General features: G+C 35.4%; 1 protein-coding gene across 1 annotated transcript; it reads left to right on the top strand.

Annotated features, from left to right (window-relative positions):
* Positions 1-22206: 22206 nt before the first annotated feature.
* Positions 22207-90051, top strand: LOC149780728 (uncharacterized). The gene is made up of 6 exons (XM_089937778.1): positions 22207-22804; positions 77969-78032; positions 78902-79012; positions 79940-80047; positions 84299-84390; positions 86766-90051. Exons 1-6 carry the CDS (start codon positions 22594-22596, stop codon positions 87137-87139), a joined length of 960 nt encoding a protein of 319 aa, XP_089793904.1. The 5' UTR covers positions 22207-22593; the 3' UTR covers positions 87140-90051.
* Positions 90052-144179: the final 54128 nt, after the last annotated feature.

Below are 144179 nucleotides of genomic sequence, written 5' to 3' on the forward strand. Positions count from 1 at the left end.
GCAAGATAAGCTCTGACATTTGACACTGACCTAAGTTCAAAGAACGCTGGTTATCAAACTAATTTTATATACTGCTGAGATGATACGAAGGTATCAATTGTTATAAAAACAAATTCATGCAAGTTCAATATTTTCTGTTCACACTGTATTGTACTTTATTAGCATAAGTCACGATCAGTATACTAGAACCCATGGTCACACTAACCTTGAACCCAAGGTCACACTATGCAGATCATCAAACTAATCCCAGATGTGGTCGAGAGGTACTCCCAAATCATGTTTCGTCGCGATGTACTCTCAAATTCAAGTTTGGTCTACATGTACTCCCAAATCAAGTTTGTTCCTGATCTCTCCCAAATCTAGCTTGTTCCTGATCTCGCCCTAATCAAGTTTGTTCGTGATCTTTTTGTATTTGTTTGAATAGCTGTCCACAGTAGTTAACAATAAATAAATAAATAAATAAATAAATAAATAAATAAATAAATAAGAACAACTTTCTCGTAAAATTTAACCTTGAATTTAAAGTCCAGAAGGCTGCTCGTTAGGATGAAATTAAAAAAACAACGAAAGAAAATCATTTGTTCGAGTCCTCATTTTCACCAGTATGTGCTGAAGGAAGAAGTCAAACACAGGAACACAGACACCCGGCAACAGACCATTGAATCAAGTCCACTGTCATTAGCCGGTAGAACTAACAATTAAATTTTGAAAAGTAAACAATTATTATCTAATCAAGTGGCGAGAAACAATATAGTATAGGTAGGCTACAGTAATTAATGGATACGTAAAACTCGGGGATTTCTTGCTAATTAAAGGAACTGATAAACATAATGAACTTTACCTTTTTTTCTGGAATTATCATTGTAGCTGTTACCAAGAAATAATTCCTGAAAGTCTTCTCATCATAGTGGACTCTCTCTCTCTCTCTCTCTCTCTCTCTCTCTCTCTCACACACACACACACACACACAAATAGTGACTGAATATGGACTAGCTGTCCTAGGTAGCTTTGAATGAAGTTCGTATCAAAATCGGTCAGCATGTTGTTTGATGATTTTAGCTAATTTTTAAATCCTTGACTATTTAGATCTGTCTTTTGGATAGAGTTGCAATTATTGAACATGATGTTGATACATTTAAGATTGTTTTATATGTGTCTTTTCATTTGATCCTAATAGTATACACTTGTATGGACTTTCAAAATATTGCCCCGATTCTAGGAGTGTACTCCAAAGATGTGCTCAGGCCCATCCCTTTCGGACCCCCTGGCGACAATCAGGTTAGAAATTATAAATTGATGAATGAAATGACTAAGTTTCGCGCTTTTTATACCCTTTGTTTTCAAAATCGATAGGTGGGTACAAACAATCGGGAGGGTGTGCGAATTCTACAACTACCGTTGCTATTGGTAATTTTGTTGTTTTTAAGGATTCGCAATACTTCAATATTATTCATCGGTAGCGTAAGGTATGATACGTATGTTAAGCAACGTGAGGCCTGAAGAAGTAGTAATCCCACTGGTTGCATCCAGATTGGTTCGGAATGTTTCTACAAGAAAAACCGTCCATCACAGAAATAAAAACATGACGGGATGACATGTTCATGATGGAATTACATACGATTTATATGAAATGGCTCTGAGAAAATAAAGAACCATGTGATCTCTCATATTTCGTATTTTTCTGCGTCACAAAGATAGACAGCATGAAACAATGATAAATAATGAACTGTCTCCGTTAACAAGACATGGAGCATAGACTCTGTGATTATAGGATCTAAACAAGTGAAATAATGCTGATCTAGCTCGGATATACTAATATTTTTCTATGGAAGACATCGTACCAATTATTTTTCTTTCTTTAATGCTATGTGTGGTTTATTGAATTTCTGAATTAGTTGTACTAACATCAAATCCCTCCTTCCAAAAATATTCGTGCATAAATGTTTGTTATTTTCATGTTTAATGTCAATAGAGAACAGGCAATTCCTTACACTTCTCTAATAGGTTTACGTGAGATATACATTTGAATAATTTTGAATGCATATTGGTCATTATTTATTCCTAAGTGGAACAACCCTAAAACTGTCAATTACAATATATACGTATAGGTTAATCGATCATTGTCATGTGTTAAGTTTGTGTATTCTCTTTTAATGTTGTTCTTTCAACAATGTCATTTGTCAAATATTTATCAGTCGATTTTAATAACCATGACACGAAAATATGCATCATCGATATTTCTTGAGATCTTAACACATATCTGGTATTTAATGATATGTTATACCTTCACCATATTGTTATTTTTTACGAAGACAAACAATGGCAACACGTACTTTATCAAATTTAATACAGTTAGGTAAATCATTGCAGGTTAAAGATGATCACTCTTTACTACTTGTGTATCATTTCACATTATAACAATATCACCTGTCATCAAACGTCTAATCATTGATTTATGTCAAGACAAGGAATAATATCACGTATTTAGAATGTTTATATCACAGGGATACTATCTAGTGGCGATAGTGTTTATATCACAAGGAATACCCTCTAGTGGCTATAGTCTTCATATTACAAGGAACACTATCTCACCTCTGTCTGCGTGAGTTCGAGTCTCAGCCTCGGCTAACGTTGGTACGTGAGAAAGCCTGCCAGTAGCTTCTCGTGGGTCGGTGGTTCTTCCCTGGGTTTTCCAGGGTTCTTCCTCCACCAATTATACTGGCCGCCATGTATAGCCTATCTTGTGCTGAAAAATGGCGTTAAACCCTACAACAACAACAACAACAACAAGGAACACTATCTTGTAGATAGCGTGTTTATATCACAGGAAAAACTATCAAATAGAACATTTTATATCACAGGGAATACTTTGTAGTGGCTAGAGGGTTTATATCACAATTAATAATATCTAGTGACTAGAGCGTTTATATCAATTGTATCCAGTAGTAACAACTTAGATCACAAATAAGGGGGCCCCGAGTGGCCGAGTGGTCTAAAGCGCTCACAGTTACGGATCACTGCCTTCCCACCTATGTCTGCGTGGGTTCGAGTCCAAGGCTCGGCTAGCGTGGGTACGTGGGAAAGCCTGCCAGTAGCTTTTCGTGGGTCGGTGGTTATTCTCTGGGTTTTCCAGGGTTCTTCCTCCACCATGTATAGCCTGTCTTGTGCTGAAAAATGGCGTTAAACCCTAGAACAACAACAACAACAGATCACAAATAATATTGCTCAGTGACTAGAGGTTTGTATCACGAGGAATACTATCTGATGATTTATAATACTATCTGGTTGATAGATAGTTTATGTCACAAAGAATACTATTCAGTTGCTAGGAGGTTTATATCACAAGAAATACTATCCAACAGCAAGAACATTTAATATCACATTGAATACTATCCAGTGACTACAGTGTCTGTATCACAAGCAATACTATCGAATATTTAAAACTTTATATCACAAAGAATGCTATTTAGTGGCTAGAGTGTTTATGTCACAAGGAATACTATATAGTGGCTAGAGGGTTTATATCACAAAGAATACTATCCAGTGACTAAAGTGTTTGTATCACAAGCAATATTATTGAATATTTAAAACTTTATAGCACAAAGAATGTTATTTAGTGGCTGGAGTGTTTATGTCACAAGGAATACTTTATAGTGGCTAGAGTGTTTATGTCACAAGGAATACTTTATAGTGGATATATGGTTTATATCACAAAAAATACTACTCAGTGGTTAGAGGGTTGATATCACAAGGAATACTATCCAATAGGTACAACACTTTATATGTTAGGAGTCTATACTCTTAAAATAAGTAACAGAAAAGAGTGAAAGACAACAAGCTTTTTAAAATATAACAACAATAATTTATTTCCCTAGAATACAAAGTGAAAAAAAAGAGAAAAGAATTTACGGTATTGCGAACTAAATCTCAATATAATCGAAGAATTACAGACAAAAGTCCTAGTAATTTAAAGTCCTTAATAAAACTCAGTACAAGTCCCGAAAAAAATCCAAAGCTGAAGGCGATAACGTCTCTGTTATAGCTTATAGAGTGTTGATGTGTCAACAGTCTTTTGTTGAATCACGGTAGTGTCATTCCTGGTTGAATTCAGTATAAATTCCAGTGAATATTTCTATCCAAGCATTTTTTCAGAGCACTTTTGTATTTCCAGAGAAAATAATCACTTCAATCATTTAAAGACAATAAAATTAGGTCCAACTGGTCACAACATAATACAATTTGAAAGATATAGATGTTATAGGACGAATGACCAAGTCCTTACAATTTCAAGATTATATTGTTCTCAGCTTGACCTGAGGTCACAATTTGAATTTTCTATATAAATTTTTTTATCTAATGGTAAACAACCTTCTAGAATGATCCTGATGTTTACAAAACAATAACCTGGATCATGCATAAAATTCACTTAGGAAACTCCAAAACTTTGAATCAAATAAACCTATTTACCTCTTCTATTAATAATGATCCCGATATGAAGCCCATACACAGAATAAATTCTTTGAATATTTATTAGTTGTTTACAAGGAATACAATCGCCCATCTTTTACAATAATTTATTTTTAAACTTTTCCCGGTAATTTCTTCAATATAATCTTTTTTCTTAATCCCTTGCAAATAACCGCTTTGATTTTTTAGGAGCACTTCAGGCACAATAAGATTATTTCTATTTTGATCGTGCGTCATAATCACCCATGGATACAAGAACGCTTTCTATTCTTAACTTTTTAAGTTGTTGAAACGTTTAGGGTTTCGATTTACTTTTCAGCTGGTGGATGACCAGAAACAATGTGACAATTAAAGTGATTTCCTCTGACAATCATTATAAAACAATTTTTATAATTTTGTATTTTTAATGTTTTTAAATAAAATGTTATATCGACTAATAAATAAAATCCTTTTTTTATATTTATATGCCAGAGAGGACCACTGCTTTGCATCGACATTCTCAGTCCTAAGTAAAGAATATTTTAAAAATCTCAGAGTTTGAGAGCTAAAATTCCATAGCTATTAAATTATTGATTGACAGTGGTCATCTCTTGGGGTTTTCTATACCAACTACGTTGACCAAAGTGGAATTGCTTTATTTACAAAAATGTTACGTAAATTAAAACTTGAAGTCATTGACTTAGGACGGTGTTTCGCATTGGAAAATATAACATAGAAAGAAGAAACTTAATCGTATTCTTCTTTCGTCGAATTAATGGATAATGTAGCCACTCTGCTTAGCTTAAATTGACTGGCTCGAAAAATGATAAAAGGCTAGTCTAATTATTGACTATTATGATTCATTGTTGGAATACCTGGCGTCTCTGAAATCAGGTATCTTAATACGTGCCCTTCAAGAAAACTCTCTCTCTCTCTCTCTCTCTCTCTCTCTCTCTCAGTCAATCAATCAATCAGTCTTAACGCAACAACAAATTTACCTACAACACTTAGCGCTCAGTGCCAAACATACAAAATTCTTCCGGTGTACATAACGTTTTCTGATGGAATCGGAATTCATTCGCGTTGCAGACTTCACACTTCGGATAAAATGAACCTGGATCGTATCACGTTCACCGGAAGGAGCAGTGTCTTACTATGGACCAACCAGATATATCCGAATATGTATTTTGCGAAATCTCACAGTCGTCTGCGCCAACAAACAGCTTTAGTCGCATGGCTACATAATTATATCCAGATGATATTCAGTATCACAAAATATGAAATTTTGGAAAGTTCTAGAGACATAAAAAAAACGTACAGAAGTAGAAATCCTATTTCTTTGGCTAAACATTGAGGACAAGACCTGTACACATATGGCGTAGGTTGTAAAGCATAGATTACCTACGTGTTTAGTAGAATCTATCGGCACATTAATATAACAGGCAATTTGTGAATGACGCTCTCCAGGCATTGCCAGAGCGGAACCAGCTAATGCAGTCGCAATTACATGCAGTATAAATAAGAATAGTTCCCTTGAGATTACAGCAGCTGGTCATTACTTGGAAGACGAGGAGCGTCAAGAATTTTAATTTAAACAAATAGAAGTACACTGAAGCGAAGATTTTTTTTTTTACATCTTTATAAATCAGAACCATGAATGTTTCCTATCCAAAAGAAATGCAATAAATGAATAAAAAAAGTGTCTCCTCTTCTCAACATCCTAAAACTGTAAATCTTTATCTTAGCTGAATGCTGCATTACTTGTATATGATTCCGTTCCAGTGAATGCTACAGCTACATTACTTGTATATATTTACGTTCAAATGAATGCTGGAGCTACGTTACTTGTATATCTCTCCGTTCAAATGTATCTCGTGTTTGTACGAAAGAAGGCTGGGTTTAGTAAATAGAGTATTGTCGTAAACACGAATGTTTTTGTTCTGGTGAGGTACTCTTGACTATTGCGTATTTCAATTCCATGCAGGGATATATGGAGAGAAAAAAAAATTAAAAATCAAATTTAAAGATACCTATCCCAGCAAGACTGTTTTATGTGCAAAAATCTTTACAACTAAAATAATTGCTATCAGATAAATAGCTGTATGCCACGCAACAAAGTCCAGATTGGAAAAAATATTGGGTAGTGTTGTTCGAAAAATCTCATTATCGAATAAAGCATTTAGCCATATTGAATAATTCCTCTTTGTTACATGTCTTTTGTATCTCTGCTGGTGGTTAGCATCTTCATGTTCTGGTATATTATCATATATCTTGCATTTCACAAATTCAAGAGTTTTCTTGTTCACTCTGGGTCGGACAAAATAAATCATGATCATGAACTAATATGATCAACATGTACGTCATCTACATTGACACATTTTGTAAATTTTTGCCATCGCACTAACAAGCCAAAAGAAGGTACATGGAGTATCTTTAATGATGTGTCTGAATTTACGCTTTATTAAATGTTTGTAAAATTCTCCTTTTTGTCAAGTGAGCCAATCAGAAGTTTTCATTATTGTGACATTATGTCCACTGCATTCATTATTCTACTCTTTCTTTTTTCCATGCTTTTGTTTTTTCTCTTTGACATTCGCCGTTGTCTTCACTCTGTTTCGGAAAATATGATTTATGTTCATCTCTCCAAGTTTTCATTGATACCTTATAAAAAGGTTTTCCAACTCAGTTATGTACTTTTTCTTTTTCTAGTTAAGATAAACTTCAACCATTTCGTTAATTGAAGCAATTTTATATTTCATATTTTTCTCTACTTAAGGTACATTTTTGTCATGTTGATCTAATTTTCTAATGTTTAGTACAAATGCAAATTAATGTCAGCAAAAGGAAGGCAAAAATAAGACAAAAATAAGATTAACAATTAAGCAGCTTACAAAAGCTAAAAGATCCACATAGCGTTCAACTTGGTGGGCAATTTGAAACAACCAGAGGAATATTGTTTTGGAAAAGCCAAAGCTGAAGGTTTGAAGAAAGAATAAGAAGTGTCCAAAAAAAGCTCACTGGTGTCACTGTTTTAAGTACTTGCTACATTTTGTTTGTATTTTTAAAGCTCACGAAACATCAAAGTCTGTACGAAAGATAATCATAGAGAATACGAAAATCAAATACTTAAAGAACAGTATGACAAACGAATGGAAGATGCCTTGTAGTTCTGTAACAGCGGCAAAGACTGGACTTCCTCCAACCCTATCCCTGAAATACATGAAAATGTTCTGTAGAGTGTGCAAAAGCACAGTTGTATCGTTAAATAAATTGCATAGCTTTTCCTACGGACAATTTGCCGAGCGAAACAAACCAGAACAGTGAACTCTTTACCATGCAACACTTAAAGCTACTCTCACATTAGCGTAAATTATACTTTTGAAGATGCTGCTTTTGTCAATAGGTTCACTATCAAACATGTCTCTGGGGAAAGGCGCAAAACTAATTACTAATAATATATACTTCTGTAGAGTCAAAAAGAAGTTCGTGGTTAGGTAATGTGAGATAAAGACAAAAGCAAACTTACAATGCCTACTACCTTAATGTGTTTTCGCTAATAAATGTCAAAGCTTTCATCTACAAGAAATGTTGCCTGAAGCAAACAATATTAAACTATATTCTTTCTGTTGCATACACCGTGATTTCGGACAAAGTATTTTGGTTTACAATCGGTACACCATGCTTTGGGGCAAAGTATTTTGGGTTACAACCGGTGCACCATTAAACGGTTATATATATGGAAGACGTTGTATTTGCAGTTTACTTTAGTCAGTTCAAATTTAGATATATGTTAGCAGTACAGTAAGTGTTCCCACGGAGATCCAGAACCATACTGCAGTCAAGGCTTCCAAACAGCAAGAGTCAGACAAGATGATATCTAACAGCCATCAATATTGATAGTCAATGGAGCAAAGAACAAGCAGTGAGATAGATGTTTTAAAGACTGAGATGAAGAAAGTATAAAAGTCTTTAGACAATTATGCCTCTTTACGATCATAATTGCAATATTTACGGACAGATCTGAATAATAAAACCAAACAATTAAAAAAACTAAACTCTGGATATTATATTTGGGTTGTAGAAAAGAGTTTAAATTGTTCCACGTAACACATACATCGCTTACACACATATTTAACTTTCATTTCGATATTATATTTCGTTATTGTATGCTCCGAGTAAATTCATTTCCAGGTAATTTACACAATCCTTAACATCTCGAATTTTAAAATCCTTTTCATCTAATACAGTATCTTTGACTTTCCAAACTTTATTTTCATCTTGATCAGTCATGAATGAATACTTTCTTCTCCTTAACCCAAAAACTCTGATTGAAACGACATCCAGTGCCTCGTTGAAAAGTCTTATTCATTTGTGGTAAACGAAATATGTTATTCTTTGGATAGTTAATGTTGTCATGGAAACCTTCATGTCACTGGAAAGGTTTTCTGTCTTAACAGGAATGCATATCGAATCTTTGTTAGTCATTACCAGCCTGTTTGTTTTTCGAGCTGAATGATACCAGAACATCATCAATAATTGCTCTCCTGGCAAATTATACTTCCTGCCATTGAATAATGTACATTCATTTGCTCATATTTTTGTGTTGTTCTCTTCTTGACGGCTTCCATATGTTTACCTCTTACCAAAGGCAGTTAATAACAACTTTGAAGTATTTTTTGAATACTTTTGACGTTCTTTGTTTCAGATGTGTATTTTTTAAAATTGTTTTAACCAAAATAGCTGATCCGATAATACAACACTATGTATTCTTGAAATGTACAGTGCAGTACGATGGCCCAAAGCCCGACTCCTTCAACATCCGCAGCGGAGTGAAACGGGGATACGCCCTTGCCCACACGGTCGTCGGCATCTTGTTCGCTGTCCTGCTCAAGCACGCCTTTGGGACATCCACAGAATGGATCTACCTGCACAGGCAATCACACGGCAGACTGTTCAACCTGGCACGACTGAAGGCAAAGAACAAAGTGCGTGAATCAACAATCATGGACATGCTCTTCGCAGACGATGCTGCTCTAGCCACTCACACAGAAGCTGAGTTACAACACCTGATGGATTGCTTTGCAAAAGCATGCGATGAGTTTGGATTGGCCATCAGCCTAAAGAAAACAAATGTAATGGCTCAGGACACAGATCCTCCCCCCAGCATCATCATCAGCAAATACGAACTTGAGTTAGTCAGTCAGTTCACGTACCTCGGCTCTATCATCAGCAACAACATTACGCTCAATGCTGAGATCAACAAGTGGATTGGAAAGGCATCAAATCAACAACTCTCTCCAGGTTGTCGCAGAGAGTGTGGAACAACAGCATGCTGACCCTGAGCACTAAGATCTCCGTGTACCATGCCTGCGTGCTAAGAACTATTCTGTACCAAAGTGAAAACTGGACTTTATACGCCTCACAAGAGAAAAGACTGAACGCCTTTCACATGCGATGCCTCCAACGCATACTTGACATCAACTGGAGCGATCGAGTAACAAATGACGAGGTGCACGAACGTGCCAAGATTCCTAGCATAGTCACACTCATCCGCCAACGTCGCATCAGATGGCTGGGCCATGTACGTCGGATGGATGACGAACGGATCCCACTTGACCTTCTTTATTCGAAACTTGCTTCTGGCAAAAGGTCGATCGGACGGCCCACATCCTCGCTTCAAGGATGTTTGCAAGCGCGACATGAAAGCCCTTGAAAATCAATGTCAACACCTGGGAAGAGAAGAGCTTGCTCTAGACAAGTCCAGCTAGCGACACGCTCTGATCACTGGACTGAAAACCGGCCAGGACAAGCTGCGCTTGCTAGCTGATGAAAAGAGATCTCAAAGGAAGAAGAATCAGCTCCAACCCACACCAGAATCAACCTTCATGTTCAGCAAGGGCTGCCACTCCCATGTTTGGCTCCGTAGCCACAGCAGACACTGCACATCCACCAACCGAGACATCTCTGGAGACTAACGAATGCCAACAGTGTATTATTGTGCATATCTATTTTTGGGTGACTCTTGGTACATAATTATTTCTTTGTTATGTGTAATCTTGCTTCATGACTTTACATTGTAATGTTCATTTGTAGTTAAGATATTAGACAGCGATTTTTTTTTGTCCACGGGTACAAAATTCTATTTCAAGATATTAAGAGTGTAGATTGAGTAGTATATATGAATAGTTCTTGACTTGGGTGTTTACAATCCTAACAAATAATATTAATAATAAAACTCATTTACATATTCTGGTAATTTCTCATTGCCTGGTGGGGTCAGGCGGGTTCTTTAAAGAATTAGGCTATTTTCCATTGGATGGCCTAGGCCAGGTGGGTACTTTTACGTTGTGGTATATTTGCAAATGGTCACTTAGTAGGAGCAAAATGCGTTTTCACCCCTTATGTTTGTATATAATCACATGGAGCTGTACAATATAATTTCAGTCTTATTTCTTATGTTCTTGTTGTAACATTAATCTTCAGACATATTTAATGTTGTATTTAGATATAATTTTATTTCGGAAATTTATTTGTCCCTAACCATTCGAGAAAGTAACAAGCTTTCACAAAGTCATGTAGTCTGGAGTGATTTGTTTCCAATCCGACCAAGGAATGGTTGGAGTGTTTAAGGAAAGATGAGTTGCTGGAGCTTGCCAGTCCTATTCTATTACGGACGTAAAATAGTCTTTGTTAAAACAGGAAATTAATATATTTTGGTCAAGTATTTCATAGAAGAGCAATTTTTTTATCCACTTGCTTTCAGATTAATTAGTAGTCTCTATCAAGCCCGGAAATGAAATAAAAAGAACAAAATTTAAAAAAATTCAGAAGGAAATATAATAACGAAAACTTCAGCTTCAGAAGGAAGAAATGGTGGAAAGCCAAATCAGAAAGAGGATCGAGAGTGACAAAATCAGAAAAAGGAAAGAGAAAATCAAAATAAGAAGAAAAAAGGGAAGAGCGATAAATTTAAAGTTATATGCAAATACAAAAGAATAAAAGAGATGAAAATGAAATTGCAAATACAAGAAAGAAATATAAATGGAGATACAGAGAGAAAGAAAAAAGGAAAAAGAAAAATGCAATTTAGTTTAACAGAATTAGAACTGTCAAGCTGAGAAAACTCCACTCATGAAAGCTGAGCTTTTAATCTTACCATAACTATTAGGTTACTACGCCTTTTAAAGAGAAACATGCAGATAAACGTTTCCTCGTTCTGAAGCAAATCGCTAAAAGATTTAAATGCCCAAGAGAGCACTGGACTTTGTTAAAAACAGAGTGTACTTACTGGCAAAGCTCTTAAGGTTTATACTTCACTGTCAGAAGAACAAAGTGCTGAGTATAAGTTGGTCAAGGAATGTATATTATACATTTGAGTTGTTACCTGAGACATATCGACAGAGGTTTCATAATTTCGACAACGAAACTGTCCAACCACATGTCGAGTTTGTCGTTCAAAGAACAACTATTTGACAGGTCCTGTGCATCTAAAAGGATTATACAAATCATGACAAACTTAGACAACTGGTGTTAATCGAAGAGTTCCAGTACTGCGTCCGTAGTGACGTCAAGACTTACTTTGATGAACACCATGTAGAGACTTTGGAAAACACTGCTCATACAGATGACGATGATTCCTTGACTCAGAAGGTGTTTATTATGAAACAGTCTGAGTCTAATGCGAGTTCTTTCAATTCTCATTCTGAAACAACTTATAAGAATCAAACTTCTGATAAGATTGATCAGAAAAATAGGGCTCGTTATTCCGTATCGCTATAAATTAAAAAGTAATCAGCAGAATCAAGGCAGGTCTATTCCGAATGTTGTTTTTCAGAGGTCAAGGTCATAGTCATGTATTGGAAACAAAATACCAGTTCGGCTTTATTATGGAGGATTATGAACCATTCATGTCGAAAGGTTCAATATCACGTACTGGTGATTTGGCCAATACTATCCCTATTAAACCAATAAGGAACACATGAGCTTCTCAGGGTCCTTTATTATTGGATATATCGACTTTATCTGAGAAGTCATCTTCTTCTGAAAGTGGTCTTATTCAGGTAGCAGAGTGCAGCTCTATTTAAATTCCAGTCCAAAATTTTAATTTTTCATCAGACTTAGTTTGAGAACCAGTGACGTATCGTTGCTGTGAATGCTTTGTCCATTGTCGGTGTTCATGTATAGTTAGGCAATGATAAGCTAGAGATAAGGTTGTTGCTAATACACTTGTAACTGACATGCTTTGTTAAGATCAAAAGGTTGAGCCTACTGAGAATAAAATCCATGATTTATACCCAGCGTATGCAATTACTAGATATATGGCAAAAGGTGCTCGCGAGAAAATCTTTGATCAGGAAATTATTCCTTTTGCTGACGCATATATTGGTCAATCGCTTGATTATATCAATTTTTCTCCTGGGATTGACCATTGTGATCCTCGTTTTACTTCCCATTCTCTAATTTCTAATCAGGGTGACGAACGATAATCACTTGTTGTTGAGCAGGAAAAAGATCCTGGGATCTCCTGTTTGTTTCAGAGAGCTATTAGCGAAACTGAAGCAGGAGAGATACCAACTTGTTATTTTGTCATATATGGATCCTTATGAGACAATGGACTCCAACCGCTAGTGCCTAGTGCTCAATGGGCTATCAGACTGTTGATCGTAAGTCGTATAAACATGGCTGGTCATTTAGGATTCATTAAGATATTTCTAAAAATCTTACATCATTTTTATTGGCCGAAATTTAAATGTGATGTTTCAAAAACTGTTCCTCTTGTTATACTTTTCAAATGGCCGTTTTCACTCTTTTTTAACTAGTTTTTGGACCCCTTATCCCTTGGACCATTGAGGTTTTTGCACGAGAAACGTCTTTTAATAGAGGAATCAGAGGTTAACTGTAAAAGAGAAAGCTTTTTAGCTGGGTGAAAGAGCAATGACTCTCTTGTACATACTTCGAAATCCTCATCATGGTTTTTATTATGGTCCCTATTAAGTTAAAAATTAAATGACTTGAAACATATTATCAACACTCTGGTCTGAGACAGACAGAGATCTGCCATATAAATATATTAAAGGATTATGTTTATAAAGATAACCCTATTAATTAGCCTGACAATTTTGTTATACAGTCCCACACAGTGAAGATTTAACAATGGCAATCTGATTGTCGTTACTTAAATATAACCAATCTTCAGAATTCGGAAATAACTGAGAAGCTGGACAAGAAACCTTCACATCTACAGCCACAAGAAAGGAATGAATTAAAACGACTAGTATGTGAATATAGGCACTTGTTTCCAAACAAACAAAGTCTACCATGCCGTTGAAATATAGATTCTATACCTGTAAAACAGCATCCTTACCGGATGAATCCTCTTAAGCAGGAATGTTTGAAAAAGGAATTGAATATTTATTGAATGATTTTATTGAACCAGGCAGAAGTAATTGGAGTTCATCGTGCGTTCTTTTGCCGAAACCAGATAGTATTTTCCGTACGAGCACTTACTGCAGAAAAGTGAACAGTGTCACCAAAAACGGGTTTATTTTCAATACCAAGAATTCATGGCTCTTGTGACCAAAAAAAATTAAAAATATGTCACCAAGCTACACTTACTCATATCGCAAAAGAAATGTCTACTTTAGAAACCCATAAGGCACTCTATCAACATAAAGTAATGTCATTTGGTATGAAACGTTCTCCCTGAAGATTTCTAACGTTTAATTAGCACGGTAATTTTTGTATTCCATCCAAACATTTAAGATGACTGTTGCAAGTGATATAAAGGTTTGTGACGTATAAATTCAAGAAGATAAACTTGGTGTGACTCGTCCGTAAAAATTGAATAAGGAACAGAGACATTGTTCCACTATCAAAAAGGAGTGCTTGTCTTTTATTTTGGCTTTAAAATACTTTGAGTTGTATGTTCTGTTCCTTCTCTGATTATAGTATTCAGTGATCACAAACCTCTTTCTTTCATCAACAAGATGAAAAACAAAATCAAGGATTGGTTAGATTGAGTTTGATGTTGCAAGAATACATCATCGACATTAGGCCTATCAAGGGGGGGGGGGGGAACAACCTGATCGCGTAGTAGTTATGTATTGATTTAGTTTGCATATAGCTTAGTGTTATTCATAAAACATCTACCTGTGTAATTTTACTGTTATTATCATATGTGTTTAAATGACATGAAAAAGAAGGCTTTATTGCATAGATCTTTCTATTATGAGGGTAGGTGTTATGTATATCTATATTTTTGTAACTCTTGGTACATGACTATATCAGTATTATGTGTATTATTTTTTGTTCATGACTTTAAATTGTAACGAACATCTATAGTTAATATATTAGATAGGTATTTATTGCTGACAATGTAATAAATTCTATTTTTTAATAATAATAATAATGATAATAATAATAATAATAATAATAATAATAATAATAAACAACCTGCTGACATCTTTTGGGTAATTTCTCATTGGCTGGTGGTTCAGATGGTTCTAAAAAAAAATAAGTTATTTTTCACTGGATGGGCTAGGTCAGCAGGTCAGGTGTGTTCTTTTACGACGTGGGATATTTGTAACAACTCTCTTAGTAGGGGCAAAATGGGTTTTCACGCTTATGTTTGTACATGAAGCTTGATACTATTATTTCAGTCGTATTTCTTATGCTCTTATTGTAACAATATTCTTCAGACTATTTGATATTGTGTTCAGATATTATTTGAGAGAAACATTTGTTTGGATTATTCATTGAAACTAAAAAATGTTTATTGGACTAAAATATTTTTCTGCGATTACAATGAATTATTCCAAGGAGTTCTCAGTCATATTGTCAGACAAGTGCATTCGAATATCTGAAATTCATTCGGAACATTTTATTCTTTTAGACTTGAATAGAATGTTTTCGCATATTATTTGGGGGGGGGGGGTAATTCATAATACTGCAAGCTCCTCTTAGATATTTAAAAGTACTTGGTGGTTTTGCTTCTTTCTGCTACTTAGTTTATGAGCATAGAGTCGCAACTGTATCTTTTCCAATTTTTGAAGTTAGATAATGATTCCCGTCAAAATATATCTTAACACAACAGTAAATATTTATACAGACTGAAATTAAAGGATGATAGAATAATCTTGTTTGATCTCAACCTTCTATACATCGCCACTTGACCTTTGTCGCAATAGCACCAATCACTTTATCGAAAACTTACCACAAGCCTTGTACAATGTCGTTTATAGAATATTCTAAGGTCATAATCAAGGATGAGTCTTCAACTCAAACCCATGTAAACGTATATGCATAACTTGCAAAAAGACCATTATACCATAAAAAATAATGGGTTTCATGTCATATAAAATGTACCAATCCATTCAGTATATAGAAAGAAATTATATAGATATAGTTCAATGTCATTGGCAATGTCATGCGAGATAGTTGCAGCAGTAATTTCGATGCTATTTTTAATGACTGTTGAAGAACCTGTACGCCTTTTTGTGATAAATTTCTCCTTTAAACGTACTTATTCATACGACTCACTTCTTTTTCTAGTAGTAGACATGTAAACGAGTTTGCAATTTATTCACACATTGGATCAACGAATATAACAAATTTTATTTTAATTTACTCAGGTAGAGCAATTTCAATATAAGCTGACCGTGAATGGAGTAAATTCACGAATTTTAATATTATGATTTAAGATGTAGATGAAATATCTAAAAGCCATATTTATTAACATATTTCGAGTGCGATAGTTGTTTACAGTCACAGGTAACGTAAGTATATAACCAATGAAGACAGAGATTATCACCGAAAATTGTAAAGGTTCCTTATATAATACATTCAGCAGATCAAAACTGAGAAAAGTAGCATAGATGTCAAAGAACAAATAAATCTTCCGGTGGTCTTTACATACTTCGCAAAAAAATTAAACATGTGTAGACTATTTTATTTAAAGCTCTGCAATATCATTTGTCATTTAAATATTTTCAAAATTGAACATATTTGACTCACCTATGCGATTTGACTCAGAACGCATTACAATACACTATGAGAAACACCGAGTAGATGATTGAAAAGACGGAGTGGTTTATCTTGGGCTCGTGCCAGCTGATCAGTTTTGTATGGTTATTTTCACATAAGTTTCCATTCTCAGTTTTGCGCGCGTATTTTCGTGTAGAATTCCATTCTCAGTTTTGTACGCGTATTTAGAAGTAAAATTTCATACACAATTTTTTCTGCGTATTTTCATGTAGAATTCCTTATTCTATTTTGTGTGCTTATTTTCACATAAAATTCCCTACTCAATTTCGTATGCGTATTTTCATATAAAATTCCATACACAATTTTGTGTTCATATTTTCATGTAGAATTCCATGCTCAATCTTTGCGTTTATTTGTGCAATTCCATAGTTTCATGTAGGAATCCATGCTCAGTAGGATTATTCCAAGGTCTCCAAACAATTTAGACCCAAAATATAACTCAAGTACCTTCAATTCAGAAAAATCTCACAGTTTCTAGTCAGTCATTGCTAATAAAATAGCAATTTAAGATCTATGATTCTAACGACTTGGTAAGAGGCGTTATGTTAACTAGGATAGACCTGTCACCACATTTTTTCTGGAATTCATCATTTCTGTAGATAATATACAGTCTGCCTCTTGGTTGAATAGCCATCCATGTATTCCTCTTAATGATATGAACATAAGCAGCATATGCAACGGTTCCCAAAATATATACATTTCAGAAAAAATGGCGTCATAAAGAAAATAATCAAGTGAAATATCTCAGAATTTGTGGCTCCATATGTCAAATATTTCCAAATACCTGGACTGACCATTACTGGAGTTTCATTTTACCTTTATGCTAATATGTGTTACCTGGATAGACATCGAAAGCCGTAGAAGCAGATCTACTTGCTCTACTTGCCTTGCTTGCATTTATCGGGGTTCTCTGTTAATGTATATTTATTCTTGCTGTAATACGTTACTCAGCTTTAGCAGCAAATCAGCAAATTCCAAGCACTTTTAATTTTATTTTACCGCTTGCTCGGTCCAACCACCTTTATTCCTTAACCGGTAAGAAAGAGGAGAGATTTAATGTTTCTCAAAGCACCTAGCAACGGGGAGGGTCACGCGGTCATTCATATCTTACAACATGCGCGGTGTAAAAGCAAGTAACAGAACGTATTCTGGGTATGTAATTCATGGTTGTTGGGTATACCTCTTTCTCAAAATGACTTAGTTCTAAATGTGTTTCTCAACATTCTAAGTTCACAGTCAAAATTTGTTTCTTCATCTCCTGAATGTAATCACACGGCTGATTTCACATCTTTTTGTTTCGTAATGTCCGTATTCTTTGCATTATTTCTCAGATCCCTAAACCAGTCTGAATCGAGCAAATTCGGTTAGATTTGCAAGTTTATCCGTTGGCTTCTCTAAATATGCAGACTGTATAAAAAAGTGTAATCTCCAAGAATAACAACTATTTAGGGCCATTAAAGAAGCAACGACAATCTTTACAATCAGCTTCCGGCAGATTTTTGGACGAATGCTAAATCAAATATCACCAGATATGAGTCTAGTACCATACGTCGTCTAAAAAACATGCTCGGTCATTTTAATAGCACGTACAGCACAAACTAATTTAAAACATTAATGAAGTCTTATTATCATAAATTGGAGCCTGGTTTTAAAGATTGCACTTGATCAACAGAAAACACAGCTTAATATGTTTATGTATTAAGTGAATTTCAAAATCTAGTGAATTAAAGTGTGTAGTGTATATACTGTCAAAATGTTTATGATTTATTTTTTCCATAAATCAGGTTGTGGTAAACAATTTGGCGGGTTAGCGGAGAGCTGGAGCGCCGTTATCAGAGTATTCCTGTGAAAAATTCTTTTATATCAGCGGTATATTAAAATAAAAAGTTTGAATGTCAAAATATTCAATCAGTTTATCAATGTCAAATTTGTCAATCGTTCTATTACTGTCAGAATATTCAATCCTTATATCAATGTCAGGATATTCAATCCTTATATCAATGTCAGGATATTCAATCCTTATATCAATGTCAGGATATTCAATCCTTATATCAATGTCAGGATATTCAATCCTTATATCAATGTCAGGATATTCAATCCATTTATCAACCTAACTATACAAATTCTGTTATCTGGGAGAAAATTATCCGACTTTATGGTACAGTCCTGTGTCCGTCTTTTATTCTATGTTTCTAAAATCGGCAGTCTTTCATTAGTAAACGGGCTTTATGCATGGTTTAACTGTTGAACAGGGAGAAATAGGAAGGCCTGCCATCACAGTAAGGACCTTTTGCATACTTAATGTTTCACCCTGCACGAGTCTTCGCATACGTTTGATAAGCTGGAGATTTGAAAATGCAGATTAATCGGAAACTTGATAATACCGAGTTACAGATAGCTTCAGATATTGATAACTGTGACTAAAAATATATCAAACTGAATGATGTTGTCGAGAGCTGATAATACTTGGATACGTGTATGTTTTGGCATCCTCGATGCCAGATGTACACAAGTGTTTTCAATAGGAACAAAAATATACACATTCAATGATTATCATGTTCTAGTTTACTGAGTCTAGGACTCACTGTACTAATTGTACTTCCATAGTAAGAAATGCAAAACCATCATATTAAAAATTAAATACTTCAAATTTCTAAATATTCATGATCAAACTTATGACTCTCAGTATAGATGCATCAGTGATGCGGGCATCTGCGTGGAAGAAAACCATATGAGCCGTGTCATTTTTGTTTTTCTATCTACATGTGTTTGAAACATGTGCTTCCAATTCCGCACATAAAGGCTGGATCCGTTCTTTCAAAACTGAGTGGAAAGTCAAGCTCTTTGAAAGGCTCAAATTGTGTCAATAGAACGTTGTCTCGATCTTTTCCTAGTTATAAACAGGAATGGCCAGCACAACATTCCTTTCAGTAAAATTTCACTTTCATCATCAACCATTAGTTCGCGGAGTTCTATGCATAGTTGACTGGACGAGCGATTTCCGTAACTTTTTAATGTAAAAAGGAGCAGAGGAGCGATTTACATCTTTTTACAATTCCACATATTGCATTTGGCAAAACGAATCGAAACTTTGCCCAGACAATTTTAAGGCATAATGATTTAATTCTGAGCCATCATTAAAGATACAGCTGTAAGAGAAGTTTTGGAAAAATTCCAAGATGTCGATGAAAGTCTGAGATGTTTTATGTACCGGTCTCTGATTTAATATTTAGTTATGATACATACAGTTCCGATTATTGCTTATTTTTAGAAGCATATCAAAATGAATTGCATTAGCGTACATCATAACTGTTTGAACACTAATCCTCTGAAATGTATTAGACTGTAATTAGAGCTGTGATAGCACTTACGTTCTTCATGAATGCATTTAACATTATCATCTCAACTGCACTAAACTATCGCCAGAGCTGTGATACATCCGTCTACTCGTTAGCTTCATATGCTATATGAGAATGAATAGTTATTTTGAAAATAAAGTAACCCTTTTACGAAGCACATTGAAAGGTGGATGTCTAAACTGTAGAAAAATCGAATGGAAACATATTGAAATAGGTGTCAGATGATAAGACGCCTAGTCTGAGGGATCCCATAAGGTGTCTGCACGGTTAAGTAATAACTCACACCTAGTCGTCCATATAAACAGTTGTGGCGAGTCAGGCTTTAAATTATCCGTTGATGGTGTGGATTAAGGTCATGGGACTATTAATGGGTCAAGGGACTATTAATGGGTCAAGGGACTATTAATGGGTCATGGGACAGGGGACTATTAATGGGTCATGGGACTATTAAAGCCTCTTTATTAACGCTTATTAGTTACAGTAAAAATAACCGACTTCGCTACTTTAGCAGAGGAAGGATCTGTACATGCAAGGTTTTTTTTTGGCCGGGGAGGGGGGAGCGGGTGATACCCTTAAACAGTCGAAAATAAACCACGACTGGGTTATTCATGGTGATTTTGTTTTTAGTAAAACTATCAGTAGACCATGGAAAATGGTTTATGCACTTATCAAATTACTAATTTATCTTAGAAGTAAAATAGACGAATATTTAAATCCAGCATTTAAATTCTTCATCCAAAGAGAAAGTATTAGTTCTATATTACTTGAGTTTACAGTTTGATGATGACATATAAGTTGGAATATCTGTAATTCCTACATGTAAAGTAAGTTGCCCTGTGTGTCTGTAATCGTGCATGCATTTAAGATATGCATTACAGAGTAACGCTTGGACAATGATAACTTATCACTGCAAATCAGTATACCAGCTGGTAATCGAAAAGATATGCTGGTACGTAATATGGGTTTAAAGATGGAGAATTCGAGCGACACACTGACAAATTTGATAGCCTGTCATTACGAATGCTTATTCAAGAACTAAACGTGACTTCTGGTTCCCTCTCCCGAGTAGCACTTCAAGACGATATTCGTTAACTACAGACGATGGAAATTATTTATATTAATTGGCATAGCTTTAATAATTTGAGTCATATCGCTACGATGTCTGCAGCGTGGCAGTTCATAGCGATGTCTGTCACTGTGGTATTATGCCGTATACATGTAGCATGATGTCCCACCCAGTTACATTATCCCAACACCAGGCCGACCAGTCCTAACACTAACCTCTTAATGGTCAGAGCGAGGCAGGTGTTAGTATAATTTTTATTAGTCTTTGGTATGACTCGGCAGGTGTTCGAAGCCGCGACCTACCGTATCCTAGGCGGGCACTCTAGCCACTTAAACCATCGGAGCGGTCCTAATTATATATATATATATATATATATATATATATATATATATATATATATATATATATATATATATATATATATATATATATATATATATATATATATATGTAAGACTCCAAAAATATAATTTCTGAGTTCATCAGTGTAATAAATTAAAGCATCAAAGGAATTAAAACTCAGGAATTCTTGAGACTGTGAAACACAAGAAGTGTGGAATTGTTTAGATAATCTAGCTCTTGATTTATAGCGGTCAAATACTATATTGAAAAATCGGACTTTTCTCAAATTGCCTCAATCACTGACTACCTACAAAAAGTCGGGTTTTACTTAAACTGCCTGAATCACTGCCTGCCTTTCGTCAAAGATATTGGAGAATCTTTAGTACTAGTTATTGATATCAATCATGAATGGCGAAATTATCAGGCGGCGTCTTGTGAATTTTCAGTGTGTTAATTAATTTTGAAAAAACATTCTAATCTCAAATGCTTTTCGTTGGAAGTTTCTTGAAATGGAAGAAATGTACACACCTGCATGTAATACGTCCAAAAGGGATCGATTACAATCTCTGTCCATGGCATTATTTAACTGGGAATTTCGTAAATGCACATGAATGCATTGTAGCACAGAACTTACCAACCGTTTTTCGCATTTTATTTTATTTTATTCTATGGGGGGTGGGGTCAGCGTGGTCGTTGTTGGGGTATCACTGTAACAGTATCACTTTTTGTAATTCAATCTACACACGATAAACTGCTGAGAAACGTAAATCGATTCTTGCTAAATGAAGAGTAGTGATATGAAGTGCTGTCGTAAATATATGCGATGACAGCATGCTGAGCGTCATATAGGAGAACCTCAACATAATTGTGAATACCATTCACAGAGAAACTAGCTTAGCGTTTTCCCTCACGCATAAGTAAGCGACTAAATCACTATCTCCGAAATATTTCAGCTTGCAATGCAGGAAAAGAAAGCTATGCGCAGATTCTTAGCTCTCCTTGATTCATATGCCATCAGAAAGTGCAAAAAAGAAAAAAGGTAGAAGGCGTGTGGATCTCTCAAGAAAGAGCACATCGTCAGTGTTCTGCTCATCTACGCCTTATCCGTCGACCAAACAGATGCTCTCAGTTGTAATCATACTCTGACATCGCAATAAGTATCTCAATTACAAAATAACGGCACTTCAAAATTTGGAGAGCGTTTTCTATTGGCTACGTCTACCAATGCTTTGCTTGTGGCCTCTTCTTGGTATTTCAATCAGCTTTGAAGTTTCATTCATTCATTCGTTGGAGTTGTAAGAGACGTTAGTGAAATTGCTTACTGGAATTTCGGAAACTATGATGGCCGCCTATGATGAAGAAGAGAGAGATCAACTCTCGGACTTATATGAGACTTCGGACACCGGTGACACGCCGGGGACATCCGATGGTAGATCGGCGACATCCGAAGAACGTTCGGTGACACCGGAAACTGCCGAAACGACATCAGAAGGAGACACTGACGAGATTAAAGAGGAGCCGAGACCAAAGTGCATCGTTTTTGATCTAGGTCAGTATTTATTTTTTACCCTCTTGATGAAAATAAAGCTTATTTATATTTAAGTCATATATTTTTCACCATAAGGATGGTTGTTTTCAGATTACTTTTACAACCTTACAAAGGAAATAATAAGAATAACCCTAATGCGAAATTGAACATTGAAATATTGACTCAGCAAGGTATGACTTTGGTGCACATAAATATAGTTGCAGTATATATATATTCGTTTCTTAGTGACATCTCTGCGTACATGTCACCGCCGCTCCGGTGGCCTAGTGGTAGAGCGTCCGCCTCGGATGCGGGAAGCCGGGATTCCAACCCCGGCTAAGTCATACCAAAGACTTTTGAAAATGGTACTAACAGCTGCCTCGCTTGGCGCTCAGCATTATGAGGTTAGTGTTAGGACTGGTTCGGCCTGGTGTCAGGATAATGTCACAGGTTTGGCCATCATGCTACATGTCTGTGGCATGATGCCCCCAGAGCTAAACATCACTATTCACAATGCAGACATCGTAGCGATATAACTGAAAAATTGTTAAAGCTACGTTAAAAATCTGAATCACAAATCACATGCGTACATGACAGTAACGTTTACAAAGGTTAAAATAATCAAAGATTAAAAAGTACCGATTCCGAATCAGACACAGAAGAAAATAAAACCTGTTGCAATATGGAATCTTGAATCTGCGATATTATTTCAGCACCTTTAATGTTTGCAATAAGTTAAGCCTCCCCCCCCCCATTAATATTGAGACCTCTAAATACGTGCTTGCATATGATCACAGAAGACATGCATAGCAATTGTATATGTACTGACAGCAAGAATGAGACATTGTATGGGTGCCACATGGGTGCCACATAGGTGGGGCCACATAGCTCAATATTAATATCAATACACTGTCATAGCCGTAGCTGCACAGCGGACCTAAGATGCTGTATGCATCGTATGAGAGGAGGTAGTGAAGTTGGAAGTTAATGTATATCAAGCATGGCAGGAATTAAGACCTGGTAATAACTACTCCTCTCGAAAAGAAAACACAAAACAAAGAAAGGTAATTATTGAAAATGTCGTCTAGCAGCTTTAATCTTAAATGCAGAAACTTCCTAACTGCATTGTTATTTTTTGGCTAGTATAACTAGGGAAATGTTCTTTGCCTCCGAAACAGACACTAGATGTATAACAAGATTCTTTCTAGTTGTAAGATGACCAAAGCAATTATCATCATCTAGCAATGTATGTGGCCAAATGTTTCTTATAGGACACAACAATATAATAATGGATCATAAAAGAGAGACTAATTTCATTTTTCAATTCTTCTTATTTGAAACCTGTACGCATATTTCACCTGGCTCTCTAATTGTCCTGGATGCTGCTGTACGCATATTTCACCTGGCACTCTAATTGTCCTAGACACTGCTGTGCGCATATTTCACCTGACTCTCTAATTGTCCTGAATGCTGCTGTACGCATATTTCACCTGGCACTCTAATTGTCCTGAATGCTGCTGTACGCATATTTCACCTGGCACTCTAATTGTCCTAGACACTACTGTGCGCATATTTCACCTGACTCTCTAATTGTCCTGAATGCTGCTGTACGCATATTTCATCTGGCACTCTAATTGTCCTGAATGCTGCTGTACGCATATTTCACCTGGCACTCTAATTGTCCTAGACACTGGTGTGCGCATATTTCACCTGACTCTCTAATTGTCCTGAATGCTGCTGTACGCATATTTCACCTGGCACTCTAATTGTCCTAGATACTGCTGTGCGCCTATTTCACCTGGCGCTTTAATTATTATTGTTTCAAATTTTCGACTTTCTTTGTCATGAATCTTGCGTTTTGCGTGACTATAAGAAACCATCATTTAAAATATATTATTTCCCTTCTCTTCGGCGTAGCATGTAGACAAGCTGTTTTATATTAAGGCCCAATAATACTTGTTTGTTTTAACTTAGCATGAAGAGCGTAACATTAAAGATTCTTTCCGTTCTTAAATCTGATATTCATCATAACAAAAAATGATTATTTCCATATATAAGCACGTTTATACTGCAAACAACACAGGCCTCTGACGCATTGTATAATGGTAGATCAGGGTCTATGTTGTTGTACTAGTTAATTCTGGCAAACTGCATAGCTTCGTGACTGCCTGTGCATTATGAAATGGAGAATGTGGGGCAATGGAGTTTGCAGTCGGATCCACCTCAAACAAGGGTATTGACGGTTATCATGCCAAATTCCAAAATGAAAAGAAAAAATGTTCTGGACTGTTTATTTTTTTAATATGAGGAGACAATTTATACAGCGAATAAAATATGTAGAGAACCAACATGTGGTAGAATTAATCATTCAGAGAGAGAGAGAGAGACAGAGACAGAGACAGAGAGAGAGAGAGAGAGAGAGAGAGACCTTTTTCTTGAAGTTAGAGCTCGTTGCATAAGATTTATCTCTAGTAAGAATTTTGCTTCCTCAGTGATGATGTTACAAGATGCGTTATATCACGCCATTGCTTCTCTTCTCTGCAGCATTGCAATTTGCTATGGAAAACCTAGCTAATGCCCTGCACGCTTTATTTGATAGCTGTCATTCTACTAGTAGGGAGAAAATGTAAAGATAAACTTACATGTATTTTCCTATAGAAATACCGCGTTAGTGTGAATTATTTTGCCTTGCATGTTCTTTTTATTACAGAAATACCGCCAATGTCCTAATAAATTCTTACGGTATATGTTGCAACGATTTATCTATAAAATAATCTGGAACCAGCAACTCTTTTTTCACGCCTTATCAAAGATCATTTATCCAAGAGCCATTGGAGTGGTGTCCCTTTTCTAAAATATGCTTCAAAGTATGTTTATATGAATTTGTTTCATGGGATCTAATTATTTATGTGCGTTAGTTGTGACTTGTGAGCCGAGATACGGGAGGAGATAAATCATGCTCGCGTGACAAATATACACACATATATACATGCATACATACATACATACATACAGGAGGCAAATGTATATTCGTTTTCGAACTTAAGACTGATGCTTGAAACTCCCTTGATTGTTACCAACAAAGGAATACATTTGCTACAGTATGCAACTGTTCTAACTGGAATGGCGTGTCTTCTCGTATAAAATATTGACCTTTTACACCGCCATTAAAATAGAACGAAGATAAAAACACTACCTTTACATTTCTAAATAACAAGAATTCCCTTTCGACGCCACAGACAAGTCTGCTAGTCAATCGACGACAAATCGATCACTGTTCGTTACTTCACGTCCTCAAAATATAATTCTTCTTCGCTGTCACTACCTCGAAGTGATATATAGATTATTTTTTCTGTGTTAAATTGCGAATTATTTTCTATTAATTCTTAGGTACTTGCATGAGAATGAACGTTTGGGTTATACAAATGGGAATTTTCCTAAACATTAGCAATAAATATTACACCATGTGCATGTTATTGCATTTAAATTTCTGGTACCAGGAGAGGTTGTAAATTTTGACCCCAAATGACCTTTCTGTTTCTATCTTGGATTTTTCATCATTTGGTTATTGTAAAGAAAGCTCGGCATCATTCTATCATTATCCTTAATCTTAAAAATTATTGAAACAAACTCTCGAGTTGTCAAGGTTTAAAAAGGTTGAATTTCATTAACAATGTAGCCGAAGTAAAAACCACAAAACACGTGGATGTTTATGAATTACATAGATATTAGACAAACCCATCAATGTTCGTTTGATAGTTTAACTACCAACACTTATTTGACCTGAAATAATTTGCCGTGTATCAAAGTCCCGCACGGCAATGCTACATAAAATTGCATGTGTTGCGTCAGCAAGTACGTAGAAAATTCCAAACTTGCATACATAAGAGGTATTACAACGTCCCGTTACTTTGATATACTTTTAGAAAATTCAGAACTTGCACACAAAGGAGACATTACAAAGTCCCGTTAATTTGATATACCGATAGCTCTAATATAAAAAGATTTTTACGAACGACCTCTTATTCCAACTGCACAAAACCGATGCTTGACCGATACATATAGCCTTACCTAAAATGTGTGGATCGCAGCACGAAACCAGTTGCAGCAGATACGGCATTCCACGTGCTTGGGTGCTGGAGAAATGCGTTCAGACAAGAATTTAAGAATATGCGTGTTGTATCTGTCTGAGATGATCGCCCATATAACAAAAGATGCATTTTTGCGTTTGTGACCAGAAATATGGTTTGGTCTAAATCACTGTTCAGATGTCGGACTACATTGAACATAAATCTGTTTATTTTCCTGATAGCGACGGAAGAAAAAAAACCGTGATTATAAATTTAATATAAATCATTTTGTGATCACAAAACAAAAACACTACGGTCAATAGCACCCTGCTGATATTCTTGGCATCCATTGAGAAAAGCTGAGGTAAAGTTTGATACAATTCACATTCGACCACCTCTGCTGGCAATATAATGAATGGTGAAAAGGGCAGAAAAAGGAAAAAATCCAACAAATCGTTTACCCTCTAAATACTAATTCTACAAATTCTTGCACCATATAATCTCCTGGTAAGGATAATACATATGAAAAAAAACTGTCATGGTTGACAGCACCTTAACTTTACACGTGACGAATTATTTTATTGAAACAATTATAAAATCATATTCAATTTCCCCAATCAGCCATTCAATTCCCTTGGTCCATTCAGTCGCCAAATTCCTTTAATTCAATCAGCCATGAAATTCCTTTGCTTCATACAGCTTTCAAACTTCTTTGCTTCAACCAGCCATCAAATTTCTATTCAACCATCAAATTCCTTTCCTCCAATCGTTTGACACCTTAATATGCAAATGGGCAAAAAAGTTAGAATTCTGGTTAATTTGCTACCAAATAAAACTAAGTTTTCACTGCCTTGGAAATTGCTTTTAATTATTTTCTTGTTACATTTCCACGACAATGCGATCAGAGCAGTACGATATTTTCCAGTAGTATTTTGGTTGGAATTTTCCAAGGGTATATTGATAGGAATCTTCTAGAACTTATCTACTATTTAGGAAGCAAATAGAGAAAGAAAATACAAGCATATATTGCACACACTCTATGCAGAACTATATGTCCCATGAACAGCACAGAAGAAAAATAAATTCAATAGAGCGTAAACCCCAATAGCATAGTGGTTTGAGGAATCGTCAATGAATTCCGGCAGTCGTGGGCTCGAGTCTACATGCCAAAAGACACATTTTTCCATGCATTTTCCCCCAAAATGGAGTTTCTAAATCAAAAGCCTAAGGAATAAAAAGAATACGAAGAACTACCCTTGTTTTTTTTATAGATCTGCATGGTCGCAATTCAAGCTTAATATCAATTTGTTAGAGAGAGGCGTTACATTCTCCACTATAATCAATTGCAGAGTGTATGCAAAAATCATCACGTGGTGTTTGTAACATCATGAATTTGATAAAACAATATGCATGTTCCTCATATTCAAAATTATTATATGCTCATTTTGTTATCCGTTAACTTTACTTTGTCAGAATCGTTCAATATTTTACGATATTGCACACCTTCATATTGCATTCACGTGCATAAAGGAACTACTTTCTATTGTAAACAAACAATAGACGCAGACGTCAGCACTTTTGATTTGCAAACAAATCATGTACACTCGCGTAGTAGGCGCTTTACGTTTTGGTTGATTAAATTTGTGTCTGAATGAAGTAAAGCAGATGTTTCGTAGACTTCCAATTTCCAGCTGCTTTGGCACATTCCGCGATAACTTTTTTGATACAATGTTTCGGATTTAGGTTAGCTATACACTTGACGCCAGAAATGGTCCTTACAAATGACATACAAGTGACAAGGCATAAACTGTCTTCTTTAGCTGGTAATAAGAATGGCAAAACTATATACTTAGAGTTTTACATCCTGAATTTCCTCAAAATGTACTTTCTTAGTTCTGTACATCCGAATTACATGAGCCATGTCATAGGTTCTCAGTCTTAATTACACATTTCGAAATTGTACTGTAATTTCGAATATAAGTGCAATTACATCCTTCTTGCTGCACTCAAAATGAAATAAGCATTAAATTCCATAGCGTCTTTTTGATAATTGCAGTTGAGAAACTTCATATTTTTCCCACATTATGATTTCAAACATTTTCAATGACAGAAACAGAAACACATTTGCAGATGTATTCACCCTTCTCCCTCGCTTCTTCAATCCGATGTATTTCATGTGGAATTGTCACATATAAATCCAATCCATAATCATGAAATTTCGAAAATTCGAAGAAGAACAAAAATACAAAAATACAAAAATCTATTCATTCCAGATCAAATGGAAAAGTTGTTGCAATGCGCATTCATTCATAATATGACTCCAAATTTCAATTTTAACTAGACACGCCATTTTCTTTCCAAAGTTATGTCGTGCGCGCGACTAAGTTCAAATTTATCTGGGCGGAGTTATGTGCGCAGTAATAATGTTGTTGTTGTGTAATGACGAATCTGCGCTTGTGTATTTAGTTTGGAATACGGCATACATTCAGTTACTTTGTTTCTTGTAGTGTATTATGTTAATATAATTTAGCATTAGGTAGAATTTAAGAAAATGAGCATATAATGAAAAGGTTACTGCATTTGTATGGGAAAATATGAACTCATTTTGTTGGAAGGATATACTGTACTGCCAAGGTCGTGCAGTATTTACATCCGAAAAACTCGTTCATATTTTCCCATACAAATGCAGTAACCTATAATTATATAACTGCTAGTCGAATGTTAGTCAAGCCTACATTTTGTTGCTAGATTTTACTATAAATAAACACCAGACAGACAGATATTCACTGTTGATTATGTCTCATTTGCTCCTCTTTCTATGAGCTATCCTTTCTGGCTTTTCAAGCACGCTGCTTTTCATCAATGGAGCGATATTAATTGAAAGAGAATGCAAAGACACCAGACATTCATATTCGTGACATCAAAGGACCCTTTCTAATATGATTCAAGTAGGAGAAAGGAACGCAAGAATATGCAGCATCATATCAGGATCTTTGTTGTTTGCAGCTGGTCTCAACTTAGAAGCGAGTAAATACGGATATAACTAGTACTATTCGACTTAGAAGCGAGTATATACGGATATAACTAGTACTATTCAACTTAGAAGCGAGTATATACGGATATAACTAGTACTATTCTTGGTATCCATAAATTAGGTGGATAACGCTGGCAGGTCGCTTATTTTGATTTAAAGCATGCAATACTTGACATTGTGGTATCTCCTTGCACATGAATTCTTTTGTTGTTAATCTTATTTTGGTGTTGTTTTTAAGATGACTATTTTTAAGTTATCTGATTAGATTAATATTTTTCGTGACTTTATTCAAAAGCAAAAATGTCGTTCCGTGAGTTTTACAAAACATTTCAGTGCTAAATTAGTAAACAAGCAATGAATCTAATGTTATAGAGAATATGTACAGAATTTATCAATGCCTAACTACATTCAAAAGAATTTATCAAAAAAACGTGAATTTATTGAAACGTGTAATTCAATCCGCGCCCAATTATCACTTTTGTTTACGTGTGGGAAGGGAGAGAAATGCATAGGTCTTGCATGAAAACCAAAACTTTACATCAGTTTTCCATTATCTGTGGTCATGTTTGCTACGATAGTGGAATTCACCTCCACGAACTTACCGCTCTAAGACGGGTCAATATACTTAACCAGAAGGAAATACATACTTTGGTATACGTCATGTTCTCATATTCATCAAAAAAGATTTAAATTCAGCAAGCAGACTTGCAAATATGCCAGTTCTAAATGGGATCACGTTAATTGGTTGTATATGTGTAGGCCTACTGGAAGTTCATCGTCGAATAATTGCAGCATTTTGATAGCAGTGCTCGAAAAAATTCAAAAGTATTCATGTCATAGATTTCATACAACATGAACACGAACCTAAGATTATATTACGAGATACATCAAAGATTGTGTGCGTGCGTGTGTGTGTGTGTGTGTGTGTGTGTGTGTGTGTTTGGGATTTTTAGCGTAGCTTTAAAAACAAATCAGTGTAGCACTAGGGCATCATGCCACAGCCATGTAGCATCATTTCCCACTCAGTCACATTATCCTGAATCCAGACCAACGAGTCATAGCACTAACATCTTAATGCTGAGCGTCAAGCGAGGCAGCTGATAGTACCATTTTTTAAAGTCTTTGGTACGAATCGGCGGACGCTCTAATCACTAGGCCAAAAGAGCATTTATTATTGAACAAAATATAAACGTTCCTGTTTTGGAAAGATTTAGGAATGTTTAAGACAAATTCACGATATCTTTTTGAAAGAGGAAACGAGAGTTTTCAACTGAAATTGAAATGCAGAAAATACTTTCTCTTCCGCAAATGACGAAACACACTTCTACGTATGTGAATAAGATTATTCTTGCTGAAAAAATACATGGCTATTTATTACACATGTATATTCTAGGTAGTGTTTTTGGAATCCCCTATTGCTGAAAAAATACATGGCTATTTATTACACATGTATATTCTAGGTAGTGTTTTTGGAATCCCCTATTTCTGAAAAAATACATGGCTATTTATTACACATGTATATTCTAGGTAGTGTTTTTGGAATCCCCTATTTCTGAAAAAATACATGGCTATTTATTACACATGTATATTCTAGGTAGTGTTTTTGGAATCCCCTATTTCTGAAAAAATACATGGCTATTTATTACACATGTATATTCTAGGTAGTGTTTTTGGAATCCCCTATTTCTGAAAAAATACATGGCTATTTATTACACATGTATATTCTAGGTAGTGTTTTTGGAATCCCCTATTTCTGAAAAAATACATGGCTATTTTATTACACATGTATATTCTAGGTAGTGTTTTTGGAATCCCCTATTTCTGAAAAAATACATGGCTATTTTATTACACATGTATATTCTAGGTAGTGTTTTTGGAATCCCCTATTTCTGAAAAAATACATGGCTATTTATTACACATGTATATTCTAGATAGTGTTTTTGGAATCCCCTATTTCTCGTCATACCAGAATAAAGGTAGCACAAGTCGAACATGATCTCAAGCACATTTGAAATTTGGATCTAAATGTCAAGAAATAAAAAGGTATATAAATTTCGCATAAATTTCAGAAAAAGGTGAATGCTCAGATCCGATCTATCGATAACGGTCATGCATTTTCCCTTCACATAAAAATAAAATTTAATAACAAAGATAGTTTACGATCTTATTGAATGACACATTAGGAAAGGCTTAGCCTGAGAAGTGTGTAGCATTCTGGTTTGGACTCCTTTCTTTTCTTTTTTTTGGGGGGGAGGGGGGTAAGTATATGCGTTCTTCGTACCACTGGTCTCACAAGCGCTTACTGACTGAGGAATATAGTGCATATCATCTGCCAAGGCTATCACGTGGGTGAGAGGAGTATATACAGGTGGCAGCGGACAGTTTTTATATACAAATTTAATACTGCAATCAGCGACCTTGTATAAATAAATCATGAAAAATCAAATATACAAGTGAGGTCAAAAAAGTCCGTATTTTTTATTCTAATATTAAAACAAAGCATAAGAATGTTATCCATTTGACCAAGTCAATGGCAGTTCATAGCAGAAGCGGTTTATGCACCCCAACTCCAAATTTCTACGTGCAATGTTCATGTCCGAAGGTCGTTTTTAACACCATGTGATGCTCACAGTGCAAACACACGCCCTTTTCCTAGATGACAATTCTGCCAAACAGTGTGTACTAAACAGGCCGATGCAACTGAAAATAGTTATCATTCAAGCCGTTTTTGGGAGATTCCACTTGCCCTAAACCCATGTGTTTACCGCTATGGGAGGCTAGCTTTTCTTCCTAGCCGACTATTGGTATTTCACAATCAACATACTGCAGAGAAACTATGAAATGTGTACATGCCTGACATCACTTTCAAGAACAAGACAAGTCCGAAACACCTGGCTCACAAATATATCCATATCTTTAAATAATAAACAATGATAATTGAAAAAGTCACACCATAGTCTTAAGTTAAGAAATTAGCCAGGGGCCAATTTACGAAACTGGACCCTGCCACCTACAGGACTATGCAGCTCATGAGTGTAGCGTCATTCAGTTGCTACGTATATTAAACATTGCCTTCAATTACGGATGAACTTAACAATTGTTTTAACAGGTAATTTGGGAAAACACAACGTGATTTGAAACTAAAATGACGTATTTTCTATGCACAGAGCTTATCGACTTTACAAGCAGCCAAAAATATATATTAAATTGATGTGCTTTCTATGCACGGAGCTTATCAAATTTAAGCAGCCAAATTTTGACCAAGGGTAATTAAAGGGTACATCTGGAATGGAAATGTAAGCAAACTTTTAGCTAGTGACGTCATCTCTCTGACCTTGAAAGTGTGCGAACGCTAAGGGGAAATCATAATTCAGAAAAGCTTGAAAAGTTTATTGTTGTTTTAAACAAATGCATCTGTAAATACCGGATCATTGACGGATAATGGAGTGTGGAAATTTTGGACTCTGTGGATCGTTGAAGGGCACACGCTGATCTGAGATGCGATCATCATTCTTGAACCCCATAAACACGTACACTATCTTGTCTGCCTGTCACGAGGTAGACAATAATAGCAAATCCACAGCACGTGCGCGGCTATATCGGAGTAATAAAAAGGTTTGCTGCAAAAGGATGTGTATATTATTCGCATTCCTTAAAAAGAAAAAGAAAAATGCCATTTATTCCACATCAATGTAGTAGAGGCGATTACAAAAATGTGTTATATAATTAAAAAATGAAAATAATGACACTGTTAAAAATACATTGAAAAGCCCAGAGTAAAAGCGAATGGTTGATTAATCAGGATCAAAAGATCTCAAGTAAGTTGATGACCCATCAAATTTGTTCTGAATTAGAATTAGGTTGTTTATTTTGGTTATTGTTTGTTTGGTGTGTGTGTGTGTGTGTTGTTCATTTAATCTGATTTTTATAGTTTTTCGTAACATGTGTAACATCGGGTACAGCAACATCATGAAAGCAAAGATTTTTAAAGTCACTGATGCTAACGATGTTGTCATTAACATTTCGTAAGCTTTGCTTCCGTTTTTTTTTTCTTCTTGATGGCGTCATACCAATATTGTTCTATTTCCAGTGATCTCACTCATATCGAATGGCAAATCAGCATAATTTGTACAAGTTTGAAAGCAAATGTGTTTGCAAACTGTTTTCTATCTGAGCTTAAGAAAGGTTTATTTAATTGTCTTAAACCTTGGTATAATGTGGAAGCAGATATATATCGGAAGAGCCGGTAAATATGGCATTAAAAATAAGGAGAGTAAATAATACGGGGGAAGTTGGAACATATATTTGATCTCAGTAATATTTATTGATGCATAAAATGGATTTTCAACAAGATACTTAAATTGATGTTAATTAAACATTTTGCCTATAAATGAATTGCAAATGACTTGAAATTGGTTTCTGTAAGAACCATCAGGTATTAAACTTACATTATATGCCATTGGACATTACGAAAATACAAAATTGAAATGAGTATATGCAGAAAATTTGCTTGAGATTGTTACGACAGTTGACTCCGTCTATTCTAAAGAATGAGCCGATCCAGTTGCTGCATGCAAAAGCAGGAATGTGTGATCTTGCATTGCATTTTTACTTTAGATATTAGCACACAATTCTCTACCTTACCTACATGCTGAATTAGAGATACTGTATCGATCTTCACAAGCTGAATGTTGAATAGAACCAATACATGTTTTCGTTAACAGTCACGAACTCTATTTCCCTGTTAGATCTACTGATCACAGATCAGAAGAGCTTATGGCCGGCCGTTAGCACAACATTACTATCGATACTCCCCCTACCTACGTGCAGAATTGTAATGAAAATGTGCACACATATATTTATCCCAAAGTCTAATTGGTCCTAAAGGAAAATGGTGCTGCTCGAACATTTAATACGGCCGTTACAGTGTCCATCTTGAACATCTTGTTATTGTTATTAGTCCTGAACAGAAAGACGTATATTGACATGGGGTTTTCACCAAAAGACTTCGTATTATGCCTAGTCGCCCCTAAATGAAAATGGTGCCAATTTGATATCCAATATGGCCGTCACAGCTCCCGTCTTGAAACTCTTGTTATTGCTACCTTTCCTGAATGGATAGCATATCAGTATAGGATTGTCACCAAAATACTTCTTCTTATGATATTTAGATGGTCTTAAATGAAAATGGTCTCACTATCCAATATGGCCGCTACATCGACCATCTTGAAAATCTTGCTATCGCTTCTCCTTCTGAACAGAAAGTCATACTGACATAGACTTTTCACCAAAATACTTATTATAATGTCTAGCTGATTCTTCATAAAAACGGTTCCGGTCTCTAATTCAATATAGCCGCCACTGCTACCATATTGAAATATTGTTATATTTACTTCTCCTGATGAATGTCATATCAACATCGGGTTAGGCCAAAATGAAATGTTGTCGATATGATGACAAATATGATCACTATTGAGTCCATACTGAAAATGTTGTTATCACTGCTCCTCTTAAATTTGATGGTCGTATCAACAAAGGATTTTCTTGTACTGTTTAGATGGTCCTAATGAAGTCATTCAAACAGTCGATATGCCTGACACAGTGGCTATCTGTAGAATTGCTTAGTCACTATTTCTCTTGGATAAATGGTTATATCAGTACAGGGTTTTCACCAAGGTGCTTCTTATTATATCTGGTGGGTAATTAATAATAATGGTTCCGATCCGACTTCAAATATGACTGTCACAATGGTCGTCATGAAAATCGTGTTATAACTACTTCTCCCACATGGACGGTCATATCGACAATACACTTTCGCCAAAAAAAAACGTCTTATTATGTCTAGCTGGTTCTAAATCTGAGTGATATCAAAACGGCTTTCATGACATCCGTCTTGAAAATATTGTTATCTTTGCTACTTCGACACGCACATTCATATAAACACGCGGTTTTCACATGAAGTCTCATTTTGGTGTCTTGCTGGTCCCAAATGAAAGTGGTGCCCAATTTAATCCTATGTCCACCACAGCAGCCATGGTGCTATCACTGAAGAATATCAAAGATGGTTCAAACACACCGTAGTTACAAAGAAAGAAACCATTTTTTCTTGAAATTCATGTAAGTTCTTTTCAGCCAGTAGAGACTCTGTTCCATCTAGGGACTCTTGTTTTTGTTTTCTTTTCATTATGATTATTATTTAAAAGTTGATATTATTTTATGTTGTTTACCTATGAGGCTGTTGTAGACCAACATAAAAAAAAGAGGTATGCAGAAAATGTACCTTTAAATTTTATTCCATCAACAGATACACACGTTTTCAAAGTCAGTTCAGCATTACTTTCTAATCGGGACTTAAAGTAACATGTGCCACGCATTTTTACAGCAAATATTTGAAATTTGGGTATTATAGTGGTACAAAAATAGCATTGTTCCTGATCGTGGCATACACTGGTTTATCGACTATTTTCAAATGTTAAAGACAAAACGTACCTAAACATTTATCTCATCCTTTATTTTAAAACTTTATTTAGTTCATGCAATCTCATGCCTAATATTCGTAAATACACGTTAATTTTAGTGCCATTAATACAGTGATTTTTCGACGTTCCCTTCCCTTTTGTTTCGTTTTAGGATGAAATAATAATTGCTGCCTATACTCGCTTATAAGCTGAGTGAAATTGCAAACAGCAAAATTATCATGATCTGCCGTAGCATAATCCGCCTACAGATAGGGTCTACTTTGTTGGGATTTTTTTCTACTGATTGCTTCTAACAAACTAGACAGAACCAGTTCTGACGGCGCATTATGCTACAGCAGCTCTGGTCTTTGCAGTTTGCAGTTGAATTCATCTTATGAGTGAGTATATGTTGTTGTTGTTGTTGTTGTAGGGTTTAACGCCATTTTTCAGCACACGATAGGTTATACACGGCGGCCAGTATTAATGGTGGAAGAAGAACCCGGGAAAAACCCAGAAAGAACCACCGACCCACGAGAAGCTACTGACAAGCTTTCTCACATACCCACATTGGCTGAATCCGAGATTCGAACCCACGCAGACAGCGGTGAGATGGCAGTTATCCGTAACGGAGAACGCTTTAGACCACTCGGTCACTCGGGGCCCCATATGCGAGTATATACAATTACTTTTAAATGTACGATTGGTTATTGGTGGGACATTGATTTTACAGTTGGTTCAAACTATGGACTTAAGACCAAACTCTCAATTATGCATGTATTATAGGACAACAGCACCCTCTACCATCAAGCAAGAATTTAAGTACCGACGAAAATATCATTTATTGCAAAACACATAAATATATGACCACGGGAATAAATCAAGTCAGACTATTCAATAATACTTTGTAGTAATTGTAAGCTCTCAGTGCAATTTCAGCTTTGATGTCATTCAAAGACCAAACGCTCACATCCTCTCTACCCCCTTATCCAGATTCCTCCAGTTTTTTCTGATTGCTGTCATTAATCTATTGCCTATTCAGTAATGCATTGTGGTATGTAAAACATTCCATTAGCTAGCTTTCGTCTCGTTCAATAACCGTATGGCATGCATATTAAGTGGCACAGTTTAATTTAATCCTTGACAAAGTTTCCTATCCTGGAACGGACTTTCTTGTATAACCTCTTCCGACAAGCAAAAGCGAGTGGTTCCGATTAAATCCGACAACCAAAAGCGAGTCGTTCCGATTAATATTGTGAATGATTTGGAATTATGTTCAAGGCAATAACATCATTCTTTATCTCCTAGATTTTTGTTCGTCAATAGCTGTAAACACCTATCACATAACGATTCAGAATATGATCAAATTATGCGATTGGCAATTGCTTAAAAATAAAAATTCATTCATTTTGTAATTCTATAACGCATACTTATAGCAAAGAACTTATTTTAAGGGATTGGGGGTGTTCAAGGTAAGGCTGAATCCAGTTGACATGATGCATCGTCCTATTTTCAAGATGGGTCACATCTCCTTTGGAAATGCCATGAAATTCGCATAAATGTATTCTCTACAAGTATTTTCTGATAGTAATTCTCCACTTGGAAAAACAACTCTGGGCCAAAAACACTATCAAACTTTATTGCAGATCCATATATACTTTCTTGCATTACCATGATTCATTTTTTCAAATAAATATAGATTACTAAATAAAAATAATCAAAATTCAATATTATCTGACAAATGTATAAAGACACGAAATAGCTTGTGTACATGTAAATAGTAGTGAATGTCTTGGACACACAGTTCATTCATTCTTTGCACAGCTTGGATAAGCGATTCAAGGCCAAAACAACCCTCTTGGCGTGCCTGAAATTTCTCTGCCAACCTAACGGACCAGGTTAAGTGTGCGATCCCAGCAAAGAATGGCACACTTTGTTACCAGATGTCAAATACCACTAAAACTGCAATCAAACTGAGGAAACAAGCCATTCAAAACAACTAAGACGTCGTGTAAGGCAACAAACTCATAAAATCATGAACAAATAGCGAAGGACGTACTTTTGCAAAACAAGATATTTATCACGCGAGCTTACAGGATGCCAATGTCTTGTAAAGGAAATATTTATGGTCATAATATATAGGTACTGCGATGTTCACTGTATGTACGATGGTAGCTTGTTACTCAAAAAATAGTTCCTTATGGTTGAATAAATTCAATTATCGTCGGAAAATTAAAACAAATACCATTAATGTACAATGAAAGAATGTTTAGCAGCTAACTATATATTTCATGCTTCAGTTATGTGTGGCTCTGTGATCACATTTTTAAAGTAAAAAATCTTTTAAGCTGCCGCGAACATGATTTCTTAAACAGGAATCTAACTTTTAAAGATACACATTGAAGAAAGAAGTTACCATACGATCAGTGCGGAAAGCATTCGAAAAGTTCGAACCATGTGATTTCTGTCAAATTTACTAATAGTACAAATTTAATCAATGAAAAAAATTATCAACCGGTATTCGTTAGTACCAATTTTGGCTAGCAGGATAGAGGTCATAACAAAAGTTATCTCCGGAGCTATGTCTCACTTTTATGAACTGACAGTGAGCTCTGATTATGGTCAGTTTCTCTTTTACTGTCATGAACTAGAACTGAGCTCTAATTATAGTCAATTTCATTTTACCTGTTATGAACTGGCACTGAGCTCAAATTTCGGTCTGTTTCTCTTTAATTGTCATGAACAAACACTATGCTCTAATTGCGGTCAGTTTCTCTTTCACTGTTGTGAACTGGCACTGAGTTCTAATTTTGGTCAGTTTTACTCTTGCTGAGGCTGCAGTTTGTTTGTTGATAATTTGCATCATTATTCTAAAACTATGTCTGGAATAATATTACTCTTGTTCGTACTATATTGCTAATATTATTATTAATATCGTGTGCAGTGCGTGCTCAGCCTTTTTTTGCGTCATCATCAGCAAGGTAGAGAGCCTGTAGTTCACCGGGGGAACTTTGTCAGTGGACAGTTGTTCACAATGTGTGACATGGTCTGCAGAGCTCCACAGCTACAGGAAAAGTCAGTGGCCTGGCCTCATCGGACAAGGCTGAATACACAACGACCCTGTCCTGTCCGAAAGCGGTTCAGTTTGGTCCATAGATGACGTGGAAAGTTGAAGCCAGGAGGGCAGACAGATGGCTCAGATACGAGTGAGTGTTCTACAACATCTTTTGAAGACCACTCGACACTCCATGCCACAATATATGTCATATCTTCCGGCAACGAACCTAAACAGATTGGGCGTCTCGAAGTCAAGCGGACTGCTGGATGTTGCTATTGAATGAACTTGAAATAAACACTTGAACGGTATCGTTGCTAATGATTAGATTTGAATAGACACGTGTACTGCCCACGACGATCATGTATGGCATGAACTGTTATTTGTCCCTTATCTCTTGTATTAAAATAAACTTCGACCAGTTGTCCGTACTTAAATGATGCAAACATGCACATGCTTAGATAAAACTACCAGCTTATAATTATTCTGTCACAAGTGTTATATGATTTCCTTAATTATATACGTTCTCGTCTTCTTTTTCATTGAAAAATTCATCTTTTCTTTGCACTATAATCATCTTTCGCTGGCATGATGCAAGAGTACTTTCTTTGTCTTGACAAGGGTAATTGTTTAACAGCTGGGATCATTAGGAATAGGTTCTGGAGCGGAAATTAGCAGATAATAATGCTGATACTTAACTCATACTTTGGACAAGTTGGAATTCATTAATCGTGCAAATGATCAGTTGATTTTGGTGTGGAGATTTCCTGGGTAATTCCAAAGTTACGTACACCTAGAAAACAAGTAACTTACTTCATTTCAATTGAAACGACGTATAGAATGGGATAGAAACTATTTGTATCACTTAATTCTCAAAATTACAGCTCATACAACAATTTCAATATAGGTTGATACAAATCGTCTTAAACTCACCTTCAAGAATTTCCCATTTACCTTGGCAGCAATAGTATTACCAGAGAAAGCTTTGGGTTAGGCTGGCATGACAACGCTGTGAAGTTAGGCATTGGTCATATCATCCCATGGTTTGGCTGACCTGAATTCATTACATTCAGAATTGAGGGTGAACCTCTGCAAGTTATACTTAATTAACATTCCTCACTCCAGTGTTTATGTATTGGATCAGACCTACTGGTTTCAGCGATAATGCGTCTTTCATCACAGCTAGAAATGTACTGCTCTAGTGAGGATAGAATTAAGAACTGAACAGTATTGTATTGGCTAAACACTCTACAATAGCATTGGTCAAAATAATAAGTTTTTGGGTCAAGTCTTATAGTACCCTTAATGCATGCATTCATTCAATTCTTGTTGTACCTCAGGTGGAACCTAAGGCTTCCACGAGAGAGGCAACTGATGCCGATATGCAGCCTGTCTATTCATGGCTTCCCATAACGGGCTGCTCACCTTCCTTTTCTTCTCATCTCTTCTTCGCTATGTCTCCGTGGGCCAAACTCCTTTTACGCTTTCCGTCTGGTGTCCAATGTAAGCATAAGACTATTCTGGATTGTGCGTTCGGTGGCTTTCGACAAATATGCCAGTGCCATCTCCATCTATTCATCTTTACTGTTTAGACAACAAATGTTGCATTTGTCATCTGACGCAGGTCGCTGTTTGAGATTTTTGGTCAGAAGAATTCGAAAGATTCTCCGCAGACACTTGTTTTGGACGGTCTCTAGTTTGTCAAGTATTCTTGCTGTAAGCGCTTCCAGAACTCTGAGCCACAAAACAGCACACTCAGAAAAAAATGTTAAGATCATAAGTTTTGTTTTTCGTTCCCAATTGTTATGAATTCCATATGTTCTTCAGCATTGTTTGTTACAACATCCATTTAATATTGTTTGATAAAACCCGATAAGTTTGCTGATTAAGAGTAACATTGGGCAAAAGTCGTCAAAGGTACCACACTAATCAATGCATCTACATATACATTTGATCTTACCCAAAAGATAGTTTATTAAGAGCTATATTTATGTTCTGTCATAGCAAAACTAACGTATGCTTAAATAATAATGAGTACAAGTGAACAAGGTGTCCGTTGTCATTACCGGTATCTGTACGTTTTCAATGTAGTGTTGCATGCTGGAATTTAAATGTCAGGATTAAGTGAATTCTGAACAGCAGTGCCCGAGAGCTTCTGCGTAGTTTTCATCTGTCTCTGATTAAACTGGGTCATATCCCATGATCATTCAATTTATCGTATGGGCAATTAAATAGATAACTTGAAACTTATTTCGATTCTTTGTTTGTCCACTGTTTACTAACAAAATCTCTTAACTGTTTCATTTAAACTTTTGTTTGAGTTTTTTGGTACACAAAATATTGTCTAGTTTAGTGTGTTTAGCATAATCAGCAAAACGCTTTATAAAATGTCCAGTTGCCTTCCGTCAATATTGTCATGTAGGTGGCTAGAGGCAATATAATATCATGTGGTAGCAAAATATCCATTTGTACGAGTTCTGTCATCATTCAGAAATTAATTTCCAATTTGTGATCAGTTAAAATAGCTCTTTGTACTAGTTTTGTTATCAACCAAAATATCCCCTGGTACGAGTTTTGTAATCATTCAAAAAACAAGAAAGTTTGAAGACTGTGTTTGAATATTTTCATTTAATCAAATTATCTCTTATAATTAACGGTCGCATATAATTAACCCAAATTCCTAAATTAAATATATAATGACCAGCAATACAGCCTTTTGCCCTCCATGAAACAATGTTACAAATTTTCCAACCAAAAGAAACGGTTGAAAATGGTTATTTTTCATACGTCGTCTCTTTGTTGAACATGGTTCTAAGCTGCAGCGAATGCTCGTTTCTTAAGATTATATGACGTACATTCCTACATTCATAACAGATGTTGTACATAGCAAGAACTCGAAAAAATAATATTGTGTGGAAAGTTATTTCCACGTAAACACTACTTTGGCAAAGCTCGAGAAAACTAATTCGAATTGATTACAATTTTTTTTCCTGAAATACTCTTGCTTTCATTTGTACTATTTGCATTTCTTTTTATTGACTACTTCTGATAGTCGAATACAAATGTTCCATGGCATAGGAGTATACAGACTAAATATAACAGAAGCAAGAAACGGTTTCTTTCTTTCTATCTTGCAAAGATATAAATAGGTGTATTCAATATCGGTTTTAATGAAAACTTGTTCGTTATTTACAGTAGACACATCTACCAACAAAAATCATTAATCTGCTAAGTAATGTGTCAACTAAACAATTAACTCTCTCTCTCTCTCTCTCTCTCTGAATGGGATTTGTACCAACTACACTTTGCTCGAAGCGCCATTCTGGTCGAAATGAAGTTTAAAAGGAACAATTGTACGCAAAATGAACTTCATAACTAAAAGTTGTGGATCGCCAATAGTGAAACTTACATGTATCCATGGCAACTTGGCCTCTGCAATAGATTATGTTTTAGCTGACGTATGTGTTTTAGAAAATATATAGTCCTTTGACATAATGACAAATTGGAATCCATACAGATGACCATTGTAATCTTCCTTGACTACATGGGTAAACTGGAACTAATAGTTTGAAGTGACTATGGAGGTAACTGAATAGAATAAATACATATGGAACAAGGAGGAATGTCTACCTTTTATTCAGAATTGCAAAGATCTATTATCTCATAATGTGGATAAGATTATACATGATATAGGGGCCCCGAGTGCCCGAGTGGTCCAAAGTGCTCACCGTTACGTATCACTGCCATCTCACCTCTGTCTGCGTGGTTTCTAGTCTCGGGCTAGGCCAGTGTGGGTACGTGAGAAAGCTTGCCAGTAGCTTCTCGTGGGTCGGTGGTTCTTCCCAGTGTTTTCCCGGGTTCTTCCGCCACCATGTAAACTGGCCACCATGAATAGCCTATCCTGTGCTGAAAAATGGCTTTAAACCCTATAACAACAACAATACATGATATCAACAATAACAAACTTAATGAATGCGTCGAAACAATTACTGATATTTACCACTATGCAGCAAATTCAATGAAGGAAATCAGTGGTAATCAAAACATAGCTGTGACATCTCCAAGATTCCTAAATGTCTCTCTTGGTTTGACAGAGATTGTATAACCGCCAGAAGGCAAAATCTTAAGACCTCAAAGACATTTCACACACACACACACACACACACACACACACACACAACCACACACACATATATATTTTTGTAAGGATTTAATTTTTGTTGATGTTTGTTACCCGTAAATCTGGAAAGTATATTGTAAAAGTACGACGTCACAGAGATTATGCTTGTGCACCCAGTATTCCCCATGTTAAAATCGGATGACATGTACACTCACGGTTTTCCTTGTCAAATTAAGGTAACATTTGTGAAAACTGCAAGTGAACTCATCCAATGTGCGCTATTGTGTTTTCTTATTCCCTTTGTCTCAAGCGAGAACCGTTCTATAAACCACATAGTACACACGCCATCCAGAAAAACGAAAGAGATGTGTTTGAGTTCTATTCTAAGAAATGTGATCACAAGTGTAAAACTTGACCATAGATAACAAAAATGTATTATTGTATTTTAAAAAAATTGCAACCATCCACACCACAGTATATATGTGATTCCATCACTGCAGAAATAGAGTAGAACATTGATTATACAGACTCCCATTAAATGGAATATTAACCGTCCTGGCGTGTCCCCTGAAATTCTAATTAATAATATTAACACGTATCTGTCAACGAAAGTAATTTGCCGATCACGACAGCAACAAAGAACAGAATAAAACGCTCGATTATAATGTAATAAATATGTGAATAACTAAATTATCGTTTAAAAGCAAACTTAAATGTAACTATGAGAGAGAGAGAGAGGGGGGGGGGGGATGTAGGGAGAAAATGCATATATAGTTGATTCTTACACCCGAATGTTGCTATGACAATATGTAATCCCAAACTAACCAATCATGTTTAAAAACTCCTAACGGTCCGATCAAAGACCTTATGTAGTAGTCTAAACTTACATAATGAACTGGCGATCAACAACCAGTGGCGGCTTAACGGATTTTAAAAGTGAATCACTGAGGGAATAAAAACAATTAATGGAAGCCGAGTTTACATTAGCCCCATGAAATTTGAGCTTACAAGATAATACATAAAATGAGAACGTTCTGGGTGTTATTTTTAAACAAAATATCGATGAACTGGTCGGACAACTGTCCGGAGAAAATGCTATTTCCGGGAATTGTTCCAGATGATCAACCTTATACTGGTGTGAGTTATTCACATTAAGATGTGATTCCCCTACTACAGTCTACGAAATGCTATAAATATCAATCCATTCCTACCAGATAATTTTTATCGAGAGGGGTACAGAATCTTTCAAAGACTGATTTCTAATTAGAAAGGTTTCAAATAGTTTACTGGGATGCACATTATCGACAAGCCTAGAGAGATTCCAACAGCTAAAATTAAAATTTCGTCGTATTTTTGTAACATAGTTACATTGGAAAGCGTAGCCGTTATTGCTGGGTAATCCAGTCTTATTAAACTACAAGACATTCATTGAAAACCCCAGCTGAAGTACTCTTAAGTATATGAAATGTCGACAGTGTATATTTTATGATGAATGATAAAGATATTGTTTGTGTCAATGTGCAGAAATTCATGTTTAAATTATACTTTTGCATAAAATGATTCCACCATGCATACATCTGCATAAAAATATTCACGCTACTAATGATAACAATGTATATAAGAATATTAACTCAGTACTGATAACAACAATGTATATAGGAATACGATTTCAACCCAGTATCTATTTGTCTTGGTACTTCACGACACTTCAACTACTTAAAGAGTTGGGCGTGAAAATTAAACGCCAAAGAATTGCAAAGAAAATGCTAACATTTTCCAGTCGATTTTTTTGCAACATATTTGATGCGAGGAATTCAGCAAGACAAATCTACTGTACTTCATGCGTGTCAAGTTGGCAAGAATACATCATTTCATGTTTGTTCAGTTTCAACGATTAACTGATAAACAATTATCTACCAGATATAATTCCGAAAGGCCAACAAATCATCGGTGGAATGCTGTGTTTTTGTTTCTTGACCAAATATCAGCACTTACAAGATAAGAAGGGAGTGGAAAGACTTTCTAGCTGTATGCAACACAGTGACTTTTTCTGAATGATGTAGTAATGCTTGACACATTTCTTCTAGATTGGATTCTTTCGTGATTAAAAAGCTGCAGCGATTAAGTGACTAATATCAAGAAGTGTACGGGTTCGATTCCCACAAAGAAATCGGCTCGGAGCGTTTACTATGTTGTGTTTGACACAAGGGATACATAAAAAAATGTCTCCCTTATTGATATGTGAAAATAATAAAATAATTATTCTGATAACATCAGTCTTTTATTTATTTATTTATTTATTTATTTATTTATTTATTTATTTCAGTTTAGTTACTTTGAATATGTTTCATTGACAAGATAAATTAACTGTTATTCCTAAAAACAAAAATTTCGAAACGTTTAACTTAATCCTGTTTCTTAAGTCATAATTTGATTGCTCAAAGGTAATACATCGCATGGCTATACAGAGCAATACATGTGTAAAACGAACATAAGTTTGTGTAAATGTTCGCGTTTTATATAATCTTGACCATCAGGTAAATCCAGTGATAATCCATGTTGCTCTAATTGTAGTTTTTTTCCGAGCTATCTGAATTTTCTTCTAATCATTAATCCCAGTCTATTTCGGCTTACTCCAAACATCATTGTTTTTCTTTCAAATTTCCAATTTAATTTAAATTTTACTGCCTTAAATGAGCAAATTCAATTTGAAACATAGTTAAATAAGTATTATGCATCATGATAATGTCACATCACTACCAAATATTAAGCCCAGATGCTTACTGACAGTGTCTGAAATTTAGGGTTTCGTTGTCAAACAGAAGAGTTAGAAGGCAAGATACCAATCTTCTAGCCATTGGTTACACCAGACTAAACAAAATTTAAGTCTAGTATTTATGACAAATTCCAGCTCTTTTTTATTTTCTGACGCATGCGCAAGACTGGTATCATCCACAAATTAGGAAAAATTAAACACAACATCACCAATATCATTTATGTACTAAACAAGAAATGAACCAAAAATGATCACGGTGGAACACGTGTTTGGAATACTGGATCAGATGCGTCTGAATGTACGAAATGACTTACCTGTAGAAAGGTAACTTTTAAACCATTTTAAAAGTTGGTATTTAACTCTATATAAGTGTACATTATATATTGATATGCCTATACCTATGAACACGCATACATATACCCACATACGTATATGCACAACCGCACATACACACTGAGATAGTACGATAGGCACATATACACATACGTAATCATCCATATCTGCATTCATGTATGCATACTGTATGATGCAAAGTAAGAATACAACACCTTAATTTGTGACCTGTAAAATGCTCCAGAATATGTTTCCTGAATCACATGCTTTACAAACTCCTTCAAAAGAAGACACAACAAGTGCCATCAATATATAAACATTTTTCAACGGTCCATACTTAATGACACCAATAGCAAATTATACATGAATTATGACATAGTAATGCATGTATGAAACAAAGAAAAGGAGCAAGCAACTTTAGGTAATATTCATCATCGTATTACATTCAATTGGTGATCTATGAATAGAAATTCCCAGATTTCTAACCTAAGTTGTTTTAGTGGAATTGAGTTATTTAATATATTTTCAACTACTCGGAGCTCTCTAAAATAAGAGTTTATATACTTATTTCTTAGTGGCATATAACACTGGCATTCTAAATCAAACAGATAGTCATCTTCCGGCATGTTGCAGTAATTACAGATTCTTTGATCTAATGGGGTGCTATATGGTCTCTTCCGTACCCCTAATTCAACATGTACAGTATGGCAAACATCCTTATTTTTCAAAGGGATTTTCTTGATTTTGTCCCTGTTACTATATCTAAATATACACTTTATAGCCAAAATTGTTAGACACATTTTTTATATAATCATGATCTTGAAGGTTAAATACAAGTGTTATCCGCATTTAATACTGAAGTAAAATAATTGAATTCAAGTGTGTTCCACATTTGATGCTGAAGTAAAGTAAATGAATACAATCATCATCCACATTCAACGATGAAGTAAAGTAAATTAATACAAATATCATCCACATTATGATGAAGTAAAGTAAATGAATACAAGTGTCATCCACATTTAATACTGAATGAAGTAGCTGAATACAAGTGTCATCCACATTTAATACTGAATGAAGTAGTTGAATACAAGTGTCATCCACATTTAATACTGAATGAAGTAATTGAATACAAGTGCCATCCACATTTAATACTGAATGAAGTAATTGAATACAAGTGCCATCCACATTTAATACTGAATGAAGTAGTTGAATACAAGTGTCATCCACATTTAATAATGAATGAAGTAGTTGAATACAAGTGTCATCCACATTTAATACTGGATGAAGTAGTTGAATACAAGTGTCATCCACATTTAATACTGAATGAAGTAATTGAATGCAAGTGTCATCCACATTTGATACTGAATGAAGTAGTTGAATACATGTGTCATCCATATTTAATACTGAAGTTAAGTAATTGAATAACAACCATCATCCACATTTAATGATGAAATAAAGTTATTGAATACAAGTGTCATCCACATTAAAACTGAAGTAAATTTATTGAATAGAAGTGTCATCCGCATTTGATACTGAAGGAATATAGGCCATCCACATTTGATACTGAAGTAAATTTATTGAATACAAGTGTCATCCACATTTGATACCGAGGGAAAGTAGTGCCATCCACATTTGATACTGAAGTTAAGTAACTGAATACAAGTGTCATCCATATTTGATATCGAGGGAAAGTAGTTACATCCACATTTGATACTGAAGTTAAGTAATTGAATACAAGTGTCATCCACATTTGATACTGAAGGAATGTAGTGCCATCCACATTTGATATTGAAGTTAAGTAATTGAATACAAGTGTCATCCACATTTGATACCGAGGGAAAGTAGTGCCATCCACATTTGATACTGAAGTTAAGTAATTGAATACAAGTGTCATCCATATTTGATACTGAAGTTAATTAATTGAATACAAGTGTCATCCACATTTGATACTGAAGTTAAGTAATTGAATACAAGTGTCATCCATATTTGATACTGAAGTTAAGTAATTGAATACAAGTGTCATCCACATTTGATACTGAAGTTAAGTAATTGAATACAAGTGTCATCCACATTAAAACTGAAGTAAATTTATTGAATACAAGTGTCATCCACATTTGATACTGAAGGAATGTAGTGCCATCCACATTTGATACTGAAGTTAAGTAATTGAATACAAGTGTCATCCACATTTGATACTGAAGTTAAGTAATTGAATACAAGTGTCATCCATATTTGATACTGAAGTTAAGTAATTGAATACAAGTGTCATCCACATTTGATACTGAAGTTAAGTAATTGAATACAAGTGTCATCCACATTAAAACTGAAGTAAATTTATTGAATACAAGTGTCATCCACATTTGATACTGAAGGAATGTAGTGCCATCCACATTTGATACTGAAGTTAAGTAACTGAATTTGATACTGACATATGTATTTTAACACTTATGTTTTCCACGTTTGATGCTGAAGTAACGAAGAAGTCAATTAAATATATAATCTTCAAAGGATCTGAAGAATATTCAGTTCATTATTCATCATTCAATGTATACACTAACGGAATAATAATTATGGAGTTATCTTTGACCAAACTTCTTATTAATTTCCATTATTCTCTTGATAGTATTATTATTATTAGTAGTAGTAGTAGTAGTAGTAGTAGTAGTGCTATTATCGTTTTCTTCTTAGTAGATTTATGCCGACCTTTTGTCAGTGTGGTATAGAATAGACACACTCAAATAAGCCATATTTGCGTCACTTTTAATTCCTCAATCGCGAATTGTCAGTATCAGAATTGAACCAATGATTAGTTTCCAACCGTCAGTATGATGTTTCTTGAATAGCAAAAGATTCGTATTGGAAGCTCATTGTTACCACAGCTGTGTGTATGAAACTGGCATTTTATGAACAGCTAACAACTTTTTAATTACCGACAGATAGGAAAAGAAGAGATTTCAACAGAGCGGTACAAACAGTTTGCTTAATGAAACCTCAAAGCACAGACTCAACAGGCATGTGTCAGTATTCGGTACATTAACAAAAACAACGATGCATTCGAACACTCATTAAAGTGACAGTTTAGCTTTTTATCATAAACAGAGTGTGATAAGCGTTAGAAATATTGACTTTTGGCAGCTTTGTCACTAAGAGTTCTGAAGGCAAGTAGTTGACGTTTAAGCGAAAAACGGAAGAAAAAACCAGTGAAGACAGAAAATATCATCATCATCATCATCATCATCATCATCGATATATCACTCGCATATCAAGGTTATTTATCTTATTGGTATCAAGCGTTGCCCAAACTAAGGAAACAAAATATAACATTTTCTATACATGATATATTCCTCTTTTAGAATATTGAAGTGACAGTTGTGGAATTGATGGCCAACAGTAAGTGAAGGCAGAATTATTGAGAAGCTCCCTAGTTGATTTTTGACATATATCCTGATCGGACTAATTACACAGGAAAGAAAGCTTATGTAAAATATGTAATTAGAGAACAACTGAGAATGAGTGTTGCATCTTACCTATATGTACCTTTTGATAGGGATTTGTGACTAAAGTACTTAATTAAATTATATTGTTATGACTATGGAAGAAGAAATACGTTTTAAACCTTTGGATCTGAAACTGACAGTCGAGAGTTTAAGCTACACAAAGGTGATGCTATTTTCCCAACTCACCTTTTATGGTTATTGCTAGCTGAGAACACCTTAGAGTTTCCTCCTATTTTTTACGTCTTGATTTATTTTCGTGCAACGTTAGTGATTAACGCCGCTCTTTTACTTCTTACGTTTTGACGTTCATCATTAGCGCTAAGGTCTATTCTCAGATCGCCCAGATATTGTTTTTCCATTAAGAAAGGGTAGCTAAAGGCACATACCATAAAGACACTCCCCGATCTCATTGTCCTATCATTTCGTTGCACTTTCTACAAACAAGTAGGCATGGGGAACCTAGTTTATTGACTTTGTTAGACTCTCAAGTCTGCGCTGGGGTCTAAAAACGCAAAATAAGGGAGGCTGAGTAAATAATGCAAGGCTACTGGTTTATTTTATTGCTCAAGCGCGAATGAATAGCAATTATTTCGTCTCTAATCCTGGACGTGCTGTGAAACGGTTGAGAAACATAGTTGTTAAATTTCTTTGTGATTCATGTTATTGTAACGATTGTATCATGTAGGACATGTCAATATCTGAGCGATTTAGGAATCTTGTGAGACTTGGTAGCGTCATGAACCTTAGAGCAAACGCTGAGCGTGAGAATATATAACTATCGACGCTATATGTATATGCGCCCTGAACTAGAGGCATACGGTCCGACATACGAGTATTATCGGCGAATGTTTCACCCGAGCCGTCGAAGTTTGCATCTGCAGGAGTTCTTCGTGTTAGGCTTTGTAATTGCATCAGAAGAGTTGTAGCATTTGAATGCAAAGCATGACATTTACAAATTGATGCAGCAGATTTGCAAACATGCTTGTATTACCAGCAGAGACCACATTACATTGGCACGATGAGGCAATAAGAAATCAGACTTTTTATCTGATGGAAAACACAGGTGATTGACACAAAAGTGCATAATAATCCAAAATGTACCTTAAACATTAAATATTAAGTAAACAGTAAACCAATAATTTCGCCTGCTTCTCTGTTTCGAGGAGTTTGCGAGAGGAAACAATCCGCCAAAGCAAACGACCGGTTATTTATCATATTGATCTCAAATTTGTAAAAAGACTTTACATGTTCAAGCAGTAGCAGATATACGAAAATAAATCGCTGCAAAATAGTTTGATCAGGAAATGTAGGACAATATAGTAACCGTATACAAAACTGTTGTTATTGCATGTTGAAGTATCTGACAATATAGTAAACCATATAAAAAGTTGTTGTTGCACGTTGAAGTATAGGACAACATAGTAACCATATACAAAATTGTTCGTTGGTGCATCATAAGTTCAAACTTTAATATCTGGATAAAAGCTGGAGTGAACATCATATGAGTTTTTGAGCTTGAGTTTGTGCTTCAAAATTTGTCTTAATCAATCATAACTGAATTCACGTATGATTAAAAATAAAACTTTGATTGATAGTTGAAAGTTTCAATTTTGAAGTAGAAATGAAAGATTTATGATTCCCGCGCCTGGTGTTTTCAGACTATATAGTCATGAATCTGAGTAACCGCCCCGTATTAACGAAACTGTCCATATAGTATGAAACCGCCCCGTATTAACGAAACAGTCAATATAGTCATGAAACCACCCCGTATTAACGAATCTGTCCAAGTACAAAAATTGAACACGGACTCAAAACTGTGAAATGAAAAAGTCATTAGTTTCTCAATAAAAATGAAATGCAGTGGGTATGTATGATATGCAGTTGATATGTAAGATAGTAACTATGTATGAATTTCAGTGTGTCTGTATGAAATGCAGTGTATGTATGATATGCGGTTTGTATGTGTGAAATGCGGTGTGTCCCCTCTACATTGCCTTCATAGACCTGACGAAGGCGTTTGACCTGGTTAGTCGGAGTGGACTCTTCAGACTCTGCAGACTAAAGTCACAGAGGTACTCATCCGTGAATTGCTCTTGGCCGACGATGCAGCCTTGACATCACACACGGAAGATGGACTGCAGCAGCTGGTATGCCGCCTCTCCCATGCTTGTAAGGAATTTGGACTGACCATCAGTTTGAAGAAAACGAACGTGATGGCGCAGAACGCAGATTCCCCTCCCTCTGTCACCATCGATGGGTACAACTTGGAAGTTGTCGAGAACTTCACATACCTCGGGTCTAACATCTCCAGCTCACTCTCCATTGATTCTGAGGTGAACGGCAGGATTGCCAAGGCAGCAGCAGTGATGGCCAGACTTAACCAGAGAGTCTGGAACAACCCCAACCTAACAGAGAAGACCAAACTGCGTGTCTACCAAGCCTGCGTACTCAGCTCACTTCTCTACAGCAGCGAAACATGGACCACCTATGCAAGACACGAGAGGAAACTCAGCAGCTTCCACCTGAGATGTCTGCGGCGCATTCTACACATCCAGTGGCAGGACAAAGTACCCAACACAGAGGTTCTAGAACGTGCCAACATGAACAGCATGTTCTCCATTCTCAGCGAGAGGCGCCTTCGCTGGCTTGGCCCTGTCAAAAGAATGGACCCAGGTCGCATTCCCAAGGCCCTGTTATATGGGGAGTTAGCAGAAGGTGCACGACCAACTGGACGACCACATCTGCGCTACAAAGATGTTTGCAAGAAGGATATGAAGACGGCAAACATCAATGTCAACGACTGGGAGAGCTGTGCAAACAACCGTTCCAGCTGGCGCCTAGCTGTCAGGCAGGGAGTTCAAAACGCAGAGGAAGAGAGAAGAATAAAAGAAGCCGAAAAGAGAGCTAGAAAGAAGGATAGACAAAAGCTTACTTTGGAGCTACGCCATCGTCTCCCGTAGACGGACGGATGCCAAGAACGTGTGAAATGCAGTGTGTATGTATGATATGCAGTTGCTATGTATGAAATGCAGTGGATATGTATGAAATTCAGTGTGTATGTATGAAATAATGGATATGTACGAAATGTAGTATGTATGGAAATGCAGTGGATATATATGAATTGCAGAGGGTATGTATGCAATCCAGTGGGCATGTATGAAATGAAGTTGGTATCATGAAATCGTGATTACGTACGAAGCGTAGTAAGTATGTATGAAATGCAGTCGATGTGTATGAAATGAAATGGGTATTAATGAAACGCAGAGGATATGCATGAAATGCAGTGGGTATGTAGGAAATGTAGCTGATATGTATGAAATACAGTGGGTATATATGAAATGCAGTGGATATGTAGGAAATGTAGCTGATATGTATGAAATACAGTGGGTATATATGAAATGCAGTGGATATGTATGAAATGCAGTCGATATGTATGAAATGCAGTCGGTGTGTATGAAATATAGGATATGTATGAAATGTAGTGGGTATGTACAAAATAGTCGGTATATATGAAATACTTGGTATGAGTGAAATGCAGTTGGTTATGTATAAAATACAGTGGGTATGTAGTAATACGAACCAATAGATAATTTCTAAAGTTTCGTGAGTTTAACCTCACACACAACGTAGATAGAGAAGATATTAAAGAATGTATTCTGATTTTGTGCTCAAACAGTTTCGTGGCATCGTGGCCATGTCTTCATACCGCCTAAAAAGTTTACCAATTGTCAGCCATTTCACTTTTAGAAGATTTTGTAATGACTAATCGAAAATACAGAGGAAGCTTTATGTAGATCATAATGAGCTCAAAAAAGCAGCAAGCGATGCTTGAAGATTTCGCAAAGCACTTGAGAAATTTTTTAAAATCCATTGGTGTACTGAAATTTTAATCGCCGTTGAATTGCCCTGACTATGTTCAAGATCTAAAGATTTTATTTACCATTTAATCAAAGGACTTACGGAGTACCGTAGAGCGTTGTCAGCTCACATAGCTTGGGGTATAGAGCGTCCGGAATTTTTTATTCAGAATATCAAAGATGCAGCTCCGGTCCGGATGTGAACATTGCTTCCGGCATTTTTCCAGATGGCTGGAATCAGCCATTTCAAGAACTCTAAGACGTTTTAGTCATACATTTTGAGCTGGTAAAGAAATTTGGTAATAGTGGTCGATTTAGACACGACTACGTGTTTCTGAAAGTCAGGGGGAATGTGTCACGGATATCGGCGAAGTCGTCGGCTGAGATTGCTTCGATGACAAAGCGCTCCGTTAGTATTCCAGCGAACTGGGATGGAGCTTCTATCCGGCCTTACACATTTTCTGCTGAGAAAGGAACATAACTATAGCAATGGCGAATAACTCTATTGCATCCCATGGTTTTATGGTACGTTCATCGGTGTTGTTATACGTAAGGTTAGGGCTTTTACGCATGAACGGTTAGTAGTTTTTCATGTATACTTGATCATTTTGCGACACGCAGAATATTGTATCTGGCTGCTTGAGTTTCAGGAGCTACCTACTTCTCTCAAGATATATTAACAGTTCTGCCAGCAACGTTTGCTGGTCTTCATTTGAAAGAGATCGTTTAACACCGGGATATTATTTAATTATTTCTTAATTGGCTACATGTAAGAACAATTCTGACCAAAAATGCTAAGTTAATGACTTCAATAGTCCTGCGCATGTAACATTTTGATCTACTCATCTCCCTCACTACTCTTTTTCCTTTTCGGCATCTTAACAAAACGAACTTAGCATGTGTTTTGCGTAAATCCGTACAGATTGCAGCACAAAAAGGGGTCAAAGAAAGATTCTAATGACAAAATTAAAATTAGTTATGCATTTCTGGTATTCAAGTGCTTTTATTAATTGTTGTTCTTACTTGAGATTCTTTTATTCTACAGATCTTTGATAAAGTTATTGTACTGGTTGTCAAGCATATGTGCACATAACCTGTTATCTCCACATTCTATGCAGATAGGACAAGATGCTGAATTGTCAGGATTTTCAGACGTATTTTATCAGCAGCGCTTCTTTTAATTAAAATGGCAACGTGAGACAGCAGACCACCCAATGAACATCCTCAATGACTGATCACGTGATCTGGCAAGAATTTGAGAGCAGCTGTAATAGCTGATAAGGATGGATTCATTAGTCTTTTTTAGACAGCTGTTTGGTGTTTCAGTCCCATTTTCATGAAAATCAAAGCAGCATTAATGATGAAATAAAATTTGATTCACCTGCAGTGAGCAATAAAACAACGTATTTCACTTGTTTTTGAGAGTCATAAGTGGCAACGTTAAGTAAGAGTTACCTTACGTAACTCTATAGAAAACATGCAGCCATTGTAGAATGTAAGTTGATTAAACATATTACGCGTACATGGTGTATAGTTCTGAGAACACTGCTTACACTACAGAAAAAGAAACATAGATCAGATGCATTTGTTTTCGTTTTTCTTTAAATACGCTATAACTCTGAACTACTATATCCTTTATAAGGGAACAAATATGAAAATAATAATAAACTTGCGTAATATAAAAGGGTATTTTCTCTGTGGTTACTTAAGGTCGACAGAGTTATTGTGGCCTACCCTTACAAGCTTGGATTACTTCATGATACTTAAAGATAAGAGACTCGTATTGGTTGAGGTAAAAGAACTAGATTAGTGTGTTAAAAGCTACTGTTAAGCACACCAAACGGCATGCTATTGTATCCATCGTCTCAAGTATTTTTTCTTGAGTTAGACCTTGCAAAAGCTTATTACAAATATTTCATACATTTTATCTCAAGCCCCAAATTGGAGTGGACGGATATTTTGTAATCACTCCGACGCGCCAAACTTTTATTTTCTGTTCATAATTATGTTACAATTACCAAATACGTTTCAGATAGGATTGCTGCAAAGTCGTGTCAATATAACTGGGCGAGTATAATTCTGATTTCCGAAACACATCTACCATGTACATGGTAACGAGAGGATGAGGTGTCAAACAAGTGTTTACAATATTATGATCAAAGATTCCATGAATCCTCAGGCTTGGCAAAGATCCGTTAAATACGAAGGATCAACGACCGCATTACTTTTGTGACGTAAAAGGCGAAGGTAATGGAATTGCTAGGGATTTTCTAATCCCTCTCTGTCTCACCGAAGAGAAAGAATTAGAGATTTTCAGGAACAATTTTATTTTTTTAGAATATGTATCATATATCAATAAATTATTATTATTATTATTTATTTATTTATTTATTTATTTATTTATATTAATTTATTTATTTATTTCGAGATCGAGCTCTTTCTGTGACCTCAAGGAGTTTGTGTTTATATTTGCAGTCGCTTTGAGAGTCGCTTTCAGAAATAGGACTATGTTCAATAATAATAATAATAATAATAATAGTAATAATAATAATACTAATAATAGTACAAGCAATGTTATAATCATCGTAGAGGAGCTAATTGTGACGGAAGTCTTATTAGGAGAAGAACGAAGAGGAAACTAAAAGTGACTGCATAAACGGGCGAAGATTGGGATAAAGAAATTGTGTGCTTGCTTATTTTATGTCTTTTTTTCTCTATTTAATCAACAGAAAGAAACTAAGACTCTTGCCATTTCCGCTGTCCAAATTTACAACTTTTTTTATCTTATATTACTTCATAAACTGTGTTTACAAAACTTAAATCTCCTATACCAAAATTCGAAAATGGTATTTAACTTGGACAGAATTCTATCTCTGTTACACGAGGATACTTTCAGCGAAAAGAAAGGATGCGATCTCCATACATTCCATACAACCAATGAAAGTGCCATAAGCCGTCAGGGAAAACAATTTTCAAAATGGTTTTGCTATCTGGACAAACCAAATTCCCCCATCGTAACACGACTTTAATCACTTGGCAGTTTATCAATACCTTTGTCGATGTACTAACCACAAGCTAGTTTAATTGCCATTATTCTTACGCTCTGAGTGATTTACAAGTCCAAGATGTTATCCAGCCCAGAACTGTATCAAAAATCTGGTATGTACCAAAAAACAGAGATCAACGTAAAAAGACAGATAAACAACACAAAACTGTGAAACAAATATCGATATGGAGCTAAATCCGAAACGATAAACAAATACTGACATGGCGCTAAATCCGAAATAGCAAACAAATACTGACTTGGAGCTAAATCCGAAATGATAAACAAAAACGTTTCATGTCTGGCTCTGAACTGATTTTAGAGAATTCAGTTTAGATTTCACAATTTTGATGTTTTTATGAAATTTTACATTGTATGTCGTTTTGTACAAAAATAGTCCAAATGAGTTGAAGTTACCTAGTATTCACTCGAGGCAAAATTCACTGCAGAATGTACATATTGAGATGAAAGGGTTACATTCTTCATACAGACATAGTCTTTATATTATAGGAGTAATTAAACTACACAATCAAAATATTTAATGACCATCGCCTTCATCATCTTCATCCGAACATTCGTGTTTTTCTTTCTTTCGGTTGCAATATTGAAGCTGGTAAACGACGGACGAAACAATCTCATATACAGATAATAAATTTCGCTGTAATGTGGTTACAAATATACTTATACTTTTAATATTTTGATTGATAGTCCTCGTTTGCGCTTAGTAATAGCAGTTGCATGGAATATTGCATCTTAGTTTCGTAACTATCAAAAACTTCCATTCTCTTGCTTTCTTCGTGCGTCTTTGCAACGGATTTAATCTCGTAAAATATGATAGTACATGAATCGAATTTTCTACCTAGCGTATTTGTTTTGTCATTAATCACCCTTGCTATCACCCCGGATCCTCTCAGGCAGTCCCCATTGCGTGAGATTAACTTTGAGGGGGTAATCTTTCAAGTTAATCGGATACATTGGGAGGATATGCGTAAAGGTTAACTTGTTTTGGAGGTCTATTTTAATTATATTATATCGCATACTGGTTTTAATATCGTAGACAAATGAGGCTGGATGATAAAATAATAGAAACAAATTCGAGTGTTTAGGTTTGTAGACGAAACACGAGGTCAAATCTGGAAACCCACACATCTCACCCGTGTCTTTTGGCAATATAGATCTATAAAATACGAGCTGCATGGAACCCAAGCGACCATCCACTGCTTTTAATCGTAGCTTGCTGCATGAGAATAAAAGATACTGCATCTTGGCATGAGAGTTTTGTCCGATATCTTCGGCTGCAGACAATAATATTCTGAATGCATACATCTTTCAACACAGTCATACCTGGATTAAAGTCCACGTGTATGAAGCATTCAATTCTCTGAAAGAAGCAGTTCCTAACGGTCCTGTGGACCAATTTACTTTAGGAACGAATATCTTTTAAACAATCACCAGTCAAGAAATGGGCGAGGATAACGTAGAGTATAGATGGATTTGGTTGACAAGGATTAGTTGATAATGAAAGTTACAATTTAGTAAAAAGAACCTTGTGACAGCTTATCCTAGTTGTAACTGAGAAGAAGAAAAAAAACACAAATAGAGACAAGGTTTTTGCTGACGGAATTTCAGCATTTTAAAGACGAGTTTGGAACACTCATGACTGAAGTTAGCACATAACTCTTTGGTGCTGAATTGCAAGAACATGTTTCAAAACACGCGAAGATCCAGAAAATGTTGTGCCTCACGTGATTTTCTCATCACAGAAGATGTCATCCATGATGTGTCTATAGTAATAAATATAGGTTGATCATGAGATCTCAGAAATTTTAACTTACTCAATTTTAATATCATGGTGTTTGCATAGGTTTACTATGGCAACTGAATTAGTACCGTGAGTCCCGAAAGCCACTCTTATCACTTCAAAGAAGTTGTCTTTAAGACAGATTTTTCTCCAGGAGGTTGTACATACCTGATTGTCAGCAGATTTACTCTAGATCGGGATTGTATATACCTGATGGTCAGCAACATATTTTGGTCCAAGTGGTTTTATATACCTGATTGACAGCAAAATTACTCTCAGTCGGAGTTAAATCTGACATTGCATAAATTGTAACAAGGAAATATTCTATATCCTTTTCCCATGGGTATTTGGTAAGCTGGTTGCCTCGGACACTTGTTTCCTGGTGGATACGTAATGAAACTCTATGCAGATTTGTCTGTTTCAAAGGTAAGAAAAAGTTCTCAGAAGAACAAAATGATAAATGTATCCTTTTGTTCAATATGATACGAATTTTAGTAAATATTTAGTTATTTCGGGGTGCATGAAGTGAAACACGATGCTCTTCTGGTTGAAAGAATCTAGGGAACTTATTGTCTGTCATAAATTAACAATAACATATCTTTCTTACTTGGCAGCAAACGATAATTAATAATGCTTCATTGACGCAAAACTCGCGTGGTCATTATCTGCGTCGAAATGATTTTAGACAGAAATGTTGGTTTCGATTATTAAGACTCAGAAAAAAATACCAAAGCAACAACTAACCTGGCAAATTAAGCTGTAAACAACGCATTTATTTTACAGCTTCTGTAAAAGATGACGCATTAGTGAAAATCCTGTTGTCACAACTGACTCTTTTCAGAATTATATCTACCTGAAACGTGTAATTTCAGATATTTTCATTTCTATTCGTAAAGTACATCATCATTGTTTTATGGAGTTTTTAATAGACGACCGCCATAAACTATGCGTTGAATTGTTCGATCATTTCCTTTGTAACTGTGCAATTCTACAAAGAATAACGTTTTTTAGTGCTGAAATATGTACGTAGAGGCGTAACTTTTGAAAGATAGTTATTTGTTGTTACACTTTTAAAAGTTACTATACAGTAGTTTACTTTTTAATTTGCATATGTTTACTCTAAAATTCAAGACTGTTATAACGATAATTACCGATTTTCACTTCATCCAAATGTAGGAACATCTCATAATACCACGGTGTAAAATCTCCTCTACTGTGTTACAGTATAATATGGTCGTATGTAATTTCCTGTGAAACTCCACATTATCATGTCCAAATGCTGTTTTGTTGAATTTTGTAAACAGTTCTTAAAACTATGTAAAATCTCCCTTATGTTGGTTGTTGCCAAATCAGTTGGGTTCCATTCTGTTACAAATAGGCTTGTAATTGCTGGCAGCTTAGAAGCGTTTGAGAGGACGTATGGCTCTGTTGTTAACATTATGTGCAGTTTATCACAAAAAATTGTGTGCAGATGTTGAGCGGGGTTATACAAAGTCAAGATGTGTGGTTACTTTTCTCTCTGAACATCATCAAATGAAACAAATATATAAAATGGAGAAGGAACATGCAGATTTGGACATTTTAAAATTTAATTTCGCCTTATAGCTATACTATAAATACCAATCATCCATTCAATGGGATCATCGCTCAGTCATTTCTGTCTAGTCCATAAATAACCTTAGATAAAGATGTAGGAATGCATAGTAATTTGACTGCTGTGGTGACTAATCACCGGTGGAGTGTACCACATATAGGAAAAGAACATGCTGACATTGATCCGATTGTTAATTTGTCTCCTTTTGTCACGTTCGTAGCGAATTACATTTGAAGTTTTTAGTTTCTTCTACCTAATCAAAAAGGCTGAGAATGCTCCAGTTGTCAGTAATTAAGTCTAAGACAGCACGCGGTGTTATGATAACCTTACGGAATATGTTTACTTCCAAAGATAGGTATTTAATTACACGTGATGATCTAACTAACGTGCCTAGACAATAAACTAATTAATGTTTTGTCCTTCTGGTTTTTATTTCTTTTCCTTCATTAAGTTCACCGTTAAACATTCCTTTCATTATTACCGAGATAAACCGAATACAGAAAGATTAAACTACTTCTCGGTAGCGGCATCTAATCAATGAAATTATCTATGCCCATTTCTAATAGGTACTTGTGCTAACTGAACTATGGCAACGAAGTTCTTTTGTATTTGTGACCCAACTTACATTAAGTGTATGCATGGTTTATTTATTTTCGCTAAAAAAGAGATTAAAATGTCAATGCAACGGATGTTTGCATCCGATTCCCCATTGTTTATCTAAGGATCGCGCATTACCTCCAGGGAATTTCGCTGCAATTTACCTAACAGACAAACCCATATCATGTGCTGATTATCGGAAAAAATATTGCCTATGTTTTATTTATTTTGAAACGATGTAATTATTTCCGACAGGTGCATGTTGACACGATGTATTACAAATAAACCGTAGTCAAATTCCGTCAAGATGCACTCTGATAGTGGTTTAGCTTTAGCTAACTTTCTTTTAGAGCGATGTTTCGTCGAATGGTAGTGTCTTTTAATTACTTTGACAAGATTTTACAAATAGCATGGATCGTTGCAAGTTTCAAGTGCCACGTTTTTACAAAAACTAATCCTTTTTGAGTTTATAATGATTCGAATCCACGATTTGTTATTAATTTTTGTTACTCTACGTGCCTTCCAATAACTCATTTCTTTTCTTTTCTCAGATTGTATACGGATGGGTTATTTCGATAGAACAGTATAAATCGTTAGAGTTATTTCCTTCCATTACTTATTCGAATAAGAAATACTGTATCTAACATGAAAAACAAATTTGTATCTTCTTTCCATTAAATCGTGCTGTTTCCTTGTTTTTTTTAGATACATTATAATTTGTATTTTCAACCCGATTCTAATTATGCATTTGTAAAATCTGAGTTCAAACAAATTCTACTAAGTACGGTCTATAGCCCCCTCCTTAACAATGTATGTCCAAATAAAAGAAGAAGAAGCTACATGCCAGCTTTTTGTTAGATATTAATTTCTTTGTGGATAATTTGTACTAGAGCGATATTTCACTATTGATTCCTTACTTATTGAAAGTATTCGCGCATCTATTTCCCCTTCAGCTTGACTTAGATACCGGATGACCCCGATTGAAAATATCAGGTACAATAATTCATTCGTTACGCTCTGGCATATATATCAGCGTACGAGGAATCGGATAGCTGGTCAATTCAACCTGTGCAAGTGTTAACAATTATTTAAACGAGCAAACTATATGAATAAGTGTTATCTCGATGAAGAGATGTACGTTCTCCCGCATTTCTGTTGGCACTCTTTAAACTGGTCTATTGAGTGGAATTGATTTCCCTTTGGTCTCGACTCGCCGACGACCATCACTGATAAGGGTTCTACTCATCTTGATAGATAGGTAACCTGACTTTGTACATCTTAAGACGTTATTAGAGAACTCCTCACTATACATAGACACGAGAAGAAAACGGACTTGCGTTTTCCTAAGCAGTCTAGTAAAGCTAATTTATGAAATACTAAATAAATACCTAGATTAATTTGTGGGTTACTGCCTCGTCTTGCTTGAAGTATGGTAACATCAACGAGGGTTGTTTTGGTTTATTTTGTTTTTTATATGTATTTTATGCTGTTGCTTTTGTTTTGGTGGTATTTTGTTGGGATTTTTATGGTGGTGGTGGGTTGCGGTGAGGTATATGGTAATTGTCCTTTCGGTACACTTCATCGTAGCGGCCAGTAACCGCGATGATTTGTCATCGATAACAGCTTTCGTAACTTTACCAGTAGATGATTTCGTATTGTATCCAACACGAAAATGGTTTCGGTCGTTTCTTTCCTTTATTATCTTTATCTTAATTATTTCAAAAATTTACAGTGACGTCTCGTTTGTTTTGCGGTTTCTTTTTGCTGTTGTTGTTTATTATTCTTAAGGTTTTCACCACGGAGGTCAACATCTCCGATGGTTCCTTATGCTCAGTATGTAAACATTTATTAATCCCTTTCCCAGGGCTATTTCCATGTTTCGACGATTGGTGATCATTATATTTTTCCTGTTGATGGGATATCGTATCATTTTTTCAGATACTTCTCGTAGAGACCAGCATCTTTTGAAGTTCTAGTCAACGCATGAGCAACTGGCAACTAGATTTTGCTGTTAATAATTTATTGGCGCTCTCATACTTCAGTAGCGTAGCACAGTAGCATTGCTTGCATCACTAACCATGTAAAGGTGGTATTGAATCAAATAGACTTTCACCTTTGACTGATGTTGCCCACAATAATTTTTGTAACTAACATTCTAGTTATACAAGGAGAAAATTTTCGTTTTCATTCAGCAATTATGACGTCCGATTCTCTTTATTCACTCGTTTGTGTTAAGTAACTATATTTATTTGAATAACAAAGGATTAACAAACGTGGGCATACCTGAGTCTTGGGAAATTCTTCTTCTTTAGCAGTCTCGGTTAAGAGGCTACCTAAAACATTGGCTACCTGGCATTATTTGAGTATTTAATCTGGCTGTTATTTTCCTGGAATTATTTGAGCATTCAGTGTGGCTTTTATTTACCTGTAATATACATGTAATTTCTCCACACGTAGCATCTCGATCATCGTAGCTGGACACTCACTCTGCGGAAAAATGTCTTATGTAAAATTTACATTGCTCTTGATAAGAGGGGGGTGTTGTTAATGGCGAGTTTCGACAGTAACTTAAGTGAAAGTAAATGCAAAAGACGCTACATTTTGACAACATTTATAAAATAATAGTTGGGATGATTCATCACCAACAGCAATAATAATAACAACAAATCAAACTCCATATCACCCATCTTTGCTAGTATTAGCACCTGCGTAATTTGTGCCTCAATTGTACTTATATTTTAGATGAGAACTAGAAGAACTAGAGCCCTTTGCAGCCTTACTTGCAGAATCCAAGGTCGTTGCGACACTTTTATAACGTACAGAATCCAAGGTCAAGGATACAGTTTATAACTTACAGAATCCGTGGTCATTGAGATATTTTATAATTGTTGAAGACCTGTTTATTAGGAGTTCAAAGCTGGTAAGGTTTCTATGTTAAACATTTACTTTAAAGCAGTACAGCGAAAATGGTAATGGCATATCATTCCAATGGTTGGTTAATCTGGATGAAAAATGTAGTTCTTCAGTAATAACTACGTTGTCAGAGTTTATTTCACGTCTCGACAATTCTGTATGTAAATAACTAATTCCTCTTCTTAGATATTCAGTTTCTTTTGAACGGATGTAAATAATTTCCTCTTGTTCTGTAGTATGTTACAACCTGAACTATTGTGTTGATGGATACATTTGGAGTATGCGCCAATTGTATGTAGCTGGCCATTTAAAGGATGTATTAGATTGTTTGATTATGGGAAGTAAGTGTAGAAGAAATAGTCTTAAGCCAGAATAATTAGCCATTTGCTGGGGCTAAACGTCACAGAGTGCAGTGTTGATGCGATTTCATGATGGCATTGTTTGATTTCATAGTTAGTTCAAACCACAGCCGCATAAGTGTCCCTGTAGCCAGGTAGTCCCTATGAAAATCTAAATGTGTGGATTGATTGTGCAACTACATATGCAGTATTTATGATAGGGATTGGTAAATTGTACAATGGAATCAGTGAAAAGGGACTGCTTCGTTATCTGGAGACGTCTTTTGTTGTTGCGACGATGGTAGATATTGTGTAGAGTTACAGACGAAATGAGGCATAACATCATGATTTGACTGACACGTGGTGTCGTAGGGAAATAGTTCCCAGCAGTTCGTGTTTAAATTGTATTTTTTCCACGGGATGAAAATTTTGACGCTCACGGGGTGCAATAATGGCACTACGTTATGGAAATGTAATATGGAGAAACCATGCAGTTGTGAGGTCGGCAGGCAATTGTGAAGTAGTGATGTAAATGTGTAGTTGTAATATTTGTGGTCATGCATTCATTAGAGGAAAATTATTTTTAGTCCGGGCGCGCTGTAAGTTTCAGTTTACAAAAGTAGTTGTAGAGAGGTCCTTGGAAATCAGTGGAAAACAATTGATTTCTAGCGGGACTCACACTAGTGTTGAATTCGCTCGGTAAAGAGACCTCTTGACTTATTATAATATATGGCGCTATGAAATGTTTATTAACAGTTTCAGAAAACATTCTAGACATTATTTTTATATTTGAAAACGAAAAAAAAAACAAAAAAAATAGGCACACAGTTGAATACCAAAACTTATCAAATGTTACACGGAATAAAGTTCTTCGAATCAACATTATGAAAAATTTATTAATATATGATTCGCAGTTGATGACACCTAGGAAATGCCTAAAATAAAACTCAAAATATTCAAATTGCTAAAGAAAAGTTTTTTTTTAAATGAATCTTGTTGTTTTATTATGTTAAATCTTCACCAACTTAACCACCATGGATTAAAAAACCAAATTACTTTGAAAATTACATGTGACAGGAGCATTTCAAAGTTTCTTTATACAGTCTGAATTCTAGAGATATAGCATCAACTCTCTTTTTTTGATATTTAACATCCAGCTGAAAAAAACATGTTGAGAAATAGTTGTCTGTTAACGCCGAGACGTCTTAAAATGGGAGAATAGATTTAATGGCAGTTTGCAGACATGCTGCATTTGATCTTCTGCTCTGAGTTCATTTCATCATTGAAAGCAATTCGTCACTTTTTTGAAGGTCTTCATTAAGTCCGTGGACAAAACATCTTTTAATATCTTTGACTATCTTTATTCCGATATTACGGAGCCGTAAGTCATTTATAAGTCCTAATGAAAAGCCTACCACGAGTCATTTTGGCAGAAGAAAAAGATTTAAAAAAAAAAAAAAAATGCGTTCTTGCTGGGGTCAGAAAACTTGACTTCTTTGTTTCACTTTGTCTTGACTTGTTCCAATACGTTTAGTCTTGAATATTCTTACTTATTAATGAATACATGTAAAACTGCTGCTTAGTGCCATCTTGGATGTTTAATAGAATTTTGTAAATTTTCAAAGTCTTGAAGAATAAACAAATGTATGCTATTTATGTGTCTGCAAAGGAAGAAGATAATATAGCACACCATCTCATAGATTTACTATATACGTCTTTTCTTTTCCCCAGATAAGCACGTTTAAGATTTGAACATTGCTTAGTTTGACTTTCGAACAAAGAACGCATGTAATAGTGATAATTACTGGAAATAAACGTTCGTTTTTATGACCTTTTAGTTCTTGATTATGTTCCAGACAAATAATTTGTAAAAGTAAGGAGTGCTGAACACATCATAAACATGCCGACAGTATTCAAACATATTTTAGAGAAGATTCTTTGAAAAAAATAATGAAAATGATTCTAGATTTCTTATGGCGACGGCAAAAATGTGAGCAAACCTACGAAGACAATTCATGTTCTGATCCTGACCTCCGCGGGTACTAACAGATAGCATCCAAGCAATCTAATGGTAAGATCCCCCTCACCCCCACCCACCCCCACCCACAAAGGATTTTTTTTATCAGCGATTCAGATTCGTTAATATATTTTCAGTCCGATTCCTCTCTGTTATTTCTATAGTTCTATCTCAGTACTATTATCTTTATTATGTCAACTTGTACTGAACAATGAGTTTTCAACATTCTTGCAAGTAAAATATCTGGTTGTCATCTTCATCATCAAGATTTCATTTGTTTTGGGTATTCTCTCCCATAGACTCTTATTTCGCCTAGCACTTTCTTGTACCCATATAGAAATGCAATAGGTAAGATTATTTCTTGAATCTCTAATACTAAAACTAGAAAGGAGTAATTCACTAAGTTATTATTCTCTGTCACTTACCTGGTATGTTTTTGTTTCTCTTTAGCTTTATCCGATTCATATTCTTCTAATGTTTTCCATATTAATATTTAATGTCCATATTGTCCATAAATGAATATGTAATGTCCCGATGAATACTTAATGTCCCTATGAATACTTAATATCCATATGAATACTGAATATCCATATGAATACCTAATATCTATATGAAAACTGAATATCCATATGAATGCTTAATATCCATATGAATAATGATATCCATATTCATATGAATATCCATATGAATACCTAATATCTATATGAATACTGAATATCCATATGAATACGTAGTATCCATATGAATAATGATATCCATATGAATATGAATATCCATATGAATACTGAACATCCATATGAATACTGAATATCCATATGAATAATGAATGTCCATATGAATACTTAATATCCATATGAATAATGAAATCCATATGAAAACCTAATATCCATATGAAAACCTAATATCCATATGAATAATGAATATCCATATGAATACTTAATATCCATATGAATACTCAATACCGCAGGTGTCCTCTTCCAAAGCTTGTATCACAACAATCTATTTTTACTAGGGTTTAAAGGTTTCTTTACCGATAACTTTGTTGGTCAATTAAACTTGTCACCTCCCTCTCAAAATAATGTTCAAAATCTTGAAGGTTATCAAAGGTTACTTTAACATCTAAAAAATGCATGCGTAACAGTTTGATGGCCAATGTTTTCTCAACATGTACCAGAGCTATCATACCGGTATTTGTTTTTCGGGACTTTTTTCTGTTAACAACCTTGGACGACCCACTCGTCACTGTAAGAATTGTACTTTCTCTGCCGCACGGATGAGAGAAACTTTCCGAGTAGAGAAATAAGACGTATTTGCCTAAGAAACATTTTACTCTGGGTTTTTTCCCTCACCGATGACACATGATGACTACAAGTTTGCTTACTTTCGTAACGCTCGTGTACATCGATATTTGAGATCAGCTGATCGAAAGCGCACGTCGACCCAGAAAAAGATGAAGAAAATTAAACGAACGGGATCGTAGCCTTAACGAATGAAACTTTAAACTGCATATTCATTTTTACGAAAAAATACAGCTCATAACATGTTTGTTTGTGAGATTTTTATGGCATTAACGTTCATCGAATCCCAAAAGGGCCAAATGAAGGCTTTTTGTTTCATATAATACTTTGACAATTGCACAACTCTAATAGCGCTCGTCGTCACATGATCAGAAGAAAAGAAAATGCACAAAAGAAGGTAGAGAGATAACCCGCATTTTACAAATATGATGACTATATCGGGTAACGCTCAACAAACGTTTTGCCAAATCTGCAATGAAAGTGACGCAATTAGCATAAATCTGAACTATTTTAATTACAGAGGGTTTTTTTCCTTCATGAATGCTCAACTATATTAGCTCTCGATGATAAGTGGTCGCTATGAAAAAAGAAAGAAATCTCCCAATGCAATCTTCTGCTTGAGTAATCTCTAATTATTTATTTGTATTTCCTGCAATTGGAGTATGTTATCTTGAGACTCTGAAGAAAGAAAACGATCTGTATCGTGTGGATTGTCATTGCCTGATCTGTGTAGGGCATCACGTTCCGTTTTTACAGCTTGTGTATTGACTTTGCCTGTGTAAGGCATCACGTTCCGTTTTTACAGCTGTGTGGTCTTGTCATGTGGCTTATCTAAGACGATCACTAATCAATTTGGGACAACATGACGCCCATTAAAGAAGGGGAAATTCACAAATTGTTCTGAAAAGTTTTCCGGAACAGTGATATTATATTGCATACGTAATTTAAAGAAACATTTCTTTGTACAGATAACTTAAAATAGCCTAAAGAAACATAAAACGATGGCTAAATTATCTGAATAAGATATCTATTTGATAATGAAACTATGCTTATTGGTCTCCGTGTTGGATCTTCCGCCCGATATTGGAATGTTTCCATCACGATGCGCGTACTGACACATTGAACTAATTATCCAAATAACTTTCCGATGATGAAAGAACGCGCCGTTTCAAGTTGTGATATTTTTTTATCAAGCGTACAGAGAAGACTGAAGGGTAATAACACTCATCTAACAAATATCCACGAAAGCATATCTACACGGCAGCTGCATCAAAATTCTGCAAAACTGATATAGGTCCCTTGCTGAACTAAAGTGGCCTTTATTGTTATTTTATTATCGTATACAGCAAAAATTTTATTTATGACTTCATTTTGTTTCACTATATTAGGATGGTTGTTGTTGTTGTTGTTGTGGGGTTTAACGCCATTTTTCAGCACACGATAGGCTATACATGGCGGCCAGTATTAATGGTGGAGGAAGAACCCGGGAAAACCCCGGAAAGAACCACCGACCCACGAGAAGCTACTGGCAAGCTTTCTCACATACCCACATTGGCTGAATCCTAGACTCGAACCGCCGCAGACAGAGGTGAGATGGCAGTGATCCGTAACGAAGAACGCTTTAGACCACTCGGCCACTCGGGGCCCCCCTATATTAGGATGGACTCTAGCATCTGATTTAAACATTTGCAAAGCATTGCTTTTTACATAGCCTTGTTTCATATTTGATTGATATTAAGGTATATATCTCATATAACACTCTTCTGCTGATATAGAAGCATCATCCGTTTATGTTGTTTTTGTCATACTTCAAAGATATATCAATTCTACCGTTGCGTAAATGCAGGAAAGAAAATTAGTGTCTTAAATAAATTATTTTTAACAATGCGCTGATCAATGGAGTTGTCACTGATATTTTTGCTGCCTTTGAGATAGCATTCGAAGTTCAAGCAACAATGACAACCCTAAGGCGCCTTCGGTATACACATATAGACAAAATAAATGTATTTCAAAGATATGGTTGAGAAGTGGCCCTTAACCGCTTTTTTTTTATATTTTTACATATTTTTCGTTTCAGATTTACTGATAAGGTTAAAATGGAGATATTTAAATAATATTGCTATTTCATGTTTTCTCGTTTTATAGTACTTCGTGGTGATCCATATATGACGTCATGCAAATTGGGCGGAGTTTTGATACCCAACTTCTTTGTTACATTTCGTCACAAAATTCAAACCCCTCATACATGACATCACACAGTTTTGCCCTCACACCTTCATACAAATGTTCAAATATGTAAATGGCTTGAAATCACTGTGTGTTAGAAAAACACTACATTATGAATTATTTCATGCTTAAAAATTATCTTGATAAATCCGGGTTTAGTCCACTGGAAACATCATCTTGATAAATCCGGGTTTAGTCCACTGAAAACATCAAGAGAAAATTTGTGGTTGCGAAAATGACTTAAAATCCAATATATAAGGTTGTAGGTATCTGATCTCATCTCATGAATTTATTTCACAATGTTCTCTTCCTCCCATGGCGCTGGTGTTTCTTTTTGTGACGTCACATTTTCAAAACTCACTACCCAGCCCCCATATTACATATCCTCACACAAGTCTGTCCCCCTTCCCATCAGTACTTGACGTACTATACGGACTGCCCCCTTTGAAGTTAGTTTCAAATGTCAGTATTGCGTAGAATAAATTATATTATTCAATTTACCATTTAAGTTGCAACTGAACTCATTTAAATTTTTCTTTAATGAACAATTGTTGGATTCTGCTTTTCTAAAACTGTATTCTTTGTTTGCAAAGATAGATTAATGAATAAGAATATACAATGCTTAACGATCACTTTTACACTCATTTCTGAGAAGTCTAGTTTATTAATAATAGATCCAAAAAGCGGTTATCAATCAGCTTTTTCAAAGGTTGAAAAGCATTTGCAGTATTGTGCCTTGATCAGTACGTATATTTGATACATTGTGGTTATCATAGTATGGGACCGAATTTCTGTAGATAAAACAATTCCCAAATGGCCCAGAATTCACGTTTCTTTTAGAAAATGAATTTTGTTTTCAATAATCTTAACGAAAGCAGCGCAAGACTGTTAATTCCCATTGTCGTCGATAGACCTGATGTCAATATGCCCAAACATTGCATGGAAAACATACAGTATTGATAGATACATTTCATTCGTCATAATGAAATCTTATAGGATGCTCATTATTCAAAGATTTCATTCAAGAAGCGCAATTACCAAGCAAATTGCATTAATTAAGAGACAGTTTATCTGTGTTGCATGTTATTTTCTATTTTTTAAATTTATTTTTTCTCCATGCGCTATTTGTTCTTTCTTCACTAAATGGAAGGTCCTTCCCATGCTGCCTGCACAATATAAGAACTCCACGTAAACATGTGTGCTCTGCCAAGAGTTAATTGTTTAGTGTTTCACCTTTATTTGATTAATAAATACGTTTGACAAAGTAAGATTCCTCTCCTGCAAGTTATTTGTGTTCATGATCAACTAATGTAAATGTTTAAGTGTTTACGAACTACGTTGAATGATTTATGCAACTTATTTTTTATGCTCAGAGTGCGAGTAAGGTGATGCGTTGGCAAAGCTCAACCGATACCGTACTTTGGTGAGTAATTCTAGGATTTTGCATTGATGGAAAGAAAACGGCATCTATTTGGGTATTTATATCAATTATGTATGATTTTTCGAGTTGAAGCAACTTCCCTCTCTCTCTGTCACTGGCTCTGTCTATGTCTCTCTCTCTCATTATCAAGAGGTCGAAGTGTTCCTGACATCATTCACTTGGCTGACACATGCCTACTACCCAAACGCGAAAGCAGTAGGCAAGAAATCAGTAGAATGCTTTTTGTAGAAATTTATAGCATTAATGTTATGAACACAACAGTTTCATGGTTCTTTGATTCTTTTATTTTCATCTGATAGCACATCGTCATCAACATTGAAAGGCCTTTAATCAAAGACTATTTATGTCATAGATATTGCTGAATAATTGCTCAGCAACTTGAAAATATTTAGCGGACTTGAGAAATTACATAACGTTCAGACAGAAAACATGTGCACTCCTAAAAATATAAGGCTTGATTCGCAGTCTTATGAAGGAGTACATATACTTAACTTATTAACATACTCTTAGTACATAAGAAAAACACGACATCTGGGTTCTTTTGCGGTTTTTTATTGTTGTTTTCTACATTTGTCCTTAATATGTTTCACAACATTCTATTCGACCATCGAGTTGGTATTCGTGACTCATATCATTAGAGTTATAAATATAATTATATTTATAATATTCACCAATACCTGGTGATAGATACAACCGTTTTGTTAAAATAGATTTAAAAAATTAACTATTTTATCATGAAAATGAAAAGACGCTGTTAATATCATGAAAGTCGTTAAAATATTCAACGGGAATTTCCGGAAACTACCGACGTACCGTTACAGTGAAACACCATTAGAGTGTGGACCACCTGAAAAATACACGGGTAGACCGGTAATACCGCGCACCTGTAGAGTTAAGCGTTTTCCCCAAGGACACACTCGCCTGGGCGGGTATTTAACCCGCGACTATTGGATTACGATTCTGATGTTCTACCTGTTAAGCGAGCGCGACTCTATTACACCTGTACGAATGTTCAAGAGAAAAAAGGATTCACAGTGGTCAGAAAGACATTTGTTTTTATTGTGTCCTGGAGCAATCTGTTTCAAATGCTGAAAATTGGAGTAAGATTTCATCATCAGTACAGTTTCCAGGCGTGGCTCTGGAGTTGAGTTGATTTGGGGTGGGTTGTGGTGTTTGTTTACACAAGCGAGATGTAAATCCCCTTCGTGCTTCAAGTCAAAACCCCTCGATTTAGGCCACCAGTCAGATTGGAGAAGAGTGATCTTAATTTTGGAAGCAACCTGACTTCATTAAAGAGCAATGTTCGTTCTATCGTTGAGTGCAAGAAAACCGGTTTTTTTTTTTCTATACTTGATTCATTAATGTCTATCATAGCATTTAGATGAATGTAAATAGCAGGCTACAGATACCTAGATTATGACAAATTTATGGGAACATCATGTTTCGTGTTGTTGTATTTTTTGTGTGTTAATTTGGTAATTGAATTAAGATAAAAAAAGGAGTAGATGATTTTGTTATACATTGCTTTTTGTGTCTAGAATGGAATAGGTAATGTACTTCACATCAACACAATTATTTCAGATTGGCGAGAAAACACCTGTATCTCAATTCTAGACTTTACTGTTCATTGCAAGTGATATATTTTTTATAAGAAACGTCTCCCTGAGTTCACTGTCTGGACATTGGCTAACTTCCAAAATCAGAAAAGCCCCCAGATAAACCTAGTTTAGGCATCATTTTTCATCCACACTATCAACAAAATGATTACAGCGACTTGTCCAGGATTATGCGAGTTCTCGGTCAGAAAAAAAAAGATATAAAACTTTTAAAATATGAGCGTTATGATCTTAGACAATCTCAGGTAATTTATGACTAATAACAATGTAGGTCGTTGTACTACCCATTCTTCTACAGAACCTGTTCCTGATAGCAGAAATGGTCCAATTAAGCAACCCAAGCTGGTTTCTGTATCACATATTGCATCAATATAAATGTTTGATATAAAGTGGTTGATAACATGACTTTTTCTAAATTTGCTTTAGCCTGTGCTACCAGAAGAGTATAAATTGCTCCTTATGGAATGTGGCTGCATTTTTTTTACTTACTTTAACACATTTACGTCGTTTTTTAATTTTTTTGTTTAAAGAGGTTGGTTACATGATTCTAAGTAATTCTCCCACATCTGTTCTCTCACAAGAGATACAAAATTACTTATTTAGCTAAGAAAACTAAGAGGTCTGTACAAACAATTGGCTTGTAGCTTTGTATAAATATGTACACATACCTAATTATTCTATCAGTTTCAAACGTGTACTCTTCATACGATAGAATCATCAACACTTGTATCTGACTCCATTTGAAAACCATCCTTGTATTCTATGTCCAAATAAATAAAGCGAAGATTTTGAGAACTCTGCTGTACCGAACAATTAGTGCCAGCTTGTTCCTATGTAGTAATTTATTTTGGTATGTTATACTTTCTTTGATCTGAGAACGTAATAGCCATATTTCTCTCGCGCTCTGGTAGTAATATCGAACAGAGCTGAGCGATTTATTCCCGTAGAGTAACGGTGATTTGTCATAGAGGAACGATACACGCATATGGTCATACGTACTCTCTGTTGTACATATTAAAGCACGCTGTAGTTTGAATAGTGTCTGGTAGCTGTACTTTTATAAATTGACCTGTACATCTATTATCGGCAATGATGGGACCTAATCATACCATGCCTTAATAAGGTTTAGTTTTGGTAGTGAACATTAACTTTGTACTTTAAAGTTGGACAGACCTCCTGCTTCTGTTGGCAGGCTCTAAAATGGCTTAATTAACTCGCAGATTATATGCCACATTTCTTTTAAAATTTCTTATAGCATCATGGTGTTTATGTTTTTAATGGACGTATTGACTCTATTCAAGACTGGGAAGTTCAATTCTAAAATTGGGACAAATGATATGTACTTGTTTAGTAACCATATACTTATATGTGATGATAAAATCTACACTGAAGTTTGCTTTTCTTGGAATTAAAAACGAAATTATTTTAAACTGAATCCGTCTTTGATACTTTGACGTCTTTACTATGCTCTCTTTTTTGTCTGCTGTTAGAATATATATATATATATATATATATATATATATATATATATATATATATATATATAACGTTTCAGATAAGTTATGAGAGAAACTTGGACACTTTCTCAAATAAGCTCACTTGGGATAATTAAGTTCTAGATGTAATGTCCATATTCCGCTCTACTACAAGTTTTGACTGAGACGCTTGATAACCTGCATTCTCTAACAGCCATGATATAATAGTTGGGTCCATCAAATGCACTAATCTCACCTTAGGGTCCGATTTTGTTGTTAGGAAAACTGCTCTGATCAGTTCGTGTCCACAGTTTCTGATTCGGAGAGTGAAAGTTCCCCTTTCATACACCGACAAATATGATGGATGTATTTTCTCTCATTTCTAATCAGAATAGACTGGCGGAGAAAAATGGCGGACCTACAGTAGAGCTGTAATCATAAAACGAGAGTATTTTCTAACAATGTAAGGCCCATGTGATAGATATTAACAAGCTCGATTTACAACTAAACGTATTTTTTTATATATTCAGCCAAACGTTTTTATTTTATATCAAAAAACGATAGAAACATTGCAGGAGTGAAAATACGATTTATCCCACATGATATTCTCAAATGGTACGCTCTCACACATACAGGAATGAGAGATAGTGTTACCCAGTATTTACAATTTTTGCAATTATACACCATGATTTACTCCACCCGTAGATATAAAGTGAATTAAAAATTGCGAAAATGTATGCAACAGCTTCAAGGCTGTTACTAACTGTCTGTTTGATTTCTGCGGAAACGACATTGATTGTGAACCTCGGAAGTTCACTGAAGAAATAAAGAAAGGTAGACGTTCAGGAGAAAGAATTTGTTATTGTCGAACGTTACTTAATTAAAAACGTGTATGTTTTTACTGTATCATTATAGAGTGAACGTCTATCTTTCTTTATTTCTTCATTGAACTTCCGAGGTTCACAATCAATGTCGTTTCCGCAGAAATCAAACAGACAGTTAGTAACAGCCTTGAAGCTGTTGCATACATTTTCGCAATTTTTAATTCACTTTATATCTACGGGTGGAGTAAATCATGGTGTATAATTGCAAAAATTGTAAATACTGGGTAACACTATCTCTCATTCCTGTATGTGTGAGAGCGTACCATTTGAGAATATCATGTGGGATAAATCGTATTTTCACTCCTGCAATGTTTCTATCGTTTTTTGATATAAAATAAAAACGTTTGGCTGAATATATAAAAAAATACGTTTAGTTGTAAATCGAGCTTGTTAATATCTATCACATGGGCCTTACGTTGTTAGAAAATACTCTCGTTTTATGATTACAGCTCTACTGAAGGTCCGCCATTTTTCTCCGCCAGTCTATTCTGATTAGAAATGAAAGAAAATACATCCATCATATTTGTCGGTGTATGAAAGGGGAACTTTCACTCTCCGAATCAGAAACTGTGGACACGAACTGATCAGAGCAGTTTTCCTAACAACAAAATCGGACTCTTGTCCCACTATACTGGTTGCATTGGAGTGAGCCTGGTATGTATATGGAAGTTTGTCTTTCATATGCAAAAACCTTTCCTATTGTAAAATGGACATGCACGATCTGAAGATATCTTTTAATACACACTTGCCAGAGTAAGTACTTGTTTTTCATTTGGAAGCGTTTGGTATTGTTTCTCTAGATATAGGATAATATAAATGGGTCGGTCAGCCATAAAGTGATGTCAAATTGACACAGCAAATGCATTAACGTGTTTATGCAATCGTCATAAAAACACATTATATAATTATCATATACTGCAGACAATATTTCAGAGGCGCTATTAGAAATGATGCCAAAAAAACAATATTAGTTTCGCTTTTAACAGGTAATGATATTTACCATGAAAGAATGCGAGATGAAAGGTCGAATACTCACGAAAATGTGCTAGAGAAAAGGTCAGGGCCTGGAGCTGAATAGAGACTTTCTTTATACATAGAATATGAACCAGACTGAATAAAATTTAACAATTTATAAGACACATAAGTATGTGCTCGCAACAATATAGCCTCTGTTGATCATTACCCAGAACAGCTGATGCGATGGCTTGACGCCACCATCTGTACGTAGTCTCTCCGTTAGCAAAAGATTGTTATTGCAAGTCTAAAATAATTCGGACGATTGACATCAAACGTTATGTGCATTTACCATAAGGGTTAGTTTGTTCTACAGGAAAGTGATGTCTCTTGAGCATCAAATATGTCATCCAGCGCGGCCATCTTGAAACATTGCTGTTGCTACTCCTCGTTGTCCCTTCAATATGTGGTTTCTCAAAATGACTTTTTATTATATCTAGTTTGTCCTGAATGAAAATGCCACTTATCTGACATCTAATATGGTCACCACGGAGCCATTTTGATGCTCATATCGACATGGAATTTTCCTCCGAAGCTTCATATGATGTCAAGTTGGGTATTGTTTAATAATTACCTCCATCATTACCGCAGTCCAAAGTCCAAAATGAAAATCGTCCTCGTTTGACATCCAGTTACCGATCATTCATGAATGGACGTATTGACAAGGCATTTCACTAAAGACTTCTTATGATATGTGACTGATACTAAAGGAAAATGGTGCCAATGTTGGTTGTCATGGCGATCATCTTAAAATAATATATTATGGCTATTTCCCCAGAAAGGACAGTCATAACCACATCGGGTTTTCACTGAAAGACTTCTTATGATATTTAGATGTCTGTGAATAAAAATAATGCCAGTATAGCATATCCTGCGCAGAGAAATGGCGTGTTTTCAACAGAACACTTCTTGCATTATGGCCTGGTTCTGGATAACAATGGTGTAGATCTGGCATTAACTTATCCGTACTTTTGTCATGGTATTTGAAAGCCATAACTACTTACCTTATAGTCAAGCCCACGAATAGTAACCAGACTTTGTATTTAGTTGCATTCCAGTTAAGTCAGAGATGGATTCAATACCTATGAGTTAAAGAGAATGAAACGAAAAGAATAAAACCAAACAGAAGAATCACGATACAGTGTAAGTCCCTTTGAGAGACTATTGTTTAACTTTGTAATATCTATGTCTTGATACTGGCAATCAAAGGACGAAGAGATAAAGCCCAAATCCAAATGCCAGTAATGTTTGTTTTTTTCTGAATCATTAATTGGATATGTGGTCAGTGACATTTCTGAAATTCATTTTAACTCGACTCTTCTTCTGTACGTTAAAAAAAATGAAAACAAAAAGAAGACCTGATGTTTTTGTGATGCTGAGCAAAATGGCGGTGAACAATGTTAAAAGGACTAAAAATAAGTAAACCCAGATTACAAATTTAAGTTTTAAAGATTATAGACTATTCAAGAAACAAGATTATTATCGAACCTTGAAACCAGTATAACCGACTCTTTGTGAAGACGGAGTGGCATAGAGCGTCATTGAATTGTTGTTATGAAAGTTTTCAGTGTAAAAATTATAACTTATGGCGAAAAACATCGTTGAAACATTATTGTGAACGTCGTCTACGTAAATTATAATTAAGATGTATTTGTAATGAAAGCACTCATTGGCATATATTATAATTTATGTTTCCAATAGTTTTATCGTCATAACCTTTCTTCGTTTCAGACTATACTTTATGGCCGTTTTGGGTTGACAGACGAATCAATGTGGAACTACCATTTAAATCAGTGTAAGTGACTCAGCATTATGATTTATTACCTTTAGGATATTGTCGAAATAAACAGTACACCAAAATATGGGATCTATGAAATATGAACTTTGTGCAAGTGATGGGCGAATTGTTTTGTATATACCAACATATTTTTTGCTATCTTGTATTGTTTGCTTAAATAAGCTTGAGATTATTATTGAAGAGTTTGCGCTTTTCATAACTTTAAGTAGAGCAAAACAAAGACCAAAGCAATGAACATTTTTATCTTTTCTTCTTTTAATGTGCCAAAAAGCAACACAGATGTATCCGAGTTTCATATTCAAAGTAGGGAAGCTTGATAGTCCACTGGCATTTAAACACAACCGAGTCAACAAAGCAAGATATAACGCTGTCAGTGATTTAGTAAATGTGACAAAGAAGAGGCCAGAAAACAAATTGGTAGTTATAATTGCTGATCTTGTGTTCCTTTTGCCGTTGTCAGAACTAATTATGGTTGACAGGAACATGCAATTAATGTTATTTTACTAGCGAAAGATTACAGTTGGTGAAAAGCGGCAAGGAATATTCTTGTGATGACATTTTAAATTATTTTTAATTGCAGTGGTGCGTAACCCACTTGATTTCATATTTAGATCAAATTGATATATTCCATACTAAGAACGATAAGCAGTAGACTTTATAATGACTGCCTTTTTAATTTCATCATCATCGTCGTCATCATTATTATCATCGTCGTCGTCATGATCATCATAGTCATCAACGTAGTTGTTGTTATATATATATATATATATATATATATATATATATATATATATATATATATATATATATATATATATATATATATATATAGTTTAATGTAATGTTTACCACCTAACTTTTTGAAGAGATGGAAGAGTCCATGATGCCACTGGACGAGAGTTAAAGAGTTTTCCAGACATCACAGACATGTTAATCAGATTAAAAATGGAGGGCTACCAACTTGGAATTGCTTCTGAGTGAGTAATGTCCCTTACTGTATAGTTGATAATGGAATATTCATATCACCTCTGAAACTACTTCCCCTTTCCATTTCGGAAATAAGTCTGTCCTGTAGAAAACATTTTTAAATTTCGATCATTTTTCATCTTTTAATCTCTCTCTTTTAAGTGTGTGTGTGTGTGTGTGATTTGGATATTTAACGTAGCTTTTAAAAAAAAATCAGCCATATCGCTACGACGTCTGCAGTGTGGCAGTTTATAGTGATGTCTTGTACTGGGGCATCAAACTGCAGACATGTAGCATGATGTCCCATCCAGTGACGTTATCCTGACACCATACAAAAGAACTTAACCATTAAATGTAAGAAACATGCAGAATGTTACAAACCACGAGTAATACAACACGGGATGTTCTCACTTCCTTTACGAAATGTGTCTTGCCTCTTAAAAACAAATTTAAAGAAAAAAATCCTATTAAGATAAATGAAACGTAAGGTTAAAGTATTGGGTAAAGAAAGCTTTCTTGTTTGTATACCTAATATATGAAAATGGTGAGCCTGGTTCTTTCAGAATGTTGCCGCATTTTAGCAAAGAAAAAATTTCCAACTGGATTAAATTTGAGAAAGAATTATTAACATGTCTGAAATTTTTAGCATTCTTTTCTTATAACATTTCGTCTTTGGCTCCTGTACAAAATTAATTTGTTTTTTAGAATGTAAATTCATATTTGCTTGTTGGAAATATTTTGAATTTTGTATTTTCTGTTTTAAAGTAATATTTACTGTTTTAGTGCAATATTTTCTGTTTTAAAGCAATATTTTCTGTTTTAAAGCAATATTCACTGTTTTAACGTAATAAAGTAATATTTACTGTTTTAAATTAGTAAAGTAATATTTACTTTAAAACCGTTAAGGATGTGTATAACTAATTTTCATAATATTTCAGAGCTTTTTATAAAGAAGAGGTGGCCAACCTGGTGAAGTTGTTCGGTTGGGATGATTGTTTCGATTACCAAGAAATTTATCCCGGGTCAAAAATATTCCACTTTGTCAAGTAAGCATACCAGAACGAAGCAGGAAAAAGTTTGTTTGTTAGTTGATGAGCAACCATTATGTGTATAAAGCATTCCTAACATTATATATCTCATGCATGTCTACTTACGCGTTTTAAGTCTCTGAAACCCCCCCCCCCCCATGTATAACATTAGAAAGTTCATGTACAGCATATACATTTTAACGGTTACGTTTACAAACGCATATCTAGGCAAATACATGCCAGAAAATGCGTTAATGTATGAACATTTGATAGGCACGCGGTATGCTGAGTCAATAATATGGACATATGAGTCATGTATTGAAACTCACATTGGGTTTTAATAGGAAACATTGGACTTGAATTTCACATAAGCTTATCCGAAATTCAGTGACATCAGAATAAATACATACGTAAACAGAAATTATACACTCAGGTTAATCATAATTGTACTCTACGTGTGGAACATCAGCTTTTATTTGGACGTGCAAAATATGTGTAACTAGGTCACTGCATTTCAGGACAACGCGCTAATCTATTTAACGTTGAGAAGCATCCTGCGCAGGCAACCAGCGTCATTCTCTGTTATAGTTCTTTTCGACAGACTTGAATCAGCAATATGCGTACACACCAAACCGTCATTAAAGTATATGCCCTCATAGACGTGCTTCGTATTATACCACTGTAGCCAAGATGTTAAACTTTTTCTGATCTTAATAGTTTATTGTCCTATGCATGATCGCTCGAAACAGAGGCTTAAGTTGTTCATTGTTTTTTCTAAAGAGACAGACTTCCGTGTGTTCAACATAGTCTTGAATCGAAATTGAAGTAAGACCGAAGCTAAGACTGGAGAGAAAGAGTCCATTTTAGATAATTACAAAAACACTAGAGCAGCCTAAAGCGTTTCCGCAATTTCAGTGGCGATTTAATACTACAAAATTTTGTATTAAAAGAATCATATCCGTCACGAAGACAACTTTTAAAAGACCCTTACAAAGTGTTCAATAATGGTATATGGCTGACTATATTTCCTAAAGGTTGGTCAATATGTATTACTTTGACATGTTTTTATTAAATTCCATAAACACTCACAACAGTCCTGCAAACTTTGGTAATTCGACGTTTTTTGTGTTTATTGCTTGTCTTTGTCTCTGTTTTAAATTTGCTATTGGCAAAGGCTCAGCGAGAGTGGAGATAGCCTAGGTTAATTAAAAACTAGTGCGTCGATACATCTAACAAAGGAATTATTAAGAAGCAATGTAAACTATGCCTCCAGTTAATCCGAAAATTGTTAGCCCAGGCAATAAAGAAATTATACTTCAGTTTTCCCTTATAATACATAAGGGACGGAAGCAATGTCTTTTTCTGTGAATTAATCACCACATTAAAAGAAAATATTGACTATGCTATATATATATATATATATATATATATATATATATATATATATATATATATATATAGATATAGATAGATAGATACAGTCATTACAGAGGATATGAGTGTAAATGCCAAGACTACATTTATGAAACTTTGCTAGAGATTATGCGATAAATGTACTGTGTTTTCAGATATCCTCGAGTCAGCCAATTGCAAAACATAAACAGTTATCTCTACACTAAACCACCTTGAAATATTTGTCGAACGATTCCAAAAATGTTATTAATGTTTGCATGTGTCAGAGTAAAACAAAAGAGGTCATAATGGCTTCTGTTTCTTGCGAATTTTTTCTTCAGGAAATATTCACGTTAAACCAATCCGAAAGCACTTAACATTCACGTATGTGCCAGGAATTATTTGGCAGTTTAATGCAGTAAGGACCAATTACTGACATAGATTGTTCCTTATACCTCTAGATCAGATGTGTGCATCCTACGACCTGCGACCTGGTTTTATCTGCGTATTTGCACGAAAACGCGTGCCTTTAAAACTCGCTTATCTGGCCTGCGCCCTTGATGAAGTTGCACATGTCTGCACTAGATGAACATAATACAGTATTATTATCATCGCAATCACCAGCTTGCTACACGTTCGACCAACAGGGCATTATAAATGGTGATGTAACATTTGAACGTTCCAAACCTAACTGTTTTTTTTTTAACTAGATCAACCTCAGGTGGTGATGTTCTAGAAAACTGAAACTTCATCCACTTGTTGTCTTTTTTGTGTTTATTCAATAACATGCTGCAGCACATGAATATAAAGTGTTGACTCCTGTGTGAAATAACATCGCTTTACAAGAAATCCGTCTGCTTAAATTGTGTAATAGCATCGCTATAAGCCGTGGTGTACTAGGTGTAAATGGCGCCCGGGGCGACGATGAATGACCAAGGTTCGCGTCCAAGACTTTTAGCCTATCCTGGGCAACCGCCCAGTCCGCGCCCCCCACCCCCTGCATTAGTGTGTTACTGTACTGGCTCTGTCTGCTTACAATGTATAATAGCATCTCTCTACTACAAATCCATTGCCTACATTATGTAATATCATAGCTCTATGACAAATCCATTGCCTACATTATATAATATCATAGCTCTATGACAAATCCATTGCCTACATTGTGTAATATCATAGCTCTATGACAAATCCATTGCCTACATTATGTAATATCATAGCTCTATGTCAAATCCATTGCCTACATTGCGTAATATCATAGATCTATGACAAATCCATTGCCTACATTATGTAATATCATAGCTCTATGACAAATCCATTGCATACATTATGTAATATCATAGCTCTATGACAAATCCGTCTACCTACATTGTTGCTTCATTCGGCTTTCTCGTCATTTCGGTGCATGTAAAATAGCAAATTCCCAAACGCACAGAATGTAATAAGATTAGGATGACGTCATGCTCAACATAAACGACATTACTGAGTTATTAGTCGCCACTGTACATAAATGATAAATGTGTGTGTGTGTGTGTGTGTGTGTGTGTGTGTGTGTGTGTGTGTGTGTGTGATTTGGATTTTAAACATAGCTTTAAAAAATTTTCAGTCATATCGCTACGATGTCTGCAGTGTGGTAGTTTATAGTGATGCCTAGCACTGGGGAATCATGTCGCTGACATGTAGCATGATGTCCCACCCAGTCACATTATCCTGACACCAGACCGACCAATCCTAACACTAACCTCGTAATGCTGAGCGCCAAGCGAGGTAGCTGTTGGTACCATTTTTTATAAGTCTTTGTTATGAATTGGCCGATGATCGAACCCACCACCTCCAGCATCTGAGGTGGACGCTCTAACCACTAGGCTACCGAAGCGGTTACTTTGTTATTAGTCGCCACTGCACATAAATGATAAATATTTTTTAAGTATATATTACATAGTAATGAATCTCGGCAATGCACATTTAAAAAGCTGTTTCTAACATCTAGGACTAAATAATTATTTAAATAATTTTGCAACACCGTCTAATTCGTGCATAAATGAAATCCAGTTGCAAACAACATAGTATCATACAACTTTTAATGCCGTCGCCTAATGTGCCCGCAGATCAGAGTCTATCTTATTAGTTTTACTGATTTCTTTCCATAAACTGCGTAAACCCACATCTGTCGTTACATTTTACGACGGCATGTTGGAGTCAATACAGTCTGCAGTTTGACCCGACTTATAAGTGAGAATATACGGTAGATTCCTTGCAATATCGCCATCTATCCAGCAAATAGAAGATTTATGGGAAAAACGAAAACACCACAGAATGTAGCAGAAAATCAGAATCAAATTTATCACAAAGCGAAATGTTTTCGTTTAAAAATACAGGGTTGAACATTTGAAGATGAAATTATCCCAAAGAATTTTGTTTATATCTTTCAATAAATCGTATTGAATAAATAATTTCTTTATTATGATGGTTTTTAATATTATATTGTACGAGAGGTAAGTTTTTTAATTGTGTTTTAATACAATGTTGTACGAGAAGGAAGCATTTATTGTGTTTTTAATACACAGTTATATGTAAAGGAAGATTTTAAATTTTGTTTTAATAATTTATACTTTAGTCAAAGTAACATCACTAATTGATGAACTTTGAACTTTGCTATTAAAGTTTCATATTTTATTGCGACTTTCATGCTTTTATATTTATAGAGATAATGGCAGATCCTTACGTAAAATTGATTGTCATTTGCGTATACGATCTATATTTACACTTATTGGAACATATTTAATTTTAGGTTAGTTTTGCATCTGAATTTAATCATTTTTAAATAGTTGCTTTAACGTGTCAGAATGTAATTTAACTTGCAAATCACTATTATTTCAGTATTAAACGACAGAGTGGGATCAATTTTCCTGATATGCTGTACTTTGATGACGAAAAAGAGAACTTGAGTGAAGTCTCCGGCACGTGTACAGGTACGGCTCATGTAAAGAACAAAAGAAATGCAAAATTAACAGTTATGTACGCAATAAGCCAATAATGTTAACAAATCATCATTATGGTCGCTCCTGTCTACAAATCACCCAATAATTCAATGCAGTAAAATAAAATATCACTACTTAGAAAAAAAGAGGTTTAAAAAAATAATTTGTCATAATCTTGGTCACATCTCAAGTCAATTTCTGCATTATCTGTGTCAGCACGGCACAGTACGTATATTCTTGTAAGTAAAATACGCTGCTTACTTTGCTTGCATTATATCTCATTACAGTAATTAAACATCCAATCTTGTAACTGTGAATAGCAAATATATGTCAAAATGCGCACACAAAAATGTATCACCGCACCCTGCCCCTTAAACACTGACCACTCCTCTACGTATGGAACAGACTTTATAGTAATCTAAATTACATTAATTATTATGTTCATTTTTATTCTATTAAGCACGTTCTGCTTTTGCCTTATCCTTTCCGAGTACCCTCACCGTGATAACATGGCGGGAAATTGTAATGTACTTTAAGGAAGCAAAAGACTTAAATATAAATGACCTAAATTTATTTGGTAGTCCTTAATGTACTGTACCTAATATATTTATTGTTTAAACTGCCCTTAGTTAACCACGGAGCATTCCCATTGATACTCATGTAGCTTCAAAGGCGACTTCAAAAATAAATTTTATTGGCTGAGTAATGGCCCATCCTTTCAAATCAGATGTTTGATTAAGTATCGTCAAAGAATGATAAGGGTCATTTGATGAACATTGGAAGGTAAGAAGAAGAAGAAGAAGAAGAAAACAAACGTATCTCAGAAACGCGTTAGGAAATAAAACGTTCGAATAGTTACTGAGTACCAAATTCGAGATTTCTCCAACCGCTGAACGATTCAGCTAACTCTGCAACATTACTGAAGAACAAAAAAAAAAAAAACAACACCAAAATGAATCATCTAACTAAAACTCTTTTGCGAAAACCCTGGATGTGGGCAAGGGTCTTAGGATTGTAAACATTGTAACTCTCCTAAGACCACACTTGCATCCGACGTCATGGTATCAGAACAATAACAATTTCGATAATGAATGTTATTGAGCTTTCATGTTGCAGTATGTTATGGATATGAAAGCATGTAATTTTACAAATGAATTAATTCATCAATCTGTATTGAAAGTGGGAAAGAGCAAAAAAGATTCGAAAAGTAGTTGAAATTGTAAAGTGAAAGTTGGGAAAACTTAGATAACATAGAATCTTCAATCGAATGACTTGTATAGATCATCCGATCACCGATCAAAAGCCAATGTAGCTGTATTGAAAAGAAAACTAATGCTCAAATTTGAACTATTTATCATGGCCTAAGCCAGAGAAAATGATGCCATTTGAATACCAACATCATTACCTTGAGACATGGCATTGACTAAATTGTGTTATGGGTCAATGATAATTTATTTGAAACACTGTGTCGTTTTGCACTGCACTGTGTCAACAGTCAATGGTGATCTTCGAAAAGCTGTTGGGCATCTTTATGTCCCACATGATGCCAAGGGTGAATGGTGATCTTTTGAAAACTGGGCATCTTTATGTCCCACATGATGCCAAGGATGAATGGTGATCTTTTGAAAACTGGGCATCTTTATGTCCCACATGATACCAAGGGTGATTGGTGATCTTTTGAAAACTGGGCATATTTATGTCCCACATGATACCAAGGGTGAATGGTGATCTTTTGAAAACTGGGAATCTTTATGTCCCACATGATACCAAGGGTGAATGGTGATCTTTTTAAAACTGGGCATCATTATGTCCCGCATGCTGTCATGGGTCAGTGGTGATCTTTTGAACACTTTTCGATGCCGGGCATCTGTATGTCCCACATGCTGCTAAGGATGAATGGTGATCTTTTGAAAACTGGGCATCTTTATGTCCCAGATGATGCCAAGTGTGAATGGTAATCTTTTGAAAACTGGGCATCTTTATGTCCCACATGATGCCAAGGGTGAATGGTGATCTTCTGAAAGCTGTGCATCTTTATTTCCCAAACGCTGTCATGGGTCAGTGGTGATCTTTTGAACACTTTTGAATCCTGGGCATCTTTATGCTCCACGTAGTGCTAAGGATGAATCGTGATCTTTTGAAAAATTGGCATCTGCAAAAAGACAGTTACTTTTTTCTTTTGGTTCAAAGTGATGCGTTGTACAGATTGTGGTGCATTCAGTTACCATCGTATCAGAAATAGTATCTTCTCGAAGCATTCAATTCTGAACCTAAACGCTAAGAAGGGATATGAAATAGTGTTTTATTGTCTGAATGTGCTAACGGAATTTCCACATATTATGAATGCATCCTTTTTACTTTTACAGGCATTACGACAGTCTGGGCAGATAGGGGTGTATCCGATGAACTGGTCGAAGAGGCACTCCAAAAATTTGCAGAAAACCGACAAAGCAACACCTATTACAGATCAAAACCCGTCACAATTTCTCGGCGAAACTCTTCAGAACCCTTCCAGAGCTTGAGAGAAACCATAAATATGAAAAGACGCAACTCTATCGAAGCACAGCAAAACATGTTCGGTCCGCTTGCATTTGGTAACTTCAAGCCAAGTCTAATTCAAGCGCAACAGAAAGAACATGGTGTTGGCCATAGGCCTAGTATGGGACAGAGTCAACACGGTGAAAAGCAGATTGGTGGCCCCATGGGATTCAAACCACGCCGGAGATTCAGTATTATGTGAGAGAAGACGCAGTGTAATAGTGTCTGTATATAGGCATCACAGTGTACAGGTTACAGAACTAACATTCAGATATAGGATGTATGTTGGTTAGTGTTAATTGATACATACACATATAGAATATTGGTATGATCTTATATTCTTGTACTGTTAGATGAGTTTATAGTTAGTTCCTACGCCTTGGAATCAAACAAAAGACTATTTGACTTTCAAGTGCTTTGGATCTTATAAATTAAATACATATACGACGTGTAAATATCAATAATAAGTTACAGAAGTAATTGACAGATACGAGATGTGTTTATTGAATAATGTGGGAACTTAATGCCTTTGTATTCCTAGAAAGCATAGGTTTTATTATACATTATTGATGGATGTTTGAGAGAAATGAAAGCAACCGTGTTTTAAGTTATTCATCTTTCGAATACAAATACATCTATTTATTCGGGGGATTTGCCCCATAAAACTTGCATTTGAAATGTGTTTGCGCATGTCGGTCACTCGTTTGAAATATGTTCATAAAACAATCTAAACATTGCAGAAAAATAAAAGTCATAAAGACTTGTTTAATACCGACCGTACAACATGTTGTTTCATAAGAAAAACATTTCTGGATACATATAGTACAAATTGTTTAAATGCACATGTTGTTTATGCGAACACGACTATACAGAACATGGATATAGAACAAGGTTTTACAAGCTAACGGATCCAATAATACTGCACCTATTGAATGACCTAGAGAAGAATTATGTAAAATTAAAGATTTTTATGAAATCAAGTACATTAAAATACATGATGAGTTCACAAATTCGATCAAATCCTAGTCGTGTTTAACACATCGTCTAGATTGTGAATAATAATAGGAAAGTGAAATTTAACATGAGCAAAAAATAATGTGTTTATTTAAAATAGTATTGTCTGTCCTGCAGTGACATTGAAGTCTAAACGGACGTGCGTTAATGATCACGCTGAACAATTATCAAAAAATTACAAGGAATATTTGAGAACACCATTTCAATTGATTGGTTAGTTTCGCGGACTTGATAAATACTCTGCAGTCACTAATATTCGCTCCAACCATCTGTAAATATTTCCTAAAAGCCACGAAAACAAAGGACTTAATAGATGTTTGTATGGGTATTATACGATGGTTTCGTGAGGTTATAAATATATTGTCAATATATATTTATTAATGCAACCTGTCTTTGTCAGTATTCTAAAAACGTTCATAACGTAAATTTCAGTTAAAGTTTTCAACCTTTTAGACCCCGGACAAGCAATAAAAGGTAGTAGACTTGTATAACAATTAAACCGTCGCCTCGTCTGATGATGCATTACACACATGGTACTGCAAAGACAGTGTATACTGATGTCCAACGTGAACAATATTTGCACACCAGCTTTCCAGTATGCATGTTAAGGATTTGTTAAACTTTGCTTCATGATATAACATCCGAGTGATAGAAAAACACAACTTAATTTATTAGTTATCTCAGAATATGCATGTATTGAACAGATTTCGATCAAGATAATTACAAAGCTTTCTATTTTTGATCACGTCATTTAATGCAGGGGGAGAGTGACACCATTTTACCCCTAATATTCTGTGAGACTCATTGCTCGTGACTTCGTTATGATGCATTCATTAGATTAATACTATCATTCCTTTTATTTTGTTCTTAATTAATTTCCTCATACAAAAAGTTCTGATGTTTTTTCGTTACCGTACTAACCCCTGTACAGTTCTCACCTAACCTCGATCAGCATAGACTTAAATCTGACGACACATAGTGTATATATATATATATATATATATATATATATATATATATCAGGGTCAACGCTCTTCGACTTGATAGCATAGTACAAACAAACAGTTTGTTATTTACATTTAAATGTTCGACTAAACGAGATCATTTTCATAAAATTCTCTAGTCATATGTTTCATTAAGATCACTGCTATGGTCGTGGACTGTGTCAATCGTCTTCAATGTTTTACACACGAAGCCATGCAAGCCAACCATTCGACTTAACCAATGCTCGTTTTCCCGCTAATATTTAGATTATGTATCGTGGAAGTTAAAGATTAGGTAGGAATTTGAGATTATAAAGCCTCCCAGAGTGTGAAAATCGAATGTGACACTTATGGAAATCACGTGTCATTCTTGGCTGCTGATAGATGACTGTAGGTCAGGTGTTTTCAATTCGTTCCCTATGTCAAGGTAATTAATTCAATCCGTGTTTTAATAAGATCACGATATGTGCTAGCAAGGAAGACATTAACTAAATGCGTATCTGTTTTTCAGACAAATTTGCAAAACTTTAAGAAACGCCTGCAATATGTTAGGAAAGAGTCTTCAGATGTTCTGAAGCTGTATGTCAGTATTTGTGGCAGTATGATTCAATAGTTGTTCTGAGGCAGTAGGAATCGACCATTTAATTATCGGGGTGAAGTGGGATAAATTGGTGGCCTGCGATTTGTTAGGTGAAAAGATTCGGCTCTAAAATAACATGTACAAATATTATTATTTTCGATAATAAAGGTTAAATTATATCCATTTTATAATTTGAAAAAAATATATAAAAAAATACGTGGAAGACTAGTTCTAAAGAATTTCCCAACACCACCCCCCAACGAAAACTATGGTCGGTCCCGAACAACGACGCACAAAATTACGATGTAACGTGATACTGAGGTCAAAGTTAAATCGACCCATCAAGAAAGATCAAGCAATCAGTGATTTGACCGACACATCTATTTAAATACCTAAATAATATGTTCCATTGTTGCATCGGAGACAGATACACTTTGCCTTCACGTTATTACGTACTTTTGTGCCGATATATTTATACCTGTTTCATCCCATTGTCACAGTTTGAAAAAAATAAAGCTAAATAATAGAACATCATAATATGTTGTCTTTATTTATTTCATCTTCTCCACCAAGAGTTTAGATGCACTGTAAATGAAACCAATAAAACGTTACCCCTTTTTAGAACTATTCATATTAACGACGCAGAAGGATGTTAACAGCTGTATCAAATGAGACGGAAAAGAAGTAGTATTTTATACGACTTTAATGACCTGTAGAAACATGCAAATTTGTTATTTTTGTTATTTTCATTACAAAATGAAAGCAAAAGGACAGCAACCGGCAGTGTTCCTTGCAATCTTTGTTTCATTACAATTAAAGATGTATTCGGACGTTGCATGAGATAATAAAGGAAGAAATCACTGACGAGATATTTGTAATTTTGAATATGTAATATAAAAGGTCCGCTTTATTTATCCACGTTAATGTTCTAAGTGGTATAAAGATAAATAAAATACGATATTAACCAGAAATGGGAATTATGAAAATGTTATGCTCCACATTAGAAATTGTAATCGTTAAACATAAAGATGGTAACCTACCTGATGAAATATGAAGTTCTGTCATTTTCACTGCACGTTGAGAAGGAAAAGACAAGCAGTCCTTTTTTATTGACAGCAACAGGAAAACTGCGGTGCAGGTAAAGCGTGCACTTGCGTTTTCAATCGAGGATAATACCCGTTTTACAGGATTTGTACTGCCAGAACTAGCTATAGACTTTGACAGGTACGCGCTCTGAACGACTAAACGACAGAATGATTGAAAGAAAAAAGAATGAAGGAATTAAAAACTGTAAACGAAGATAACACAAATAAAAACGACTTTCCGACTGTTACGTTATAACAAAAAACAATGGAAAAGTGTGGTAACCTTCTACAAGAAAACATTTCAAAAAATGAATTCATTACACGAGAAATGGTTATTCTGCATTTATATGGGAGATATGAATCTGATAGACTGCGTAAGCCACATGGACAAAGAAATTGTTTCTTTTTCCCCCCGGACATTTGGAGATCATATTCACAAGCTTCAAGCTGTATTGTAGCGTTTTATGGAGCTTAAATTGAAGCTAAAATGATAAAAGTCCGAGTTTTTCAAGGAAAGCGTATTATATCTTAGTCACATAGCCAAGATTGTGTATCACTTCCTCCATACTCCAGATGTTTGGGGGACGCCCTCATCTCGCGCTAGATGGCTTTATGGTATCAATTCATCTGATCAAGGATCAAGGGACAACAGTTCCTATATTCAAGACTTGAAGACACGCCTTGAATTTGCTTGGTCTGAGCGAAAGCGAAATTGGGACTGATCAGCCAGACAATGCTTTCAAATGGAACTCTTTCAGTTTTTACAAACTAAAACATATGATAAATAAGGAGGTTTTGTTAATCTATTATTGCGAATTTAGAAACTATTGTTGTTGTTGTTCTAGGGTTTAACGCCATTATTTAGCACAAAGATAGGCTATACATGGCCGCTAGTATAACTGGTGGAGGAAGAACCCTGGAAAACCCAGGGAAGAACCACCGACCCACGAGAAGCTACTGGCAGGCTTTCCCACGTACCCACGCTAGCCGAGCCTTGGACTCGAACCCTCGCAGACAGAGGTGAGATGGCAGTGATCCGGAACGGTGAGCGCTTTAGACCACTTGGCCACTCGGGGTCCCCTAGAAACTATTATTTTAAAATGTTAAAAGTCGCACCTAAAACAGCAGATATTTTCTCGTCGATTACCTCTATATGAATCCATTTTCTAAACTGGAACGAAATATTTGATGATCAGATTAAATTTTTTCTAAAAGGAGAAAATAATTATTCCTCCTTGTTAACATTAACAGCGACTTACTAAACTCTCAAATTAAAAATTACACTTCAATTGCGCGACCTCATTTGGATTAGTGTTCAGCATGTGACGGAACATTCCAGGATTGTTTCTGCAAATGTCAAACTCTAATTGACAATATTTATTCAAATTCCTCGAATAATGTGCTTTTTATTGATGTCCCCTACAAATGGTCTGAGTGACCATTACCCATCATTTCTAACTCGCAAGACCAATGCTTTTACCAGCGAATCCACTCACCATACAATTTCATACAGACCTTTTTAAAAGTTTAATTAGGTGATCCAGAGGAATTAAAGTAAGATCCGTGGAATATTGTTAAAATGTTTGTCGATGGCAATGATGCTTTACTTTCTTGTTACCCTCTCTTTATATATGTCATTGATAGGTACTCTCCTTTGAACAACGCACAGAGTTAAACATATTCAGCCAGTTGGATTGCACCGAAAATCCAGCAATAATAAAACACGATTCATATAAAGCAACAGGAAACACCGACCAATAGAAAAAGGTGAGAAATGAAGTTGTAAGACACTTAAGCTTAGGTGGCTCCTTATCAAAACCAGGAACATTTCGAAATTTTTTAAAGAACTTGGAGCTGGTAAAGGTCAGTCTCATTTACAGTCTAATAATTGTTGTACTTTAAGAAAAGATGGTGTATGCATCAGTAACAATGAAGATATTGCCAACGAGTTCAATAACATTTATTTTGTTAATGTTGCTAATAATAGGAAAGGACTAATTACCCTAGCTATAGTAATGAGGAACTTTTGTAATTAAAATTGTATAACTACTTTCTACATAATACTCTTCATAACGGACATAAAATACTGATATGTCTATAAAGTATAAAAGTAACTAAATCCACAGGTTCTGACTTAATTAGACCTAGATTATTAAGGTCAGCAGTACCTTTCAGTTCTGAAAGCATAACATATATATGTAATCTAAGTATTAAAAAATGCAGTTCCTGATAAACGGAATAAGATTAAAGTGAAACCTCTTGATAAATCTGGTCTCGTTATGAATGAAGTAAATCATTTTAAGCAAATCTCAATCTTCCTGTCTAAGAAAAGATTCTCGAAAACATTCCCATGACACTGCAATGATTATTCCTGATAAATACAATCTGTTGTATGACAGACGATCAGGCTTTCGTCCAAATTATTTATGTGAAATTGTTCTTGCTACTATGGCTGAAAAATGGCTGAAAGTATTCGATAATAGAGAACTAGTGGAAGGTGTGCTGGTTGATATTAGACTCATCATCAACCCATTAAATTGGTTAAAGGTGAGACAGTGTCATGTCAGACAACAACTTGTGACATGTGATGTACCTCAAGGACTATTAATATCTATGTTTATAAATTTTCTGTATTTGCATACATCAAATATTGAAAGTGGTTGATGACACCACCTTATGTAATATTAACCTCGTCTGGAATTCCTGTCTAAAGAAACCAACATCACGTTCTTGTGAAACTCTCCAAATGTTATAAACTTAATAAAATAGTCATTAATTTAGACAACATTAAAATTGTACAGATAACATCATCAGATACGTCGCAGAATTAAAGATAATACTCTCCACATCCATTTTAAAGACATGGAACTCAAAAGTGTCACGCAAGATAAACTTTTAGGAGTTCACGTAGAGAACAATTTGTTATGGTCATAACATTATCTTTAATGTTACCGAGCAGATTGCGAAGAAGATCTGGTATCTATAAACAAAATTAAAGAATTTCTAAACTTAAACCACAGGATAATGTTTTACAAAAGTTCAGCTGAATCGGGATTAGAGCAACAACATATAGGATAATGCTTCTGAAATAATTTTTTTTAAAAGTGTAAATACTTCAAAGACGAGCCATCAGAATTATACAGATTAACATAGCTTTTAATGTCCATGAATGTATGAAGGATTTGGAGAGCATGACTATATATAAAAGAATATTGTTAAGAAAGGTTACATTCTTACAAAGTTTCTAAAGGTTCTCTGCCCAAATATATAAATGATATGTTATATAAAAGAACAGATAATATCAATATAATTTCTACCTTATCGATGATAAGCTCTGTCTAATAACTTTCATCTTCCTAAGGCTAAAACTGAATTGTATAAAATTAGTTTGGTTTTCTGGGTCCAATCATTTGGAACTATCTACCCAGGGAGGTTAAAGAAGCATCATCAGTGCCTTTCTTACATCACAGATGTTTGAAATGGATGCAGTCCAGATAAGGAATATTCCATCTTTGAGGTATATATATATATATATATATATGTGTGTGTGTGTGTGTGTGTGTGTGTGTGTGTCTGAGAGAGAGAGAGAGAGAGAGAGAGAGACAGAGACAGAGAGAGAATGAAAAAGTGTTCAATCATGCATGTTGTTGTACCCAATGATATGTGTGCTGAATCCATACTAAGTTGCCTTTGTTATCCATACTTAGTTGCCCTTGTTATCCATACTTAGATGTTCTTGTTATCCATACTAAGTTGCTCTTGTTAAACATACTTAGTTGATTTTGTTATCCATACCTAGTTACTCTTGTTATCCATACTTATTTGCTCTTGTTATCCGAACTTGGTTGCTCTCGTCATCCATACAAAGTTGCTATTGTGCATACCAATTTATTATATCTTTACTGCATAATTTCAGCAGATGGTGTACTTTGAAATCATCATTATTTTTCTCCATTTTTCAATTCATTCGACTTAAATGCCGGGACGGCATTTTCTGCAACAGGAAAGTATTCCATATTGATTATAGATCGACATCTTTCTGAAAGTATGTTTTACTTGCAGCGGCAGACTATCCATTTTCTCGTTGAATGAATACGTGTGCCTAGGCATATCAGTCGTTAGGATACGTGAGATGAGTATGTGTACCTAGGCATATCATTTGGTTTGGTTTTGTCAGGTGAGTATGTTTACTTAGGCTTGTCATTCGTTGGTTTTGTTAAAGGAGTATGTGTACTTTGGGATGTTATTCGTTTGGATTTGTTCGATGAATATGTGTATCTATGCATGTCATTAGTTCGGATTTGTCATATGGGTATGTAGACCTAGGCATGTCATTCGTTTGGATTTGTTGGATGAGTATGTGTACCTAGCATGACATTATATGTACTTGTTAGATGAGTATATGTACCTAGGCATGTCATTCGATGGATTTGTTAAATGAGTATGTGTACCTAGGCATGTCATTCGATGGATTTGTCAAATGAGTATGTGTACCTAGGCATGACATTATATGTACTTGTTAGATGAGTATATGTACCTAGGCATGTCATTCGATGGATTTGTTAAATGAGTATGTGTACCTAGCATAACATTATATGTACTTGTTAGATGAGTATATGTACCTAGGCATGTCATTCGATGGATTTGTCAAATGAGTATGTGTACCTAGGCATGTCATTCGATGGATTTGTTAAATGAGTATGTGTACCTAGGCATGTCATTCGATGGATTTGTCAAATGAGTATGTATACCTAGGCATGTCATTCGATGGATTTGTTAAATGAGTATGTGTACCTAGGCATGACATTATATATACTTGTTAGATGAGTATATGTACCTAGGCATGTCATTCGATGGATTTGTTAAATGAGTATGTGTACCTAGGCATGTCATTCGATGGATTTGTTAAATGAGTATGTGTACCTAGGCATGTCATTCGATGGATTTGTTAAATGAGTATGTGTACCTAGGCATGTCATTCGTTTGGATGTGTTAGAAGAGTATGTGTACCTAGGCATGTCATTCGATGGATTTGTTAAATGAGTATATGTACCTAGGCATGTCATTCGATGGATTTGTCAAATGAGTATGTGTACCTAGGCATGTCATTCGATGGATTTGTTAAATGAGTATGTGTACCTAGGCATGACATTCGATGGATTTGTTAAATGAGTATGTGTACCTAGCATAACATTATATGTACTTGTTAGATGAGTATATGTACCTAGGCATGTCATTCGATGGATTTGTCAAATGAGTATGTGTACCTAGGCATGTCATTCGATGGATTTGTTAAATGAGTATGTGTACCTAGGCATGACATTCGATGGATTTGTTAAATGAGTATGTGTACCTAGCATAACATTATATGTACTTGTTAGATGAGTATATGTACCTAGGCATGTCATTCGATGGATTTGTCAAATGAGTATGTGTACCTAGGCATGTCATTCGATGGATTTGTTAAATGAGTATGTGTACCTAGGCATGTCATTCGATGGATTTGTTAAATGAGTATGTGTACCTAGGCATGTCATTCGATGGATTTGTCAAATGAGTATGTGTACCTAGGCATGTCATTCGATGGATTTGTTAAATGAGTATGTGTACCTAGGCATGTCATTCGATGGATTTGTTAAATGAGTATGTGTACCTAGGCATGTCATTCGTTTGGATGTGTTAGAAGAGTATGTGTACCTAGGCATGTCATTTGATGGATGTGTTTGATGAGTATGCTTACCTTGGCATGTCATTCCATAGATTTTTTAAATGAGTACGTGTGTACCTAGGCATGTCATTCGATGGATTTGTTAAATGAGTATGTGTACATTGGAATGTCATTAGCTGGATTTCTCAGATGAGCATGTGTACCTAGGCATGTCATTAGACGGATTTGTTAAATGAGTATGTGTCATGTCATTCGTTTTGATTTGTTAAATGTGTATGTATGCGCACCTAGGCATGGTATTAGATGGATCTTTTAAATACGTATGTGTACCTTGGCATGTCATTAGATGGATTTGATAGATGAGTATGTGTACCTAGGCATGTCATTAGATGGATTTGATAAATAAGTATGTGTACCTAGGCATGTAATTCGATGGATTTTTTAGATGATAGTGACCTACAATGACAATATACTTTGAATACATGTAAATATGCTTTTAAGGTCCCTTATATCAATTCAACAAAAGTAAGCGTCTTGCTTGAATTAGTATTGTGTTAATTAATGGACAATTTTTTTCGCGTATTACATTGTAGCTGTTAAATGTCTGTTTGACTCTGTTTGCTGTCGCTGTTCATCAATAATTGTTCGTTGGAGCAAACTGTTGTATTTATATTATTTTTGTGATTTATGTGGCAAATCTTGTGCGAATTGCTGGTATTATTGTCCATAAACTTATGTATGGAGAAATTTTTATTATTAATATTATATTTATTACTACTACTGCTACTATTACTACTACTACTACCACTAATAATAATAATAATAATGATATTATTATTATTATTATTATTATCTGAACTCTCACACTCTGATATTATGTGTATACATGTTGCGCTAGTGCGCCTTGACTAATGCCGATAAGTAGGTCGCTAAAATGCTCCACATTACTTTTGACTGTTTAAAATGATTATCAGCTAAAAACGGATCATAATTTGTAGATTAGGATACAGAGACCTATTTTAAACAAGTATGACAGTTACTGTACATGATTTGATTGCGATCAGTTAATATCGAAGGTTGAACAGTAACGGCAGAAGATGCAAACTACACTTTTATAATTTCAATTAAGTTTATGTTAAATGTTGCAGTCATATTTAAAAAGAAAGTATGTATAGTCTCTGTCATTTTTATTTGCAACAAATTTGTAAAGGAGGCATTTTCCGTTATGAATGAATGATGAAATAAAATGTTTCTACTTCCTATTAACTATAACATCAATTGTTAAATTTTGCCTGTAAGAGAATTTTGTACATTTATCAGGTAAATATAAATCTGTTATATCAGCATCTAAACGAAAATACTACACTTCCAGATAATCAAATAAACAGTGCCGTTTTGCCGTACACTTCATAGCAGAACATGCTACGGTATTTATAAAAGAAACGGCCGTTACTGTTGTATCAATGATTGTTACACTCGCATCAAGTAAATAAGCTCTTTAATATAATCGTTTTCCACAGTTCAGTCTAACAGCACCTTTTCAGAATGGTAATTTCTTCCGCAAGTTCCGCAGATTCCGCAGCTCCTTATTTGACAATTTTACAAAACAAAAGACATAGACTGATGAATATTTTCTGATAATACAATCCCAGGATATGCTGTAAATATTGTGATTGGAGAATAACGATGCTACATCTCTAATTCATTTCATATTTCCACAAACATCGAAATTCTGAACATTATTAACAGTGAACCATGTTGTCACCTATGCAATCTCTTTTCCTTCGAGAAACGAAGATCTAAGTATGAATTATTTAATCCTCATCAGAGTTCTCCTCATGATCTCATCCTAACTTGCACCAGGAGCTGTACGTTTGTCTGTCTTTCACTTAATTACTGGATTTGAAGGACGTAATATTTACCTTATTTATCTAATATTCTTCATGAAGCTTGAAGAGACAACACAACTGTTCTTTTACCAGTAAAAATGGATAGTTATGCCACGTGCCTTTCAGCCAGAGTTAATATATCACGTTTTAATTTATTTTCTAATGTATGTTAATGTGTTAAGTAGATCCTGTTTTGTAAGACTACAAATTATCCTAAGATTTACGGGATATCGATTATTTTCTGTTTGAAATTTACGTAATTTCACATGTCCACTGAAAATTACCTTATTTGTTTAATTATGTTCACTTACCCTCTCAAATAAATATCTTGCGCGGGTGTAAGCATCACAGTGAAAGATTCCTGACTATTATATCAATGGTGAAGCTAGTTAAGTTTAGGCTTTGTCATCACTTCCCATTTTTATCAGCAAGCTCTATAATTTCAGCACCATGTATTTTGCATGGTGTCAGCTATGCTTTAAGTTGAATCTTCCTACTTAATAATTACAGTTTTCAGATTCCAGTTTATATAAAAATCAACATACACATTGCAAATTCATCTACAATAAGATACATTTCATCGGCAGGTTTATTTACTTTTTAGTTATTTTCTTTTATCTAAGATAATTATTTTTTAAAGGAATTTAATAAATAAATTATGGTGTTATTTTTCTATAAATATGAGCAAGGTATTTTTCCAGTTATCCAAAGACACAAATTTTCCAAAAAATCCCAGGCCCCTGTCCAAGAACATCCATTTGTTGGTCCCTAATGTGACTGAGATATAACGATATATGTACCTCGGTACGTTCAGAAATACCACGGTATATCAAGGTAAATATATTGTGTGTACACATCTCTAATAATTTCCAAACTAATTAACAAGAGGTTTTCTGTACAGCTTGTTGTTCAAAAGTTAATGTCCGCAAATATTGAATAATAATTCTCATATCTTCTCGTTTACTTGTAGGTTCATTTTCGTGTCTGCTTTTTCATAAAGTTTTCTCCCTGTCCGTTGGTGGTCATTGTGACAACAAATGAGGCGCTAGTGTTTCTTCTGATGATAAAAGTAAATTGTTGTTCTTGCTAAAATTGTTTATCTATCCATTTTATTCCACAGGTGATCTTCTTTGCATTTTTCTGCATGGAGAGAATGCTTTTATCTAAAATATCGAAGTATATACTTACTGCACCTTTTCTTGTGGATCAGTTATGGTAAAACTGTTGATGGAATCATGAAACAAATTGATTTTCATTCGTTCGTGATTAACTGTATGGAGGGTGCTAGCCCCTGCCATCACTACAAGTGAAAACTCTTTGTACTTAGCTCCTCGTTAAATATTCAACAGTTATCCTTGCAAATAGATTTCTCTCCATCACCAGTCAAATAAGATAACTGAAACGCATTAATCCTTCGCCATTTTGAAACTCGTTCAGGCTCTATCTACTCCACATGTAACAAGCAAATCATACATGTTTCTCGCAAGTAGATAAACTAAAGTAAATTAGGAAAATACACCTTTCCATGATATTCTGCTATATTTCTCAAGTATTTTAATGTCCAGTGGCAATAGCATAAAGGGTCGACTTGCTCCGTATAGAAATCTGGATCTGCTATCTTGTGTTGATCAAGCTTTGTTTGTTTCGGGAACTGATAACTCACATTTGTGGTGTCAAATTCATAGACTGATGATTGATATTTGGATGGTTTGCACGTTTTACGTTTAAATCAGTAATGAGTGCTTTCATGCTACCTGATGAATTACATATACAACTTATTTCATCTTCAGCAATTGCAGGAGCATTTGAATCAATATTAGCTCTCATATTAAGATCTTCCTCTTGCAGACCATCTTTGCATCATATTACTTGCTAAAAGCCTGTTCACGTGAATGGTGAGATACGTATACAATCTGCATAGAGCTTTCATTTTCTTCGTGCTATGGTTTATTCCATTTAAAATATCAGAACTCTCCTTCCTTTCGTTCGCAATATTTTTTTGGTACTGTTTTCAACTTAATAAGAGCCGCTGATATCGTCCGTATTGATTATTTCTCAGTACCTTCATTGATAGATATCCAAAGAACTAGAGTTCGGTAGGGTTCTTCTCAAAATCATTTTTTAAATAATAAATGGTCCCTATTTTTTCTGATTTATTTTATGTTATTGTCTGTAAATCATTTCTGCATTGGTTATCTTTATTTTGGTATTTCACTTTTTCCAGCGTTTATCTCGGACGTTCTAATGCCTTGTTCAATTCTTCGTTTTGTTCACAGGTTTCCATGCACTTCGTAATCGTCTGTTTGGGACTGGTCACCTTTATTTAATAGGACTGTCCATTGTTTAATATGAAGTCCATAGTTCAGCTTGAACCGGTTGTGGAAAGACAAGGTGAAGTCACTATCTGTGCATTATTCATCATGAAAAATATGACTCAGTGTTAGTTCTACAGTATGTTACCTTGTGGTGGAAAATAAGGAAACAAATAGGTTTTGTTGTATTTACAAATAAATCAAACCTGAATATCAGTTTATTTGTTACGAAGCTTTAATAACGGATGCAAAGGATTAAAAGAAAATATTTTTCACAGAAAACAGTTCGTTCTCGAAAATCATCAGAAGCAGAACCGCTTATCTCTTCAAAGAATTTAATGTAAGATTAAATGAGGCGGATAAGAATTGATGTTAAGAGATTTAAATACGATATTAAAAAGTGAAAATACTTTATATATCTTTCTATAAATCTCATATATTAGTTATTGCGTTTTGATGAGATTGTGACTTGAAATGACATGCACTCCAAATCAAAGGTTAGAATCGTAGAGATAAAATAACATTGTTAATGCGAACTGAAAATATACCTAAAATTTGAAACGTTCTGTTGTTCGAGTTCATCAGTTTCTTAAATAAAGTTTCGAAACGTAATACAAGAGTTTTCTGGTATAATCACTAAAACCTCATGAGAAAATTTAGGCTTGAGTTCGTACTCCTTATCAAACGTTTTAAAGAGTTTGGAACCGTAAGTTTCACAGGGTCTCTGAGTGGTCGAGCAGGAGATAGTTGTCTAATGGCTGATGTCATGGTGAGAGGGACTGTATCCCTCATCAACAGCTGTTAGAATCAGTCAATTATTGAGATGAGAGTAATTAATATATCACCTGAGCTGAGATAAATCGCCTAACAATTAGCAAAACACGTCAAAAAACAAATCAGTTTTGATCCATTTAACCGTTAAACCAATTTAAACATTAAGAATATACCAAAAAGTCATAAAATACATTGAGAAAAGATGAAGCCATGCTACTTGAATTTGTTTATGTTAGACTTGGTTCGACAGTATCGGGTGGTTTTATTGTTCCAAGGCTAAAATCTCGAACATTGAGAGGTGTAGATAATAAACGCTTTATTGCCTTTCATGCTTTATTTTCTTCCTTTAATCAATATAAAACAAGAGCCTGAACAACGCGTCTAACTGACGTTAATTTGAAAAACTTAATTCTTTGTGCTAAGACCTCAGAAATGATCCGGTGTATAGTGTTATGTATGTTTAAATTAAATGTTTTGAAAAAAAAAAACATTAAATGCTATTGTAATGTAACATTGTTTACTGGACTTGACTTTGTCCGCAACTGAGCTCATTTCTGCTTGATCTGATTGACATTTTTATTTTTTATTACATTTATGTAAACAACTAAAAATAGCTTCGTTATACTCTCCGTGTATGAGTTCAGTAACTGAATTATTATTCAGGTAAACAAGAAGTGGTAAATATGTTTATGAGGGTCAGGAGTTTTAGAGATTCCCGTGTGAATTGTATTAGTTATTGTGTTTCAAGTAAACAAAATCGTTCTAGAAGGTTATTTTTCTTTAAGTAATGGTTGTTTTTAGAAAATTATATTGTGACCTGAGGTCAAGCAATGAACTATAGTATCTTGTGACTGTAAGGATTTCATCAGTTGGGTTTAAAACACTTGACATGTTAAGTTGTATTTTGTTGTGCCCAGTTTGGGCCGAATCTTATTTTCTTCAAATTATTTAATTCAAGTAATTATTTTCCCTGGAAATAAAAAGGTGTTCTGAGATAATTCTTGGACAAAGATATTCATTGGAATTTATACTGAATTCAAATCTGGAATAATATTTATGTGATTCAACATCAGTACTTCGCTGACAACAACAGACACGTCATCGCCTTGAATTTCGGATTTCTTTGGGACTTGAACTGAGTTTTATTCAGGACTTTTTATTACTAGGACTTGTGTCTTTAATTCTTGGAGTATTTTTGATTTAATTCGCAATACCGTATGTTCTTTTCTCATTTTTCATTTGCATTTTGCGGAAATAGATTATTTGTTAAATTTTACAAAGCTTGTTGTCTTCACTTTTTTATGTTACTTATTTTAACAGAATAGACTCATAACAATAGTTACAGCTTATATGTTGAGATATGTGTGATGTCCTACATTCCCTTTACTATCGGTAAAGTGCTTATGTGGTCATGATAGAACAAGAAGATAATTTAGATAAGTAGCTAGAGTGTCTGGTAGATATGCATCATGTAATTATATATTCCTAAAAGATAACTACGAGGACCTTGACGACGTCAGAACAAATGCAACACATTTGGCCAAGATAGCTTTTAATGAACGACATTTTCACGTACATAAGTACAACTCCGGAATAACGAGTTGTAATTTACAGCAAGATCAAGAAGGCCTTTGAAAATGTTTTAAAAGAGAATTACTTAGTTCCAGATGGAATGAAATCAGAGATTGTATATATTTATAAACAGAAGAAACGAAACGTATTAGAGCTCCCATTTAAATTTAAGGAGCTGACATGGCCGCAATGTAAGGTTTAACACTGTCAACTAAGACAAACAGATAATTTATTCATTATGATGCTACACATCAGATGATTCTATAACTTGCATAAATGGATTGCCTAATCCTTTTAACTGTAGCTGAATAACAATCCTTGTACATCTCAATTTATAAATTATTGTTGAACACGCATTTTTCGTTACTTATTTAAAACCTTTTTAATTTCTGTCAGTTCAGTATAAATATAATTTTTGCCCTTAATCCAAATAAAAATGTTATTGGTGTGCCATTGCAAGCCTTGTCGTACAAAAACCTAAAAGTATTCAACGAACTTTGTAAATTCAATATTAAATCATTGTTCATATGAGATTTTATTTAGCACATAGTTTTACGTGAGAGGCAAAAGAGTCTTCAAAGAAAAAAGAATAAATGAATTGGGTCATTTTATTTTATTCTGGCTCAATCGCTGCACTTTTCAATTCTTAATGGTGAAAAATAGACCTGGATGCGAGTCGATGGATTATTTCAAAATTCGATAACTAATAAATTAGATTTTCTCTTTACAAATTGTAAGTCAACTAGTACCTTCCAGTCCATTAAATAGAACACTTGATTAGGACAACATCATTTTGAACACTAGATCTCCGATGGAAATGTCAGTTTGATATCATACACTTCACTGGATTAGGTCAGCTGGAGTAATTCAAGCGCTATATATACATTGGCTTCGATGCGTTTTCTATTTCCACCAAAAAGAATGTCGATTACTACAACATGTAAATTAGCCACAGATGCAGTAATGGATATGGCAGAAGAAATGTATTTCCAGTTCTTGGATATTTGTCTGAAGGGATGATTAATGAAGGCAGAGATGGTTCAAAATGAATAGTACCACGCCAGTACCTGTTAGAATTTATGTGGCTTTAGTGACTCCCAGATTGAAAGTTCTTGTGACCGAATATTTGCATTATTTGATTTAGACGAAAGCTGTGGCTGTATAACGTTTTGTCAGCAGAGAGACCATCTTTGTCAACACTTGCTTCGTAACAGAGCTGAGTTTATTTACTACTATAGGTTGACATTAAAACCATGCTTGTTGTGATGCAAGATCCATGCCGTATAGAAACAGTAATAAAATGGGGACATGCATGCATTACAACAGGCTATCCGAAGTTTATCTGCAGACCAGAGTTGGACAGAGTAATACATATCCTTGGTTTACCACATGTCTTTAATTAAACATGGCGAATATCCAGCAGGTTTACTCATTTGCTAGCTTTGATTTGGTATCCGGAGAATTCTATGTACGGTAAATGGGTCATATTCCTACATACGTAGCAACTACTGTGCGATTTTGTTATAGTTGCCTGCATTTTCATGGTACATACGGCGATCGATTGGGAAGACTGTAAACACTGTGTCAATAGAAATAGTAAATTTATTTCTAGACAAAGTACACACACACGCACACACACACACACATACATACATACATACATACATACATACATACATACATACATATTATCACACAAGAGGGAGTTGGGATGTAAGATATAAGGGAGTGAAATATAAACACATTCTCACACAAACATATATTATATCACCCAGAGGTAGGAGTGTTTAGTGTTTATATACACAGTATACCTTATACACACATACGAGAGATCCGGTTGGTTGGCCTTCTTGAATATCTTGACGGGTATGCGGCCTCCATCTGGTTTTGGATAACGCAGCTCCCCCTCCTCCTCCATCTTACATTTTTCCCCGGGGCACTGTGAATACCAATGTTATTTCTTTTTACATTGATAACAGGTATATTTACTTTGTCCCTATTTTCTCCTTTTTCTTGTCTCCATTTTCTCATTTTCTTTGACGTTGTGTGAACGTCATGGAGCCTAATGTCCCTTCTCTTGACAGACATAGTAATTATCTTGACTTTTATCTCAAAGGATTAGTCCGTAGCCTTATTGAACTGCACTTTCGAATACGTCTCGGTAAATCTCTGACGAGAAGGGCGATTTGTTCTCACTCATATATCATCACAGACTTGGTAAAGGAGGCAAACGAGCCTAGGTGTATGTTGTATTGTCTCCACCACGATAACTTGGCTTAAAATATTTGCGGTCTGCAGTGCAGGACTGGGGGTGGGTGTGGGGTAGTGGTCATTAACGAAGCGTTTCGAATAATACCGAACAGCTCTCTTCAGTGTAACCCAGATCTTTAGAAAAGACTGATATAACTCTTTTGCCAATTTTCAGTATGCTTAGTGTATGTCTATGTCCATTTTTGCAACTATAACTTAAAACCGAATAGCAATTCGCTCTAATTTGTGAGAGCATGCTTGTTTGGCATGGCGCAGTGTGTATATAAACACTCCAACCCTTTTGAAAGTTTGTGTGAGAAGGTATAGCCTTTTTATAATTACTCCTATCTTTGTGTGATTTATAGTATATTTGTGCGAGAGTATATGGATATCCCACATTTCACCTCTCTTGTGTGATGGAATGTTTGTATCCATGCAATTATAATGTGTCTAGGACCACTCCTAACCTTTCGGTTGGATAGTAAGGGTATATGTTTGGATAGTAATAAAAAAAGCAGCGGCTGGACAGTTTCTGAGGCATGTTGGATTACTTCTAAACATTTCAACATTACCATTGCCGTTTGGTCCCATAAACATTTGACCCTTTAGCCCTTAACGATTTTAACGTAATTTCCTTTTGTCCCCATAAATATTCAAACTTTTGTTCCTAAAAACAGTTATCGCCATAATAACATCCCGATGTTAAACATATGGAAAATTTTAACATACGATTTCCCGTTTGTCTCACAAGCAGCTACCGCACATTAACCTATAGCATAATGTTAATTCCCGTTTGTCACCTAAGTGGCCCATACATCTACAGGCAGCACAGTGAACCACCAAACATATGTCTGGCTCGTCTAATCGTTTTGATTTTTAGACTGAATAGTTAAGTCCCTGATTAGTATTGTCCTTGTGGCAAACGATATACCATTTTGACATTTAAGTGCTTTATTTTCAACTGGAAATACACGTTTCTGTTGTACTTTTCCTAATGTTTCCTATGTGATTACAAGGCATTGAATTATTCATGCTTTGGAAAAAATCTTTTCCAAACTCACTTGTAGCTTTTTGTCTCGGACTGGTTAAAAATCTAATTCAAGGTTGCAGATAAAAAAGACAACTCTTGGTATTATTTTCACTATCAAATTAAAGTACACATAAATCTTTAGGCTTCTATAATATATCACATATTGTTGTTTAATGTACACAATAGCGTTTGAAACGATTTGTCTAGACCTTTTAAATCAGTTATCGTCTCTTTTGCAAGTGAGATAAATCATTTTCACCTGGCATAAGATTCACCGAAGCAAGTTGATAGCATATGTGGTGGTATTTCCAAATTAGCCTCTAAGTCTCACATTGTCTCACTAACACTGAGATGTTAAACAAAATTTCCTCTATCCACATAGTGTTCATCATTTTCTCATTATCAGCTCAATATTCGATAGTTTCTTTGGTGTATCTCTGTTGGATCATGCTAATGCCATCTCTATTTTCACTCTTAGTTATTAACAAATGGTATAATCTTTCAGAGTTTAAAGTTCTACTTCCGATATCTTCAAACTGGCGTCTTGATTTATAACTGCATGTACTTTACACGGAACGTTCCTATCGCTGATTGGTTGAACAGGTTTGCGTAGGATTTTGGTTTTTATTTCGAACTAAACGTAATTTTATATGTGAGAAAATTTAACTATCGAGGTAAGAAAACATAGTTAAGGATTCGAATTGTCTTATATTCTGATCTTGTAACTGTTATTTACAAAACATGTATAGATGTGTACACACATGATTGTTAAACAGTTTTTTTTTCTTTGCAACTATAACTTACATACTGAAAATTGTCCAGCCACTACTTTTTTATTACTATCCAAACATATAAAGGCAACTAAGTAATTTGTGTTCTTTTTTACTTTTTCAATTTTTTCATTTATTTGCTTAAAATTAAGGAAAACCAAATAATGGTTAGAAAGGCAAAAAATAATACTAATAACGAAACTGGAACAGGTATTTGTTTTCTCCATCGACCTTTTTTGTTATGATTATTTATTTTGTTACCACAATAGCTGCAATTTTTAATGTCATTTAATAGATTAGTAGTGTTTCAAACATATGGTGTATTTCAGTAATAAGGTAGAGGAGAAATCAGGCGCTGCTCACTATCTATACTGTTACTTGTATGTTCTTTTATGCAGTTGTAAAAATAATGGTCTAGCAATCAGTAGACAGTTAATAAAAGAGCTGGCATCTTAAATTAATCGTTTAATTATTGCTATTTTATTTGCTGTGTTTGTTCACAGCCGACACTAAAAGAAAGTCTTTATTATTATGATTATTATTAGTAGTAGTAGTAGTAGCAGTTCCTTAGTGGTCCAGACCACCCATGAACGATCTACGAACAGACAAACACGTTGTAGTGACCGGTCACTAAAGTATGTAGATCACAATTATCTGTGCTTCCAGGAATGTCACAAAAGGTTTAATAAAATCTTTGATGTAAAATTATGTATTGGGAAAGAATTTACAGTTTACACAGATTTTTAAAAAAGTAAATTATTTTACTAATACAATTTAGAAAAGAATGTTCGTGCATCAAAAAGCAGTCTATTGTGCCTGTGATACTATAATGCATAAAACAATTTTCTATCTAAGCATTTGTCAGCGAACCCTTTATATATATATATATATAGAGAGAGAGAGAGAGAGAGAGAGACTGAGAGAGAGAGAGGCTTTATACGTTATTAGTTAACCGATGTCACATGTCAGCAAGTCAAATACGTGCATATATATATATATATATATATATATATATATATATATATATATATATATATATATCCGACCTCATCCATTTGCAGATACAATTTGTGTTCTGTTGACCAAGCATGACTTGAACCACAGTAAGGCTGTATCATGAATGCCAAATACTGGAGACGGTGAAGTAATATATCATGGTATATTGTGTCAAATGCTGCAGACAAATCAAGGAGGGTGAGGACTGTGGTCTTTCCGCTATATAACGCAGAAAGAATGTCATGCTTTTAGAAGAGTAGTTTCAGTACTGTGCAAGGGCAATATGCAGATTTTACATTGCTACAAAGACTGTTTGAATTCAGATGAGATACACGATGGGATAGAACAACCTTTTCTAAGATTTTTTATATGAATGGGAGATTACAAACTGGGCGGTAGTTCTTTAAATCGTTATGGTGTAGTGTTGGTTTCTTCACAAGAGGCTTTACAATGGCAGTTTTGAAAAATGATGTGAATTCCCCGGATGAGAGAGAGGTATTATTAACACTAGTTGATGAAGGCAATACTGGATCTTAGCACTCAAGCAGCGGTGATGTTGGAATTGGATCAAGTTCACATGGCGTTGGTGCACTTTTCATCAAGATTGTACGTACGAAATCCATAGAGACAGGTTCAAATGCTGCTAATGGTTACCGCTCAAATTCTGTATGCCAACTTTACGGTGACGACGAGTCAATTAAAATTGTGGTGTCAAGCTTATCTGTAATGGTTTGTACTTTGTCACGGAAGAAATTTGCAAACATGTCCGGAAGGTCGACTGGAGAGAAGGTAGTTGGAAGTGGTGTAGATTTGTTCCTTGGCATTAGCTTGTTAGTAATCTCGAAGAGCTCTTTGCAGCTGGAACTTTCCATGGTCTTAGTAGTGTAGTGGGCTGATTTCGCTGCATGGACTATATTTGTGACATTCTTCTTAGCGGCTTCATAGATTTGCTTAATAGTGATCTGGTGGAAAGCCAAAGCCTCTCAGCTTTACCACGGTCTCTCTTAGCAGTGCGAAGCTGGTCCCTAACACTGCTATACCATGGAGAACACTTTTGAATTGATACTCTGCACTTGGTTATCGAATTGTTCTGCTGTAGGAGGTAAGCACGTTGTTTGGTTTGCTTGGATGTCGTGCATTCATTTGGTTCTTTTTATCATACGGAGGTTTCTCTTAGTAGCAGAAAAGGTGGAGCGTTAGGGACTGATACGTCAAGATGGCATATAATGCAGAGGTGATCTGATGCAAGGTCATGGGATACCAGGGAGGACCGTAGAATGTTATCATCAGGTCTATGAAGAATCCAGTCTAAAATGTGACCATGTTTATGGGTGGGTTGGTTAACTGACTGTTTGAGGTTGAAAACATTAATGGAATCTGAGTTTTGATGTGTTTGCGTTTCCGGGACAGTCAAAGTGAAAGTTGAAATCTCCAAGAATAATCAGGTTGCCACCTATCGAATTTCCATAGGTAGGCACGTATTTAACTTGCTGATACGCGATATCAGTTAACTAATTATATATATATATATATATATATATATATATATATAGGCACGTATTTGACTTGCTGATATGCGATATCGGTTAACTAATAACGTATAAAGCTATAAAGCCTGTCATGTCAATCAAAGTGACAGAAATCGTCTTAGACTAAACAGCTTGTCAGTTACTGTAATGGAGTCACTCATCTCAACAACGAGCTGGTCAGTCCCTGTATGTAGCAACATGTCTCAACAACAGTTAAGTTTGGATTGACGCTTTGAAATTGTTGCTCCTCTTACATAACGGGGTCCCGGCCTTTAATATGAAACTCTACCTTTATATCTTTATATAGCATATTTTTCTTAATAGAAATCGGGGGGGGGGGGGTATCATGCACAAAAAGTAAAACATAAAAATAAAAAAATCAGTCTTAGAATAGGTAATTAATTTAGAATTTGTGACTGAAATTACGTTGTATGCTCAAAACGATTCTCAAAATTCGAACTGAATATATTTTCAAAAGCAAAGCACGTATTGGTTTATTACTTATCTTCGAAATTCGGATTCTTGATGAGCCACTAACGCACTGGCAAAGTTTTAGTGCTGAAAGCCATGTAGAAATAAGAATATACTCATTGCCGAAAGATAAACGACTTCCCATAGTTCAACGAACGTACAAAACATTAATGTAGGGTTGTGTGCTATTGAACGAAAGAAGACTTCAGACTTGCAAGAAATACCCTTCGTCTTAAACAGCGAACGATTGTCAACATGACACTTAATCCCAATCTCGCATCTAGTTCAAGGATGGAATTCGTTCGATAAATAAATTAGCCGGAGATAGTACCCAATACAGAATTTACAAGTTTCACTTTCTTTTTTAAATTAAATGTATTGATACCCATAAAAGCAACTGCCATGCACATCGAATACAGAACCACTGTCTTTCACCGATATTAGATCGAGCTTCTGATGCCGGGTCCGGACAAGATTATCTTCAGAGGCGACATTATTCAGTTGACAAAGGTGGGGGTGACAGCAGACGCTGAATGGAGCTTTATATGGGCAGTTGTCGACTGGATTATCATGCTATATTACTGAAGTGCACGAAGTATAATATATGCAGATATCCACCATACTGTTCACATTTTACTAACCTTTCCAGTTCACCATGCACAGCACAGCCAATGAAACTTGGCCGATATGTCAATATTTATTCAATGACCCTATATACTGCTCTGTAAAGTCCTATTATTACTCGCTTAGCGCCCACGCCCACGCTTCCCAATATTCAAATTTTTAACTTTGAGAAATTTAATTTTTCATGTTTTAGACAATATTCTGCTGAAACTTCTAATTTGTACGAGAAATGAGTGTAAACGATTATACACGTCTTTAGATTTCAGATATTCACATAAAATGCATATCGTCTGATAGCATTAACCTGGAACAGCTACAAGGTATAGAAACTGAATGATACGTTTAAGTTGCAAGTTGCAAGCCATTCAGTTATTAGCAAATAGATGGCAATGGTGATTCTAAATTTGAATTGATAAATAGAACGTCAAGGTCCATCTGGTGATATCTGTAACACACCATTCCCTTTATTCCTATCAGCCAACCAGATTTTGCGTTCAAGAAGTTGTGAGCTTCTACATGAACAAGAAAGCAAATAATATATGAGGAGAACCTTCTTTTTAAAATCCAGTCTTTCCTTATAAGCGAAGAAATATTGGGACAGAGGTAATGGAAACATATGCAATTTAAGTGATATATTTAGCACAAAATATAATAATAATAGTAATAGTAGCAGCAGCAGTGACAGTAGTAGCAGTGGTGGTGGTAGCGGTGGTAGGGGTGTATAGTATTTATCTCCTCTACTTTACATATCATCTGAATCTAAAGGTTTGGTTTCCAGTCAACCACCCTATACAATGTGGAGATGTTTGGTTTCCAGTCAACCACCATATACAATGTGGAGATGTTTGGTTTCCAGTCAACCACCATATACAATGTGGGGATGTTTGGTTTCCAGTCAACCACCACCATATACAATGTGGAGATGTTTGGTTTCCAGTTAACCACCATATACAATGTGGAGATGTTTGGTTTCCAGTTAACCACCATATACAATTTGGAGATGTTTGGTTTCCAGTCAACCACCATATACAATGTGGAGATGTTCGGTTTCCAGTCAACCACCATATACAATATGGAGATGTTAGAGCTCGTCTGTTGTGTAATCGCGCCACGAAATCCTCCTGTCTGGTTTCGGTAGAAGCTATCTGTTCGATGCTGTGAGATTCTAAGTAGGGTTTTCATCATAGCTATATATCTTGAGGAACAAATCTGATGCATCTTTCATTCAACGTTTTTTAGAGACACGTTTATCTCGTTTTGTAGACTCTGAAAAATGCAATGGTTCATGTTGATAATCGAATCTTTCAAAAATGTAGGTTAGAGTAGAAATTAGCTATTCGAAAATACCAAAACAATACAGTTGAAAAATACACAAGAATGTTTCTTAGCAGAATAAAGGGCTTTGAAAAATGTATTCCATAATCTGAAAGACCACACAAAACAACGGCTGTCAGAGTCAACGTTCTAACACAGTCATCGTCAAATCTACATGAAAACATAATTACATATGTTGATCAGAACGGAAAATAGTCCAGCAATTCCTAATAGAAACGTTTGTCTTTACAAAGTTTTTTCTTCCTCTGTTTGGCACAAAATACATATTAATAAATAGGCCAATCTACATGCGTATCATGGTTCTGGCTTCAGACATTCACAATATTAAAAAAAAAACAATAGTCATGAATGGAGAGTATACAAAGATGAATATCTCAACACACTTTAGTCTCAGCAGAGACGTATATATGAAAGTAATCATTTGGCTTTTGTCAAGACTCTATAGTCTTAAAATAAGTAACAAGAAAGGGCAAAACCAACAATTTCTGTAAAGCTGAGAATGTAATTTATTTCCGTAAACTACAAAGAGAAAGAATTACAAATAACTTAAAGCATGGTAAATGAAATCCTAAATTTTGAAATGTTCTATCAATTCCAAAAGTGTCGAGTAATCCGGATGAGTTCCAAAGGTATTCCGAATGATGGTCAGTAATGTACTAATGTAACAACATTAAAGAAGTATCACTATGATATAATCCCAAAAAGTCTTTGAATGAAATCACAGTATTTCCATCACAGTAATAAATCCAAATAGTGTTTACTGAATTCACAGTAATTCCGTACAGATATTATTCCAATTAATGTGAATATGTCCAGCACTCTAATTCCAACGAATAACTAAATTAGATAGATAGATAAAGATAGATAGATAGATAAAGATAGAGATAGATAGATAAAGATAGACAGATAAAGATAGAGAGAGATAGAGATATAGATAGATAGATAAAGATAGAAAGAGATAGATAAAGATAGAGAGATAGAGATAGAGAGAGATAGAGATATATAAAGATAGAGAGATAGATAGATAGATCGATCGATAGATAAGATAGATAGATAGATAGATTCGTTTAATTCGTAAAAGATGCACACATGACATCGTATTTGTTTCAGACTTTCAATGAACCAAATCATCATTAAAGGCTCTGGCTTCAGAAACGGTCTTTAATCACTGAAAGTGTGCAGATAATCCAGAAAATGCGTAACTGTGGTACTAACCATGTCTTTCAAATGTTAATTTCGTGACAGGGTTTTTAATTTTTCCATTTATCATCTCAGTTTCAAGTTTTGTCGTTTTGTTTTGTAATAGAGAGCAAGAAAAAGCCAAGAGCATACTAACATGCCTCAAAATTGGAAATCAAAGATCTTTACGAACTTTGAATCATTATATCTGCATGACTGGGCCATCCGGTCTGCGTGCCCTTAGTTGGTGAAAAAAAATGATTCAAATATTGCAGAAATGATCCAAATAACATAATTATTCAACTAGCTGGCTTTTCATCTTCTGAGGTTTTATAACATTTAACAAGGCGTAGGTTGAAGACGCTAGTATAAGGGCTTGGTGAATATTTTTACACAGAACATCACTTGCTACTATCTCTAAGGTAATAATTTGATGTTAACATTTGTTTAAATGTTGGCTTTTCTTTATGTTGTTTTCTTTACAAACAAAGCAAATGTGCGTTTCTCCGTAAACAATATACGCAGTATAACTCAAGGTCATAAGGATAGGAAAGTACAATTGACATAAGACGCAGTTTGTTTTTGAATTCGTCAGAAGCAAGACCAGTTCTCCCTGGAAAATATACGATCTAAGATTAAATGACACAGATAAGATGTAATGTTACATGAAGAAGATTTCAGAGCGATCTAAATATACAAATTTCAAAATCGACAATTATCAAGGTAATGCCGATTATTGCATTAGTCTGTTAATCGAAAACGGGGCATAGCCTTTTTACATTTAGATATAATATGGTACAATGGTACATAAACTGTTATAAATGAATCAATAAACCAGTTAATCAAAAAGTGACACGGGTTTAGTATGTAGATACCATATTTTTATCCGCTGTATCCATTCACCGAGGTTCACTTTTAAATGATGCTTTTACTGGGAGTAGTGTGTCCGATCCATTTCGCGTTGTAAAGGAAAGGCAAAGGAGAATGTACGCTGTTGGTCATTTCTCTGCATAGACTTGCTATATTCGTGTCCGAAACGTTATAGATTTACGCATGTCTCGACCATTTTCGGTAAAGCTAGGTGAACGCCAAGGGGCTTTACTCATGTTCTAGGTTTAGTTAGGCATTCCGAGAATTCTACGCAGGATACATTCGTAATATTTCGAAATAGGTAGCCACTACTGTGCGTTTTTGTGATAGTCTCCTGTTGATTTGTTTTCCCAGTGTCCATTCGGCTGTCGTTTGGAAAGATGGCCGCCATACGGTTGATTGTAATAGTGAGGTAAATAATATTCCAGAAAGCGGGACACGGAAAATTCACACTGTTGCAGCCAATCAAATAACAAGAATGATGTACACGAATTTCGGGGGTTTATTTTAGGACCAACTTAGTTCACAAAAAGTTCTATATTAACGTGTTGATATATCAAAAATATTAAACAGGAAATACTGTATGTAAAGTGTACCAACTGTGCAATTACACGCAATAATATTTATAAAGAAAACTGTCCTAAGCACTAACAGATGCCCAATATGCTTTTTCGCCCAAACGTCACACAATGGATCTTATCCATAAAAGATATTAGCTGAAAATAATTCAAAAGAAAACAATTTGTACGCTATTGTTTAACTAAAATGTATTAGTTATCCTGAACTAAGCATGTTTTAAAGGCAGGTCTGATTTTGTAATATCAGTTTCAATGAAGAGTAACGGAGGCTTCCTTTGAAACGGGTGAAACTGAAAACTTCACGTGAACCTTATATTTCATAACGACGTTGGATATAAGAGAAAGATGTATATATTTCTTTCTAAAACCGTCAAGGTTTAATTAGGATACGTCGACAAATCGCTCTCAGACAGTTCTTGACCACCAAACATAACGGAAGAACAGGCAGAGGAAAGTACAGGACGTCCATGTTGAGAGAACTGATATAAATATATGAAACAACCAAGGCCCCTGATCTATTTTTCATATCTGTACCAATTTAATAAACGTATGTTCATTACCCCAGATAAAAGGAAAAATGTTTTCTTTCCACTGCAAATGCATCATTTTTATTAGAGTGATAGTGCAAATTCCTCATTCATTATTAGAATTCCGCTGTAAATGACTAATTTGTATTAGAATTCCACTGTAAATGACTCATTTTTATTATATTTCCTCTGCAAATGACACATTTTATCACGTAACGAGCAATGGTGTACACTGTATATCCTTAGATGTTTCCTTAAAGCATATCCCAGGTCTGCTAACATTTAAATGAAACCAATAGAATAGGGAAAATATAAAGTTGCATGCTTTGTGGAAAATTAATAAATCAGACAATTTACATATTCGTCACTTCTTTGCAAAGTTGATATAAAACGATCTCACATAGCGGAACTCTGATATGTTTGTGTGACTTTTGAAACTTCCTGCCACTGATATTTACTAGCCAATCAAATTAAGAGTTTCTTGTCAGCGTCAACAATATATGTCTTTAGATTAGTTTCAAATGACACAGAATAATGTATTTCAATTGCAGAAATATGATAGGTATAATCTGATTGGTCAATAGGACATGGCTTCGTGTTGTGTCCATCAGCTCAATAAGCAGATCTCGAATGTAATCATTTAATTAGAATTTTTGTAAGAATGTTTTATATTGGACGCCAAAATCAATGAATTGACCATTCCAAGTTAACTTAGATAAGAAGAATCACATATCACAGGCACCTAATACAGATTTAAGACTTTCATTTTCACGTTTCCAAATATCTGAGAGATCAAATGAGTTACCTCAAAGTGGATGACAGAGTCCCAAATATAGGATGTCAAAGTTAAAGTGAATGACAGAGTCCCAAATATAGATTGTAAAAGTTACAAACTGATTATGGTGTATGTTGTTTGCTAAAATTACTCGAGTGTTTGTTTTTTTTTTTTTTTCTTGAAGTAGTAAGAGCCCATTGCAAATATAATCTGAAAGAGAATGATTACAAGTGGAATGGAGATTGAAATGGCAACAAATGTCCAAATGTATAAATAGTGTAGTTATTTAATGGTGTAGAAGAAGTTATGATAGTTGCGGTGGTGTTGTAGCACATGGTTTCCGTAACTTTAAACATAGTACGAACTAGAACATTTCATTGTTTCCACCCATCACATTAGCATGGAAATGATGTATAAGTGTTCCTCTGTTCCCTAATCGTTAGAAAGTTGGTATAAATGCTCATCCGATGTATAAGTGTTACGAGTAGTTCTAGCTATATTAAATGCACCTAACCTGCTTTCGGTTGAAGTTATCTGTCCGATACAGTGAGACTCTTCCATGTGTTTTTCATCACATATACGTATCTGTAAAATAAATCTGCAAAACAATTCATTCACGAATGCGTCGAGACACATTTTTCACGTACTGCAGACTGTGAAAAAAATGTGATTTTTTTTAAAGATAATGGAATCTTTCAAATATGTTGGTAGCATTACAGATTCACTGATCCCATGGAAAATAAAAAATGATTTTTCTTGGTGAGGTGTAATAATTTGAAAGATATTACATAACACAAAGGACAGCATCACACATAGCAAATTAGGACACAATTCATGTTCTCAACGAAAACATCAGACATTCATTTGTGCCTTGAATACATATGGTCAGTATCACCAAAAATATTCCAACAATCGCAAATTAGCAAACGAAAAACAAAACCCTTGGCTCTAATAAAGTGCTTTCGTTGGCAGAAAACAAAGATTCTGTTTTTTTGCTATGCTGGCTCGATGAGCAATATATTTACCTGTTCATGAGGTGATATTTTTCAACATTTTACACTGAATGGATTCATTAACTACCGACTTTATTTTTTACTTTCACCCACTGGAATTCAAAGTTTCGGCATTTTTCTACCGTATGAACAACGTCTTTACAACAACGAACTATTCGTGCCTTTCTCACAGCAGCTATAACTAGGTGTTTCGTGCCATCTTATTCGTCTATTTCTGAAATAAATGATGTAATGAATTGCAGTCAACCTGTAGTTACTTTTTTATAATTGCACATGTTTTTCATCATCCTCCCTCTGTATGACCAATTTACGATATAGGGGCCGTGCTATATAATTGCTTTCTTTTCCTTGCAGTCCCGTTATAGCATTGCTTCACCATTTTTATTATTTAAATGTTCGTTGTTCCTAGCCAGGTAACAATAAACTCAAAATCATTCCAACTCACCTAAAAACGCGGCGAGGGTTGATGAATGAGTGCAAATATTAATTAAACACAGCCTGCATATGTATGTTTTTAATGGCATGATAGTTTTAACAACTCTTAAGCTAAAACAAAACAGATGAAAAAACCCTAGAGTTCCATGTCATATATTATCACACAGATACACTCGTCTAATATTGTTTGGTTCAATACACTCGTCTAGTGTTGTTTGGTTCAATACAACCCTCTGGTGTTGTTTGGTTTCATGCAGCTGTCTTTTGTTTTCTGATGTTATACACTCGACAGTATTGCTTGGTATAAAACACTCATCTAGTGTTGTTTGGTTAATACAGTCGTCTAGTGTTGTTTGGTTAATACATTCGTCTAGTGTTGTTTGGTTAATACAGTCGTCTAGTGTTGTTTGGTTAATACAGTCGTCTAGTGTTGTTTGGTTAATACAGTCGTCTAGTGTTGTTTGGTTAATAGTCGTCTAGTGTTGTTTGGTATAATATACTCGATTTATGCTGGTTCATTCTATCAACCGGGGCTCTTTATACAAGAAGAGTTTCTTAGGAAAAACGCAGCAATAATATGATAACAAACACTAAGACATCATTGTTTCAGTAGGAAAATTCATTCATGGCTTTTTACCTTCCTGCGCTAAAACTAATCCTCTGACTCTCCTGTTACTTTTTTGGCCCTGCGCAAAATACTTAGCAGACATTGATAATCCATCAAATGAGGATTCCATGAGCTATCTTCGTAATCTTGTCTTGTGGTATGAAGGACAAGTTTAAAAAGCATGAGCAATAAACGTCAGGTGAAGCGTTGTTTTACTTATCTCTTTGATACATGTATATTTTCCACTTCTTTGTATATCTAACAAAAATGATAAGTAAAAAAGTGTTTCTCTCTGTCCACGTCTACAGTGCATATATATTTCTTCTACTGTTGAAATTGGCCCCGGTCCACATAGCCATTCTTTCATCAAAAAAATAAAATGATGGTACGGACTCGAGGTACACAACAATATATATATATTTGAAGATTAGTTTTAGTACAGGAAGGTAAAAAGCCATGAATGAATTTTCCTACTGAAAGGTTGATGTCTTATTGGTTATATATATATATATATATATATATATATATATATATATATATATATATATATATATATATAGAGAGAGAGAGAGAGAGAGAGAGAGAGAGAGAATTCATGAAGATCCAAAAATCATCGAAAAATATTTTAAAGGATTTAAGAGGAACCATTATATTTGTATATATGTCTCACGCCACAGCAATTTTTCTTACAGTGTCAAGTGACAGCATTTCCTGTTGACCTTCTCTGCGCTACGTTTGGATGCATGCAGGAACAACAGGAAATTTAGTAGTATCGAAAAGGCTCCGATGGCTTTGTATGAGGTTTATTTCAGGAGCATATAAACTGATGAAGAAAACAGTAAATATTCAATTGTTACGAGAAGCAAATTTCTGGCGAAATCATTTGGGACTATGAATCTGACTTAGATATGACGCGAATCGGTTGACCATAAAGAGTTAAAATCATGTGTCTGCTAACTCTTGTAAGAGTAGAGTCAAGCTTGGGAAGGGTAGAGTCAAATTCTGGTAAGAGTGGAGTCAAACTTGGTAAGAGGAGAGTCAAACTTGATGAGGGTAGAGTCAAACTTTGATAACTAAAAATACTCAATCAAAACCTGTAGTTAATCATTACATGACCTTCGTTTGGTTTAGTTGGTAGGTGGACAACAATGATGAACAGCCACTTTAGCAACATCAGACCTTAAAAAATGTCGTCCATACTTGTCAGAGAAAATCATCATCTTTTGTCTTGAACGCAAGAGCTAGGTGGGAGGTATTATCCTATATAAGACAACATTAAATCATTTACTTTAATCTTCGAAGATATGAACCGCACATATTATAAATTATCCATGAAAAAGAACTCTGCAGATTTCAAGCTCGAGTTTTGTTATCAATCTCATCGTTGCCACAAAATAAATATACACAAATGTCTGATAGGATCTTTTTTAAAATATATACACTACGATAAGGTACAGTACGTACCCAATTTAATCTAAAGCCAAAACAAACTTTGAGTCTGGAAATGAAAACAATAACAGTTATTGTGCTCTCAGACATTATAAAATGAACAAACAAAAAACATCTACAACAGGCAATATAACTTAGAGGCAAGATATATTAAGCAAACACAGTGATTTTAACGTGACCTTATCATGACTTTCTAAGGATCGTACAGACTGTTATCTCAATGTACACAACACGACCGGATATAATATATCAGCTGAAAATATATTGCTCCAGTAGCAAAAAGCTAATCTCGTAAACGACTTTTAAACTTGCATCATAATTAATAAAGACAACGTATAATATAAATCAATGTAGCTTTATGATTCTAAATAATGTAAGTAGCAGTTAATTTGTGCAGATATTTGTAAGATACCGCATGAAAGGCATTGCCTAGATCAAATTAATGTGATTGCTGGTGCAGCTGCAACAATTGAACAAGTACTTGACAACGGATGAATCCAATTTACACGCCCTGCGTGTTTCTTTTTTCATCTACTCTTACTAATGAAACTAATGCCCATTAAGTAGATAGGAAAGAATTTGAATGAGGCAGATAAGAATAATGATACAGACGTACTGTATTTTGTGTCAATACAAGTTATCCTATTTAAGCGATCTTAGACTATTTCCATTTCTATACCAATGGGGTAAGTGGGGATTAAGCAATGAGTAAATTACCACCATGTTGGATTAGGCTGCTATAACTTGAAATTTATAAAATTATGGCTGTTCGTTTTCTTCTTGAATCTCAGAGTCTCATGCTTTTATCGTTGCTTAAAAATTAAATGGTGACTTAATAGACATTGACAGATGGTGTAAACCAACCAATTGCCATCTATATAAACCTGCCTGCGACCTGGTTTTATACACATATTTATATCATAGGGTATGCTTTAAAAATGATTATCCAGGGGGAAGTAGTACATGCATGGTGTAAACCGTCACTTAAAAGGGGACCGGATAGAAAATACCAGATGGTCTAATCTGTCAAATGGTGACTTGATAGAAAATAGCAGATGGTGTAAACTGCCATTTAATGTGACTTGGAGATTATCAGATAGGAGAAGCTGCTAACAAAACGTATACCCCACCCCCATTCAGTTTTAAAGCCACCATCGGTGCATTTGATGTTGAACAATGTAACACAAAAAGTATAACAATATGGTAGACGTCTACGAGAAAGCTTTCTTAGACTTTAATGGTTTGGGTAATTCTCTTACCTGTTTACTAGTGAAATATTGCACATATCGTGTTTACGCTTCAGAGCAATGGACACTGTACCCTCTATTTTACTCTTGATCTTTCTTTTCAACATAATTTTCTTTCTCAATAAACGATATGACTTTTGACAAGAATTCTTTACCATTACTTTTGTTATTATGACTTTTGACAAGAATTCTTTACCATTACTTTTGTTATTTTTTTCATTCTTCTCTGTTACATTTCTTGATAATTCAATTAGCCTTTTTCTTTTCACCACTTTATTGTCCATTGCCTCTTATTTGCTCTTCTTCTATCCTCCTTCTTTTTAACATCACGATATTACAATTAGTGCGGGATTGTATTTTGTTTTTAACCTTTTTCTGTTTTTCCTCCAATTTTCAGTTTCCCCTTTACCTTAAGTCGACACACTTCAATTACCCTGCAGATGTTACACATAAGCAGTATACTTAATTTTAAAGATAGACAAGATCAACTGGAGAAGCATCTTTTTCATTAATTAATTATCTAGTCAAATGGATGACTGTCAATAAACAAGTGTAAGGTGCGAGAATAACATCGAGGCAAAACGGATATCAAAATAATTTTGTAATCTGCTACAGAGAAACTACGCGAGTAGAATGAGGCATAATTTATCAAACTCTGATGGAACCTATACCGGTAATGTGTCAGTCGGTCGGTATGCAGTTGTGTTTGACAGCATCCTAGCACAAACAAATTGGCTATGGAGTACCAAAATAATGTTAAATTCGAAATATTTCACAATTAATTGCACAATAATAAAAGAAGTTAAACCCTTCAAAAACATGTGAAAGCTCAGGAGAACAAGAAAAAAATATAAAAGTTAAAATGTTAAAATTACTTATATATAGGGTAGACACACCGGTCCAGGTTTAGCCTTCAGGAGGTATGGATGAGTCTAGTGTGCGAGACATAATCGATCAGCACTATTCTGGTACCATTTCATCTTCACCCTGCCCCGATTTGTTCTATACGTGGGATACAAATCATATGAGGGATACAAATCATACGGGGGATACAAATCACCAATAGTGGCTTTCATGTTTTAAGTTTGTTCGTTAATTTTTCATTCCACGTAAATGCCAAGTATGACGAACGTGTTGATTTCTACAATATTTTAATACAGTATATGGAATCTTCCATTCGGAAATTGCTAACTGCAGTGCAGTTATCTACCCTTTCAACACATTATGTCATTATGACTAAGCAGAATAATTTTCCCCATACTGTATAAGAACATCATGTTTCTGTATTGTCTGGGAGGTTAACAGATTGTCAGATATAAGATTTAGCAAGGCTTTCAATGTAGAAAGGATTCTGAAAGCTTTGTCTTTGAGAAGTTCCAGTATACTTAATAGCTTTGATTATGGTTATAACTTCTGCAATAAAAATGTGTAATTTTCATAGGTTTAATATTTTTTCAACAGGTTTTGATAAATACGGTGCAGATTTAGGAATACAGAATTTTGCCGAATTTCCAAAACTGAGGTTTTACTATTATTAAATGAGGACCAATTCGTATGCCAAAGGTGGAATGAAGTTTGGCTTCTGGACTTAAAGCTTAGTACTTATGCCTAAACAATACATCATATGCTGGGTTAGTTTGGTTAGATGCTGTTTTGTGGCATGGCGATGGGCCAATGCTGGGTTAGATGTTGTTTAATGGCATGCCGATGGGCCAATGCTGGGTCAGCTGGGTTAGATGTTGTTTTGTGGCATGCAGATAGGCATATGCTGTGTTAGCTGGGTTAAATGTTGATTTGTTGCATGCAGATGTACCTATGCTGGGTTTTCCGGGGTAGGTTGATGTTTTGTGTCATGCCAGTGGGCCAGTGCTGGGTCAGCTGGGTTAGATGTTGTATTGTGGCATGCATATAGGCCTATGCTGGGTTAGCTGAGTTAGATGTTGTTGTGTGGCATGCAGATGGGCCTATGCTGGGTTTTCCGGGTTAGGTAGATGTTTTGTGTCATGCCGATGGGCATATGCTGAGTTAGCTGGGTTAGATGTTGTATTGTGGCATGCATATAGGCCAATGCTGGGTCAGCTAGGTTAGATGTTGTTTTGTGGCATGCCAATGGGCCTATGCTGTGTTAGCTGGGTTATATGTTGTTTTGTGGCATGCCGATGGGCCAGTGCTGGCTTAGCTGAGTTAGATGTTGTTTTGTGGCATGCCGATGGGCCAGTTTCGACAGTCTGAGATAAAGTGTTGGTTCATTAGCCTCAGTATTGCGGCTTTCTGAAGGGAAACTTATGAGTACCTGAATTCGTATCAAACCAAGCATCTGTATGCATTTTTTGTACAAGATGAGTCATACATAACAGAGCCATAGTCAAACTTAAATCTTATAAAGCCAAGCAATACATTTCAAATCTGCTCACCACGACTGTTTGCCAAGACTCGTATTAAATACAATGCTTTTAAAAAGTTTGTCCCTGAGGAATCTAATATGTCTAAGAAACTTAGTTTACAATCGAAAATAAGCCATCAGAAATTCCTCTCCTCCACAGCAGGAATAAGACAACCCTAAAGCTAGAACTTTGGGTCATTAGGAATACGATATGATCAACGGGTGTGTTTTTATTGTGTCTAGAGTCCATATTGGTCGTCAGATCGTAGGTTGTTGCGTTCGAGATGACAGTGTAAGTCGAACGTTTATCATTCGTTCAATGGTATTGTATATACAGCTTGTTAATGATATGACACTCTTATGACTGGAAGGGTTTGGTCATTTTCAGGTAAGGGTACTGGTATCACTTTTGCTGTTCGCCAAGACTGCCTGAAGTCGACAGCCTCCCAAATTGTTTTGAAAATATTTAGCAGTGTATTTAAAGCTGTCAGGTGAGTGTTTAACACGTTCATAGTCGCTATGACCTGGAATGTTTCAATTAGTGTATTTGAGACCTCTGGTATGCTTGTAACTATTTAATCAGATTTCTTTTAAATGATTGAAACAATTGCATTAACTTTTGCTAATGATTTTTCGTACCATATGTATGACTGATTCAACAGAGGAGCGTGAGTTCAACATGGGATCTCCATAGTTTAATATTGGTCTCTCCAATGGAACGACGAGCTTTTAGTTCGCTATATACGGTAATTATTTGGATGCTCAGTTTTTCCATGTAATGATGGTGCTTTTGCATGCATCCATAAACCATGGTTTTTTGAAAAGTTAGCGGCTGTGTGACCCCATCAACATCACTGAGTATCTTGGTAAAGAGGACTATTGGATCTAACACGTTGTCAAAAGTATCAGCCGCCACTTTTGACTCGTTGAGGGATTTAAACATTTCCCAATCTGCCTTGTTCAATTTTCATCTTTTGATTTGGGAATATGACTTGAGTTTTTAAATATATTAGAAAGTGGTTACAACCACACAGATCTTTATCAAAATTCCAATAGAAGTCTAATTAAAGAGATGCCTGCTGTTAGTGAAAAACAAGGAAACGTAGGATCCTGTGGTAGGATGCAGGCAGGGATATGACATATCATTAAAGAGGAAATATTGTATTTTGATACAAACTATTCGATCTTCTACCCTCTCATTAATATCTTTGCAGCCCCAAAGTGTATCGTAGCTGTTAAAGTCGCCAAGCAAAGTAAAAGGCGTTTGCATCTGTTCAACAAGATTGTCAAGAGTATATTGACTGATTGGAGTGCTTGTCAAGAGTATATTGACTGATTGGAGTGCTTATCAAGAGTATATTGACTGATCTGAGTGCTTGTCAAGAGTATATTAACTGATTGGAGTGCTTGTCAAGAGTATATTGACTGACTGGAGTGCCTGAAGGGAGAGATACTAAACAAAATGAAAGAGTTTTATGCAGCAACACATGAACTGCTTAGACCTGTTAGGTAGTATTGAGAATAATTTGGCTGTGAGGAGTTTTATTATTGATGGACATTCCTCCAACAGCTATATCGGTAATTTTTTTGAAAAGCTGTTATACGTGATGACGTTTTAAGATTGACGCTTTCGTTTTATTTTTAAATCGTATTCTACGGAATAAACAGCTATTTTATTTTAATTTTTAAGTAGAAGACTAATTGCATGAATATTTTCCTTTAGTCAGTTACATTGTATTATTGTGAGTCATAATTATGAATGTGGTTGGAGTACGAGACTTCTGGGAGCTTTCCGTGATGCAATATCGAGGGGCTCTCTTGTGCCTATACTCTATAGACTTTCGAATTCATTTTAAAAAGTATAACATGGTCATCATATACCTTGGGACTTCTACTAGTTTCTTTAATCCTCTCTTTGTTTGGGTTAAAGCATGCATTACTAGCGGCGCCAGCGGTCCGCCGTTCCTTTGGGGAACCGGATTCAGTATTAAAGCTGTGCAGCTTTTGTGGTATGGAGGGGGATTACCGCCATAATTATATACGTGTATTTCCTAATCTTCCTTGATGCAGTATTGTAAATGACTGCTTGCAAGTGCTACTTTCATAATTATATCAATGTATATTGTATTTTCATTGATGCACATCAGACGTGGCAGTTTGCAATCGCTACTTTCCTTCTGCATTATTGTAAATGACCGCTTGCAAGTGCTACATTCATAATTCTAGTCATGATTTTTTTTTTCATTGTTCCAAGCTGTAAATGGTTGCTTGCGAGTTTTTCGATCTACTTTCCTTCTGCGTCATTTTATCTTGCGATTTGCCAACTACCGAAATGATTCGGTAGTTTGTCGTATGACAAACGCTATGTCAGTTATTACAAGTTTTGTACATTATGTTTATAAACTTTACAGTTACTTCATTCCAACTGCTGTTTTCATACAGATTTCGCCCTGCAACAATGTTAATACTAAGTTTTATCAGTATCGTCTTTGTTGTCCAACTCGTGTCGCCATCTATTTTCATAATGGTATACTATAGATTAGCATCACATTATGACAACAGACGGCGCTCTAAATTTCTAAAGTTTTTCTTTACCAGAAATAATGAATGCTCCCCACGGAGCTTCACGACATTCATTTTGTGTCAATAACACTTTCAATCGCTTTTTTTTAAATGTCTACGATAGCAACAAAGTCTTAATCGTCTCTAAACCATATGCTTTCTCGAAAATCTAAGTGAATTATAGCACCTTACGAAAACAAAAACGCATACAGTACAGCAGGGTGGTCACACTTAAGTATGTACCATCACCGTTTAAGAAATCTACTTCTTAGTGATATTTCTTATTACTTTGGGAACATTAGTTAATTTAGCAAAGTAAGGATCAGAAATGACAATGATATATTCCCTCCTACTCTTCTTAACGAGCTTTCATCAGACGAACCCTGGTTGTAAGGATTGTATTGTACGTCACCCATTTTGATGCACCTTAAAGACGTCTATCTTTTCCTGTGATACTCTTGTACATATGCTCCCGCGAAAATAAAATATTTCAGAGCAACATCAGTAGCACATAAAAAAGTTTAATGGTAAAATGACATTACAAAAATTAAGCATTCCTAACATGTGTTCTTTCTTATTCTTATCATGATCTTCATTTTGGAACATATTTTGCCGCAAAAATCGAAATATAAAACTGTGGAAAATCATGACCGTATCGTCATACAAAATGTTTACTTGCGATTAGAAAGATTAGATTTAGTGTATAATAATTTTCCAATACTTAATTTGCATTGTTAATGTACAGAACCTTAATTTTTGAATGTGTTTATGAAAAACAACCCAAAAAACAGATTTAAAACTGGTTTGCATCCTTTAAAACCTTTCTCTCTAAAAGTGGAAATAATCAGAGACAAAAGATGTTACAGGAGATTTTACTTTTATTTCTTGTAATTCTTACTAGCACTAACATGAAAGACAGCCCAGGCAATACTGCGGCCTACTACTGTGAGACAGACCATACTAACACTAAAGCAGCACAGAGTTTTCCATCCAATGCAACCTAGCTCATCTTTAGAACAATTTCAGACACAAGAACCAAAACTCAAAATTCGTGCAAGTACATCCATTTAGACCAGTACCCTGGAATGAGCGGACTCCTGCCTGCAGATGGTCGCCTTTCTTCCTGGTCACTACCTCCCTTTCCTCAGTTAGACACAAATAAGCCTGCAACGCGCGCATGAAACAACTAACATAAATAAAAGCAAAAATAAATGAATAGCGAGTGGCACTATGGTGTCAGAATCCTTACACAATTCTATCCAGAGGCCTACAAGAACTACCCAGTCCAGCAGCTAGTACAAGCAGCTAATTACATCTTTACGCTACACAGAAACCATTCCCCCCCCCAAATTATCTGAGAGGAAAAAGGACTGCAGAGAAATGTAAAGAAGCAGAAGAAAAACGGGGAACTTCTGCTTAAAAAGCCCTTCTAAGGGCTACCAATATTACTTCATATCCAGGGAACCATTTTGGCTTGGTATCCCGTTTCGAGAAAATTATTATGTACACTAACTTGATCCTTCAATCCACCGGTTCAAAATTCAAACCCTTTATGACCTAAAAGTGACCAAACTTTTTATATGTCGCTCAGACATATTAGTTATTAACAATTTGTAGGGCATCTACAACGTACGCTATGCACTAGAATTATTTACGATTGTTAGGACGTAGGAAAATTTTACAACTTGTTTTGATTTGACCCAACTGCACAGATGGTTAAAAACATTATTGGCATTTTTTATTGTCCATTAGTACAACTAGACTAAATTTGACTAAGTACGGACTGGCGGCGTTCTTGGGAGTGCACGACATCCATGGCTGGCTAGCCGAGTTCCTTGACCTCTTGCCTCTCTCGGACATCGTATAAAGCGGAGATGTGGAAAAATTTCCACCCGCCTAAATCTAGGTGTCCCGATGTGACGTCATTGTTGCAGCCAATCGCACGGGCGTTACGTACTGCTTGGGTCGACAGCTAGTACATTCAATAACGTACTGAAATCAACTCTTTGTTGACATGAGAGTGTGTTGGGCCCATTCCCACTCATGAAAGCCCTTCATTCAGGTCGTTAGAGACATGTAGTCCTACGACCTGACAGCTAAATTAACAGTGCTCCTTGAGCACATAAACGTCTGGGAGATGTGGCACTAATTCCTTGCCCCAAGAACATTTAGCATCCCGCTGTGCGGGAATAAACACGTCAGACATGCCCTTCTGGGCGCACGCGACATAAATCCAAGTAATCAGTCAATCAGTGGGAATGGTTAGCGGTAATATAACGTTGTGTTAATACATCTAATTGTATACAATTTGATACATTTAATTTGTTCTGTGCTACTTGCAAGCCACATCTCTTCCGAATGTTAATACTCTGAGACATCAGCTGCTATAATTTAATTCGAATAATATTTTAAATAAGACGCCCAAACATGTTTGAGTTATTTTAAAATAATACGATTTAATTGTTCCAGAACCTTATAGGGAATCAGATTATGTTTATTAAAGGCATATATTGAGACTATAAAATGATAATACACGGACCACGTATTCCATTCCTCAGTCACATTCAGCTGAGAAAAAATAGCGATGTATTTATAACCTTATAGGGAATGAGATTATGTTTATTAAAGGCATATATTGAGACTATAAAATGACAATACACGGACCACGTATTCCATTCCTCAGTTACATTCAGCTGAGAAAAAATAGCGATGTATTTATAACCATATAGGGAATGAGATTATGTTTATTAAAGGCATATATTGAGACTATAAAATGACAATACACGGACCACGTATTCCATTCCTCAGTTATATTCAGTTGAGAAAAAATAGCGATATATTTATAACATTTGCTTGTTGGGTTTAACAGCGTGGAAAATCTTCAACGAAAAACAGTCAGTACTTATTTGATTATGTGAATTTATTCAAGGACTTGAATATTCAGTTAATTCTATCGGATTGTGTGAAACTATCATGGACATTGGTGATATTCCACGTCATGGAATTACATTCAGGTAAACATATTTGGATTTCGAACTGTGATAATTCTGTGTGCTAGCACGTTCGCACATAAACACTTTAGAACCTTCATTCGAAATACCTTTGGACAGCTTTCGGATTTGTGTCAAATTGAAAGTACAATTTAGGATATTCTATGAATCCATGCACTGAAATTATTTTTAATTTTTTCACTTTGTTTGATTGTATAATTTATTTAAATAAATTTATGTTTTGAAAAATTGAATGCTTGTTGGATTATTTTATCTTTTTATTTAAGTTTAAGCCCTTAGACAGAACACCGGCGATTTGCTGAGATGTTAATTGGCTGGATTTTGTTGGTTTTTCATTTGCAGCATTAGATTTCCTAACTGATGCATTGTAACGCTGATTATTTGTCTTATCCACTTCACTGTCAGTCTGAGTAATTGCGAACATGTGTTTCGGTTCAGCCAGTGCTGTCTTATGTTTGAGCGTGATGCCATTTAATGTCTGTCTGTGTACAGACAACATGGATAGAAGGTGTTTTTTGTGTTTGTTATTTTTTTACTTTAGCCGCTGTGGCATAGGATTTGCCTGCTGTTGTAAATGAACCTATGATTTCCACAAATTTCCTGGCCTCAAGAAAACTTATGTATTTCTTCTGTCTCGCGATTTGGGTCTCCATCGTTAGTTTAAACTTAACGACACTCTCTAGAGTATGAGAAACGTTCTATCTGACGATTCGTACATGACCATCATACCTGGGGCAGACTGGTTTCCTGCTTCGGTCCTCTTTGCAGTTGTCGTACTTCTGGCAGTAAAAACAGAGCAAAAGGTTAGGAATGAAAGGGTCTACATGGATTTTCAAAAATACTGGCTTTGATCGATGTGAGCAATGTGGCGCAGTAGAACGTCACTATACAAGTGTTTGTGGGAATCAACATGTGGTTACATGGAATGTTGATTTGTTTCACGTGTAAAACGTTCTGAGAACTGATGTTTCAGTATCTCAGTCTCACTTTCCTAATCTCTAGCCAGGACAACAACCTGGAATAGTCGAGATAATTGTATGGAAAACCATAATGGTCATCTCCACAAATCGCGTAGAGCAAAGTAAATTATCCGAGTGACATTTAAAGCTACACTCTATATGTAGTTGGCCAGGATTAATTGTTTTTCTTCCGCCACTCGTCTGGCTCACCCAGCCATATCCTGAAATACTTCAGCCATCGTAAATGGTAACAGTTTTGTTAGTTTTTGTTTTTCATCATTGGATTCAACGATAAAGTATCGTGGCCAGTTTCCTTGACTCTGACGGATTTCCTTGTCTGAGTCTCTGATTGAATTATTCCTAGTCCTTTTCGTCACCCAAAGTGGAGCCAAACAAGGAGACATATATTTACGCTAATTGATTGCGTTTCTCCTATCAGGGCTACACAGTGTGATATACTCAAGCAAAGTTCAAACTTAATGCATGTCACCTACCCTGAGAGACTATGTCCTTTGTAAGGTTTGAGCAAAAACACTACATTGCTGTAGTCACAAAGGTGACCTTTGAAAACCCAGCAAATCATGGAAACTGAGAGTCTTTAGTATAACTCCTGAAGCTAGATCAAACCTGACCCTTTTGATCACCTGTGTAAATGAAACTGAGACGAAAGTACCGTGATGCATTCGCCGTCTTCTCTACTCAATTGCTAGGATAAACTCATACTACAACACGGGACGCAAACCATATAAAAATGATTGACTCCACTCAGTCGCTCTTTACGACGGGCCTCTTGTACCACTCCGAACCTGCAGGGGATAATCAGTAAGAAATTTTTGAAAGAATGAGAATTATATTATCAGAATCTATAATCCTTTCATCGGCTGGATCCTGCTGACGCCGCATCTCTTCTTGGTTATAGGGATAGTATAAATACATAGATGTCATTTACTTATCAAATACAAGGCCTATTTTCGAATAAGCATATTCAGAGTAGAGAAATTTCAGTTAGAGGCTGCCAAGATAGTCACAGGTCTAACATTTATGAGCAATCCCTTGCTCTCAGAAAGTAGAAAATCTCGCTAACCCTTCACTTTTCACAGAATTATTTATAATGATTCACAAATTTATTTAAATGAACTGCTGCCATCTTTGGTGGGAGAAACGACAAGATTCAATGCATGAAATCGACAGAACATTTCTATATTAATTTCCAGACTTTAAATAAGAAAATAATTTTTCCTTAACTCTTATATACTTATATGGAATACACTGCCAGAAAATGTCAAATTGGAAAGATATTTCTTAATATTTAAAGAGTATATTACCCCGTTAAACAATTGCGTTCCTTGTTATTTTTTTCCAGTGATGCAAACACTCTGTTAATCATACTAGGAACAGAAACAAATGTAGCGACCTTAAAAAGATGAGTACAACAAGCACCTGATAGACATTCCCATGTTAACTTATGGGTAAAAGCAGAAACTGCATATTGTTACACGGGGGGAGTGATTGTCCCTCCGTATTTGGTTTTCGTTATCTAGGGGTTGACCGCCCTCGATGTTATTGCCCGGTTCGAGTAAATAGAAATATAAGTGGTGAAACTTATAGGTGGAATAGATAGAAATCTGAGCAGGTATATAGAACAAACCAACACGAGCCCCCGTACATGTAAACAAACAATTTAATCAATTACATACAAACACTGTGAAAATTCATTACATCAAGAATGTACTCTGCTTTTAGAAATTTAACTTTCTCCGAAATACAAAGAAAACGCAAATAGATTTAAATAAAATAGCCGGTCTGTTTACTGATAGATTTAGTTCATCATAGGATCGAGTGGACAATCGAAGTCAACGTCTTGTACAATTTCATAACCTGCTCGTCCTCTGTCTGTTTTGCTTCCTCTGTCGCTGTTCAGACCCTTGGATCTCAGGATGATACTTTCTAACATCCGTATCAGGATATTCTCAGAATACGTCTTCAGAACTTAATACGTCGCAGGATTGCGTCACAGGATTATACGTCTCACTGCACTCTTCTCTATACTTCTCCGTATAGATCTCAGAATAACATCACCTCATTCGTCCCATACGTCTCTGGAGCTATTTTCTCCCTTTTAAATAAATATAAATAGAGACAACCTAAATTTCCCGTTATTTATGAAACGGTTAATTCTTCATTATTCTCCCTCGTTATCAGATTTCACTATCAGTGCTAAACAGACGCTAAGGCTATCAATCGACTCCACATGTCCTATAATGACCCTAGTTAGTCAAATGGCTAATTCGTTACGCCTTGACCTTACACATTAACACATACGCGAGGCCTGGGGATCTGATCCAGCCTCAATTTACACAGCGAATAAATAGGATATATCACATCAATCAATTACTAGATCATTTCCGTCAATACACACTTATTCTTAATCATACGTGAAATCTTCTAAATTCGGCGAATTCACACGGATTCATGTAATCATATTAACCAATATAATGTATTAAATTCTTAGTACATAATTCTTATGCAAACAAGACGACAAATTCAAACAATTCGTCAAACTTATCTAAAGAAGATTAATGTACAACTTCCTATGCATAAACTCAACACAGTTATACTTCATAAAGCAAATTATTACACGAATGTAGAAAAAAGATTCATGCAGATACAAATAAATAACTTCAGCAAAGCATTATATATGGCATCAACAAATTACATGGAATTGTCACACTACCTTGGCTTTCAACGTTCCTCCCTCTAATCGGTAAATTAGTTCGTCGGTTCCTTCCGACAATCGTCCCCTTTTTGGACAACAGTTCCTTTTTAACGAGAATTTCTTGCAAATTCCCGGAGTCGTAACCTTTTTGGGATTTCCACTTGTAGGAAAAGCTTAGACTGATTAAAATTCGATGCGGGCGATATTAAAACCTATGAAATTTTGTGTTGGAACACGCCCTCTCATATCTCTGCCGCCTTTTTTCCAGGGGCGCCAAAGTCAGTGTCAACTTGACTCTGGTAGTTTGAGTAACAGAGTTTCTGCGTTCTCTCAATTGTGACAACTTTACCATGAAAATGAAGTTTTCCTTGTCCTAAATTGTCCGCCTGGCTGCTGTATAAACAAATGTTTAATTAGGAACAGAATTCTCCCTCTAAAGGACATTACCGTATACGGTAGTATGGCGATATGATACGCGCCTGCCTCAAAATATCTAATTAATGGTTGTCTGGTCTCAACTAATGTATTCTTGTTAGATCGACATAAAATTTGCCACTTCACACATATCCTTATATTTTCATATGAAGTCAATACATATTTGAAAAGACAAAATCAAATACTTAGTCCTAAAGAAATGCCCGTCCCGATTTCTATAAACACCCTATAATCTGGCCCACATGAACTTGCAACTGAGCAAAACATATTTAAGATGTATCACAAGTGCATTTAGTATTCGATGCATTTAAACTAATGTTTCTTCCTTTGATTCTAAATATAAAGGATATGTTTAATAGTACTATTATTATACAGACTGTACGATGACGAATTGTTTGTGATGTTAGTGCATTACCTATTAAATGCAATTCCTTTCGAAGTTTAGTAACATCATTTTATACTTGCCTTGAATATCTCAATTCTTTTTTCTTTTTTTTTTTTTTGTTTTCTCGTATATTATCCTTTAATACACCTACTTTTACTGTTGTTTTCTGTTTTCTTCTGCCGCTTGTCATGTTATATTAATTTGGATCATTGTATTTGCATGTGGAATGGTTTATCTAATGTGTTGAAAAATTTTGCATGATTTACCAAATAAAATATTTTTAAACCAATTTACAGGAATAGTCCCTACCATGACAGTGCACATAAAGAATCTTTGAATGGTCCTAAAACTTGAACGGAAAGTATCGAAAGACTAAATGAACGCCAAATAATAAAAGCCCCTTATCAGATGGGTTTACTGCTGAGTTTTCGAAGTTCTTTTGTAGGTCCGTATTATGTAACAGCATATAATTCTGGAGAGTTATCATCAATACCAAAGAAAGGCGCAATAATTTGTTTTGCAAAAGCGGGGAAAACCAAAACAGTATTTGAAGAAATGGAGTCTGTCTCTTTACTAATAAAGTACTATATGATCTTATGTTTTCAGCACACACAAAAATATAAAACCTACGTGAACATCTTCGTATAACCGACTATTAAAAAGCTTTTTATCCTGTTACATGGTCTTTTCATTAATAAAGTATTAGACATTTTAAATTTTGGAGGAGGCATAAAAATTGAATAATGTTGTTTCCATATATTATTATAAATGGATCATGTTCATTGTGATCTGTTATTAGGAGTGGCTATATACAAGGTGCCCCATTCACCCTATATATTTGCTTTCTGTATGCATGTTCTGTGTGATGAGGAAAAAAAACAAATATCAAAGAAATATAATTACTCATATATAATGTACCATTTCTCAGTATGCAGATAATGCTAAGCTCACTCTTAATTGTTCTGACAAGTCCCTGAAATCAGCACGCGATCACGGTACTCTAAATGTTCAGTCTCTGGCATAAATATTGAACAGAACGAAAGTCTCGATTCGATGTAGTACAGGCAGTAATATTAAATATTGCCCAGAAAACAAATTAGATGGGGATTTGTCTGAATTTATTTACCTAAGAAGAACGTGTTCCACATCTGTAAATAATATGGTTAACTTAAACTATGATAACAAAACCAGAAAAAATGAAGCTTTACATCTGAAATGGTCAAAACGATCACTACTCCCTTTTGCAAAACGTATAGTTATTAAATGTGTGTGTGTGTGTGTGTGTGTGTGTGTGTGTGTGTGTATGTTGAAATTTAACGAAGTTTCAACAATTTTTCACTCATAACGCTACGATGTCTGCAGTGTGACAGTTTATAGTGATGTCTAGCACTGGGGCATCATGCTGCAGACATGTAGTGTCATGTCCCACCCAGTCACATTATCCTCACACCAGGCTGACCAGAGCTAACACTAATCGAGGCAGCTGTTTGTACCATTTTTATAAGTCTTAGGTATAACTCGGCCGGGGTTCGAACCCGTGACCTCCCGCATTCGAGGCGGACGCTCTTACCACTAGGACACTGAAGCTGTGCCCGTTATTGAATGTTTGGCATTATCAAAACTCTTCTATTAATGTTCCTGCCATAGTGTACTCCAGGACTAGATTCTCCTTTTTCTGATTTGTTGAATTGGGAAAAGAGACAAATTTAAAAGAAACGTAATTATTAAACACTATCATGACGTTTGCCTTAAAATGACTGACATCAATATATTTGTGGATTAATTTAAGATAGCCATGATCAGAAGAATGACTGCTCTTAAACCCAAATGAAAAATTATTTTCTTGTTCTTTTCCAAAACTGATATTTAATAAATTGACTAAAGTTTATGACATATATAATTTCAGCTTATATAGAATTTTATAATACGTTTACTGCTGGAAAAAAATGATAACTCCTTCAAATAAAACACAAATATGGATGAATCTTAATATCATTAGCTGAAATTCTTATTTAATGTACAAACACTGTATTGATAAAGGAACCTACTATATGAATGACTGTCTAAATGAAGATGGTAGATTGATCAATCTCGATAAGTGTCCCAATAAATTTTTATTCCATGTAAATGTTATGGAACTTCTAGGGCCTGTAAATGACATAGAAATGTGCAGAAGTCAATTTGATGTCAGTATCGATTCTAATATACAATACCCATGAACCCATAACTGATCGGAAAAGATGTAAAGGAATATTAAATATAGAATTTGACAGCTTGTATAATAATGAATGGAATTTTGTTTCGCCTTGCCTCTCAAGGTAACCAGATGGCATAAACTTATACGATTTCACACTGAGAATTTACACAAAAGTATGTATGTATGTATGTATGTATGTATGTATGTATGTATGTATGTATGTATGTATGCATGTGTGTGTGTGTGTGTGTGTGTGTGTGTGTGTGTGTGTGTGTGTCTAGATAGGTATGTATGCATATATATGCTATATATTTTTGTAGATTAATGCATAATGGTACGTTTCCATACAAGGGTGGAAGGACGGGTTACTAAAACCATGCAAATGAAAATGCAAGAATATGACAATACTATATATATAGTAAACATGCATACAACTTTCCTCTTTGCATTTCTCTCTCTCAAAAACGTCTGACAAATTTATACCAGCTATACGTTTAATATATGATAATTTTGATCCACTATTATGAAGATTTCATATATATATATATATATATATATATATATATATATATATATATATATATATATATATATATATATATATATATATATATATATATATATATATATATATATATATATATATATATATATATATTGCTTCATCAAGCGCTAACATTGCGTCCATGACCATGAACTTTGTCAATTTAATGTATTTGGGGCACTAATTCGATATAACCTTTGCTAAAATTGCAAAGCTTGGTATTACACAATATGATTAAGTAAAAACGGATAGATTTCTTCTACTTAAAGCGGCACATTGGTTGGATAATCACCAGCGTGAACATTATGATATCTTTTTCTACTTGAAAACAATAACAAACTTGATGCAATAAACTCCATAGCAGGAGGAATCTGAAGGGACAGTAAACTACATAGCAGTAGGACTCTGAAGGAACAGGAAACTCTATAGCAGTAGGACTCTGAAGGGACAGTAAACTCCATAGCAGTAGGACTCTGAAGGGACAGGAAACTCTATAGCAGTAGGACTCTGAAGGGACAGTAAACTCCATAGCAGTAGGACTCTAAAGGGACAGTAAACTCTATATCAGTAGGACTCTGAAGGGACAGTAAACTCTATAGAAGTAGGACTCTGAAAGAACAGTAAACTCCATAGCAGTAGGACTCTGAAGGGACAGAAAATTCTATAGAAGTAGGACTCTGAAGGGACAGTAAACTCTATAGAAGTAGGACTCTGAAGGGACAGTAAACTCTATAGAAGTAGGACTCTGAAGGGACAGTAAACTCCATACCAGTAGGACTCTGAAGGGACAGTAAACTCTATAGAAGTAGGAATCTGAAGGGACAGTAAACTCTATAGAAGTAGGACTCTGAAGGGACAGTAAACTCTATAGCAGTAGGACTCTGAAGGGACAGTAAACTCTATAGCAGTAGGACTCTGAAGGGACAGTAAACTATATAGCAGTAGGACTCTGAAGGGACAGTAAACTTTATAGCAGTAGGACTTTGAAGGGACAGTAAACTCTATAGCAGTAGTACTCTGAAGGGACAGTATCCTCCATAGCAGTAGGACTCTGAAGGGACAGTAAACTCTATAGAAGTAGGACTCTGAAGGGACAGTAAACTCCATACCAGTAGAACTCTGAAGGGACAGTAAACTCTATAGAAGTAGGAATCTGAAGGGACAGTAAACTCTATAGCAGTAGGACTCTGAAGGGACAGTAAACTCTATAGCAGTAGGACTCTGAAGGGACAGTAAACTCTATAGCAGTAGGACTCTGAAGGGACAGTAAACTATATAGCAGTAGGACTCTGAAGGGACAGTAAACTTTATAGCAGTAGGACTTTGAAGGGACAGTAAACTCTATAGCAGTAGTACTCTGAAGGGACAGTATCCTCCATAGCAGTAGGACTCTGAAGGGACAGTAAATTCTATAGCAGTAGGACTCTAAAGGGAAGGTAAACTCTATAGAAGTAGGATTCTGAAGGGACAATAAACTCTATAGCAGTAGGACTCTGAAGAGACAGTAAACTCCATAGCAGTAGAATTCTGAAGGGACAGTAAACTCCATAGCAGTAGGACTCTGAAGGGACGGTAAACTCTATAGCAGTAGGACTCTGAAGGGACAGTAAACTCTTTAGGAGTAGGACTCTGGAGGGACAGTAAACTCTATACCAGTAGGACTCTGAAGGGACAGTAAATTCTATAGAAGTAGGACTCTGAAGGGATAGTAAACTCTATAGAAGTAAGACTTTGAAGGGACAGTAAACTCCATAGCAGTAGGACTCTGAAGGGACAGTAAACTCTATAGCAATATGACTATGAAGGGACAGTAAACTCTATAGAAGTAGGACTCTGAATGGACAGTAAACTTTATAGCAGTAGAACTCTAAAGTGACAGCAAACTCCATAGCAATAGAACTCTGAAGTAACAGAAAACTCCATAGCAATAGAACTCTGAAGTAACAGAAAACTCTATAGCAATAAGACTCGAAAGTGACAGCAAACTCCATAGCAATAGAACTCGGAAGTTACAGCAAATTCCATAGCAATAAAACTCTGAAGTAACAGAAAACTCCATAGCAACAGAACTCGGAAGTGACAGCAAACTCAGTAGCAATGGAATTCGGAAGTGACAGCAAACTCCATAGCAATAGAGCTCTAAGGTGACAGCAAACTCCATAGCAATTGGACTCGGAAGTGGCAGCATACTCCATAGCAAAACAACTCTGAAGTGACAGCAAACTCCATAGCAATAGAACTCTGAAGTAACAGAAAACTCCATAGCAACAGAACTCGGAAGTGACAGCAAACTCAGTAGCAATGGAACTTGGAAGTGACGGCAAACTCCATAGCAATAGAACTCTGAAGTAACAGACAACTCCATAGCAATATTTCTCTGAAGTAACAGAAAACTCTATATCAATAAGACTCGGAAGTGACAGCAAACTCCATAGCAATAGAACTCGGAAGTGACAGCAAACTCCATAGCAATGGAACTCTGAAGTGACAGCAAACTCCATAGCAACTGGACTCGGAAGTGACAGCAAACTCCATAGCAATAGAACTCGGAAGTTACAGCAAACTCCATAGCAATTGGACTCGGAAGGGACAGCAAACTCCGTAACAGTTGGACTTTGAAGGGAGAGTAAATTCCATAGAAATAGGACTCTGAACGGAAATATACTTATCAGTATGAAAGAATGATAGTCGTTTAAAATTTCATTTCAGATATCTTTCAAAACGTTATTATGTTTGCTCTAGGATAAGATGTGAGTAGGAAACTGAGAAGAAATTGAAGCAAATGGTATTTAATAACAAACCATTTGTAGTGAATATTGCATAATAATTGCATCAGTATCATATACGCTACTTTTGCATATACGATTAGCAAAGAGATTTTCAACAAACCTTTTAACAGGCCTTATCGTCATGTCAACTGATATTTCTGTGTGCTCTCTTAAGAAACTGGACTGTTGGCTGACGGGTGTACCTAGCATTTCAGCACATCAAGTATAGTTACAACGTTCAAATTTTACACAGACTACTTTTTAGATTGTAGCTTTATATTAAATACAAATGTCAAAATCATTTTAAAATGTATTTGATAAACAAAATAGCATTTATAAATATAAAATTGATTCAACAACAACAGCAAAAAGTCACAAAACGATCAAACGTTTTTAAAAAATTCCGTCTACCCCACCCCCTTAAGAGATTTGAACTCCTCATCACCAGGACCAAATCCAAGAGAACAGTACCCAACCACTGAGTCATTTGTACAGTGTCCAACGCAGGTACACTGTTCTTTCACTGAATTTTTTTGCGGATGCACATAATTACCACCATCTTCCAATATATACAACTGGAATGTTATCGGCTTTGTTACATCCTTCTTAAATAAACTTCTTTTTGATAAGCATTATTATGTAAGTATCGCACTTTATTGTATGGCCACCTTGTAAAATACCGTACAAAAGGTATTCGTCGACGTTATTTTAATCGGAGTAAGGGAGCAGATGCAACCGTTGAGTGAATATTTCACTAACAAGTGAAAACAGACCATTCAAAACAGACAATACGTTAACGATAGTCAAAACACGTAAATTACTTTGTAACGAGGCAGCGAGCAATGGTACCACCTAGGTGAAAGTTGTTGTTGTTGTTGTTGTTGTAGGGTTTAACGCCATTTTTCAGCACAAGATAGGCTATACATGGCGGCCAGTATAATTGGTGGAGGAAGAACCCTGGAAAACCCCGGGAAGAACCACCGACCCACGATAAGCTACTGGCAGGCTTTCTCACGTACCAACGTTAGCCGAGGCTGAGACTCGAACTCACGCAGACAGAGGTGAGATGGCAGTGATCCGTAACGGTGAGCGCTTTAGACCACTCGGCCACTCGGGGCCCCCCTAGGTGAAAGGCGTTGTGTCTTATATCAATTTTGAAAACAATGCACATGTCTGCAGTGATGTGCACAAATCCACAGTTATTTTGATAGACTTAATATTTTAAAACGATTTAACAGGTATTGTACTTGCACTCCTAGAGCAGTTCGTTTAATATGTAAACCAATAAACGAGTTTTATAACTGCGACAGCATTCTGTTCTTTATATTAATGTTAAATGATGTAGACAAACCAATTTTTTCTTCTTAAGAGTTTACAGTATCATAGAAATCTGTATTGCCTACAGTTGTTATTATCTCACTCAGACATCCTGAAATACTAGTCAAAACAACAATGTTGTTTATGTCTCAAAACATTTACATGATTTTGTTTTACTATCATCACAATTAAATCATGCGGACCTCTGAATTCTCAAATCAGCTAGTTGGAAAGTAACTTCATATGCATGGAATAACTGCAAGAGTTTAAAGAATTCGAAAGTAGTCGAAATAACCCAAACTAACAGCGTATTCCTCTAAGACTGATGTTACTCAGCAGATACTAATTCCCTAGTTTTACTGTAGGTGTTTATATGCGTATTGACGGTTTCCCATGCGCTACTTAATCTGAGGTTGTTTTATTATGCAATGGTTTATCACCATTCACATTTAAAAGTGCTAGTTTATATTCGAATTTAAGCAAACAAGATGCTAGTCCGTATTTTAATATCTGGAATATCCACTACATGTACATTACCACTGGGTCCAATAAAGAAGTGTTTGGATAGTATATGCTTTATTTGTTCTCTGAAATAGAGCCATGTTCAACAGATAGATCAGAGCTGAACAGAAGTGATTTAGGTATGTCAAAAGAAGGCAAGTAGGCAATACAATACATAACGCATATACAATTCATTATTACATACATGAATTAATAAATAAATGAATAATGGCAATAGAAAATAATTGTAAACATACATTAGAGAGAGAGAGAGAGAGAGAGAGAGGGAGAGAGAGAGAGAGAGAATTTCTAAGATGAAATGCATATTTACCTAGGTATTTTACAGATGTCAAATCTTCATTTTTAAGCAATTGTAGTAGTTTATGCACACTTGGTTTCTACCAAAAATAAGGATCAATAAAAGATTGTATGGACCCCGGGTGGATGAGTGGTCTAGAGAGCTCGCCTTTGCCCATCACTGCCATCTCACTACTGTTTGGTTGGAGTCCTGGGCAAGGTCATTGTGAAAAAGCTTGCAAGAAGCTTCCCGTGAGTCGGTGCTCCTACCAGGATTTTCTCGAGCTCTTCCTCCACCACTTATATTGGCCGCATATATTGCGTTAAATCCAAAACAACAATAGTAACAACAATATATTTTTCTAAGTGAGAGGTATAGAGGACAGATTTAGACAACATTATATTCTGCCTTGACGTCATTCTTTACATTCATTTAGTGTTTCCTTTCATGCCGTTAGTTACGTGTATACCTACCATTGTCGATATTTGATGGGTGTGATGAAATTCTGCGGGTATACAGGGACCAGGCAAATTACTCTTTTAACAACAGGTCAGGCTACTTTTGCTTCAACATTATAGAAGAGTAGTCAACTCCATAGAGACGTATTATAAGCAAAACTAATGAGACAATTTGAATATCAGAATTAACCATGTGTGCAATGGCTCCTAACAGGTTTAGGAGATAATTAAAATAAATATCCATTTGTTGCATTGTTTAATAAAGTAAAGCCCCGTGCATTTCGCTAAGATGTTGTTTTGTTGTTTTTTAATGACTGAGAAAGTGTTTTTGAGTGGGGGTTCTTTTCTGGCAGGAATCTCAACATTCCTGCCATTTTAATGAAAATTTAATTCTTCACAAGATTGTATTACTCCAGGATGGTTGTAAAAATACATATCGATTAAGGTAATCAATATCTACTAACAGAATACTATTCAATTAGCATTAGTTTTCCAAACGTAATACTTTTTAGCGTGAGAGAGAGAGAGAGGGAGAGAGAGACTTGACAGACAGACAGACAGAGGGCGGGGAAATGTATTACACCAAAATAATACTCAGCTACTTAGCAGATAATGCACAGAACTAATGAGAACTAAACAATTTAACAAGGATGTATGCATCCTAAACACTAAAGTATATTGGTTTGTAAGTAGACTAATTGTGGGCTTAAGCAACACATATTTGAGCAAATCAACAAAATGTTTTGCGATTCAGTATCGAATTTATTTATCTTATCCAGTTTTTTATGGTGGGTAGAGTTTCATAGCAATATTTTTGTTTAAATCTCCAGTCTGGTGAACCAATAAATGACATTTACCGTCCAAGACAATGAGGTTGCAAATTCTTTCACATATACGATGTCGGTGTCAATGCACGCCAAAATATGAAATTCAGTTTGAGGAAATCAGTATCATTCTAGTCGGGTACTTAACCGATTGGGGGCCCCGAGTGGCCGAGTGGTCCAAAGGGCTCTCCGTTACGGATCACTGCCATGTCACCTCTGTCTGCGTGGGTTCGAGTCTAGGATTCGGCCAATGTGGGTATATGAGAAAGCTTGCCAGTAGCTTCTCGTGGGTCGGTGGTTCATCCCGGGGGTTTCCAGGGTTCTTCCTCCACCATTAATACTGGCCGCCATGCATAGCATATCGTGTGCTGAAAAATGGCGTTAAACCCAACAACAACAACAACAACAACCTAACCGATTTTTTTTCATTTGTGTTTAAGATTTATCATTATATAAATCTGATATATTCTGAACAGCCATGCGATGACAATCTTAACCAATTTAACGGTGACGAACGAGATGTTGGATCAACTGGGAGGGCGTGTCATCATCGATGGCGATTTTGTGCCGCTTATCGATGAATATCTATGCGACAACATCGTTAACAGACCCTCATGTGCGCTCAAATATAATCTGTGCGAGGGCCTGATAGAAATCGACCTTTGGGACCACCCTGATGTATCAATATCAACTGGAGCTCAGCTTAGAATCATCGCTTTAGTACGCTAAAAAGCCCAGGGATTGTTTCTACAATGATGAAGTAAAACCACTGCGATAATATTCCCCGTTAATTATTTTTTTTTAAAAACACAACATTAACTCTACCGGCGGAAGAAAACTCCAGACTCATATTCATCAAAGACGCACTTGTTCTTGTAACAGTTCTTATATATCAAGCAGTGGAGTAATCCATGTAGTTCTACGTAAATCTAGAAGCGTGCAATAAAATCACCAGAGACATAAATATTCCCCATAAACATATTTTGTACGATAGCATATCAGTTGCATAAGTATTACAAAATATTTGGTTAGATGTGCGTGGACGTGTTTCACCTGGCTATGATGCGTCTGGACAAGGTCTTCCTGTCGAGCAATTTCACTTCGCGGTCACGTTAATAATTAACGAAGTATGGTGGACACTCAAATCTATCGACGCGAGAATATATTTGAGCTGAACAACAGCTAGGAGATAAAATCTCTGAAAAGACCATTGTGCTCGTGAAATAGAAACAATTGTGTATTGTTGTAGATGCGGTCTGCCGCTGCGACCACAGTTTTCATCGGTGTTACTAGACTATCGTAGGCACATTAACTGGATTTGGTGTTGGGGCTATATAATTAGTAACCGTTGGTGCGAGCGCCAGCAGGCAAAACAATTTCGTTACAACCGCATCCACGATTAGTCATTTTATGTGCGTGGAAATTCTTTCGATAAAGCAATTTCCTCACATTTAGTAAACTGTACTCGGTGGCCATCGAAGATAAAACCATTACCATGGCCGATGATCATGTTGGCGGCAATGGAAAAACTTCGACGGCTCAGCGCGCGGATAGGGAACAGGTGCGCAAGTGCGTTCGAAACAGAACCTAAGCAGGCAATATATTCACAGGCAGGAAAAGGTGAGTCTATCATTCGGCCTTCGTCGACTAAGGCACCGTGGAGAGGGCAGTTTTGTGCGAGATGCGTTCACGAGCTGTCACCGAAACCGCGCTCGGCTCGGACTTTTTCACGTAAAGTCACTCATGGGAATACATTCGCGTGTGTTATAATAGTGGATTATTAGGCTGAAACTAGGATCAGTAATTCAATCTTTAATCTGCATTTCACTCCTACTCGGGGTCGCCGATGACCGAGTGGTCTGAGGCGTTTGCGTTTACTGATCACATATATATCATCTCTGTCCCCCACTGAAATATACTGGCAGCCTTGTAGGCCTATAGCTTATCATGTGCTAAAAATGGCGTTTAACTCACAAGCACGCACTACTACTATTTTAGAGCCAAGTGCAGGATCAAGATTTCAGCCATGACTTCTATATTATGTCACATCTACTGTTATTACGGTTTTGTTTTCTTATGCAATTTTCCAAACGTTGTCATTTAAAATCGTTTCTAATAGGGATTCAGAACTGACTATTTCAATAACGGGAGTAGTTGGGTTTTTTTTATACAATTTGATTGCACATACCTTTAAACAGTGATTATTAACACTATTTAGAGCTTCATAAGTATATATTCCTTTGGAAAGTCATTTTTTATGCTTTCTGGGCTTTTGATTTTACTCCAGACCAAAGCAGCGACGAACAACATTTCCACCCTATA

The sequence above is a fragment of the Sinohyriopsis cumingii genome, chromosome 16 (assembly GCF_028554795.1).
Source record: "Sinohyriopsis cumingii isolate HCF-2022 chromosome 16, ASM2855479v2, whole genome shotgun sequence".
NCBI lineage: Eukaryota > Metazoa > Mollusca > Bivalvia > Unionida > Unionidae > Sinohyriopsis > Sinohyriopsis cumingii.

Coding starts and splice junctions, on each gene's coding strand:
- LOC149780728 (XM_089937778.1), top strand. CDS start 22,594: ATGATGGCCGCCTATGATGAAGAAGAGAGAGATCAACTCTCGGACTTA. Junction 22,805..77,968: donor GTGCATCGTTTTTGATCTAG/GTCAGTATTTAT, acceptor TCTTCGTTTCAG/ACTATACTTTATGGCCGTTT. Junction 84,391..86,765: donor AGTCTCCGGCACGTGTACAG/GTACGGCTCATG, acceptor TTACTTTTACAG/GCATTACGACAGTCTGGGCA.